This window comes from Tauraco erythrolophus, chromosome 8 (assembly GCF_009769465.1).
Source record: "Tauraco erythrolophus isolate bTauEry1 chromosome 8, bTauEry1.pri, whole genome shotgun sequence".
Lineage (NCBI taxonomy): Eukaryota > Metazoa > Chordata > Aves > Musophagiformes > Musophagidae > Tauraco > Tauraco erythrolophus.
This window is the reverse complement of record NC_141472.1, coordinates 25,746,711-25,890,889: the sequence shown is the minus strand read 5'-3', so window position 1 is coordinate 25,890,889 and position 144,179 is coordinate 25,746,711. Positions and strand designations below refer to the sequence as shown.

Sequence of the window (144,179 nt, the reverse complement as noted above, 5' to 3'; positions counted from 1 at the left end):
CAGCAAATTAAGATTCATGGAAGCAGTATAACTTCAAATAAGAAAGGGGATATTCAGTCTCTGAAATACTGATACATATCAGAATTCGCTGAGTCAGAACACATAAATGTAGTTGTAAACCATCTTTTGTGACTATTCTAATACAGAGGGCCCTAAAAATCTCTAGTTCACTGAAGACGAAGGCAAACTGGTACATAAAGTTTTAATGTTACAAGCACAATCTAGTGAATGCCAGATGAGGAAGAAATACCATATGTTTTGTGATCCATGTGTTTTTCTCTTTTAAAAGAAATATGCATGTGTGTATTGTTCACAGCTTTGTAAACGTAGTATCCTTTCTTTACATTTAGTTTAATCATATGAATAAGAATGACTCACCTGGGAAAGATCACAGGATCAAGCACTTTGATAGAACTAGACTGTTTAATATTCTAATTAATGTCACAATCCCCGTGGCTTCTAAATAACTGATTTCGCTTCAAGAGTAGGTAGCGGAAATAACAGCAATATCCAAGGATATGTCATGAATGATCAGTAAGAGCCTGTATTATAATGTGCATAGAAAGGTATTTCCAAATAACAAAAAAGTTCTCTAAATGTCAAAATATAAAATTATATGATAAATTGCTGTATTGAGGAGAAATTATAAATTGACATGTAGAATCCTCTCTACAGTACAATTCCTATTTAACAGATGAACCTGAGGCTTGATGAGTGTAAAGGAAACGTTTTCAAAAGCACCTTAATTAGTCGGCAAGAGATTGCACATAGCAGGCAAACTTACCATAAAATAGATTTGTAACACCATTATCACCTGTCTTGTGAAGTCTATCATTCTAGCTCGGACACTTATTTACAGCACTATTTTGATGAGAAGTCTTTTGAGTAGGCTTCACTGGTGTAGAGGAAAAAGACCTGGGCAAATCAGAAAGCCATCTGCCCGAAGGCTTCCCTGCTAGCATACCAAAGGAGCAGGTCAGATGATAGTGATGATGAAGGAACTTCATAAAAACTATGTATTTTTGAGAAGACCAAAAAGTTGATGACAAATAGTGAACAGAATGTTCAGAATGTTTTGATTCCCTTGTGAATAAACCCCAGACCTTTCTTTCACAGTGTGCCCTAGAGAAGAAGCTATCATCATCAATATTGCTACACTGAGCATAGGCAATGAAAGAAGAGAATGTAGCAAGCATAGAAACAGAGTATGGTACAAAGCAGGGACTATACCCATCTACTGTTGCATATGAAGTTACAAGAGTAGAAAAAAAAAAAGAGAAAGAAAAAAAAAACAGAAAACGCAAAGAGGAATAGAGAACTTCCGTGTTAGTTGTGGAGAAGTGGAATCTATATACATTTCTGTGTGCTAGAAATGTTTAGGATATATTTATACTGGAAATCACAAAGCCATCAAGATTGTGTTTGATTTGCAAGCAAAGAGAAACCTAATTAGAGTCAGGTAATTCTTGGTTATCCTAACTGGAAGAAGCATTTTAATGAGACAGCTAGAAACTATCATAGGAACAAATGGCACTAGATCGTACACATATGTGGTGAACAGCAATACTATAAGCCAAGGTTCATCTTTGGAGTGGCTGCAGATTTTAAAAAGAGAAAAAAAAACAGCCATCAAAGCACAGGACAGTCATGTACTAGACCTTAGAAGAGAGTAAAGTTGCTCTGGGATGCAGGAGTAACTGAGAAGTCAGACGCAGAAATTGTTAGCAAAGAACTGTCTGTTTATTCACAAAATATTCACTGGGAAAAAAAAAAAAAAAAAAAAGACTTTGCATTACCTGACCAGAAAACAAAACAAAGAACCCCAAAACATTTTCAACCATTAATTAAATCATTCATATAACAACAATCTCACAAGTTCTCAAATGCTGGCTCACTGGTTGGGCCAAGGAGAAATAGTGAAGACTTTTAGTAAGAACTACCTAATTTTGAGATGTCTAGAATGCCAGTTCAAGGAATTTAAAAGAAAACATTAATTTAAGATGTCATCAAGCTCAATAATAAGAAGCTCACCATAAAGCATCTTAGCAAGCCCAAAGCTGTCTTAGCTCTGAAGAAAAACCACACAGACTGTTACCAAAAGAAAGAGAAACTAAACAGGTTGCAGATGCTGCTCTACCCATCCATGGTTGGTGAAAAAGAGGAATGCAGAAAAGGAGACAAAGTAAACCAGGGTCTATAACCTCTTAAGTAGAAGGAAAAATATGACTCTCTTTAAACCAAAATAGGACCTGCTCTCTCTCCTTGCTAGCTCTGCTTTGTAAATATTAAGCCAAATTCCAAAATTAAATTGTAAATTCCTCGAGACAGGGCAAATGAGCAATGCCAGGAGTTGAATCCATAGTTCCAAGGGCAAGCTGTATCCAAGTTGATTCCCACCTAATAGTCCTCAGTTCATAGTCCCTGGCCATCAATATTCTGCAGAAAAGACTTAGTGTGAAAGTCAGCTGTTGTGTGGAGACATTTTCAAAGGAATTTTTGCAGGAAGAAGTATGATAGAAAGAAAATCAAGAGCCCAAACCTATTTACTCAAATGCAGTAATAAAGACTTAAGAAAATCTATGGTTTAGGAAAAATCATCCTATCTCTTTAGAAATGACATGTTTATAAATACTCTGTTCCTATACTTTGAGTAGAAATAGTAGTCTGTAGTTTACTAGATTCTCCTTCTTGCCTTTTAGAAGATCATAGAATCATAGAATCATAGAATGGTTTGGGTTGGAAGGGACCTCAAAGATCATCTAGTTCCAACCCCCCTGCCATGGGCAGGGAAATCCTCCACTACACCAGGTTGCCCAAAGCCTCATCCAGCCTGGCCTTGAACACTTCCAGGGATGCGGCAATCAAAACTTCTCTGAGAAACCTGTGCCAGTGTTTCATCAGCCTCACTGTAAAAAATTTCTTCCTTATATCCAATCTAAATCTCCCCTCTTTCAATTTAAAGCCATTGCCCCTTGTCCTATCACTACATGCCCTTGTAAAAAGTCCCTCTCCAGCTTTCCTGTAGGCCCCCTTTAAGTACTGGAAGGCTGCAATACGATCACCCCGGAGCCTTCTCTTCTCCAGGCTGAACAGTCCCAACTCTCTCAGCCTCTCTTCATAGCAGAGGTGCTCCAGCCCTCGGATCATCTTCGTGGCCCTCCTCTGGACCCGCTCCAGGAGCTCCATGTCCTTCTTATGTCAGGGGCTCCAGAGCTGAACGCAGTATTCCAGGTGGGGTCTCACAAGAGCAGAGTAGAAGGGCAGAATCACCTCCCTCAACCTGCTGGCCACGCTTCTTTTGATGCAGCCCAGGATACGGTTGGCTTTCTGGGCTGCCAGCGCACATTGCCGGCTCATGTTGAGCTTCTCATCGACCAGCACTCCCAAGTCCTTTTCCTCAGGGCTGCTCTCAATCCATTCTCTGCCCAGCCTGTACTTGTGCTTGGGATTGCCCCGACCCACGTGCAGGACCTTGTACTTGGCCTTGTTGAACTTCATGACAGGCCCACCTCTCAAGTCTATCAAAGTCCCTCTGGATGGCATCCCTTCCCTCCAGCGTGTCCACAACACCACACAACTTGGTGTCATCTGCAAACTTGCTGAGGGTGCACTCGATCCCACTGTCCATGTCACCAACAAAGATGTTAAATAGCACTGGCCCCAGTACTACCCCTGAGGAACACCACTTGTCACTGCCCTCCACTTGAACATTGAACCGTTGACCTCAACGGTCAATTCATTATCCACCGAGTGGTCCATCCATCAAAACCATGTCTTTTCAGTTTAGAGACAAGGATGTCGTGTGGGACAGTATCAAATGCTTAGGATAAGTCCAGGTAGATGATGTCAGTTGCTCTTCCCCTATCCATCAATGCTGTAACCTCATCATAGAAGGCCACCAAATTAGTCAGGCAGGATTTGCCCTTAGTGAAGCCATGTTGGCTGTCACCAATCACCTCCTTATTTTCTATGTGCCTTAGCATAGTCACCAGGAGGATCTGCTCCATGATCTTGCCAGACACAGAGGTGAGACTGACTGGCCTGTAGTTCCCTGGGTCTTCTTGTTTTCCCTTTTTAAAGATGGGGGCTATGTTTCCCCTTTTCCAGTCATTAGGAACTTCACCAGATTGCCACGACTTCTGAAATATGATGGATAGTGGCTTAGCAACTTCATCCGCCAGTTCGCTCAGGATCTGCGGATGCACCTCATCAGGTCCCACGGACTTGTCCACCTTCAGGTTCTTAAGATGGTCTCGAACCTGATCTTCTCCTAAAGTGGGTGGTTCTTCATTCTCCCAGTCCCTGCCTTTGCCTTCTGTGACTTGGGCTGTGCTCTTGACAGTGAAGACTGAGGCAAAGAAATCATTGAGAACCTCAGCCTTCTCCACATCCCGGGTAGCCAGGTCCTCCGTTTCCTTCCGGAGAGGGCCTACATTTTCCCTAGATCCCTTTTTATCACTGACATATGTATAGAAGTTTTTCTTGTTGCCCTTGATGTCCCTGGCCAGATTTAACTCTATCAGGGCTTTAGCTTTCCTAACCTGATCTCTGGTTGCTCGGACAATCGCTCTATATTCTTCCCAGGCTACCTGTCCTTGTTTCCACCCTCTGTAGGCCTTCTTTTTGTGTCTGAGTTGGTCCAGGAGCTCCTTGTTCATCCATGCAGGCCTCCTGGTGTTCCTACCTGACTTTCTCTTTGTTGGGATGCACCGCTCCTAAGCTTGGAGGAGGTGATCCTTGAATATTAACCAGCTTTCTTGGGCCCCTCTTCCCTCCAGGGCTTCATCCCATTGTACTCTAGCGAGGAGATCCTTGAAGAGGCCAAAGTCTGCTTTCCTGAAATCCAGAGTAGTGAGCTTGCTTCCCTAAGAATCTTGAATTCCACCATTTCATGGTCACTGCAGCCAAGGCTGTCCTTGAGCATCACGTTCTCCACCAGCCCTTCTTTGTTGGTGAGAACAAGGTCCAGCAAAGCACCTCTCCTTGTTGGTTCCTCTACCACTTGGAGAAGGAAGTTATCCATGCATTCCAGGAACCTCCTGGACTGCCTATGCCCTGCTGCGTTGTCCTTCCAACAGATATCGGGATGGTTGAAGTCCCCCATGAGGACCAGGGCTCGTGAAAGTGAGGCAGCTCCTATCTGTCTGAGAGGGCCTCACCCACCTGGTCCTCCTGGTCAGGTGATCTGTAGCAGACCTCCACTACTATGTCCCCTGTCCCTGCTCTCCCTTTAATCCTAACCCATAAACTCTCAGCTGGGACCTCATCCATCCCCAGGTGCAGCTGCATGCACTCCAGCTGGTCTTTGACATAGAGGGCAACACCTCCTCCTCTTCTCCCCTGCCTGTCCTTCCTAAAGAGCCTGTACCCTTCTATTCTGACACTCCAGTCATAGGATTCATCCCACCACGTCTCCATGATGCCAATAAGATCATATTCCAACAGGCATGCACACGCTTCTAACTCCTCTTGCTTATTCCCCATGCTGCGCTCATTGGCATAAAGACATTTAAGTTGGGCCCCAGATGAATCTGACTTCCTGGCTGGAGCGGCTGGAATTCCTTTCTCTGTTCTTCAGGTACTTCCAGCATACCTTTATCATTCTTGATATTCCCCCTCTCCCCCTTCAAATCTAGTTTAAAGCCCTGTCAATGAGCCCTGCTAGCTGTTGTGCTAAGACCCTTGTTCCCCTCTGAGAAAGACAAGTCCTATCTGGTGCCAGTAGGCCTGGTGCCATGTGGCCCATCCCATTATCAAAAAAGCCAAAATTGTGGCAATGACACCAGCCACGGAGCCACATATTAATGGACTGAATGCACTTGCTTCTTCCAGTGTCACTGCTTGCAACTGGAAGGATGGAAGAAAAGATTACCTGTGCCCCAGATAAGATGGGTGTAATATTTGTCTTTTTGCTAGTCATCAGGAACTTATCATCACAACTAATCGTCACAACTTTCCAAAAGATTTTGAGAGAGCCTTGCACTGACAACAACCAACTCCTTTAGCATGACCAGATAAATCCTATCTGTCCCGTGGACTCATATAGGCCCAATTTACTCAAGCTAATTCTGATTCAATTGTCTATTGTGGACAGAAACTTTCTGCCCCAAACTTTGCTCCTAGGCGAGGACTGAGAGCAGACCTTGCCAATAAAGACAGAAACAAAGACAGCATTGGTGTCAGCCTGCATCCTCGCTATTTGATTACTTGCCCTGTTCATCAAGGGGCAACATTTTCCCAGGTCTGCCTTCTGCTACTAGTGTACTCACACAAGTTTGTTTGACATTTTTTTTGCTGTTTCCATCCCTTTCTGTTTCATCTCTAGCTCAGCTCTGGTCTTCCTAATTCTGTGCTTGCATGTCCAAGCAATGTTTCAATATTCCTCCTCGATAGCCGATAGCCTGTCCATGCTCACATCTCCTATACACTTTCTTTTTGTCCTTGAGTTGCCAAAAGGAAGTTATGAGATTGTGAATGTGTAGGCATGATCTGTGAAATCATGAATGGCTAAGAGACAATCCAAGTTGCAAGACCATATTGATGCAAAATCTGATTAATCTGAGAATACCTTCTGCAGGTGAAACTTACAGGGCTCTATGTTATTCCTTACCATTAAATAATTCTGTGTTTCATCTAGAAGTTCACTATTGCCTCAATGACCTGACATAAACTCTTGAAATCCATTAGATAACTTAAGACAATTATTTGGAAAACTACAAAACTGAAATTTTGTGAGCAATCAAGGAGCACCATCTGTAATGTTCTGTTCAAAGTATGTTATAGGAAAAAAACTGTTGAGGTGGAATCTCAATCATTTTGATATTCAAAAACATACGGTGAACCCAAATGCCAAAATAAGTATTTAATGAATCACAGGCTGGTTTACTACACACGTTAAAAAAAAAAGAAAATTAAGGTCATAAGAGGACAACATTTTTAATAATTTCCCAAAACACCTTTTGTATTTGACAGCATTTCAAATCTTTTAGTGCTTTTGTATTTCCAGTAACTTATTTTTATTCTTTGTATTATTTATGTAGCTGCTAGCTGAGACATGCTTACTAGCAATGTATGCATGCTCATGTTCTAGCAATAGCAAGAGAAAAGTTAAAAATAATAGGAAATTGGTACCTGCAGCACAGATGGGAATAATCCCAAAAGAGCTGGATAAGCTTCAGGTAAACGCCGTATTTTTAAATTAAAAAAAAAAAAAAAAAGAAGTTCAAGTCAATTCTTGTTTTCTCAGCAGCAGTTCAATCAATCTTAGCCAAGCTGTTTGTTGGGGGTTTTAACATTACCCTAATGCCAAACACATTCAGATGTCAAAATGAAATCGGGGTGGAGATAAGGAAGATAAATAAATCTGATAAAATAAATAAATCTGGTAATACAATCATTGTATATTCATTATCCTTGCTGCCAGGCTGACATTTGTAGGGCCTTCAGACATCCCAAGAATGTAGGTAGATATTTGCTTTGAAGTCAATATGTTTTGAAAACTTACAGGTTTAAACAACAAGAACAACAATTTGGTTAAAAACTCAATCTAATATACTGTGAATGCTGAGTGGATTTGAAGATTCAGTCTGAACATTACCCTGAATGTTGTGGAGGGGGTGAGATCAGACAGTGAAAAATTTGCATGACAGAGAGCAGATAAGGATGGCTGGAGAGGTAATCAGCACTATGCAGGCTAGAAACCAAGTAGTCCTCTCTTTTACCTTCTATCACTGCTAGAGTTTGCTTCAAGACTCTTCTCTTTTAATTTTCCATAATCCAGTGTCCTTTGTTATTCTTACAGTCATGAGCTGGCCTGCATCTTGGCAAATAGGATTTGTCTTTTTACAACTGCAGCTACTCTTCAGAAATAACTCAAAGCTGACAACAGCCATGGCTCCTTCCAGGTTGCTAGTTGAAAAATCAGATGTATCATCTAGGTACACATGATCTTGCCACATATATCTCAATCTGTACCTATGAATCCCTTGTTACAGCAATATTTTCTACATCTCATCATTTTTCTTCCTCTTTATTCATCTCTTTAAAGGCAGGTGAATTCCTGCTTTCCATACTACTTTTTCCACCACTTTTCCACTTCATGAATTTTTCTACTGCAGTATTACAGCAGCAAAAGAAGAAAATCATGTTTCCTTATCTCAAGCACCGAGGGAGCTTCTTTATGCTACCAGTCTATGGGGCTGGTGGTTGTCATGCCAGAATACATATGCTAGAAACATATGCAAGCCATTGTGAAGAAGTATCTAACTGGGAAAAGTCATGGCGGCCATGGAATTCAAAGGCTAGGAGATTTCTGAGGTAAAAGAAGCAGAATAGGAAGGAGTAGCTGAGTTAGTGAGAGTTGGTGGAGCCTGGGCAAAGGCAGAGCAAAAACTGAGAAACTCTTACAAGCCATGCAGAAGGAGCAGAGGATAAAGACAGGAGGATCTAGGAGGAATGGAAATTATTCTGGGGGAGAAAGAACAAACAGAAAGATCAATGCATGTTGAAAGATAGACAATGTCTGGCTGAAAGAAGGAAAGCTCTACCTAGCATTCCTCAGCTTTGTTGGCAAAAAATTCCCAATCTACAGGACCATTCCTAAGATGCTTTGCATATTATTTGGCTGCCAAAGGTAGGAATAGGAATGAAAGCTGAATTTATAATGTAACAGAACACTACTATTGTAAATGAAATAATTGGTGTCTGACATCTCTCTGTAATTAACCTTTCTCATTATACTGTATACCCATCTTAACCTCTTGTCAACTACTGTTTTTTTCCTGTAGTGTGAGACATTACGCTCTCATTTCTTCTAATATAAAGGAGGCCAAGAGATTCATTATTGCTGTTTATTATTATTATTCCTAATGATATAATGAGGTATTACCCATGGCGTTTTACTGTATGTCTGCTCGAGTAGATTGGGATTTGCAGCAAGGTCCTGTTTAGACACTGAATGAACCCAACAGTCGTGTTTAATAAGTCTTCTGTTCTGTCAGAAAAAGCAGCTTATTACTAATGAGATGTATCATGTTATTCAATACCCAAATAAAACTGTATTTCTCAAGTATGCATGCCTGGGGCACAAATCTGACAAACACTTAGGGAAGCAAAATGCTGTCCAAAGAGACAGTGATTAATAAAGACCAGTTGGGGGGAGGTTGTTTCCATGTTCTAAAATACTGGCTTTGCTATACTTGTTTCTTGGAGTGAATCCAGTTTGAGAGAACAGTGTAAGTATGCTAGGGAGAGCTTCAGGGAACCGAGGAATATTCACAGGGTCTCTGCCTACTGGCTGAAATGCTGACACCTTATCTGGCTATGTTGCTGGAAACAAGAAAGATTTTCTCAGTTACTGAAGTGATGCCCAGGCATCTTCAGTTTCTTTAGCTGGGGTTGAAGCATAAGCAAGAATTACAGTGAACTAGCATTACATTTTGCATGACATTTGCATAACATTTTTCCCTACTGCACACTATGGACATGGACTCTACTCAAAGAGAATTCCTATTGTTCAATTAGCACTAAACACTTTCACAAGCTACACTATGGACGAAAAACCGTAATTGCTTTCATCCTCTGCTGGGCTGCTGGTGGTAAAACCTCAACCCTGGTATGTCTATACAATGAGCTTATCCAGCTTTCTCACATCTTGGAACAGTCCCATCTACAGAACTGACGGTACCCAGTGCTAAGCCACAATCGTCCAGTGTTTCCTTGCTCACTTCCACATAAGAAGAAGTTCCTGCATAAGTATGCCCTTATTGACTCAGAGACTCCAACAGCAATGAGAAGTGGATGCCTAGGGAAGTGAGTTCTAGGCACAGAAGATGTTCTGAGTAGTTTACTTCACCATTCCTGCTTCTGCTCCATTTTATTTAAAGCTCACCTCAACATACCTGCCAGGTGGCCAGAAAATATGGAAAAGCCCACACCACAGAGGAGTCAGAATACAGCAGAAATATTTTGGGAGAAATACTCAGTTGATGTAATTATAGGTAAGACTTATTTCCAAATTACTTCCACGCAAAAGCAAAAATTCCCACAGAAGACAAGGAAATTTTTGTTATAGAAAAATTATCAAAGGTAGAAAAATGTTATCATCTCTATTAAACGATACGAATATACAGAATTCTCACCTGTTGAATTCCTCTTTGCAAATTCTACAAAACTTGTCCATGAATGATTGTAACTTCATAGTTTTCTCCTGTTTCCTAATTGCTTACAAACTATTCAAATATGTTTATATATTCCAAATACAGATGTAGTTTAGGTTTCTCCTTGAGACTGTCCTTTTTTTTTTTTTGAAAGAACACTTAATTTTAGCATTTATTAACCCTGTTATTTACAATCAGTGTGATAGTATTAATTGATTTAAATATTCGTATCGATATGACAAGAATTTTAAAAATAAATTAATTAAATTACACAGTAATCTTAAAATGGCTAGCATTCTATTTGGCACAATGGAAAAGAAACAGTAATTACATTTTTGCAACACAAGATGTATTCGAATATAAGGCTTATGATTTAATAGACAATACATTGTCTTTAAGTGGCTTTATAACGGAAAAAGAGATTTAAGTCTCAGGAAAGGGAATATAGTGATACTTGATCCAGTCTGATATTGCCCAGATATAAGAAGGAGCTGGCCTTTGGAATAATGAGAAGTGAAGGCAGTCTGGGCAGAGCATAAACTACTGGGGAAAGAGAAGGGAACAAGTTGTGCCAATTTGTGCTGGTTTTTATTGTTCCCAAATAAATGCACGTTAATTGAGAAGAATTGCTGTTACATATTTTATGACACTCTGGGTACATGCTCTGAAATCCCATGAGGCCTGGTTTAAATTCAAATTAATCCTAAACTACACTTAATTAGCATTGCTGTAGTTGATTTTGCTTTTTCTGTTGTGAGGAAGAATATGATATCTTACAGTTTTGCTATTTTCAAATGTTAAAATATATGATGGAGGTGAAGAAGTGATTTGGTAGCTGAATGACTTCCTGGCAGGAGAGAATCTGACAGGATGGCATTTTACTAATTAAGAAGAGTGCTGGACTAACCAGATGGGAAAAATACATACTGAAACTTTTTTTCTTTCTTTCATTCTTTTTTTTTTTTTTCCCCAAGACAATGTAGAAATAAACAAGGACAATGAAGGGCACGCAAAGAAGGACTGGTAAGTAAGGCAATTTGCTAGCATAAAATAAACCTGCACAAATCAGATAGTAATCAAATAACCCTGCTTTAATCAGATCAAAAATAAGGCAGGAATCAGAAGCCACTGATGTGAGCAAGACATATCTGCACTTCAGACGCATCTCTAAAATATATGCACAATGTGACTTCTGACAAATCGGTCAGGACTAGATCTATACAGACATTTTAAGTGCCTGAATCCAGTATGCAGACTTGAAAAAAAAATAAATCAAGGAGTTTAAGAAATTTTCCATCTCCTTTAGAAAACAAGGAGGTAGCACAAACCACCCCAATGCTAGGGACAAAATAAGAAAAGTTCTTTGAAAAATCCCAACATGCTATGTAACAGTGAAATTTTTTTAAACTACCTTAAGGTCAATGTACTTTATATGCTCTAAGTTAAATTACTGAGGAGTGTAAGAGAATAATGCAACAATGTAAAAAAGATGGCAAAACCAGAAAAGTCAAGGTATAAAATGGGATAAAGAGCAAGGTAGAAAAAAGATGTATTCTGGTAATACATCTGTAGCAAGACTAAGACAAAAGAGAGATCTGCTACTCAGTGGCAAGAAAGCAGAATTAGCGAGAGCATTGAAAAAGTTGATACCTTTTTTACTTTTCTTCACTAGAAGGGTCAACCTCAAACAGCTGGCTAAAATAATTAGTATCAGTGACAAGGGGAGAGAGTACAGGCTAGAACGATAACTCAGATAAAATCTTTTCAAACCAGCTGGGCTTGAAGTTCCTCTCAGAATACTTAGAGAACAGAATAAAGACATTTTTGATCCATTAGCAATTATCTCTGAGAACTTGTGGAGAACAGATGAGCTTCTAAAAGAATGAAAAAGGACAGACGTCATGTTTATCTTTAAGAGGAGAGAACAGAAGAAACTAGGAAATTACATACTGTTCTGCTTTACTTTCATTCTGAGAAAAATACTGAAGCAAATAATTGAACAAGTTGGTATAAAAGCTTAAGGTTTTGTCCTGTTTGAAGGATGTAATCCTGTTTGAAGGATGTAAAACAGTCAGCATGTATTTGTTGAAAACTGTGGTGGAAAGTCTCAGCTGGAGCATATTGTCCAGTTTGTTCACTGTACCTTGTGGAAAGTGTGGTTCAACTGAAGAATAATTAGAGATTTAGAAAAAAAATCTGTAAGAAAGAACAGAAGGTCCCTTGGGAGGCTGTGAAATCTTTATCACCAATATAGAACTTCAAAACAGGCAAACATATGTTAGAAATGGTTTAGGTAAAGCTGATGCTGCCTTTGGCAAGGATGGTATCTTCAGAGGGCTGGTTGTAGGAACCAATAAAATAGAAAATCAGTCAGTAAAGCCGATTGTCAAAAGCAGCGAAGTGAGAGTGACCTACTGCCTACTGTGCCATAAAACATGCAAACATTGTTAAGAAGGGAGGCTGGAACCTGAAGATCATTGTAGTCAGGAGACTGGAGAATTATCATCTCTGTGATATGCCCTAATTAGTCCACACAAAATCAAATTTTCATCTCCAAGAGATGTGACTAGAAAGGATTCAGGACTGCAGAGTACTACCCAGAGAGAGTAGCTTCACTTAAAGCATTGCTTTTCGGCAAGCCCCATACTCTGTGTAGGAAAGACATTATGTCCCGGAGGCTATAGCAGCCTCCATGAAGCCGTTGGTACCATAGCCCTAAATTCCTTTTGTGATTCTTGTCTTTAGCTTCTCTACTATCTGCCAACAAAGCAGGAGTAGATAGGTTGGAAGATACAAACGTATCAGGGGTTGGACTGATAGAATATCAGTCTATTGCCTCTGAAGAGTTTGGAGAAGGAATTTAAGATCACTTCTGCAAGGTCCAGGCCATAGGATATATCATATCTTCTAAAAGAGGGCTTTAGAGACAGCTATCAGTTTTGTCTGTACTTCGGAGTCCGGATGGAAAGGTAAAGCCGAGCACCAGGCAAGGAGGGCCTCTGGTACTTTATTTCCTTATTCCCAACTAACCCAACCTCTATCACTTTTATCTTTTTTGATTTTATTTCCCATATTAAGAGTTGCCTTTTGTTAATGTTCTTTTTGCCTGATCTCCCTTTTGCAATGGAAAATGCAGTTGTTAATCACTGTTGCAGGGAATGATTTTCCAGTTCAGTGTAGAATTCTCCCATTTGATTTAATATACAATAAACTGATGGCAGTACAATTTAAGAGGGCTGGCAGGTATGTGGTAACACTATAGCAATGGTCAAAACCTAGTCAAATAAGCGTCCTTCCAAATGGTACAGACAGAAAATAACGTGAGCAAAATGCCACTTCGAACATTTAATTCTAAGTCCTTGATGCATATCTACTGAAGGGAATAGGTAATTAATACAGACAAATTAACATACAATTGCTTTATAAAAGCATGGCAGTTTTGAGTTATCCCATGCTTATTCAGATCTCTGATACAAGCCAAAATTCTCTTACATCTTTTGCTTCCAGGAAGCCAACAATAAATGGATACAATGCTAGAAGAGCAGGTGTGTTTTCACTCAGAGGAAGCAGCTACGGATATGAAAATGACTTAGCAGCTGGTGAATAAGAAGACTGAAGCTGTGCCAGACGAAGTAAGGGAGCGTGTGTGTGTGTGTGCGTGCGTTTTGCCACTAATTATGCAAAAAGGCCCAAACCCATTGATCATGTGTTTCTCTCCCTACTTCACCAGGAATAAATCTAAAGTGTGACAACTCTTTCACAAAGTCAGAGTTATTACCAGTGATGTATTTTCTGTATTAGAACTGAGAACACGCAATGAATTATCCATTTTCTTTCCTTTATCTTTTTGTACACATATTCCTGTTTACAGCATAGTAAGAACAAATATTATTTGCAAGAAGCTGGTCTTCATTTTTGTTTATCATTTAGTCTTCTTAGCTTCACAGACAATGAGGCTATATTCAGCCAAGCACAGTGTCAATGTCCTGTAAGCCACTACACAGCACATAGCTTTAAGCTTTCTTTGCTTAAAATTGGAAAAGATTAACCACAAAATTCAGCAGGCACAGCTGCTGATTTATCTTTGGTGCATGTAGATATCAAGAAATTTTAGTTAAAATTTGAGCAGCCTGACTGCTCAATGACTGCTCAAACCTTTTTGGTTTACTTGATTATAGAAATTCACTGCAATGGTACATTGTAAGATTTACAGAAACACTCATCTGAGCATCTTATTTTGTCTTACACACTCTAATTAGTCAAGCTTAGACCCACTAAACTCTCATAGGATGACTATGAGTAAGAATCAAGAAAAGCGCTCTGTTGAAGTCATAAAGCCATCTTTTCATTTATAAAACAATTTAAAAATTAACATGAGGAGCTGGAACAACTATATCAACAAGAAAAAGACTGCAGAGATGAATCATTCCAAAATATTTTTTCACCGTGCAGAGAAACAGAACTATTTACTTTCAAATTCCACTATAACATACAATCAAATAACGTTGAAAGGAAGTATACCAACTCCATGTGTCAGGGAAGTTACAGATATATTTTCAGTTTCTCTATTGTCTTGTAAAAATAATTAAAGGGGATTTGTGTTTTTCTTAAAAAATTAAACAGAATCAAAGCATTTTACTAGCCTTCCCTATACATTTTTCTTCAGGAGGAAGCCTGGGAAGTTTATTCCATTGTACAGTTTTTAACTAGGACGATATTAACTGTTGTATATGGAGACCCAGTTCAAAACTCCTGCACTAAATAAACCGCATTAAACGGTTAGTTGCTGCCACCCCCTAAAGAATGGGAAAAATCTCTAACCACTACTCTTGGTGAGGCCTTTTTCTCAAGATCTGTTTACAATACACCAATCAAGAAGGTTGCCTTGCTGTGTATGTACATAGACATACCTTCTGTTAAGCTTCGTGTGCAGTTAGAATGATTACTAACAATGGAAGCCATGATATTATGCAGCTGATCTGTTGGTCATCACAATTTAACTGTAAACATAGTCAAACTATACACAGTGTCTTTTCAGAAACCAGATAAAATCCACCATCTTTAATGAACCTGCTCAAAGGTTTTATCTTTCAAATAGATATTCTGAAATAATAAGAAATAATTCTGAATGGACACTCCAAAATCTTTTGAAGCTTCTGCAATAGCAATGTTCCCTATCCTTCTTTCTACAGTACCCTGTCTTTTACAGGAGATCATTTAATGTAGGGAAATTCCTACACATTTGTATCAGCATGAAGTCATTAACATAAGAACATATGCCACATTGGTTCAGACCCATCTTCTCTTCAGCAGTGGCTAGAAATCAATGCCCTGGGAAGAATAAGAACAGGGCAAGCATATGTAATACTTCCTCAGAGTCTTCTCCCAGCTGCCAGCTATTTTCAGGTCAGAGAACTTCTTGAGATTGATGCTGCCTGTCTCTCTAGTTTCCCTCAGTGAATCTCTCAAGTATTTACTTGTCCAATCTCCCCTTGAACACATCCAAAATTTTCACATCCTGAACAGTTTTGACAAGTTCCATAGGTATACCAACACAGGTCCATTAACTTAATGACTTTGCATCAAGACCTGTCCCTTCCTTTTCCCCAAACTTTGGGATTTTACGAGACTACAGAAACAAAAATAATACCATAGAATTTGTGAACTTGCTGCACTACATAGCTCTCCTTCTTGCAGAAGAGGAAAAGAGGTTGTAAGATCCCAGAAATGAAATGTGCTATTTCAAATACATCTCTTCTTTGACTTCTTCCGCTCTTACTCCACACTGACAGCCTGAATAAAGGCTTGGGATCAAACAACATTCAACACATAGTGCAAAGGCTCCTTATAACAATCATGTTTTCTTAAATTAGATAGTGAATATAATGCAGCTCTATCTAAATCAGCTACCAAGATATACTGAATTTTAACAAGGAATAGAGGGAGAAGGCCGATGTAACGCAGTTGATATCAAAATATCGCACTTCTTCACATGGACAGGTCTAAGGAATTAATGCTTATGTGTAAAATCTTCCAAATACTTGTGTCTGTGGCAAAAAGGCACTGATGCTAGAGAAAATGAATTTTCCAAGGTAATCGTTTTCACTGTGCTGTTCTACAAAAACTCAGTTTCACTATACAGTGGTTTGAGGGGGAAGAGGGGAAGACACGAGAAGGATAAAACTTAAACAGCGCTCAAGGGTCTGCATAATTCAGTTCCTTTGCAGCTTAACTAGGAATCAGTGGATTGGCTATTCTCTAAGAAGTATTTCACCCTCCATCTTCTTGCACTCTCTCTAAATGTAACACAGGTGACATTCTATATAGATGAATAGCATTAGTCTTACAAAACTGCTGCTACTTTCTATTGATGTCATTATCATCTCTGGCTTTTACTTCACAACATGTTAAAAAGTATGTATTATATTCGGTATGATAGCTGCTATGTATGTTAACTGCTTCCAAGCATGCAGGGTTGCCTGCTCATGTGCTGCTCCCTTTTCATGCAGGGTAGCCTTTTCCCAGGGTATTCACTCCCCAGAAATCATTGACATCACTTACAGAAATCAGGAATGTTGCACAGGGTCCAAAGCCAGTTTGCAGGCTGCTTCTGCTAAGGTATCTGCTTGTAATAACTGCTTGCAGTTGCATTTAAGGAAGTTCTTCAGTTGGGTATTTCTCAGTGGAAGTTCCCAGCTAATATTAGTCAGAAGCAGTACTGAAGTACAGAACCGCATTTCATAATCCTGTTGACACTCCTCCCAGGCAACACAAAAATCGCCTATACTGTTACTAAAGAGATGAGAAAAAAAAATCCAAACCTTTGGTTTCTACACTTTGTAAAGACAATGAGTAAATTATACTTATCAACTTCAGCTTTCAGATATATAGAAGAAGGACAAGATGAGCTACAAACTTTATAATTGTACTAATACTACTTTTATGTTGCTGATAATGCATCAAGTCTGTACGTCTGTACTTTGATTAAATATTCTTTAGCTAGCTTCAGGAACCCAGGTTTTGTCTGTTACAACCTATATGCAAAATACATACCTTATTGGCATTGCATATACTAAAGTTTCCACATGCTCATCAACTAACTACTCTTGCTGTTGGGGTTAAAAAAAAAAAAAAAAAAAAAACCCCACATTTAGCCTCACCTTCCTTCTTACTATGGAATGACAACATTCGGTCTAAATTAATCCACAATTCTCTTTTTCTGACCAGGAAAGGCATTTCAAGAGCAAAATACGCTTTTTATTTCCTTACAACAACAAGAAGCTATTGAAAGAACGGAGAAGCACCGTTGAGCAGCACAGCCGCACTCAGCCCCAGCAGCGCACCACGCGTTCCCGCGGGACCACGGCTCCCAAGTTCTGGGAAAGGTTTGCGCATCTGCCGTGAGCCATCTAGTGCCGGAACGCGCGGCTGCATCCAGGAGTGGCAAGAAACTTGTAACCTCTTTGTGACAGCTGGCAGGAGACAATTCGTGTTTGTAAGCTTAAAATTGCCTAAAGGAATCGGATTTACCCTTTACTGAAATACAGCCTTTTGGCAACTGCGGCACCACAGGCCCCCCTGAGAGCGATGGGCTCCGCTCGGGTCTTGGGCGCAGTTTAACGGATGCGCACGCCGTTGACCTATCAGTAAAGCCTGATTCCAAAGTCAAATTCCTGTTAAAATACCATTTCTGAGGTAGTGTCAAATAGTATACAGACGACGTGAGGTATTTAAAGAGACTTCTAGAGCCACTCAGCAAATTTCCAAATTTTCCCTCTGAAACAGTATCAACTTGCTAATTCCTTCCTCAAAAAAAAATGTTTCTAAGAATAATTAGTCAAAATAAGACTTCTCCTTGAGGCTGAAGGCAAAGTGAAATAAAATAATACAGACATTAACCTCTTCACCACCACTCCCAAACTCTAGGTAAGTGGTGTGCAACTGTTTTTAAGACTAGTAGATTCCTAAAATCTTAAATAATTTTTAACTATACTGATATACACTTGTTCTTCCCAGTTATGTTGTGAAGACTACATATAGGAAAGCAATTCTGCCTTAACAATGACATTAAAATGTGAAATATTGATGTGGGATGGAAATACAGAAAGTCGTTACTGGAATAGTCATAGGGAAGGAAATACAGAGACCGAAGAGGAGGAAGCAGGAAAAAAAAAGGAGAAAAAGGAAGAAAAGGACGAAAAATAACTGACTGCAAAGCAGAAATCAGTTTAAAAGAACAAAGTCAGAGATCAAGCTAGCTACGCAATACAGGTTTTATATTATTTTCCTATATATTTTTCTTTTCTTCTACTTAACAATTTATTCAAAGGGTTGGAAGTCTCTAAGAATGTCAAGATGGGTTACTGTAAAACTTGTCACATAGATCTTACTGTATGTGGGGAGGAAATGTAGTAAAGAAAAAATACTAAATAACAAAGATAGAGGAAAGTTAGCTCCTGTTGCACTTTATTGTAAAAGATTACTGATAAAATACCAAGAGAATAATGCATGTGATTTGAAAAGTCATGATTGTAGATGGCTGTCAGCTATGCTTTATCAGGTTTGAGACACTCAGAGCAAATTTACATAGAATTTAATAAACAAACTTTTAAGTTTCCCATAACTAATGTGCAATGAAAATGTTTCAGAGATGGTATACATGTTATGGCTCTATTCAAATTCAGGTGGCCATAATCTCAGTTCATACATATTTATCATCAGATAACACCTACTCGTACTTTTCTGCATATTATCCCTTTTTAAAAATAGCATCAGTCAAATCATATTTACATATATTGATCTGAATTTAAGTGCCAAACTACTTGTCAAGACTGAATTAAACAAAAATATAGAAATTAAAAAAAAAGAAACAATAGCTTCTTTTTGCCCCCCCCCCCCTTTTTTTTTTTTTAAGACCTGGTTGAATGAAACCTTAACTTGGATGTCTCAAACACTCTGTCTCTGAAAGAGGAAACTGAATCCCCCTTTCTTAGAAACATGCTAACAGAGCGAACCCTCTTTGAACCTTAATAGTCCAGTAGAACCTCACCTGAAGTTCTCAATTGCAGCTAACCAGGAAGTATATTTATTGGCTCATTAAACTATCTGCCTGTAAGTCTCTTTAGTCTTAGTACAGGCCAAAACAGACCAAAATAGTTGTTAAAGACTTAGCAAGAAAGGTAAATTGTAATAGAAATAACCTTCAAAAGAGTACAGAGAGCAACACCCGGCTGCTCTTCTCATGGCTGTGTTTGAGCTCAGTCTTCGGGCTGCCAAGTGCACACACCCAGGGTAGGTGAGGTTGCCGTAGCTGGAATGCAGGTTCTGATCAGTGAGCGGGCAAAGGGAAAAGTTCTGCTCTAGCAGAAGACACCACACCACAGCCTGGCTGTGTGAATACGTTCACTGGGGTTCAGAGATGGTTCTAAAGCTAATTCAAAACTTGTAATGCATCTCTGCTGCTCACTCTGTGACTGTACCCTGTGCATGTCTGTAAGAAACACCTCATTTTCTCCCATCAACTCCCACCCTCCCACACACCTTCAGGAAAAAAGTTGTACTCATGCACGTGCACTAAAGAGAGACGGGCTTGCAGCAGTAGCAAAACTAAAACTGTGTATTTCCATTATATGGTTATCTGTAAAATTCATTACCTGCAGGAAATAAATGCAAGGGAAAAAACGCCACCATTACACCAAACGCCGCTTTTACAAAAGTTGAAGACCCTTTAGACAGGAAGCACTCTGGGCATGAAAAGTATAATTACGTTGCAAATACAAGCACTGCCATTTAAAAATCACGCAGAATCATGGAAAGACTGACATGGGCAGGGACCTGTGGAACTCAGGAGCAGCACAGACCCTGCTCGACGCGGGTGCCTGGCTGCAGGCAGCAAAGGCACGGCAAGACGGATGGAGGAGAGCCGGCAGCCGCTCACCCTCGCCCGGTGCCGCAGAGGCCGGCTTTGTGCCGCTCTGCGCCGGGGAAGGCTCGCTGCCTGGCGGCCGCTGCCCCGACACGACCCGACCCGACCGTCGGCCCGTCACGGGGCGGGGAGAGGCACGACAGGAAGTCAGTTCTGGTTCCTGGGTTACGGCGCTCGGGCAGCGGCGAGCGGCCGCGGGTTCCGTGAGGCGCTCGTAAGTCTGAGTCGCTTTTCCAAGCGCTCCGCTCCCTTCCGCGGGGAGCGGCGGCCGCTCGGCCCGCGGGGGCTGCGGTGCGGGCCGTGGCGCCGGCGGCGGGCCCCGCGCCCGCCCCTGCCCGGCCCCTCCGCACTTCCGCCGTCCGCTCCCGGGGACGCCGGTTCTCCGCCCGGCGCCGCTCTGCCGGGCTGCGGGAGCGGGGCGGGGGGCGCGCGGAAGGGCCGCGGCGGGTGTCGCCGTCACCGCCGCCGCGGGGTTCGCGGGCGCTCTCGGGGCGGCGATCGCCCACGGCGGCGAGCGGAGCAGCAGCAGGAGGTGAACTGTCTCCGGGGGCGGCCGCAGCGCGGGGGGCGGGTGCAAACCCCCGGCTCTCCGGTGATCCTCGTCTCTTTTCGCGGAGCGCTCCGAGCTGGAACGCCGGTGGGGCGTTAGGGGCTGCTGCTGTCTTTACTGCTCTTCCCGCACTCGGGCAAAGCAGGAATTTTGCCCATTAGGAAAAAAACAACCACCAAAAAAAAACCAACCCAAACCAACCAACCCAAAAACGAAAACCGAAAGTGCAGGGAGCTGTCAGTCTCTCACCAATTATTACCTCAACAGGTTTCCAGTTCCCAAGATGATGGCAGTGTAACTTACAAAATATTTCCATTGAAGAAGCTGTTTTGAAAGCAGAAACATGTAGAGAAGCACTTGCTTCTGGATGGCATCTATGTTCTCATATGAAGCTATGAGAGGTAGGCATGTGTATTATGAATGAATGTGTATATACACATGATTAGCTAAAACCTTTTTTTCAGAATTTACGGTGTTTTCTGAGGCACTATGAAAATTCAAAATGTGCTTCTGTAGCAATTGGTGGAGCTGGGATTTCAGGACATATGCAGTAGTATGTTGGCTAATCTTTGTGTTGGGGCTTTTTTGGCTTTTGACTCATAGGCAATTCATATTACTGAGCTTTTTTTCCCCACCTATATCAGCAAAATGCTTCTCATTTGAAGCAAGTATTTTAAGAGTGCCTGCAGGTTTCCGTGGGTTTGTTAACTTAAAAGCTCACCTTGCAACATTTGCTACACCCAGTTGTTTTCCAGGGTTCAAGTCTTTACTCAAAGATGAAATTCTCGTTCTCATTGCCATAGCTCTGGCACCACAGCACTCGGAGGTACTCACATTTACAGGATCCCTCATCAGACAAACTGGAGTTAATCTCTTTCTCTAATCCTGTCCCTGTTAGAGTAAATGCAGCATGTCTGACCACATATTGCTGTTAGTAACTGTGAAAGTCTTCAGGATCTAATGAATATCTAGAATGTCAGTTGCTAAAGATCAGGGTTGTCAACTTGATCAGGCTGAATGTGTTCCAGTTGCTCTATGGATACAGCATAATTAAACCTGATTAAAATAGTGGGGATATTTGTTTTAGGGCTTGGTGGGCTTTGTTTTGTTTTGGTTTTTTATTTTAGGGTTGTTGTTTCTGGGTTTTTTTCCTTCTAACTGGATGTAGGAAGAAGAGTAAATGACAAGGAACAGTTGGCAAATTCCCTGATAAATATTGATGCCTATGGAGGAGACGCAGGAAAAGGAGCCAGTTTTTCTAACTGCAAGGAGTTCTGGATATGAGATAGATAACATAAGCAGCAGTTATTTATTCCAGCAGCAGGCAACTTGGGGTGTGACTACAGAGTAGTTTAATCCAATCTAAATCTAGACTGCGGCAGTCCTGCCCACGGCTAGTCTCATGTTCCCACTGCCTCCTTGCGTTGGTAGTAGTGCTCCAGCAGCCTCGCAGTGAGCAAGCTCCAGTTTTAATTTTGGGGTTGTTTTTTTAGGGGGTTTGTTGTTGCTTTTTTGGGGGAAGTAGGGAGCTACTTTGGCATACTCAGCTGTGTAGCACAGAAATGCTAATACTGGTACAAGTAAGTGGCAAAAATACATGGCCAGAAATGGGGGAAGGCAGGAGTATCCTTTCTGTGGCAGTACAGACTTACGTCACTGTTACATAACCATGACTCCATGTTACAATTTCAAAGCCAATGCTGCCATTGAATACAGGAGTTCTCTCTGCCTTTCGCTGGTGTTTTCTGCTCCTGTGCTGGCGCTTCCTTGTGTTGTCATGCCATTTGAAGTGGTCTGTGGAGCTGATCTGCATTAAAACTAACACAGCAAAAACACCTTTAGCATTTAGTTTTAAGCTGCATCAGTTTGCTGATACAGTTTACAGTAAGGCTGCTTGTGTTGGCAGAAAGGGAAGGGTGAGATGGAAGCAGAAATGAGCATCTAGGGTATGGGGGAGTAGAGGACAAATTCCTCTAGTTATAGTTTCATTTTAAAGTGTCACTAGTAATGACTTTTATTGCCCCTTTCTTACTGCATGGAGTCTGGATTTTAGTGAGCTACTAGTAAATTAGCTACCATTCTCCTTATTTTTCCCCACCAATTATAAAATCAGGTGCAGTCCTACAATTCTGCCTGTTGGATCAATTACTTTTGATACCAGCAATCCAAATAAGAGCAGAACTCTTTGTTAATACTCACAGTCTCAATCAATCAGTAAGTAAAAAACTGGAAGCTAGGTATAAATTTTAAATACTGTTTTTCAAACCGAGATTCGAATTTGCATGAGTGAAATTAATGCCTTCATTTTCTGTGAACTGTGAGTTATATGGAGCTGGACCCCATTCCTTCTATTAGCAGCTGAACATACTCTTTTAAATCCCATTGCGCTCATTTTTTTGAAGTTACCTTTTGTATATACAGGACATTGCCATTTACTAGGTAATTTGTTACAAGTGTCTCTGGAGAATTCCAGAAAAGTACAAAATCAACATCAGTGCATACTCTGCAAGTTTTAAAAGAATGTGAGAGCACACTTTCAATCACTTTCAGCCATAACAATACCTGCCCCTGCAGCAGCTCTAATATCGGATTTTATTCATTGAACTACATAAAACAGTCCTTCATTTGAAACTGAAAAAATGCCTACCCATTTGTTAAAGATAAGCCCCAGGTATTTGAATACTCCAGTTGGTGGATGGATACTCTTCGGGGAAGGAAGGGGGTGGATGAAGTAGCCTGTGTTACTAACAGTGCTTTGAGATGGCATGCATGGACCTGAGATTGTAAACTACGGAATGGATGTTTAGGAAATCAAAACAAAAAGCAACTTTCATATGAAACAATGCAGATGTTTTACACAAAACGTAGAAACTTGCGTATCAGTAATACTTCTTACGTTAAAGGATCCCTAAATGATTCCAAGCTGTTCAAGAATTCACTTTGTCACTACTAAAGTACAGCCATGCTGGAGTTGAGATACAATTGCTTTTGCAATATGCAGACATCATTAAAATAAAGTTTGCAGGACGAAAAGGTGCGACATCCATACAGTAGTCTGTTGCACTTTCTAGGAGAGTGAAACCACATTTCTGTATTCAGGCTTAATGATATGGAAGATAATCAAGTGCAAGAAAACACAAACAAAAGCTTCAAGCTGCAATCCTTAGAATTTTGACCAGAGTCCAAGACAAGTTATCCTCGTGCCCTTCTTGCTTGGCTTATCCTCTTCTGACTGCACCACTTTCCTTGAGAGTATCTGTGATTTATGCATAATTGCAGAAGACAGTGAGAGCTGATAGTGGCTGTCCATACTGTGTGCTGTGAGGTAACCACGCTTTAAATATAAGGAGAGGAGATTTACTGATGTTTTGTTCCTTAATGCTGGTACTTTGGGGTTGGGTTTTTTTGAGACTTCACTAACCTGTTCTCTACTGTACTTACGTTGTGATAAATTTTGATCTTAAAATTCATGTCATATATTACTATAGAAGCAAAGGATCTGTGTTTGCAAAGTTCACTGTCTTGAAATTGAAGTCTGTGACGTTCAATAGTGTTGTAGTCTTATGTGTCAAAGTTCATGAGCTGTAGTTTCAGGAATTGTTATTGAAATTGTTCAGAAAGTGTAAAAAGCTGGTAGTATTGTGTGAAAACGTCTCAGTCTTGCTAATTCTTACTGGTTGGTATTGCTGATTTTTAGATGAAAGATGTTTTAATTCACTTTGTAGTGTTGCTTGCATTGCCATTTTCAAATGGCATAGAATAGGATAGGTCCATGTGACCTGACGTCACTGAGCTTTTATCTTTTTATTACTTAATGCCAAAAGCTGAGTCTTGTTTTGGTTTGTTTTCTTTTTAATGCTATCTGTTATTTCACAATTTAGTCAACATTAAACTATAGGAAATGTTGTAAAATCAGGTAACTGGTGATCTGCACCAATTTTAAGTCTCAGTCCTCAAGCTCTGTAACTACACATACATTTACACATTGTGTACATCCAGAATTTGATTCAGAGTTAACCTGCTTTTATTCGTTTTTTTTTTTTTAAACCTATCCTTGGACGTAAAATTAGATATTGAGGTGAGCAGAGCTATAGTTCAAACTATTACATGAGTTAATGCTCAAACGTACTGCACATATTACTTGAATTTGATATTAATACAAGTCATGTTATATGTGATTTTAGTTACCTGCTTCTGTTTCTTAGCATTCTCTCTTTTTCCTTGTGATTACTTTTCAGGTCTGTTAACTTGACCATCTTTTCAGTGATGAAACAACATTGGGAATTATGGACAAAAACATTGGAGAGCAGCTTAACAAAGCTTATGAAGCCTATCGGCAAGCATGCATGGATAGGGACCATGCTGTGAAAGAACTACAGCAAAAAGTATGTGTTGGGTTCTGAACCGTATCTTTAAAGCCCTCCTTCCCGTGGGGAATGTGGTACATGCAGATTTCAGTTTCACTTTAGCTATGCGCGCTTTAGTGCACGCGTTAAAGTTGGAAATTGCCATTAGGAAACCAGGCCAGTACACTGCAGAGTAACTCATGAGGCTGTGAATGTAGTAGGTGGGTTTCAGGTTTTTGACCTTTAATTTTTTTTTTTTTTTTTTAGTTTTAAAGGCGAGAGAACTGTTGTCTGTTTTGGAAGATTAATGAAGTCTTTTAATGTAAACAGCAAAGATGTATATAAAATTTACCTAGCTTTAATGAAGAACTTTTTGAAATTTAATTTGCTTTATTAAAAAATTACTTATTTTTTGTGTTAATAGGAAGATATGCCATATGAATTACTAGTTTACTTGATGCAAATGTCAAAGACTAGTATGTTAGGCACTGTGCAAGCTATTAGGACAACAGAGTATGTGTGTTGAAACATATACAGCAAACTTAATTAAAATTATTAGAATGAGTATTGATTTTTTGAAAATAATCATTGGTACAATTATTCTGTAATTATGAAGTAACAGAAAGATTCTCTAGAGACATTCTGACCAGTAAGGAGCACCCTTGAATTTTTACTTAGTCTTGTAGAATACAGTACTTCAGCCAAAATCCTTCTAGGACTTCTTGGTATGTATGCCAGCATATTGCAAAGCTATCAGTTTTGGGCTTTGTCATACTTATTTTATCATGCATATTCTGCCCCGCAGTGGAACCTCTGTTACAGGAAGGTTTGAATGTTTTTGATGCTACAGGACTTTCTGATACCAGAACTGGTAGGCTGGGACTTTGTTCAGGGACAGATGAACCACACTCAATGTCAAGTTATGGAAGCAATAGTAGAATTGGGAGGAAGGAAAGGTCTACTAGAGAATATTCTGATAGCTGGGCACAATCTTGCCATCTCCTTGCATGGCAAAATAAACTAGCCAAGGCAGTGCAGGACAGGTATCAAGTCAGTCATGTGTGCAGTCATCCACTGTGCGATCTGTCTCCGTTCATAGTCTGCTGCAGCAGTGCTGGTGCAAATCTGTAGCGTTTTCTGTACTTAACAAGCACCAGCAGCGTGTCAATACGTTTGTGCTGAAATTGCAACTCACTTAACAAAAGGCAACATGTTTTAGAATGTTTGGGAATCTTTTAAATTCTGTCTCTTACCATGAACAATTAATTATTTGAAGGAAAACCAGTCACGTTAGTACTCCTGGGTCATCTGACAGTACAGGAAAAAAACTTCTGCCCAAGAAACAAGACATCAAGGTCAGATAGCCCTTCTAAAGTCTATGGAAGAAAACCAGAGAAGTGTGTGAGATTGTCAGTGTTACGTGAACTAAATGCTTCCAGGGTTTCTCTCTTGATTTTCTCTGGTTCAGAAATTAAAAATGAAAGCCTTTCATAAAGGACTGCTACGTGTTCAAATCTTTGTCCTAATCAAACTTTCAGTAGTTGGATTTCATGACCTAGAAGAGAACAAAATATTTTTCCAAGAAGAGTTGATACTATATTGAGTTGGGGGGTTTTAATTTGTGTTGTGTTTCAGGTTTTTTAACCAAACTCCTGGTTTTTGAATGACCTTTGTACAGTGCTTTACTCTCTTAACTTCCTCTGTTCGTTGTGTGGCCTTCACACATTGTTGGATTGTCCACCATTCTGTTGTTAACAGTTTACTACTTAAGTTACCGATAGGCCACTTGTTTTGCCAGTCTCTAGAGCTGGGAGCCATGTCAAGCACACAGAAGCCAGAGTCATCTCGGCCAGATGGTGTTTGATACAGATGGATGGTTGGTTGTCATGCAGATCTTCTAGTTGGTAACTTGTTGCTGCCATCTGACTCAAGGAATAATTTGTGCACACTGGCTGTCAAAAGCATCTTCTCTTCTGTCTGTTTTAGCTGTCATGTCTGTGCTCTGTACAGAAGTGTTGACAAGACATTGCTGTTGTACATTTTCAATTTGGTTCTCAGTGATTTTTCTGCTTCATGAGGTCTCTTATAGCTGCTGGAGTGTACTGCTCTTTGATCACTTTTTTTTTTTTTAAATAAGCTCTTATAGTACAACTACTACCTGGCCTTTTAAAATAAATTTTGCATGTAGATTTTTTCCCGCCTGCTTTACAGATAAACACATTGGGCAGTAGAGGGGTGTGGAATTTAAATGTGACTGAGATTTGAGAATTAAATAGCAGTACGGATAAACTATGAATAGATGTGAAAACAATGCCTAGTCTTGTTCCAGGTCGTGACCTGTTCAGTAATAGACATATTCTTAATTTCAGAAAAATTCAGAGCGTTCCTGTAAGTTTCCTTGCTGGGAATTCACAAGTTTTCTTGCTTGCTTTTAGCACTACCACAACTGCAACATTAGGGATGTGCTAATGAAATTTTAGTTTTTGAATATTAGCATCTTCCTGCCACCTGACCATTTGTTCAATCAGCTGGCTGTCTCACAGTATTTACACGCTTCGGTCAAAAGTCAGCCGTCTTGTTAGAGTCTGTATGGCCTGTTTGTAGCATGAAATGGAGTATGGCTAGATGAAGGGCTGCCTCCTCGCTCGCCTCCCCCCCCACACACACACCATTTTCTAGGCTAGGAAAACAAGTCTACTACATTCAATGGAACCAGCAAAACTCTGTTCATAGGCTATTAAAGTTATTTACAAAATATCTGTTGCATGGAATAAGCAATGTTGTTGTTTTCCATTTAAAATCTATTTTTTTGAAAGCCTATGTTTGTATCATTTATTTTTTAGAAAATATGAGGGAAGAAGAAATTACGTCTTTTTTATAGATAAACTAATTGACCAGCACTCTGAGGAATTCTAAAATTCTAATTTTAAACCTGATATGTTCCATGGCTATGAATGAAGCATCCTATACTTAAAAGTTATCCTGTCCTTTACAACTGCCACAGTTGAAACAGCTACTGAAAATCAGTATTTATTTCCTATAATATCTTTTCTAATCAGGGCAGTCTCAAAAATATGGTTTTGCTAAAGGTGACTGTAGTTAGGTTTTCACTCAGAAGTCCACAACTACAATTATCTTTAAATATCAGAGCGGCTTTTTATGTGCCAGATAGGAGACCCTCAGTCAAAACAGAGTAAGATTAATGCTAATTAAATTATATTTGCAGACGGAAAGCTACATGCAGCAAATACATGAACAGCAGGAAAAGATAGAGCTTCAAAACAGCATTATTGCAAAACTGAAATCACAGTTAGCTGCTCTGAATGCTAATAGAGGTATGTACTCCAGTTTGCATGTTATTTTTTTTATGCTGTGTTGCATTGATGAATAGTTCTGACTTTGTTGCTTCAGTTTTTACAATATACATCTCTCAAAGCAGTATCATACTTTCCTGTGAACGTGAAAGTTAACACAAATGGCAGTTTCAAAATCTATTTATAAAATGCAACACTTCTGAGGTCTCTCTTTATCCTTTTCAAGAAATTGTGAGATTTTCTTGAGAAGTAGAACCTGCTTACACTGAAGCAAATAAAAGTTATGAAAATATGGGTTCAAATAATTCACTAGAATTAAAAAAAAAGTTACATATTAATTTTACAATTATCTGTTAATAAGTTTAGCTCAGGTTGTTCCGGATGCGAGTGCTACGGTTATATGTCTTTTGTGTTAGATGGTCTTGTCACGCTAATCTTATTGGATAACCAAAGCTTTATAAGCAGGTAATTCTCCTTCAAATCAAATAGTCATGGATGGATAATTTTCCACTGTTTGACTGTATTACACAAATAAGAGAAAAGAGTCAAAGTAACCATGTGTTAATCTGCCATGCTCATTAAATATTTATTCACACTAGCCTAACACTCCTGGTTTTCATAAATACTAGCAAAGTGGTTGGCTTTTATTTTTAAGAATATATGTGCATTCTTTATTGCTGGTTTATTCTTGCATTGTCTCTAAGCACAGAATTGGGCTTCTCTTGCTTGTTTAATATGAAGGCTTGCTCAAACAAAATAAAGTTGATATAAGCCTAGCTTCTTTTAATTTTGCTTGTAATTAGAAGCTGGCTGGAGAAGAATGCAATGACAATCAGCTGTTGTTTTTTTTTTAAGGTAATGTGCATCCCTACATTCTGATGCATGAAGACATTGAAACCTCCAATTTATCTTTCAGCCAGCTCTCTGAAAAACTGAACGTAGCAAAACAAAGAGAAAAACTCTTAAAGGTATGATTGCCTGAAGTATGTTTAACACAAGATCACGTTTTTGCTATGATTACACTATAAGAACCTGAAGAGATAAGTAAGATTTTTACTGATGCCTTTGAACTGCACTTTGTCTAATACAAGATCCTCACCTGAAGTGGATGAGTGTTGTGGTGTTGTGCCGCTGCGGTCTACTTACATGAACTAAGCATCTTTCTACGTGATCCTTTCCAGTGCAATCACTGTTTGGCCATCGAGCTGCCTAGAATAGTTTTGACCATAAAGTAGGAACTTTCTTGCTTATTTATTTCTTAACCTGCCAAAACAGTGGTCAAGAAGGGGCTTTATCTTTCTTTCACAAGACCTTTTCACATTGCAACCAGTCTGTGTATTTTTGCAAGAAATGGAGAATCTGTACTCAACAAAAGTGTGATGGAGTGGAAAGTGAACTATCCATTGCTCTGGAGATGCTGATGATTTGTTTGGGTTTTTTTAAATAGCCAGTTTGAATATGATGTCTCTTCTGCACTTCTTCACTGAACTAACACTGGGATTTTCACTGCAGCCTGTTGAGAGTAACAGGAATAAGAGTAAAGCAATAGTGCAGAATAGATAGGAAAGACCTTGAATGAATTTTGTATATTGAGCAAAGACAGTGACGGAGATGCAGAAAGTCGCATTGTTCTTATCATGTCATCCTATTGTGTTTTTTGAGAACTGTCTTGTAACATAAAATCTCTTATTTTTGAATATGAATCTCCATAGCAGGGACCCTGTAAGGGTTGTAAAAAGGCACTTAGCAAAATAAGGCATTGGGTTTAAAAAGAATTAATTTCAGGATTTTTCTCCTAAACCTAAGCTCTAAACAAATTAGTTGTGCTAAATTCACAGAAATGCATTTTTTTAATCAGAAATGTTACTTTAAAAATAATTTTATTGGATTACTGATAGTTGCTTAATTATCTTGAAAGAATCTCATTTGAGACTAAGCCTTTGCCAACGTTTTAAACGTACTGTTACCAAACATTTATATACACTTTTTTTTAATTCAAAATAGTCTTTATATCATTTTTCTACACTAGAATCTGTAATCGTAAGATGTCATTTCTCTCCTAGTCTTTGTGTTTATTTGAAGTAAAACTCAGCTGAAGGGTTAATTCTTTGATGGAACATCTTTGCATATTTTTGCATTTCTCTGTCTTGAGTTGGATAAAAATTATATCTTATGGTTGCACATGGAGACCTGATCAAGTCTAACATTTTCGTACTTTTGTTTCTCAATGCTTGCTCGAGGACAATAATTTTAAGTAACGTAGTCATATAATGAGTAGAAGAAAGGAAGTTGTGTTATCTGCTCTTCTCATGGGGAAACACTGAGAAATTGTATGATCTATACAGAAGATTACAGGCAATGCATGAGAAGCTGGAATCATTATTTCAGGGGCTGTTTTCTTAACGGAATATAAGTTATTTGTCTTTATCCGAGTTTTTTTGTGTAGTCAGTTATTGCAGTTACCTCTCAGCAATAGGTAGTTCATCTGGATTTTGCTTCATCCGTGCCATGAACAGAAATATTTCTGATATAAGTCCATGCAGAATCAACTCTCGACTATACAGTCTGTCTGCACTAAAACCCAGGCACAGTGCTGTACAAATAAGGTCTTTTCAGAGGGGATCAGTAGAGATCTAAACCCATGCAAAGTCAGGTTGACCCAGCCTACTCTATACTCCCGTTATTGGGAATGTCGTTGCTCTCTTACTCTAAGCATTGAGAGCATGGAGCTTGAGGAAAACGTTTGACTGGACAAAGGCTGGCTTATATAGAGGCACTTGGATATCATTGCACCATCCCTCCAATATAAGGAGGACCCTAATGTCTGGTGTTGTGCATAGCAAGCTTCCACTAATTTGGCAAGAGTGATACAAAGGTGTCCAGACAGCACAGCACAGGTACACACAGCTCTGTGGGCTCTGGCTGCGTCTTGGCCACGCCATTCGTGGGCTGGCTGTGAGTGGAGATGCACAACAGTCTCTGTACACAAGTCCTCATTTATTGAATAGACTCGAGAGGAGAACCATATAACCCAAACTTCCTGTTGAAGACAGAAAATTAATTCTATTGTGATAAATGCTTTATATGCTTTTATGGCAGCTGCCAGTTTTTGCATTTTTTTAATGTAGTACTTTTGGTGTATGGTAGATAAAAAGATAAACTGCATGGAATGAATGTATGGAACAAGTTCGGGAAAATTAACAGTAACAAATCACCAGGACCACATCAAGTTAACCTAAGAGTTCTTACTTCTCTGTCTTTCTGAATAAATGAAGTAAAAGTGAAAAAAAAAAAAAAAATTGATGTGCCATGTTCCAAAAAAAAAAACCAAAACAAAAGCAGCTGATTCTTCACAGAATAGGTAGTCAACCAGTGGAACTTCCTGCTTCCAGGGAAAACTGGACAACTTCATGGAAGATAAATTTGTTAAGAGTTAATAAATACACAGAAACTATTACTAAGAAGGTCTGGGAATTCATTAAAGGATGTATCTTGAATGCCTCCTGTTTTCATGTACGCCTCCCTAGACATCATATTTTGACATCTGTTAGACCAAAAATCCATCATCCTGTCACTGACCCAGTGTAGTTGTCTTGTATCTAATTCAGTAAAGTATTGGCTTTTTCAGCTATTGAAGTTTGGAAGCTCAAATATTCTATTCGAGCCTGTATTTTTCTAATCATATTCAATCCACATTCTACTGTAAACCAAATCAATTATGTCTACAGCCATTGTCTTCTACTGCATTAACTGCTTTATTCTACTTCTCCACCAAAAATTGCAGGCTTGCAAAATACACAGTTCCAGATAATAAATTATGATTATGATCTTTAAGTTAAAATGTGGCTGTTTCTTCCTGTCCCTCCTTGAAACTCAGAGTCTCTCCTGTGGCTGAAGGTGCCTGGGTTTATCAATAGCCATTGAAACTGTCTTTTGCTAAGTCCAATGGGATTTCTTAGTGGACTATATTCCATCCTCCAGTAAAGTTAATAGAAATCCTGGATTGATTGTGATAGTTGCATGGTTAGAGCTTAAATTTCAGAGGTTTAAAATGAGGGAGGGGTTAGCTTTTCTGTGTTTTCTAGTAGGTGGTCATGCTTGTGTATTTTCCCAGCTGTTGTCAAATTCTGTTGCCAGTGTGTCATAGGATGTTTTTTGTTGTTGTTGTTCACATTCATCTTCACTGAAAAAGGTGAGTGGACCAGATTGGTTGGCTTGGTGGTCAGTACCAAACTATATACAAGATTATGAGATTTTTTCAGTCCCCCGCTCAAGGAGACCAAAGAGACCTAAATTGCTGCCTATTTTTGAGTACAGCCTGGCTAAACTTATATTAAGTAGGAAGAATGTGGATCCAGTTACCGTTTCAGAGCCAAAGCCGCCCAGCAAACAGAAAATTTTAGTAAGCAAGATTAGACAATGTCAAGTAAAGTTTCTTCTACATGCTGTTTTTAGTGCAGAGTCAGACATCAGAGTCCTTGTAAACTCCGTAAAACATGAAGCTAAAGTAAATACTGGTGACAAGAAAGCATGTTCATATTTTCCTGGGTCAAGAACCTCAGTGTGGAGTTTGTTGATCAGAATTTCTTGTGCCATGGAAAAAGGGGAGGAAACTGTGTGTCAGGAGCAAATGACGCATATGGTATAGAAAACTGTTCATCCTGCAATAAATGTTTAGGTTTTTTTTGTGCAGGACATAAGCAGAGGACTGGCAGGTGGATGGTAGTCATCTTTGTGCTCAAAATTACGGTGCTAAAATGACTTAAGTAACTAAGAGCAGCTACTGCAGCAGTCTTGTAAAGTTGCACGCTCCAGTCAATACCAGCTTCTCAAGTGTCACTTTGTTTCCTATCTTTGATGCAAAGAAAGCTGTACTTCCTGGTTTTGTGCTAGCTGACAATTTTATGCATTTAGCTTTTCTTTGCTGCTGGTGTGATGTATGCAGTAGGATTAGTTAGGCCCTGCTACCTGATACAGGAAATTCTGGTATCGATAGCCTTTTTTTCTTACTGCGTCATCTGCTTAAGCTATCTCTACCCAATAATAAAGAAGAGTTTGTGGTTAAATTGTTAAAAGTTGCAGTTAATATTCCCTGAGACCACTTAAGAGGAGTTCATCAGCTGAACAGTATTTTTCCTTGAAACCATCTGACTGTTAATTCTAGGAAGCCACTGAAACAGGTCATTATAGCACACTACAGGGAAAAATAAAAGGATCTGCCTTTGCAACAGTGCAGTCTGGGGACCAACTGGCTGTAGAGCAGCTCTGCTGGAAAGGAGCTGGGGTCTTGTTAGACAGCAAGCTGAACATGAGCCAGCAGTGTGTCCTGGCAGAAAAGAAGGGCAACAGCCTCCTGGCCTGTTTTAACAGGAGCACAGCTAGCACACCCAGGGAAGCGAGTATCTCCCTCTATTTAGCATTCATTGGACTGTATCTAGACTACTACATCGGTTTGGGGATCACCAGCACAGGAAAGACATTGATAAACCAGAGTAAGTTCAGCAAAGGCCCCACTGAGATAGTTGTGGGCTTGAGTACACACCCCATGAGAAGTAGCTGCAGAAACTGGACCTGTCCAGCCTGGAGAAGAGATGGCTTCAGGGGCAGCTAATAGCTTTCTAATACCTACGTTGAGGTTATTGGGCAGATGGAGCCAGACTCTTAACGATGGTGCATGGCAAGAAGATGAAACACAATGGGCAGTTAAAACATGAAAGGTGCAGCCTGGATATAAGGCAAAACTTTTCACCATGAGGACAGCCAGGCATTGGAAAAGGTTACTTGGAGAGGTTATGCAGTCTCCATCCTTGGAGAACTGAAGACCAAACTGAGTAACCTGATCTGACATCATAACTGATCATGGTTTGATTAGGAGCTAGAGAACCCTTGAGGTCACTTCCAACTTGAATTATCCTCTGATCCTATAAAGCCCTCTCCAAAAGAAAAAACATTGACCTGTTCATAACACAGGTGTAACCTCTTTGCTGGCTGCTAATACCAGCATGCTTAAAAGATCCATTGTGTGTCCAAGTACTCAACTGAGCAGGTATGACCTCTGTGACATACTTATTTGTCATGGCATTAGCTTTACAAACTTCAGCCAGTTTATAAATGCTACCACATTGTTGCAAGCCCCCAAACTCAGTCAGTCTTAGAAACTGTAAGATCATCAAGCTATGACAGTCTGTGTTATTGAAAGATCCCAAAAGGTGTAATCATTTCTCCAGTGTTTTTCCTGGTGTGATATCCTGCTGGTGCACAAGAATGATCATTTTCATCAGTATGTATTGATATATCTTCATCGCAACGTGTTACATTGCTCTTCTCACATGGCTTTTCTCACTCCTTGCTTAAATCTTGTCCCCTCTTCCTGCAGGAGAATGTAAGAGAAATGGAAGAGAACCACTGGCCAGTACTGCAGTGCTCCAGTTATCTGAAAGCTTTGAAAGCCCACATGTTATTTGGAGCTGTAATAGTCCCAAACAGATAAATTATGTGTGTGCAGATCCATGCCATCTCATAGGCTCAGTGAAAGAGTTGTTTTACTGTCCTTAAGATGGAGTTGTTCTTCAGGGCAAGTGTTGTGTTTGATAGAAGCTTTTTCCTAGGTTTTGGCATTTCCAGCAAATCATTTTTAAAGGAAAACACAGGAGAAATTGCATCCTACTGGCTTTTTAAATGGGAAAGGGAATTTGACCATGGAATGTTTGGGAACCCTGTGACCCATAATGACTCTGTGGTAACTTTGGGTCTGTGAACTCACGCCATAGAATATCAGTGTCGTCCCATTCCTGGAAAGGCAAAAAGCAGTTCCCCATACTATAGCTACTGTGACTTTGTAGTCATTAAACATAGAAAGGTATATAATTATAAAATTATGTCCAGCATCTGGCCCTGCTATAACTTTCTTCAAAGTATTTTCAGATCTGTTAAGAATACTTCTATGCACATCTCCATCTCCTCTTAACATAATTTGTTATTTTTTTCCCTCATCACTAGATATGATTGTCTCTTCTCATTCATCAGATACTTCCTTAACTTGCTTTGAACTTTCTGTGCCTCATAGTACTGCAGTTCTTCCTGGTGTTCTTCTTGTGCCGTTTGAGAAAATGAAATCTAGCTGCTGTAGCATCCATTACAGAAGATGATGTATGAGTTCTTTAGCCTAAAATCTTCAGTCGTCTTCTTTGTTTGTTTGTTTCCAGGACTTTATTAAAAAAAAAAAATTTCCTTTTTTTTCCTTTTTTGCTGTTTGTGTTTTTTTTTTCTCATCTGCTTCCCTGGATTCTTATCTAGTATGTTGTATACAGATTCCACAGTAGAAGAATATAGAAAGTGTTTCATGATCTGTCCTAGGACTGTATGTATATTCTCCACGCCACTTGCCAGAAGTGCAAGGCATGAAAGACGGGTTAGGATTAAGGAGTTAGCAACACCTGAAGCAGAAATACCTTGTCAACTCAAAGGTTGAAAGAATGGGATATGTAAGATCTGCAGATGATGGTGAGAGAGGAGTCCCATTTTTAGACAATGAAAAATCTCATTTTTAGACAATGTTTTGAACCCACTGAAAAGAAGAGGCTTCATCAGGATCCCTAAGATACCACCACAGTTCAGAGTTGCGTTGAAACTCTTACCACAGGATTACTATTCAAAGTCATGACTGAAACTAAAAAAAAAAAAAAAAAGTCTTCAAAGCCATTTTTCTGTGTTTTTTTTTAATCCAGGTAGTGTAACTTTTTGAGGCTAAACTGTTGTGTCAGCTGCATATACACACATCCATTCTTAACCTCCCAGTGTCTCTGTAGACCAGCTCTGGACTCATCCCTACATGGCTGTCATTGTCTAGTAGAGTAGCCCTTACCTACCTAATCTCCAAATCCACAACCTCACCCTATTTAGGTCTCATTTGTCAATAAAACAAATGTTCTTGAAAAAGCACTTACTTCATTCTTTCCTTTTCACCTTGCCCTACCTGTCTACAGACTATCTCACTGCATTTTATTTCACTTACTTCTTGCAGCGTTAACCCTTTGGCCTTACTTCTCTTGCAGAGACAGACATGGAGCATCAGGCTACTTTTTGTGACACTTCATACAGTTCAAGATCAATGTTTCTATAGATTTCATAAACTGACAACTATAAGGTTTTCATAGCCACAGTTTTTAACCATTTTCTTGAAAATTAGCCAAGGACTATCTTTGTGCATATTAAAAAAAATGGTCATTATATGCTTCTTCATTCCACCAAAAAGTCCACATATGTAAAAATTCCATGAATTACCAGATGGGGCCAGCCGTTGCTTTTTATTTCACAAATCTTTATAGTATTGAAATATTTGCAATGTAATCCTGGTTTTACATACAAATTGGGGAATGAGAGGCTGGAGAGCAGCCCCACAGAAAGAGATCTGGGGGTTTGGGTTGATGGCAAGTTGAATATGAGTCAGCGGTGTGCCCTGGCAGCCAAAAGGGCCAACCATGTCTTGGGGAGCATCAAGCACAGCATAGCTGGCTGATCAAAGTTGGTGGTTGTCCCACTCTACACTGCACTGATGCAGCCCCACCTCGAGTACCGTGTGCAGTTTGAGGCACCTCAATATAAGAAGGACATCAAACTGTTAAGAGCATGTCCAGAGAAGGGCAACCAATATGGTGAAAGTCCTCCAGGGCAAGACTTATGAGGAGCAGCTGAGATCACTTGGTTTGTTCAGCTTGAAGAAGAGAAGGCTGAGGGGTGACCTCATTGCAGTCTACAACTTCCTCGAGAGGAGCAGTGGAGGGCAAGGTGCTGATCTCTCTGTGATGACCAGCAATAGGATGTGAGGAAATGGAATGAAGGTGCGTCAAGGAAAGTTCAGATTGGACATTAGGAAAAGATTCTTCACGGAGAGAGTGGTCGATTATTGGAACAGGCTCCCCAGGGAAGTGGTCATGGCACCAAGCCTGTCAGAGTTAAGGAGTGTCTGGATGACGCTCTTAGTCATATGGTTTAGTTTCAGGTAGTCCTGCAGGGAGCAAGGAGTTAGACTTGATGATCTTTATGGGTCCCTTCTAACTTTAGAGATTTTATGATTATATTTTGGGGTCTGCTGGAAAATTAAAGTAGCTGGAGAATATCACCTTCTTCAAAATTGTTTGAGATTGAAATTAATGAAATGTTATTTTATATATTGAACATAAAATATGTTGTACATAAAATGTTAATGTAAATTATATAGTAAGTGAACGAAGAGAGTGTCTTTATTTTTTGTGAACACTAATGTGACTTTCAGAAATACCAAACATACAGTTGTTTTGAGTAATCATCTGTGATGAGTTACATCTATGTGTAGTGGTAGAAGGTCGTTACAACTGGTTTAAAATTAATAACGTAATAAATAAGACTGACCCTTACTTATGTTGCAAAAGCTTAATTTAGCTTATTCCAGACTGCTGAATAGTGAAGCCTCGATTCTATTAATTGTATTGATGTTTCTAAAATTGTTTTTTAGGAACAGTTAGAAAGTGAGAGCATGAAGTTGAAGCAACTTGAGGACAAAAACAATCAAAAGGAAAGGAAGCTTATATCTATTATATCCAACCAAGAAGATAAAATAAGAACCCTGAAAAGCAAATTAAAAGAATTAAATGAAGCACAAAAGGGTATACAGATGCCAACATATAAAAGGGAGGTAAGATAAGCAACCAAGTAGAGATAAAATGAAAAAAAACAAACATTTGTAAATTACTACTTCTTTCAAATGTGTTTATACTAATTATTCTGAGAATTTTTTTTTAATTTCAGCATTATATAATTGCTAGGAAATTGTTCAAGTATATAAAGCGCATAGGGAACACTGAACTACTAAATATATATTGAATGGTTTGTGTGTTAATTATTTTATTTTATGTCCTTAAAATTTTAGTATTTGTGAAAACTCCAGATTAGCATTTCTGTTTTATAATTTTCAGTTGGAAGTTTTCATCAAGGTTGAGTTGTTTTTTTTCAATTCTATGCCACCCTATTTTTGCTATAGAATAGCATCCAGAGTGCTAGTCTGTCCTTGCAAGATAGCTAGAGTGCAGTCAGGGATGCGAACCTAACCATGTAAACATATTTTAGCTAGCTAATTTAAAGTGAACCTAGGTACAGGTAGGAGCGCAGCAACCCATAACTTGTTGGTATTAGACTTCCCAAGTATTGCTTAACTTACAGCGGCACGCATTTGTAACCCATGTTGCTAGGAATAAGGCAGCTCAAACGTTCTACAGGAGCTGCAGTCGCACTTTAGTGCAAGGTAGGACAAACCTGTAGGCTGTGGGTCTGTGATTATAAACAATCTATCATTGAAATCAGCTGACTTGGCAGAGGTATGATCAAGTTCTGTGTTTGATTTGAAGCACATGTGAACTACCCAGGCCATCTGGTAACATAGATCTAGTGGAACTGCAGCTTAACGACTGGTTATTATAAAAACGATTAATGCCTGGCAGATTTAAAACTGTGTAATACTAGAGTGAACCACAAGGTGGTAGTCGAAGTTAATAACTTATTTAAAAACCTGCTAGAACTCTTGACATACTAGCTTGTGATGTTTCATTGAAAATTTCAGTGAATAAATTGATTTTTAAGCGCTAAAATAGCTGGATACTTCACTAACAAGCTTATACACAATACATAATCTTACCTTATACATGACTGAAACAGAAATACAGTCAAGCAATATTCTTAGAACTAGTGTTCTTTCAAGGGAGTATGAGCAGAGGAATGCCACAATTGAGTTGCCAAGTTAAACTAAAAATAGGAATTCACAAACATTAAAAAACTGCTTTTGTCATTTCATGAATGATTTGAGAGCTTCCAGAAGGACTAGGTGAAGGATCCCATTACATTTTTGTTCATATCAGGGTGAAAAGCAAAATTAATATGCTAATCTGTGATCAATATTTTCGTATTTTACTTCAAGGTGAAAAGTAAGAAAGTTGTTCCAGATAATCCTGAATTATCTCTAGGGATCTCTGGTATTCCTCCTATGCCTGAAAGGTAAGTACATTTGCCGCATTATTAAAATTGCATTTCTGCTATTAAATAAGACCAACTATTTCCCTCTTTTCTACGCAGTACCTTAAAAAATGGATGGGAGGGGGGAAAAGCAAAGGCCAAAGAGCTGGTGTGGGCAGGTAATAAAGCCAGCAACTATGTGGAATCATAGCTGAGGCTTTGCAAGCGTGTAGGGGTCAGTTGGGAGGAAGAAAAATAGCCACTTGGGTCAGCAAGAGCTTGAACTCTGTGCGAAACTGCAGTGGATGTTAATGCTGGGTTTTAGGTAAGCATTAACTCCCTTGCATTGACTCTCTTCAGAACAAGAATGTACAACCATAATGGATTATCTGATGGCAGCACAGCAGAGGAGCCTGCTGCACTGCCAGGAGGAGGTCTCATAGTCAGCATGAAGAAATAATTCTTGGCCTGATCCATCCTAAATTAGAGGGTTTGAAACCAGGTTTATCTGTAAGCTGAAGCCAGCCAGCCCTTGCTATGACTAAAAGCAGTGTATTTCCTAAGCAAGTATTCCCTCTTCTGCCAGTGTTTTGGGAAAAATATTGACCAAAGCCTTAGGTTTGCATTTTTCCCAGGATAGGCAGTAATTCTACTTTTAAGAATTTTTCTGAGGTCAAGTAGAAGATTCTCTAAGGAATCTATTAGGGAAGTATTAGGAAAAGTATCATAAATTCTTGCTGTCTTACACTCTTGCCTGGGCATCTGCTTTTGGCCCCTCTCAGACATAAGCTAGGTGAACTACATGGATCTTTAGTCTGACTCACTACTGCTTTATGACAAAAAGAGAGGAAATAAGACTGTGATGTGATAAAGACTTTTTTGTCTTTTCTGATTTGTATCTAAAAAGTGAAAAAACCTTTACCTGTCTTCTGTCTCCCTCCTCTCAAATAGCTCCCTTACTTTACTGTTTTCTTGGAAAGAGGTATGTGACTGGTAAGATTGCTGGTAATCTTACACTAGTAAGATTATAGTATCACAAATGTCTGGCAAATTAAGATTGCTTCATCAAATCATGCCTATATTTTAAAGCTCTGATTAGAAATTTGTGTTGAGTCTTTTTTAATTTCTCCTTTATCAAACACCTGAAAAATGGTCAGAGTGTGTTAACTTTAATTCCTTCTGTAGATTTTTTTTTTCCAAATGAGATACAAATAGACATTCGTGTCTTCAAAAAGAAGCAGAGCAGAAGTGGGAACACAGCTCGTGACACTCCTGATGCTATATGAATAAGCAATAAAAAGGAAAACAAATCACTGGATTAAAGAAACATGCTTTTTGAGCTCTTTTGATACAAAGATGCAAAAGAGAACACAAACCCAGTTTGTCACAAACTTCACTTTTTCATCCTTGAAGTTCATTTTATAAAATCCATGATACTGTGCTTGGAAATATAAATTACTCAGCAAGTTCATCAGAATTTCACAATCGTATTTTATGGATGCTTCAATAACTGAATAACGTAGTGCCTTTGGGCACATAAAACTCACACCAGCATGAAGAACTATTTTTACCATTCTCAGTGTAAATAACTAAATATCGTATGTCCATATGATACTTTATTAAAGATATAATTTAAAAAAAAAATCAAAATACAAGGAAAAGTCATGTGATATTGTATAAAACAGAGAGGAAATGAGTTCATGAGCCCCTCTCTAAAATGTCAGGTAGGCAGAGGAGGAAGGAGCAGTAATGAATGCTTATGTGTTTCTTCTCCTGCAAAGTCTGAAGCACACAGAAAACAATGGAAAACAATTAATGTTCACAGCAGCAGCATCTTCTTTTCCCTAGAATGAGACGGAAACAGTACCCTTGTGAAAGGTAAACTGTTCCACAAAATACCTGAAGTAACTGAAAGAAATGTAAAGGCTGGATTTTTATTGAGAGATCCTTGCAATGTCAGGCCCTAAGCTCAAATGTGTGTGTGCATGATAGGACTAAACAGCTCTTTGACAACATTTTCTTTTCCCTTTCTGCTTGCTTTTACTGAGGAGAACAAAAATATGTATACATATGTTGAGGAACAAGGTATCCAAGAAAAGTAGCTTACACTATTGTTCTTCTCTAGTTTGTGGGTGTGACTAGATTAAAGGTCACAACAAGCTGAACTGGTTGATTCTGTAATTTACATTTTTGATCTTCCAGGGAGAATCTGGAGACTATTTTCCAGGACATGAAAGAAGAGTGTCATCGAATATGTGTGCTAGCCAGAGAACAAACAGACCAACTGAGTAAATTTAAGATAAAGCCAGAACCTGAAACTGGTAATATCATACTTAAGCTCTTATTGTGATTCAACTGTTTGAAAGCTTTGCTTATATTTGAAAATACTGTAAATTACACATACAGCGAAGTACTTCCACTGTTTACCATCTGCCTTTTTCAAGTCTGTTCACATGGTGCTCAGTATTTCACCAAGAAAAGGCACCGCCAGTTTTGGCATTCTATGACGAACGCTCCAAATCACATGCTATAAAAGACAGTCATCACATCAATGGCTCTTGTAATTGTTTTGTCCCTTGGAGTGAGAGGCAGGCACTTACTACATGTGATATCCCATCACGCTGTGTGAATGACAGCACTTGCTTGCTTTTAATTTAGCTGTCAGTTCAAAAGATGTCTGTTATGAATGTCTCTAGCCCCATATCCGTTAGAGGAATACTGCCGGACTGAGGAGAGTCAGAGGACTTATTTTCTAGACTTCCTTGTGCAGACTTTTGGATCCTGTTTTGTTGTATGGGACAGGAGCTTAATCTGATGCTTCCTGAAAACCAAGGAAAGGCTTAATTTGTGTTGCAACTGGAAGAGATCCTGAATGTCCAGTTCTGCTAATGCTTACATTTGATATAATGTAAGCTGCTATAGGTATTCCCTACTAGCTTTTCTGAATAGCAGGAGCAGACTCTTCCATGATTTCAAAAAACACCTGCCAAACTCACACGGTGGAAGCAAAAGACTCTGATTAGAGCACTTGCATCTCATTTAGGTTATATCATTACTGAAGTTTTGTTACGCGAAGTGCTAACGCGTAGCTCTTGGCTTCAAGTTACTATGTTTGAACTGTATTGTTGTATTCTGATTGTTCGCTACTAAACTTTATTATTTGAGGGATGAGTGCTTGGCAATTTGTTTCAGAATGGATTTGTTTTCCTTAAATAAGTGCCTAACGCAACTGTGTGAAAAACTGTACATGATACAGATTTAATCTGCTTGACTTCTGTTACTTCTGTGGCCCACGTTGCTACAATATCTGAGTGGTGTCAGAATATTGTGCACAATACAATATTGTACACGTAAATCGTACACGTAATGGCACAATACAATACACAATACAATATTGTACACGTAAATTGCACAATACAATATTGTACACGTACACAATATTGTACAGTACATAAACACGTACTGAAGTTATTCTCTCACTTGGTTAAGAGTAGCCATGTATACTATTACCATTTTTGTTAATAAAGTGCTGAAAATGAAGGGGGAATTCTCAAAACAAAGCAAAAAAATAGTCCCACTTCTAAATAGTTATTCAGTTTAAATATTTACCTAATTTGAGAACCAATGGGAGTTTGGTACCTGAATACCTTCTCTAATTGTGCTCATGGCGCCTAGCATGTTCTTGGCACTGTGTGAAATGGGTTTGGTTCCAGCTTCTGTTTCTGCCAGAACACTTCAGTAAACATATGCAAGTATGTGTTAAGAGTATGGGACAACATAATTTTCAATAAAATGAAAATGTTTATGGCCATAAATCAAAGAGAAATTGCATTATTAGAACAGAATTATTTCCTTTTATTTCTGTTCCGATAGTTTTTATGTCAGAGCTAATGTTTATGAAAAAGAACTGCACCTCAAACTGATTTCAAAGAGAAAAAATAAAGGTTAAAAAGCCGAGATGGAAGATTAAAAACCTCTCAGGAAAAATACCCCAACACCACACCTTTTTAATAACTATACTTCAGTGGACTATTTAATGTTTTCTTCATTTTTTCTTCACAGAAATACAGTTTTCCATGCCGATACAGTGTACCGATAAAACTGATGAACAAGCAGAAGAGCTTTTTAAGCCTCGGGTTATAAAGGATATAAATAGAGGTGCATCATGCATCACATCTATCACACCAAGAGGAGTGGGCCAAGATGAGGACAACAACTCTGTAGAATCACTTTCTAAATTTAATGTCAAGTTTCCACCTACAGACAATGACTCTGCTTTCTTGCAGAGCACTCGGGAAAAACCAACAGTTCCTTGTGCTGGTATAGCTGAAAACATGCTTCAAGATCATCGTTTTAACCTGGAGCACAGAGACCGTGCTGTTAACCTCAGTCAATTGGAACCTAACTCATTTGAAGCTCATGGAGTTGATCTCATGACCTCAGCTTTACAAAGCTTAACTACTGTTGACAAAACAAACCCCCCAAATCATGCAAACATGCCCATAGAAAATACGCGTGACAAAACATGTTTAAAAACAACAGACACTGGTTTCATATTTGTACCTAAGCACACAAACCAGGGTGCACCTGAAGTAATTTTTTCTTCTTTAGAAGCTGCTGGGACAACCATCAGAGGTCCTCATCAGGTACCTTTCTATAAATATTTTACATTTCAGAAAACGGTAGTGATTCAGACAACCACTTTGCAATGATCTTTAAGACGGGATTAATATATTCTATGAGGTATCTCATCAGTGGTTTTTTAAGACACTATCTCTTGTCAGTTCTTCTTCCTGATACTGAAGTATGCATACAAAGCACTTTTCCAGTGAAAGGGCAGGGATTTAAGCAGATGTAAACACTGGATATGCTTGCACAAATTTCAGTTCATTTAGATATTAATTGCTTCTATATCTATTTCAAAGCTGTCATTAATCGTAAGTTGCCCCCTAGATTACTTTCTTTCTACCTTTGATCTCAGTTGAATAGGGCACATAATTGTTTTAATTGTTTGTAATGTACAGCAGAGAATATGACAAATTGACTAATTAAAAAGTTGAACAGACAAATACTTCACTGTGGAAAAATGATCTACTTTTTATCTCGATGTGAGGTATAAACAGCACCCTATTCCTCCCCTCTAGAAAACTTACTTTTTTTTCTTCATTGTTTAAGCAGTCAGGGAGGAAAGCATATTTATTTTTTCAAATGAAGGGAAGTTCACTGAAATACTTTTCATTTAGGATTGTGTAGGTACTTTTGAGTTTGAATTTCAGTTACAGCTACTTGAAATCCGTGGGAGCTTCTCAAGCAAGGCCCGGTTGCTGTAATGCAGAAAAACATTTCCGCAGGTTCTGACAATCACATCTCTCAATGCTTCGCTGCTTTCGTGTAACATCCTGTCTCAACTGAATTGCTGGCAAAATTACTATGGACCTTTATAGACCGATTTTTTTTAGGTTTCTGTGGCTTTTCTCACACCTTGTGCGAGGATAGCTTTTCAAGAATAAGCTAATAGTGATATTAAGGAATTCTGTGAGGGTGGATTTGGTGTATTTTTACTATTTACATTGATGTGGGTTTGCATTCTTTGCTGATGACAAGGTACATGCAGCAGAAGAGCTTTACTTCTCAATTTGGCCACTGCATAACATGCAAAACTAGCGTTTGGAAAGTGTTGGTAGGACATGATAGCTTTGATGTTTTCTTCTCCTAAAGCGTACCCAGTCTAATCTAATTTTCAATTGCAAACCAGTTTGGGATGAAAAATTTAAAGCATGGAAAAGCATGGAAAGTTTGCTGTTCTTCATCATTATATTTTAAACTGTAACTGATTTTTGAAATCATATTTTAAATGTCTATTGGTAGTGTAGGAGATCTCAATTCTATGCCAGCTTACTAATCACGGGTTTTATTGTGCTTTATTTTTCATTGGATCCTCAGTTAAAGTTGTGACTGAGTTAAACAAATTAAACCATTTATTTTATCACTGGTAGAATTCCTGCGGAGCTGTGAAGCATTCACTTCATTTCTTGTTACTATCCTCTTTTTCTGTATTCCTTCTCCAGCTTGTTCTTTTCCTAGTTAGTCTGTGTATTCATTTTTCAATAGATGGCACCCTGCATTGTCTATTACAGCAAGTGAAACAGCTGGTATGTGATTATAGATTGATAGGGGAGTGTGCAGCTTTAAAAGTAGAGCGGAATTGCGGTTGAATAGCAATAAGCCTTTGGTTTGATCATTGGTATTTCTGTAAAATAAGGAAATTCATTTGGAGACATCATTTAAAATGTAAATTATCTACTTTGTGGAGAAAATGCAATAATGCTAACACTTGGAGAAAAGAAAGGCAATGGGGAACTGTTCAGGCGTTTGTAAGTCACATCTGCAATACCACTGTAGGACATACGGGACATTGATTAAAATGTTATATCTTATCCAGAAACTTGTTTGAAACAAGCCAATATTACTTTAGAATCCATTAAATATACATCTGTGTATATCAATATATTTAAACATCCATCACCTTTATTCAGCTGCCTTCAAAAGAGGTTTTCCAGTATTTCTCCCAGTGAATTGGACTCACCTTTAGAGTTTTTTCTGTTAATTGTGCTGGAGATTTGATTCATAGATAATATATATGTAGATTAAAATACTAACGTTTTTTAAAAGTTACTTGCAAATATGCCCTTTTGACTGTATGAACCTTAGCAAAAATTATGCATAAACTTGTTCTTAGTATTTTTACCACCTTTCTAAGGCATAATTACACTGCTGACGGCTTCCGTCATCCCTGCCACTGGTGAAGCTCCAATAGGGAGAAATTATATACCTGATTTTTTTTTCCTAGCGTAGATAAAACTTTCAAGTATTTACTACATATGTTAACTTATAAAATGGAAAACCCCATAAATGCAGTAGATTTGGCAACAGTAAGTTCTTGGAACTGCTCTCAGTTGCTGTAATAAATTTAGCTCTTTCGTTCTCTGTGGATACTAAATGTGATAACTCAGTACTGTTTTCTTAGGATGTAACTTTTTAAAAAAACATGTGACTGAAAAGAGCAACAGATTAAAATAAGCGGGGGTATTAGTGGACCTAGGATTTTACAGGCTACATTTAACTGAGACTTGCATATAGTTGCATGTGTTTGTCGGTATTCATAGATTGAGGGGGTTGTTTCTACCAAAAATATTTCTAAGAATGTTCATTATTTTAAAAAGCAAAGTGATAGTGTATTGATCTTAATCTGAATATTAACGTTTTTTAAGTGGAACATCTGCTTAAATATATCTCTATTCTGAAAAGCATATTAAGCACGTGCTTAACACTCAAAGAAAGAACTGGAAGTTAAGTGCCTGCCTCAGTGGGTTGCTGGATGAGTACCTCCCTTTGCCGTGCTTCCATGATTAGAAATCTTACTATGTCCTTTGTGGGGTTTTTACAATACTATTTTATCTTTTTTTTAAATGGTGCTTTACATCATAAGAGATTAGAAACAAGTAATTCTAAACACATTTCTGTAAGGATGTTTAAGTGTGTCAGTGTCTAGATAGATTTAATATGCAATTTACACCAGCAACATACAATAAGTAGACTCTTTGAGCTGAAAAAAGTGGTGTGATTGCACTTAATTACTAATTAGTCAATTTAATTATATGAATTGCTGACCATAATGAAAGACAGTAAATCTGCTATTGCTACCTGATAAGCTAAACACTGTTTAAATAGGGAATGGATATGAAATTGACTCCAAGAAGTTTAGCTGGTTTAAAAACAAGGTTTAACCACTATGAAAGCCAGGTTAATTGTACAGGGAGTTACCATGGGAGGAATAAACAATAGATCCTAACAACTTAGCATGATGAAATCTGAATAAGAGCTGAAAATTAAAATTCTTGGGTAAGTATCGATAGCAATACATTTAAAACTTCTGAAGAAACTGCTTTCTAAAGTAGTCTTGCTTGCCTTTCCATGTGTGAGCAAGAGAGAAGAAAACTGAGCCAAAAAACCTATAGGGCGCTCTCCTCTTCTAGGTTCCATCCCCACATAGAGCTCATACCAGTTTGCTGCCATTCTGTCTACTTTGCAGTCACAGCAATATGCATTTAGTTTTCAATTTATTCAAAACCTAATCGTCCTGGCCATATAACATAACTATGTGTTTTATCTTGTATTGCTAATACTGAAGTAATGAAACTTAATTTTCAACTTTACTTTGAAAACTGATAGAAGACTTTTTGATTCCTAGTTGGTAAGACACTAAATAGTTAGTGTACAGTCTGACTTAAAGTATGTATCAGGCTGAAGTCCCTTGAACTCCAGTGTCAGGTAAACAGACTTGCTGGCTTTAAACTAGCTCAGGGACCAAGAGTAGTACTGCTGCTGAGCCAAATTTAGCATAGTTTACAGAATTACCTGAATATATGGGTAGATATTCAGATGGTCCCATTGAGTTTGATGCTGTCATGGCAGAAGGAATCCCAAAACAGATTATTTGAAACACTAAAAGGCAGTCAGAGCAAATAAGTAACTTAAGCCATATGACATTGCTCCAGTCATTTTGTAAGTAAACAGAAAACTAGTTGTGTGTCAATAACAATAGAAATAAAATATTTCTCATATTAACTCTTTACGAAAAACATTTAATTCTAAGGTAAAAATGTGTTTGTGTTTGTTTTCTCATTTCTGTTAAATGGCTATTGTGTACTCTGGCTTCTACAGTAAAATACTGAAATGCAAAGTTACATGCATTATGTACAATGCAATATTTATCTGACTGATATTACAGACTTCTGTTCATAGCAGTATTTATCATTAATAGACACCAAGGCATTCTAAGTGTTTGCAAGTATAGTATGTTTATAGAACTTTAAAAAATCAAAGTCCTATCATTTTCTTAAATGAGAACTCTATAGTTAATGTCTCTGGCCAGGCAGGTGTAAAGGACACTTAGTTTAAAGAGGCAGGTATTTTTTTATATATAAATATAAACTACAGCATAATGTAAACCACGTTGTAAACCACAGCAATAATAATTTTGTGTTTCTTTTAGCTTATTTGGCAGCCTCGAGACAATGATTTGCTGGCACAAGCTTATACAGACTCTGAACTGAATCAGTGTGGAGTATGTGAATTCTGTCGAGAAGTTTTCCCACCATCTATAACATCTAAGGAAGATTTTCTTCGGCATCTATATTCCCACTTCAAAGCACAGTCTTAATGTATGAGAATTCATTGGATTACTGGTTTTGCATACATTTGATTTTTTTATTCAATAGATATGCTAAGAATTTAAGAATTAAGACTCCTTGTAACAAGAACTTGTGACTGAAATTGTTTGTCAGATAAGCACATTTTTAATTGTCCTTTGACAAGGTAAAATGAAACTAAGTCACTTAGTACTGTAATTCACATTATTGCTTGTTATGCTTCAATATTACTTTTGAGAGTAATTTTAAACATGTTTGGGGTTTTTTTTTTTGGGGGGTTGCAATTAATCATTGCCTGAATAGGCCCAAAGTCATGATTATATTTTTGAGTGTAGACTGGCAGGATTAATGCCTTAATCTGGCTAGGGAAAGTGGTGTAATGCTAGGATTTTTTTTCTCAATATCCAGTGATGTGATTATGTTCTATTGGAAGTAAACAGGAAGAGAAGTAGGCTCTCATTTTTCATTTCTATTATAAAATTTCCAAATTTAATTTACAATAGTGAACCTCTTAGTTCAGATTCTTGTAAAATCATCACCGCCAGGTTTGCCAAATTAGGATAGGCTTATTCACTAGTAACATAAATGAATGGCTGACTTTCCCAGATGAATTGTTTACTAAAGAGAGTAATCAAACATAGCACATAACAACCCTTTTGCCAAAGTGTAATGGTAGCAATTTTATAAATATCTGTTACATATTATAAAAAAAAAAAAAAAATATTATGTTCGTGTAGCTTTTTAGCATTAATAGTAAAAATACTTTCATGGAAAAAATTTATATTAGTATGAAGGATAGAATAAGAAAAGGTTAAACTTTCCCTAAAACTAAGGATACCGAAGATTATTTACCCTTCCTTCTGGTCCGCTATGAAGGATTGCTCAAGTCTGTCACAGCTTAGAAAGGAAAGGGGAAAACCCTAATCACCCAAATCTCAGTGACTTCATTTCTAACTTGAATATGCTTAGTGGCTTTCTCAATGCAATTTAAATTTATGTTTAGTTCAAATATTGCATTCTGACGAAGTTTGCACATTTTCTGGATTTATTTGGATCAAATTAGAAAGTGGAGTTTTACTAAGTAATTTAAATTAAATAAAGGACTTGGGGCTTTATGCATTTGAACTGAATATAGGTTTTAGTCCTGATATTTGATAATTAGCATTAATATTTTCATAGCAGCAAAGCACGACGGTTTCTCTTTTTAAAGCTTTGTTCGCAGGTGACCAATTTCTGGAAGAATTAACAGCTGCGCGATTTTTAGAAATTTGTTTTTCTGCATTTTCCCTATTTTTAACATCCCGTGTTTGTGACTGGATGTCAGCAGAGTGCACTGTAGTGAACAGCAGCGCACAGTGCATGTCTGCTACGTGACCTGGGGAAAGGGTTTGTTCCTGTGAACAGCCCTAAGCCCCGCCGGTGCCCGGCGCGGAGGAGGACGCGTTTGTGCCCGGCCTCGCCGTGCGACGTGCGAAGTATCTTCCCAAAGAGCACGGCTGGGGGTGGTTCTCGGGAGAGGCAGAAGTTCCAGGATTGGGAGGAGAGAAGGGGATTCGCACATCTCCAGCCAGCCCGACACAAAACCGACTTGTCCTCTCAGCCGTGAAATTCGAGCTCAGGAGCTCACGTTATTGAGACCTGAACAAACTGCGGATCACCTTTAAAGAAAATAAAGTCATCTCTTCTCCCTGCCGCGCCTCGCCACCGTGCATGGCCGCCTTTCCCCGTGAGCTCGTCTGCTGGCAGGGCAGGAGCCCTGCGCCGAGCCCGTCCCCGCGCTGGGCCCCGGCTCTTTGTTGCCGGAGGCGGCCCTGCAGCCGCGCTCCGCCGGGAGCTGCCGCCTCCTCCGCAGCCAGGGCCGAGCGGGGAAGGCGGGGAGAGAACGAGGGCGGAACGCGGCTGTCCGAAGCCTCCTTGACCCGCAGAACCCACCCAGCTCCCGCTGTGAGAGCTCCTGCCGTGAGAGCTCCTGCCTAGCGTGGCGTCTTAGGAGGCTGTTTAGTTTTGTGTGCTTAAAACCGTGGCTTGCCCGAGGGCGTCCGGGTAGGCTCAGTGATCAGACCCCTCGCTGCCAGGGGCACCGGTCTGGTTGATAGATAGATAGATAGATAGATAGATAGATAGATAGATAGATAGATAGATAGATAGATAGATAGATAGATAGATAGATAGATAGATAGATGGATAGATGGATAGATTAGATAAAATAGATTATATATATAGATTGGATGGATGGATGGATGGATGGATGGATGGATGGATAACTAAGTCTCACTCTAAGCAGTTGTGAGCGACTGGAAGTGGGAGGTGAGCGCGGTCCCTGAGTGGGCCCCGCTCCCGCAGCTGTCCCGGATCCCGGAGGAGGCTGCTGCTGCCAGCAGGGACATCTGCTTTATTACACTCCCCAGAGGAGGCTCCGTGGTCCTCCCCTCCGCTCCCCTACAAGCTCAGCTCAGCAAAGGAATCCAAATGGGAGATGGGTTTTCATTAAAAACAATCATTATAGATCTGGCGGAAGGAAGTGGAACTTGAGAGGAAGGAAAGAGCAGGAGGCTTGTGCCAAAGATGTACTACGGAAGCCCTCCTCTGCCAGGGCCAGCCGGGTCGCTCCCGGGGCTGAAGCTGCTTTCAGGGCTACCGTACTGGTTCACTCGTCCCGCCGCCCGGCGCTGACGGTACGCCACGCCTGAATCCCCCTGCTTACTAGCTCTGACTTGAAAGCGAGGAAGGAAACCTTCCTCCTTTCTATTCGGGAGGTTTCAGCCCGGTTCTACCCGGCGGCGAGGTAGAACACATGGAGCTCCTCTGCCTCTCCGGCTAACTCGACAGCTGCCCGTAGCTCCAGTAATTAGACTGTCAGTGCTTGTTAGAGGAGAGGAAAACGCTCCTATGACAGATTCCACGAGTCCTCTGTTTTTTAAGATCTCACAGAAATCACCAGAGCGTTAACCGAGATCTCTTACTTCTCTGGAATCAGAAGTTCCCTCTGCCATCTCGCACGCCAATCAGAGCTCTCTTCTGACTCCTATGAACACAGTGAATTCTCTCTAAGAGGCTCAGGAGAAGTTACCTTCATCCCCTGCCTACGCGGGAGAAAGAGAGAGCTTCCTGACCATGTTAACTTACTTTTAAAATCCCCTCCTCATATGGCTGAATTTAACTAAACAGGTAACTCAACAGAAATGCAATCTTTTCTCCAATAACTGAGTGGAAGAGTCGCTCCCAACATGATCCTTCCCCATCCGAGATAATGTTAATTCAGTGGATGCTCAGGAGAGGCTGTTCCCCCTTACGAACAAAAGCACTGGAGGATCAAGCCGAGCTGCTCCTACCCCCACCCGTGGTTCGCTCAGCAGATGAGACTCAGAGGAGGCGATTTCTTTTCCTCCCTACCATACATTCCCCTTTCCCCCGCAATCATACAAGGTTAACTCAACAGAGGAGTCTCAATCCAAATGGCAACTGGGATTGCATTTAAAAAAAATAAAAAAATAAATGAAAGAAGGGGGAGAAAAAAATCAGAAATAGGGAAAGAAAAGAGAAAAAGCAGCAGGCTGATTACGAGGTGTCAAAACTGCCAGGAGCAAGAAGGTGATAGCAATCAGGGGTGAGAAGAGTGCGCCATTCGTGCGGGGCAGCTAATTATCCGTCTCATTTGAGAAGAGCAGCATTCGAGGCAGCAGCGTTCGCCTGCTGAACGGTGACAGATTGGCGCGGAGGAGAGGGGAGGTGTTAAAACAATGGAGCCGGGCTTGCGAGCGCTGCTGCATGCTAATCAGCCCGGCCTCCTTCCTTCCTTCCTCCCTTCCTCCCTTCCTTCCTTCCTTCTTTCCTTCCTCCCTTCCTCCCTTCCTCCCTTCCCTCCCTCCCTCCCTCCCTCCCTCCCTCCCTCCCTCCCTCCCTCCCTCCCTCCGCCTGCCTGCCGCGATCCCTCCCTCTGGCTGGCCGCATGGCAAGCCCAGCACAGTCAGGCCCCTCCGCAGCAGGCGGCACCGCACCCGGTACGGGTTGTGACCCAGAGAGAGTCCCGGTGGGACTGCGCGGCGGGGCAGGCAGCACCCGGGGCGACCTGGCAGGCTGGTGGGTATCACTGGTAGATTTCAGACCTCGCCCTTGGTGCCCAGGCTTCCAGGAGCCCGTCAGTACGCGTCGCCGCAAGGGACAGGGGCGAAGCGCTCTTCGTACGCGTCCTGCGGGTTCCTTATGGCGGCGCCCTGGCTCCCTCTTCCCCGCAAGAGGACAGACGACAGCCGGCAGCGCAGCAGCGCTGCCCGGCAAGAGACAACCCACTGCCGAAGCCCCAGGCCAGGCCCCCAGAGGCGAGGGAAATGCAGAGCTGCGCCAAGGGCTGCTGGACTCCAGGGGCTCCGTTGCCCTCTTAGCTTTGCAGCGACCGCAGCCCGGGACGCTGGACACATTGTAAGCAAACTGTGCGGTCTCTCTCCCGCCGCTGCCTTCTGCCTCTCAGGTTGCTTGGCCTGGCGAGCCTGAATGACCGCACGTGTCCAGTTTGCACCCCGTGAGGAGGCACAGAAGGGGCTGCCCTTCCCTCGGCCCAGGAAGAAGGGTTCCCATTTCCAAACAGCGCGACAGGGTCTGCGGAGAGAGGAAAAATGCTTTGCGCGGGATCGCTTTGGCCCTGGCCTTCCCGGAAAGCCCACGCTCTGCGGGACTCACGGGGCGAACCCTCCTGCTGGATGCAGCACCAGCAGCCCAGCTACAGCGAGTGCTCTGCTCCGCCAGGGAGAAGCAGAGGAATGAGCGTTGGAATGTTTACTCTCCAATATTTCTCAGTTTCCATTCCATCCTGCCCTGAAAGATTTCTGATTACTATACACTTCAAAATAGTATTTATTACAGATTTACATAATCTGTATGTTTTATGTTAAGGGAATAACACATTGATGCTGTACTACTGAAAGGAGTTAATCTAAACTATGTAGTGTCTGCTATAACAGAATTCCAACTAAAACATATCCTTGTTTCCTGGCACTGACAAGTAACGCTTATCCAGAAGGACACTGCCCGGCGCATTAGGTAAACTGCCAGGTGAAGCCGTTGCTCGACTCCCGAACCTTCACTGGGTTATGGATCAGCACTTGGCAAAATTGAATCATGCGCGTCTCTGTGTAACCTCCCATTTAATTTAACAAGTGTTACTTCAAATAGCACGTGCCTGTTTTACGACAGGATTCATGCTGGTAAGCAAACACTGAAAGGGATTAAACTGGTTTAGGCCTGAGGTAAGCAGCATGATAGCTCAGGTTGAATGCGATTTAAAATAGATTTGAGAGCATGTATGGCTAGGCGGTTGTAATAACATTTAAATTTTGTTATTCTAAGTCTGTCGTTGATGAGATTGTCCATGAGCATACAGATGGTGAGATTTTCATGCTTCTGTGGCATACTGACATCTCAGGCTGTAAAAATAAATATCCAGATCGCTGCAATACCTAAGAAGTAGAAAAATGCAGTCCACCTTAACGCCCAACACGCAAGTGCTTTGCGTTTAAGAGATTTTATAACACTAGATAACACAAGTTGGTGCCAATCGGGAGCACTGATTTAATGGATTTACAATACTAAGCAAAATCGAAGATAACCTCTGTGCCCTTTTTGAAGGAGGTTATTTTTTCTGTGCTTCTGAATTTAGAGATACGGGGGATGGAGATAAAAATTTGCCTTTGTTATTATCTGTAATATTTTTTTAAAACTGTACATAGGATTAAAGAAGGAACTGACTTTTCATTAGGTCAAGTTTACTTTTCATTAAAAGATTGTTTGATTGTTTCTTGATTTCAAGTAATTTTCCAAACTGGTAACAAATTGTTGTATCTATTTTGATGATTTACGCTGCACTGAAAAGGTATCTGCGTGAAAGACGAAGGTGGAGATATCTTCTCGACTACAGTAATGACTTTTTCCTGCCTAAGAAGCCATAGTGTGGACTGATCCGTACATTAGCCTGCTCAGCCTGGAAACCAACACTGATATTGCTCATAAATAGCTGGGGTAGGTTAAATTCTGGCCGCAGACAGGGTGCTGTGCTTATCAAGGTCTCTGAGCTGACCGAATTAAAAATTTTAAATAGATATATATAGCAGGGTGATATGGTGAAAATGAGCTAAAAGAAAAACATTTTGCAGAGACAAGTACATACTTTTAAAAGGTATAAAATATTCAATTGGTGAAAAAATAACTACTTGTAAAAACGTGTGTATTTTCATTATGCTTAATTTGCCATTCAAAACAAGTTTTTCTTAATAAGCTCTATTGTTTCTATCTGTTTTGTGAAATGTAATACGTGTGAGACAGAAAGCAGACTCGGAATGTGAATGAGTCTTGTTTTCTCTTTCTCTTTTTTCTCTATCGTTTTTTAAATACAACTTTATTCTTATTCACAAGCATCTTTAAGTCGAGAAAAGAATTAATGGAATTGGCAGGGCATTTCTGAGGTCATGATCTGAAAAGATGAAACGTGAGGTCTTATCTGCTAGTCTTTTCCTATATCTTACTTCTGTGCAATATAAAAGTCTCCATAAGGAAAACACTCTATGGTTAATAGTTATGTTTTCGCTCTCAGCAGTGACACAAGCTTTGTCAGATTTTCGCTGTTTGCATAGTCCACTAAAATACTTTAATAAATGACTCGTTGTTTCAAAAAATCACCACACTATCACCCGAGTAAAAACATCTACATCCTCCCTATCCTGTAGTGTCAAAAAGTATAGTCTTTGGGCAAAAGGTTACGGAGCCTTCATAAAGATTTCCCATCTGTCATCAAGCGCGACATCAAGCTCTCTAGGTGCTGTGAAAATTATTTTCTCCGGAATCCTCCTGCCCAAAGATGCCATCCTCTTAATTACAAGCATTCGAGATCAGGAACGCCACTGAATTCCCTGGAGATTCGCAGCAGATATGCAAAAATAATCTCTTCTCTTGCTCGCCTGCCAGGGCTCCTGTACCTGCCCACCAGCTCGCCGGCTCGTTCGCTGGGTGGTGACGGATGAGCCGCGGCAGCCCGACAGCTGCGCCGCCACCCCCCGACATCACTGACACGCTGCCACTGAAGGTTCCTTCTTCATAACTGACCGCCAGCAAAGGAGTGACAAATAATGTTCTGTTTATTTTTGTTATTGATTACGTGCCCTTCTCGCCATCACAAGGCTCCTGCACGCGGGTTACTCGTGTACGTGGGATAACGGAATGAAACGAGACGTCGAGATCGCGGACTGCGAGGCCGTCAGAACATCTGCTTACAACAGGCGCCCTGAAAAACCACAGAAACTATTGCCGGGGTCAGTGTGCGTGCAAAGGAGCACGCGTACAGACGGGCTGTGGAGGCGAGCCTTTGTGTGACAAGACCGTGCCTGCTCCGCACAAACTGAGCCTCCGGTCGGGCGAGAATCCATCTACAAATGTCCATTAGCACTTTTTCCCGCGGTGACAAGCAGGTGAAAGGCCATCCGACCCATCAATTTATCAACAGCCGAGCGTTGGAGGCTTCTCCTGGGTTAAAGGGATTACAGTAGTTGTAGGAGGAGGTACAGAAAGTGAAGTGAGCAGGAGAAAAACATCACTGTAGTCTTTCGCGAGTTCTCCTCCAGTACGGAACCAGACCATGGGCACTGGCTGGCTTGAGTGGTACCGTTCAAAGCGCACATAGACCTGGTGATGGATACGTCTGGAGAAGCTCTGATAGCGTTGTCAATCCGAGCAGTGTAGACTGCGGTTTAATGTGTGGAAACATGTACATAACTCCGGACAGAAGGGTGGGGGCGTAAAAAAGCCACGTCCAAGCTCCATGGGAGCACGGGAGAGAAACCTCGGGCTCCATGCCATCCGAGATGTGAAAGCCCACGGAGACTCAGCAGCCAAAATCGCATACACTGATTTTTTAATAGAGTTCTCATCCGTGTGTCCATTTAACTGCAGTTGATACAGATCAAATAAGCTTGTTACTTATAGATTCCCAGTTGCCTCAAGTGGTACAAGACACTAGCAACAGGAATATCCCTAATTAGAACGGATTCATCTGATTGCTTTATTCAGGGAGTTTAGTGTCCCTGAGTATTGAAAGAATGATAAAAGTCCTCCGGCATAAAGCCACCAGGTTTAGCCCTCCTTCTGCTCAAGGAACAGGAACAGCAGTTTTCCTTCTACCATTAAAACTTCCTTTCATTCTTTTGTATCATTTTTGGAGTCTCCTTCAGCATACTACTTCTTGCATTTCTCCAGCGTTTTTATTTCACGTAATTTCGTGTATGTACACACACGCACGCATTTCAGGCAAGATAAATCTGAAAAGAATACGCAGCTGGAAAGTAATAGGAAATATTGTATCAGTTGGTCACGAAATAGCTTCCTACACCTTAGCAAAGGTTTAAGAGTCGTCATTTTAAAACTTACGTTGTGTAATGATAACTTGGCATTGTATGCCATGATTGCAATTGCCAGTATTTGAAGACACGTGTAGCAATTTGCGATAGCCTCCTCTAAGAGGACGAAATGCTGTACGCTTTACAAATTCTTTTAAAGCTAGTTTAGTTTTACACGGGTGTTTTATTATTTAAACGCGTGCGTGCTGCCCCTTCAGGTACGTCTTACCGACCTACTCACGACAGAGGCAGCGTAGGCGGTACTGGCACAGGGGACCCGATGCTGCGCACCTCGTGCGCCCCACGTTTTACGCAAAGCTCCGTCGTGGCGGGCGTGTACGGGGACCGACGGTCAAATGGGAAAAAAGACCAATATAGAAGTTATTAGCAGAGAACCGGTACTCATGCCTTCAACCTCACAAGCCCATTCAAACCTAATGGGCGTAACTGCAGTAAGCATTCAGAAGAGAGCCTTAATTTTTATTTCATGTAGAGTAACAGGAATGACAGGAAATGCCCGCCCGGCCCGAAGACGCTACAAACATAGAAAGAAAAGGCAGATCCTTCAGCCTTTCCGACCCCTCCGTCCGGTGGAAAATGGGTGGAAGACCCGGAACGTGACGTGATTCGCAGAACTGTCAAAACTCTTATGGGCTGCAAGGGAATGTCATGGCCGATAAACCCAGCTTCGCTTTGCTTTTAGTCAGTCAATCAAAGAGAAGAGATTACTTAGAATGGCGGAACAGCAATTACTCAGCCCTTGCGTGAGGGTAACAAGACGATATGGATGATGAGACTCCCACAGCATTTCAGAAGGTCCATATTTCCCACTGGGCCTCAGTGACTTTTCCATTAAATGGTGAAGAAAATGGCTATTATAAGAAAATGCCGGTGAAGAAAACGTTACTATGTAACAGGCTGGTTGCATCTTTTGATGAAGAGTTTGTAGGAAGTTAACACCGAGAGTGGACTTGCTGGCTTGCTGACCTCAGAAATAGTCGCTTTCTTTTTGTGATGTTTCCGAGACGAAGCTAAGAGGGTATTAGCTTTCTTTTAAACCAAAAGTTCGTGGCGTGTGTGGGTGTATTTGTGTTGGGAGGAGAAGTTTCTGTCTTTAAAAAAAAACAAAACAAAAAAAAACCAAAAAAACCCCACACAACAAACACAAACCAAACAGCTGTTCCTTGGACTTTTTTTTTTTTTTTTTTTTTTTTTTTTACCAAGGCTAAAAGGACACGTCCCCTTCTTTATCTTCAGAGGAAATGGCAGAAAGTTCGAATCTTTTCGCTTTCTCTTCCCAAGATAAACGCCTTGTTACGAGTAGATGTGTGGTGCCCCAAAAAAATGAGCAACACCTTCCAGGTCCAAGCATTCACACACACAAAAAAAACCAAAAAATAAAAAACAAACAACCTTTATATTTAGAGTAGCAAAGCCGGAGTTAAACACTGTTAAACTGGGTTCTGAAAGTTTTGTTTGGCGGCGTTTTCTTAGGTTAACGATGATGAGACGCTGCGAGCGGCAACGCAGCTCCCACCGGGACCCGTGCCTGAGAGCCTGGTGGTTAGTGGGGCCGCCATGCCGAGTGTCTCAGGCTGGGCTGTACACTGGACTAACTTCACCGTCTTATTTAAATGTGGTGATTTTCTCATTTGTTGCATTGTTTGTATTAATACGAATATCTTGTTATGTTTGTTTTGTCTCCTGGGAGCCAATAAAGCTGTGAAGTTTTTCTTTACACCAAATGCAGCTCTACGGGCGATCAATCAATGGGTAGTTTTTGGATAATCTGCGAAAGTGAGAAATCTAATAAAGCAAGCAACTAAAAAAGGAAAACAAAGTCTATTTTCTGTTAGGTTAGCTACGTCAGGACTCAGGCTTTCCACCATGCCTTTATAAGATACTTAAACAGCTACATTTAACTATCAGGGCAGCACCTCGCTAAATTAACTTGCTGGCATATAAAAGAAAAAGTTTAGACATCGTGACCTCGGCAGCAATGTGGGTGACTTACTCTTACAATTAAATTTACTTTGACACCTCCTCCTCCTCCGCAGTGGTATATGAAAACACACCAAGAGGAAATAGGGACCAATCATGAAGTGAGAGAACAAATACGTGAAATTTTAAAATTGCTATTGCTTTGCTATACCGGGTATAATGTTAAGAAATAGGTAGACAAAGACGATATAGTTAGCTTCTAGGTCGCAACAAGGTCCATAGGAAATCGTGCCATTTAATTTCAAGGCAGCAGTTCTCTTATCACAACAAAATGAGTTATAAACAGATCAAAATAACAATCTGAATTATCTAGCATTAGTGGCTGAACTGAACAGCCCCACATTACGTGATGAATTGTTAAATTGCAGTAGCATTGTTTTGGAATTGCTAATTAAAAAATAAGTAAACCCCCATGACTCTGGATATGACAACTGAAAATACCCACAAATTATTTAATAAATGAAGCGTCTAACAACTCTAACACTTCCTGCTCGCCTTGTTAATAAATGTAATTTGAGGTAGATTTTAAAAATCTCCCATCTAAACAGTGAATTCATTACGCGACGTTCAGATCTCCAGATGCCTATGGACTCCTCGGAATTAGGTGTTAAATAGACAAAAGTGAACCAAACTGCCTTTAAAAGCACAGCATGACCATGTAATTCTTTTTCCAGTTTGTGGTAAAAAATGATGAAACTTCTTTCCAAGTAGCTATCACCCAGATTTAGTGTGAAAAGTAGTGTAATTGTAATTCACGCCATCAGGGTCTATCACTGATAGACTATCAGCTGTTCTGTAGTTAGGAAGGCTTTCTTTTCAAATAGGAAAGCTGCCAAGTGCTCTGTGATACCTCCAGCAAGCTTATCGGATGGAAGATCGGAGCCAAAACAGCAGCTGCACACATATGCAAATTGGCAATTAATAGTATAACATTCTGGGGAGGATTTTTTTTTTTTTTTTAATATGGGAAAGTATAGCGAAGCTACCTTAATATTAACCTTAACAGTGACAGGGAACTTCTTGCTTGAGCGGCCAAAGAATAATTACCCTCTGGAGAGACTTTCACTCTATTACTTTCTTCCTTCACACAAAGATCAAAGCTTTGTTGTCCTGCCGAGTTTGTCTCTATCTTGAAAGTTAACTTCAGGCGAGGAAAAAAAAAAAAAAAAAAGGGAATACCTTGTAGCTTCAGCTCTCGAAAGCAGGGAATCGTGGCAATTCGCGCTTCCCTCCGCCTCCGCCCCCAAAATTGACCAAAAAAAAAAAAAAAAAGTTCTGTCGTTTTGTTTTAGTTTCGGACGCTTATCCTGTTCCCTGAAAGGATCTTCGGTGCTACATGGAACTCTTTGACTGTGCGTTTGCTATGAATACTCTAATCAATGACAAAGTAATTGAAAGGATTAGTTTTATATATTTTCCCCAGCCTGCTGCAGCAAACCAGCTTGCTTTATTTAGCCCAGCGTGTATGAATACAAGACTCCCAATTAATGCAGTTGCTTGCTTTAGTCAGAACGTTGCCTTTCAAAGGATCCTCACATGATCCTTTTCTTGTAATAGCAGGCTGGAGCTGGAAAGGCTTTGCAAGGCTGCTGCAATTCACACCAGCCCATCCCCAGCGTTTTCCCCCAATGTCTATCTGTCTCTTCTAGGACAGGCGTGGGGTGATTAGCTAATGTTTTCTATAATCTGTGAATTCTTAATAGTCTTATTTTCACGAATAAAGATCTTAGGGTGTTTAGGACTAGGAAGAAAAAGCGGATGTCCCACGAAGGCAGGCCAAGAAGCTTGCTCCCGTCCGGGGGCAGGTGCCTCGGGAACGGACCGGCGCTGCGCCTGCCGTACGGCAGGGGCTGCCTCCGGCCACCGCCGCTTCTGCCGCCTCTCTCCGCTGTCCCTTTCACTCCCGTACTAATCCTTCTCCATTTTATCACTCAGTAATTACGTTTTGAGCTGAAACACCTGTGTGTTGCCTTTGGATGACGGAGAGGCTGCCGCGGAGAGCGGTGCAGACGCGCGGCGCGGTGCCGGTGCCGCTCCCGCCGCAGCGGCGGGCGGGCGCGGCGGCGGGCGCGGCGGCGGGCAGCATCTGCCGCCGCACAGGCCAAGGGTTTTCCGCGTTATTCCTTCCTCACTCACGCAACAGCCTCACGTCTTACTGCCCCCTCCCCTCCGCCTTCAAAACAGGCTTTCCCTGCCCGCGTCCAACGGCGGCTGTCGCGACGGCCCCCGGTAACTCAGCCAGACAAAGGAAACGTCCTTGGATTTAGAATAATTCTCTACCATTCTGCTCCATCTCGAATCAACAGCGCACAGGCGTTTGAGAACAGTGGGGACACAAACAGACCCACACGTTCTGGTTTTCAGCTGGAACCGGAATACATACACATTTATCTTCGCAGATGCTTGGAAAGTCAGGTCTTTGAGAGGGACATTTTTTCAGGAAATACCAGAGTCCCAAAGGCAGAGTGACACAAGCCCTCACCCAAAGTCGACTGCAGCCAAAGGAAGACGAGCTTGACTAAAACGTTAATTCGATCGGACATTGCAAACATTTCTTCAACACTTTTGTTGACCAACTTTTATTTTTCCGAGCGTCTCATAAACACACAGAACACAGCCGTTCTTTAAAAGTGCTGTAGTTTCAGCAGGTTTTAAAGTTTCAAATTATTTACCCACATCAGTATCCCAATGTTTATATAAAATATCACAGGATCTGATAGTTTGTCCCATTAAGGAATTTGCTTTTCAGGTTTTAATGTGGACAAAGAATAGCTTTCAAGCCTTCTCGTGAATATATATATGTATGTGTATATAAATAAAATATTTTGCATTCACACAACTCCTTTGCTTCTTCTGTTCTAATGATGACACAAATCTCCTTAATCAGCCAAGTTTAAAGAACAGGCTTAGATAATATAGAGCATATAATCTTAAACAATGTGAGGCACAACCTAATAAAAATAATTCTGTAAGTTTCATGTAAATCAACTGAATCCCGGAAATTCAGAATAAAAAGAATGGGATTATTTTCATGATTAAGGAGAAGAGAGTTTGAGCCTTCATCCTCAGCACACTTAATCAAGACTGAGTACTGGAAAACATGTGGTGCTATATAACTGCATGCGCTGCTTGGAGAGTTCTGTGACATCTGGAGTTGCAGAACATAATCTCTCTCTCTCAACTTTGGGTATGGTTTCCATATAATTGTTATCTAGGAACCTTTGCATCAAATATAGGTATACATAAAATTGTGCAAACAGTATAAATATTATCTTTTTTTGTTTGTTTTTCTCTGAGTACTATGCTACTCAGACATTTTTATGTGTTAATTTATCCCGCTTTGGGAGATAATGTGGCAGTGGATTTTTTTAAATTCTGGTCTTCAGATAAAATAAGGAAAAAGAGGGGGGGGGGTTAGGGGTTTATGGCCTATCTCCTAATACTTTTAAAATCTCTTGGCAAAGTTCAACCAAGTTTGACTAAGAAATATACTAAGATACTGATTCTTAAAAAAGTTGTTATGAACAAGAAGCAGCCTGTTAATACTAGGGAAAAGGCACAAAGAAGCCAACCATTATTTTCTCTATTTTCCAGCAGCTGGTTGGTCTAAAAACCTACACGAGCTTCTTGACTAGCCTCACCATGTGATGCCTCTTAGCTAGCTAGCAGGCCAGAACTCAAAACTAGAGGTCACGGAGAAAGCCAGAAATATACTGGGGATCCCCCATTAAAGGGACAGAGGATGTCTTGGAGGTTTTAAGATACAGAGGTAATCAAAGGATTACTTGAGATACCAAGGGGATGGGAGTAGAGACAAGTAAAGGATATAGGAGGGTATAGGAAACAGAACTATAATAAATCAATTGTAATGGTAATTGAACAGCTTTACACATTGAGTACTGTAATGCTTCATTATTGGAATGACAAATCACTCACAGTGAATTTCAGAACTTTGTCCATCAATCCAGTACCAATTTTTGTGCTGTAGAAAGCAATCCTGCAACTTCTACAGCAGAAGATAATTTGATGTACTTTTACAAGTACATTCTCCCAACATTACTAAAGAGAAGCTGTGAACAGCAAAGGTTGAAGAAAACAGGTCAGTTAAATAGGATGGTAATAGAAGAGTCACAGTGCCAGTAGGATACCTACGTTGGTTATTTCCATTTGATTCATGAGAGCAATGCAAAAGGCTTTGTTTTCTTCCTTTTGTTTTCCTTACAGCACTTAAGCATTTTAGTGATATAGAGTCTTCCAACGTTAAAAGGTGATGCTATATTGTTGCATTGAAAGATGTGATTTGAACTTTGTAGACCAAATTGTTTATGAAAGCTGAAAATATAAACGAGGGAGAATTCTGGAAAAGAAAAGCCACAAGAAGATTCTCTACAATATTGCCTTCTTGGAAGACAGAGTTGCTGAGACAGAATCAATTTCAGAATTGAATTTTTCTTGAAAAAGAAAGGAATAACTATACAGGAAAGTAGCGTAAGCTGGGACTGAATCAACATTTCTAGATAATGTTTGCAAAACTTTAATAACCCTGGCTAATCCATGGCTATTCCAGCAACTGTAGCCATTCCATTGGAGACGTTTCTGCAGAAAGTGATCATAGTGGAGATCGATAACTTCCATGTTTGAGGGCTGGAGAAAGCAATGTGTCTGTGGATACAAACCACTACGAGAAAAAAAAAAGTCTTGTTCTGAATAGTATACCATTAGAATAATATTAAAACATATTAAAATTGATTCACTTGGTTTTTATAGGCAATCCAAAGTATTATTCACTTACATAGAACATTTTTAAGCAATAATTCTAAGAAAATTTTGAATGTATAATTCAATATTTATACCCATATGATCCATACTTCACTGACAATGAATCAGCTCTTGAAGAGTAAGAAATGGAAAACTAGGTAAAGGCATAATACAGCACACAACATTCAGTAACTGAAGGGCAGAGACAATATTGTGTTAGTTTTAGGACTGCTACCCTATGTCTCTGTCAGATTTAAAGAGACAGTTCCCTAAAAGGTATGAGAAAAAAAGTCTTATAGACATTTCATCTCAGGGAAACGTGAACTGATCGGGAAAGGTTACAACAGGAAAAAACCCCACTTTTGTATGATCTACAATACTGAAACTGGTCAGATGTTCACAATATATTGCTCACCAAGAAACTGAGCCCAAGAATTATTAAGTTTTTTGGTGAATAACTTTGAATAATTAATCCTTCCGAGAAAATCACAATCTGTTCACCAAGAGTTCATGAAAAAAACAAGGTGAATAATTCATTATGAATTATTTGACCAGTTTTCGCAATGAGATTCTAAATCTGTCTTCTTATGGATATTAACCTCATTAATACTATTTAGATGCAATGCTTCAAGATAATTAAAATGATGCAATAATGCACTTCTAATATGACACAATTTAAGGCTCCGTGTATCACTTTAGAAGTACTGGTAGTCTTGGAACAGTTAATGCAATAACAGGACATTCTTACATAAGAAGAAAGCTTTGACAATGGATGGCTCTAAATGTTTAAACTTTGCTGGGGTCTACTGCTGTAACACACAGCTGAGTGACCAATTTTGTAGCAAGATGCTGTCACTTGTGAGTTTTAGGGAATCTGAGAGTATGTCTAACCCTGCACTGAGAAATAGAACTTCCAGAGATGTGAAAGAAAACAGCTTCAGATTCCCATTCTTAAATATTTACAAAACTAATTATAATAATAATACCACGATTATTGTACAATAATCTAGTAGTGGAATAATGTTGCAAGGCTAATTTCAAACTGTTCCGATGTGCCATCCTAAACCAACACATTTAACCCACCACTACACTATTTCTGTTTAAACACAAACATGACATTGTTCTCATGACATGGTTCTAAATTAAAATCTAACATATTCTGACAATTCCTAAGCAACACACAGCCAACTATCCCGTTTCATTAGTTAAAGCTGCAGTTTCATGACACTTTGAACTGTTCTATATCAGAGCTGCCAGTGTGTTATCTGCCAAGCGTTTCTGCCTACTCTCTTACATCAGCAGCAGTGTTTGGATGACGCTGTCCCCCCACCGCCTTCCCACAGCGGTGAGTAGTTTCATGGCAGAACACTATTCAGAGCGTAGCCTTACAATACAACTAAACTGGTCCAAAAACAAGCCTCTATCAAAAGAGATTATCTTGCTGCTTTTTTTGTTCTCAAACCTGGTTGCATGCTTTCCTGGCGTAAGTATTGATCTGACCCCACAGGGACGCCAAAAAGACAGGAAACCAATCTTATAAAATACACTTCTCTGAGTTAGTAGTGGGCCAATAGCTACAAGAGATTCAGTTTAAAGTCAGATGAATGAAGGTGCCAGTGAAAATGCTGGAGAAGAGCACAGCAAAGAGAGCTCAAGGGAAAGCGGTGGTAACATATGGCCAAAAGTAGGGTTTGTAGCAATCAACATTTAGATTGGCTTCAGCTTCAGTGGAACCACAGCCTTGGATTTACTGTAAATAAGATCTAATTCTGAAGGAACTTCCTCAAAACAAACATAAGGCAAGTCATTCCATACTCCTCCCCCAAGAAAAAAAAACACCAAGCACATCAATTACAGTGATAGTAGTAGTAGCAGTAACTTACTCCATCTAATGTATTTTCGACCACTTGGCATACCACGTGAGTCCACCAATTGATTATACTTGATGCTGAACTGAGTTTTACCTACGTAAGATTTAATCTGACCCTTCACAGAATATTATAAAAAACATGTAATTGCAAATGTAATGCAATGCAATGCATTTTTAGAAGTGTTTTATAGTTTATTATATGCAAATATATATCACATTACTCTGAAGTGTCAGTAAAAGCCTTTTAAAAGAATAGCTCTAGTGGAAGAAATTTTCCAGTTAAATAATTCTCAAAGTAATCCTCTACCAGGTACTATGCTGATAAAATCAGTTTATACCTTATTAAACTATTTACTATATACTATTTATATACTTTGTGAATATTTTCAGTACTGCTTCTAAATTGGAACATAAAATCTGAAATTATGTAAAGAGATATAACTTCAAAACAGTTTTCTTTTATGCACTTATCCAATATGTACATAGTAAATATGAAAGACTATCCACAGTGTGACAGTTAAAAATTATGCTAATAATTATTTCTATTATGAAATGAAGTGAAATTGTTATAGCAGAGTGTTGGCAGAAGGCAAAAGTGTGTACAGGTGGGATTTGGCTACACAGTTCCTGTTCACACCGGTCATTCAATTGCATACCTGCTCTAGGAATTTTCTTCTTATTAGTCTAGTATTAGGTTTCTGATCTTTGGTGCATTTTGAACTGGAATCAAAGAGTGTCTGATCTCTGCCAATTCCCTCAGCTGTGGCATTCAGAAATACAATCTTCACAATTTTAGTTTTTTTCTGCTTTCTACTAAAGAAGGAATTGATATTAAAAAACAGGGTCGTAGTTTTATATTACTAATAGCTACACAGCTATAGTTACTACTGCAGCTATACTACTTTTACCGGTTAGTCTAATGTTTATTCATATGACACCATAATAATTATGTAAGAATTCTGTAAGAAAAATTTATGAAGCCATAAATCAGAAGATTATGGATTAGATAGACAAGATTTCATGGAAACACAACATTTTAGAGTAAAATGTAGTAAAAAAGCTACTAGTAGAAAACATGCATATGGGAGAAACATTAGCAAGATTCTCATTCGTCACTTCTTGCTAACTAGTTTTCTCTTAAGGTCTGGGAAAAACGCTGAGCAGATCTCTTATAACTACATTTCTTTGCAGTACTGATGGATTGCCTGGTGCATCTCTATTACTCTGCCCTACCAAAGAAGAAATTTTTATCTTAAGGCTAGATATGTCTTTGAAAGGTTAGTTCTATCCTGCTGTTAGATGGGTTCCTTGGTCATGAATAGAGAGATCAGAATGAGATGAAGGGTCTGCAGAAATAAGTAGCAAGTCTAGATGGATGGAAGTCACCCCTAAAATGGGGCACGTCTTGTTGCCTATCAGTGTGAAAAAAAGGGGATATAAATTTCAAAAAATGACAGAGAAGAAACTTGCTAAAACAAAAAACTACCAACCACTTATTTAGGTGAGATGGGCTCTCCCACTGACTACCAACTCATTCTATAACTGCTTTAGTTCACTAAGTTTTCAGTAGTTTGCTAACTCGCATGATTTTACTGAAAATTTCCCAGTATTGTGTGATGGATTATATTGAGAATCTCAGCTTTCATTAAATCAAATCAAAACATGATTTTTCACACAAATAACTTGTGGAAAAATGGAAAAAATATCAGTGATTTAATAGCACAAATATGACTGCAGTAAGAAGGAAAATGTATCCCTTTTGGCACTTTCTCTAATCTCTCTCTGATATTCTATGAATTATCTAAACTTGTAGATGAAAGTATCTTCGTTTCAGGCTTACTTAATTACATTAAGCAGCCTCATCTTGATTTTTTGTAAAGCTTTGTGGTACTTTTCATATCTTGTGGCTGAACTACAGTCTTCTGAATAACATTGTTCCAAAAGGATCACAATAATTATAAGGATAAGCAATTACTATAGTCTCTTTCAGTTATTAATTCCAAATCCTCAGAAAATATATGTATCCAGTTTCACAGGTCCTTTAAGTGCAGGTAAACAGCCACCTTCACTGTGTTTAACCAGACAAGTACTAAGAACTAAGATGTTACGTAATTTCCACAAAGTGTAGACAGTTCACAACAAAGCCTATATGGGTTTTTTTTTGGACTCCTGTGCTCCCTGTAACATATAAGAATTTTTTAAAAAGGATCAGACAAATATGGGCATTGTGTGCTAAGTAGTCAAACTTGCAACTAATAAAATGCATTTACAGGTTTTGAGAAAAAAGATTATGTCTGCATTTTATTATTTTTAAGGTTATTTATTTTTTAATTAATTTATAAAGCAGCTATTTTAGTACCTATAATCTGATTTATTTCACAGTACTTAAAAATGTCTACTATGGAACTAAGAACTACATACAGCGTTTAAAGGAGCGAGCTCAGAAATGCTGCTGTTAACACAACACGCTAACATGACAGCAGGACTGAAAATTAGGGCATGCTCCTCTCACCCTAGGAGAAGCTATCAGAATTATTAGATTTTAGAGGGAGACTATTTTCCTTCCGAAGACATCAGCCAGCCTCCCTTTTGTTCATGCCTCTGTTCTGTTCCTTAAAGCCATGGCTCGATCATGCATTCCAGCATTCTCTTCTCTCAGAATAGCAATACCTCTTCTTTCAGCAATACTCCTTTCTCTTCTCCTTGGAGAAGGCAGGATAAAACAGCTACAAATGGCTAGTAAGGAAGGCTTATCAACCTCAGATAGCCATAAATACGAGATTTCCATCAATATTAATGGCAATAGCTGATCTGTAAGCAGGAAAATCAAGTCTTCTCCAGATAAAAGCTTTGTTCAGGCACTCTAGCTTTAGTTAAATAATACTATTTTGTTGATTAAAGACTTCCAGGCATATTTAAATTAAGCAATAGATAACATAAGGAAGTTCTTAGAGATATCTAATTAAATATATTTCATCTTTTCTGTCTACCCATCAAGTGCTCTATACCTTAAGAGTTCATATGCTTATATTCTTTATATTATTACGTTCTCCAAATTTAAAGATAGCCATTTTTCTCTCACCATATTATTTTTGACAATTTCTTTAGTGTTTAGTTTAATATTAAACAAGGTTTGGTAGATAGTTCAGCAAAGAATTCCATAAAAGTTAAAAACTATGAGACCATTCTTTTGCACCCTCCACTCATGCAAGCAGAACTCCCTGTAACACAGTTTATAATTCATTGTCTAGTTTAAGTCCCAAGTCTGAAAACATAGTTTAACGAAACTAGGCCCTACTCTTTTAAAACAACTAAACATTTCCGTTTGAAAAGCAGCTACTGCGCAAGCAGCCTGGCTTAAAGAGAAAAATACAAGGAAATTCTGGATCCATAATTCACCCTCCACCTTCCGACCCCACCAACCGCCATATTAGTGTGCCCCCACCAAAATACCAGCTTGTGTTTACAGTTTCGTGTCTCCTGATGGTGGATGGGCGCGTGTACACGCACTCGCTCTATGTGCACTCAATAGGATCGTGATCTGGAGAGCTGAAAATGTAAACACAAGCTGGTATTGTGGTGTGACTAGCGGTTTGTGGTTTCTTTGTTTGAATATTTCAGAAATGGCACACTGGCCAGAACTAAAGAGGAGAAAAGCAGAGCTGCTATTTATACGAAAATTTGATGGTTCCAATATCCACGTTTCAGGTAGATAAAAAGGGCTACACAATTGGAAACTATTTTTCAGTACTTTATTTTTTACATAGTTGACTAGACTTCAGTGCAGGAATTTTGTTTTCAGGGATAGATAAAATATACTTTGCTCTTAATTTCACATGGAGGAAATTAATGAGGAGCACTGTGGGAAAACAACTGAAATCTGGGAAATGGAGAAACACTGCTTCACAAAGTTCAGCTCAAGAGCTGTAATATTAAAGCAGCTTTGAGGCAAGACACAGTTGCTGCTCCCAGGAACACAATGTGGTTGGCACGGCCAACGCCTGCCCTAGCCGAATAGAATGTACAATGTCCTTGAAATGGGGAGCAGAGTGGTAGGAAGGTACCTACCTTGGAACCATACAACTGTCAAGGAAGACGGATCGCGACGCTGGCCTCAACAATGGTGATGGATAGAGTCAAGATGTCAAGAATCTAGCGAAGCATTCACCTAGGCCATTTGGGCATGTCGATATTTAACAAGTTGCCAAGTGGCTGGCCTTTTGGGTGAACTTTGCCCATTACAATACCAAAACACCTCCATCCCAAAAGCTGCCTGCCTCCAGGTAGCAACCACCCCGCACTGAGCATGCATCCTGAATTTCTTCTTGTCTCTACCTTTAAATCGAAGTGAGGAAAATTTGCACCAATCCTGACAAAGATATGCTTGACTAGAGTCACTCAAGCCTCATGTGAAAGTACAAAGGCAGCTTAAGAGAAGGTGGTGCTGGGGGAAGACCTCCAGCGGAACGTCTGGGATCAGTTGACGGGCTGGACTTCTCTTCTCCCCTCCCCCCTCAGGGATGCCTATTGGATAAGAGCTCTGTGTTGCCTGCACTTAGTTAGTAACAACTTGCGAGCTATTCAGAATTATTATTGATAAATTGTGTTTTCGCAGACAGCACCTATCACTGTCTATCTTCGAATCTGTATCCTGCCATGAGCACATGTAATAAAATTTGTCATATATATACAAATATAAGTTTCCAGAAACCTCAAAATTGATACAGAGGACATAAGGAATTTGGCCCGGCGCGCTGCCCGTGGGGTCCCTGAACAGGTTAGACGAATACCCTCTGACTCAGCGGGCTGCCCAGGGGGGCAGGTGGGTCGGGTACAAGGGTCTTGTCTTTCTTGGGAAACTGGTAGATTGGTCAAACTGAAAAGGGCCTGAGGTAGTCCCCCGCTCCGCCCTCTACCGACCTGACATTGCGTTGTAACGTGACAAACACCCTGCTTGTTTAGGTGCCCACTGAGCAATTTTTTACAGATTAGGAATGCTCTATTAATCCAAAGGTGTCTGTAACCATGTGACTAAAGTAGGGAATATGATTAATCATTCTCAGGATTAGCTCAGTTTAGGCTCCTTCTCTTTTCGTAAAGATTTTACTGGATCATGGAGCTGGTCGTGTTCCTTATTCAAGCTCAAACATGGATTCATATGTGGACCAAACATCCCAAGCAGAGCTCCAAAATGGCATATCCATACAGTTACAAGTGTGCAAGCTTAAATCAGTGTCATTTCAGAAGTTTTTTTTTTCTTTTTCCTTCAGTGGAAGTAAATGAAGCAGAACAACTCTATGAAAAGACCATGAGTCAAACATCTTATCTATTTTTTTCTAAGTATTTTAGCCAGTCTTAATAAAACCTCTTAATATAAGCATCATTTCACTGCTGTTCTGAACATGGTGGGGAGGAGGGAGAAGACTGCAATTCAGTTTATAAAGTACTGGATTATATCCAGTTATATTATCATATTATACTCAAAACCTTTTTTTTTTTTTAATAAGCTTATCCAAAGTAGATATTTGAAGTAAGGTAATTTATTTTTTTCAATCATTTATTTTAATAAGAGTTGACGACTGGTTCTAACACCTCTTACACACACTATACATGCTCATCACTGCAAATTTGAACAACAGCTGAAAGTATAATTTAAGAAAAGATTGAAAAAAGCAGAGTGGTCTTCTCCAAACCGTGAAAAAAGTCCAGAAATTCTACTGGTATTAATGCAACAACTCTTTACTCAAGAAAGGGGGGCAATTCTGCAACTATTACCAGTGTTCCATATAAGAACAGCAGTGTTATTCTTATAGTAACTCACAGCTCATGAAAAGAGCATCTGGTTTATAAACACTTATCAGTTTTCCATTTGATTGAAATGTATCTGCCACATAAACCCAGGAAATTCTTGAATGTAATATTACCTTAAAGACAAAATCATACAATAATAATGCTCAATTTTCCTCTTCAAATCTTTTCATGCGTATTTTAGAAACATTTGATCACTTTACACGAACCGCACAACTGCAATACCATCATAAGGTGGAACATCTTGCTTCTTTTTAATACATTACTCTATATAAGCACCCTCACAAAGACAGCTTGTGAGCATTTCACAAATTATAATAATGGAACCACCTACATGTATATCAGTGCTGACAGATCTGGATCATCTTATTTTCACCTGCAGTAAGTTCAGACTCAGCTGAAAACTAAATTATACAATGAACAGCTTTGTTGTAGGAATATGCATGGCCTTATTTTCCACCAACATTCACAGAACAAATGCATGCAGCTAGCATAGATATTTATTATCAATGGTAATAAATACTAATGAACTTGTAATCTAAATGTTTTTTCATCCAAATGGAAGATAAAGTTCATCACATCATTTTTTTTACATACTGCACCATAGAGGAGTGGTTTTGTCTATACTGAGGCACACCTGTGCAATAGCCATTTGCAAAAGCCATGCAATAGCCATACTAGTAATAGCATTTCCCTTGACTGCAATATCAGGAATTAAACGAAGAATTAACAAAAGGAGAATTTAGCATTCAGCTATTACACAAAATATCATAGAATTCTGATGACCACATGTAGTCAGGACCTTTACTATATGCTGTTCTTAAAGGTAGTGGCAGTTCTGGTCTAAAATTGGAGGACTGCCGGCTAAGCCAATAATGCCACTCTGGAATTTCTGAGCTTTAAAGACCAAAATTGACCAAATATAGACCAATAAGACCAAACACTGGTCTTATTCCTTGGGCACTGTAGAATAGTTTATGCGAGGATGGCTTGAGTCATATAGAACGTGTTTGTAGCTCTTAAAAAGGAAAGATCTATCTTAATCACTTTTTCCAAAGAAATACATATATATACTCCATGCAAACATGAAATAAATTTGTGTGCAATACTACATAATAATACATGCCTTCCCCTCCTACTGGCATCAGTCAATGTAACGTAAAATAAAATCATCATTCTTTAGAAAGCTTTATGAAACAGCATATTTAGCACTTTTAGCTGCTTCCACAAAAAAAAAAGCATCCTTCTTATTCAACTGCCAAAATGACAAAGACCTCAAGAGGCAACAGATCTGTATGCCCAAATTTAGGTGGAGTGGATTCTTCCTCCTTAAAAATACCACTTGGTTCAAAATACTTAAGGGATAGCTGCTTTCTCCGTCATAAGTAAGGCTTGACATTATTTAAGGGTTTTTTCTATTGGTGCAATAAAACATAATGCTAGAAGCAACAAGGAACAAAACTCACCTGCATTATAACAGCCCATAATTATAACGGCACACAAGCAGAGTAAGAAAAACCTTACTGTGCTTCATTCATGACACGCACACAATCTACATCAATCAAGCATATCTGAAGCCAATTTTAAATGACAAGGGAAGTATTGAAACTAGCTAGAATTTTACTGGTAAGCAGTGAAGAAAATTTAGCCAATGTTCAGGAAATTGAGAAAAGCTGAAAGAAGTGCCATTAAATTAAATGGCCTACACCATGTTAACACTGTAAACAGATCACTAACTTTAAGTCTAACAGTTGTTGAAAAATAACTACAATATCAAAGGTATTTTCAAATGATTAGAAGCATGATTGCTCTTCACACAGCAGGCAGTTATTCTTATGCTTCATGACAGTAAGGGTGGTTCGCATTTACAAAACTTTGTTACTTAAGTATTGTGTGTATAAAAATATCAGTCACAAAAAAGTACACATAGATCGGACAACATCCGTACTATCAGCGAGATAAAAAGTGCCAGTAGCTTCAAATGGTTTTCTCACAAATTAAAGCTAGAAAACGTTTCTTTACAAATTGTATCCTGTGGAAAGGGTCAGCAGACATGGTTTAAAAGACCTGGGCTCTATATCCAATTTTGACAATTATTTGAACAGATTATTTGGTGGTCTACATGTGATGATCGCTACCGGGGATTGATTTTCTCTTACTTTCTTGAGAAACAAAAACATAAAAGATTGTATGGAGAAAATCTGTATTAAGTGGTTTAGGAAGTTTTTCAGTGGGATGGAGATCCTTAAGGTTACTGCTTATCTATATCATTAAGAATGCATTTTGCTGTCTTCTATTACAAAAGAACAGAGCTGGTTTACCTACCACTCATTTAAAGAGTATTAACTATTTGTGTGTTACTACCACTACAAAATCCTAGATCTATTACCAAGAAGAAAGTCAATGCATAAAGCAGAGCACAAAATTTGACCTTTAAAAATATTTGTGAAGTTTTCCTGTTTTTCAGAGAGAGAGATGTATTTTGCTGAGTGGTTAATGAATTCAGATAGTGACCATTTGACCCGGGTTTTTGAAAGTAATTAGCAGCTCCCGTTACCTGAAAGATTGAGCTAAGATGAGCAGGCAGTTCTAAATCAGCGCATTTCTAATTAAAAATGATGTTATTTACAGTCACTCAATAGAAGTTGTGAGCATCTGTGCTCATAAAGAAATACGCAACAAAGGACTGATGATTTTTTAGAGGCTATCCACAGTTGCTGAAAACAGCAGGTGAAAGATGTTGAATGCTTGTTGGCTAGATGAGATTATCGCTCTTGCTTAAACTTATTTTTCACATAATTCGGAACTATGTCATTTAATTAATTTCTATATCCAAGTTTTGTGGAGAAGGGAAACTTCCTCCCGATACTGAGCATAAAACCAAGCTGAAAGGAGCAAATAATTATATTAGCTTGTTGGACAAATGCTGAGGCTACTGCAAAAAGGCCAACGCAGTGGGAGTTTTAAGTATACAAACACTAGTCAAAACCCCTAAGCTCCTAAAATACACAAAAATACTAGTATAAAGTTCTGATGCCATGTGGTAATTTCTAGGGAGTATAATTACTGTAAGAAAAAGACTCTTGAGACTAACAATTGCATTTATCCACCCAAAATTCCCATTGCACATACGTGATACGAATCATCATACCACATTTCAGATATTGTAAACATTGTAATTTCATGATCTATATATGAAAAGTACTCAAAGATTCCAAAGCACTTTTAAAGCACTGATGTTAACTGTGATTTGCAGAGCATGGAATAAAAGTGTCTGCGGACTAATTCTTAGTCCTCAAACTCTGCTTCTGAAGCAAGACAAGTTTATGTCAGCATAACATATCTAAAGAAGTCCATCAACATTTTTTATGACTTCACGAGTCAAAAGAGATTGAAAACTACTGCCATATAATGACATAAATAGTTTGTTGAAATAAAACACAAGACAAAGCAAAATTTAAGGTTTGGGCCAGTATGAACAAAGTTTGAATATTAACAAAACTAGGTAGCAGATACTGAAGTCTTCTCTTGGACTTCAATAACTGGCCATTTACATCTGTGCATGAAGTTCTCTGGACTAATAACCCAGTTACATTGGTTTAATGGAGTAGATAGAAAAACAGACCGTCTGTGATCTCAACACAACTTAAGACGTTTCGCTACTGTATTATGGCTTCACTAAGGGCAAATCGTGCCTGACAAATTTGGTGGCCTTCTGCAATGGGGTTACAGTGTTGGTGGATACGGGAAGAAAAACTGACATCATCTACCCGGACCAGTCCAAAGTATTTGACACCGTCCTGCATGACATCCTTGTCTCTAAATTGGAAAGACATGGATTTGATGGATGGACCACTCGGTGGATAAGGAATCGGCTGGACGGTGACATGCAAAGAGTTGTGGTTAATGACGCAATGTCCATGTGGAGACCAGTGACAAACGGCATTCCTCAGGGGTCAGTATCAGGACCAGCACTGTTTAACATCTTTGTCGGTGACATGGACAGAGGGATCAAGTGCACCCTCAGCAAGTTTGCTGATGACAGCAAGTTGTGTGGTGTGGTCAACACACTGGAGGGAGGGGATGCCATCCAGAGGGACCTTGATAGGCTTGAGAGGTGGGCCTTTGAGAACCTCATGAAGTTCAACAAGGCCAAGTGCAAGGTCCTGCACATGGGTCAGGGCAATCCCAAGCACAAGTACAGGATGGGCAGAGAATGGATTGAGAGCAGCCCTGAGGAAAAGGACTCCAAGGTGTTGGTTGATGAGAAGCTCAGCGTGAGTCAGCAATGTGTGCTTGCAGCCCAAAAAGCCAACCGTATCCTGGGCTGCTTCAGAAGTGTGGCCAGCAGGTCGAGGGAGGTGATTCTGCCCCTCTACTCTGCTCTCGTGAGACCCCACCTGGAATACTGTGTTCTGCTCTGGAGTCCCCAACATAAGAAGGACATGAAGCTGTTGGAGCAGGTCCAGAGGAGGGCCATGAAGATGAACCAAGGACTGGAGCACCTCTCCTATGAAGACAGGCTGAGAGAGTTGGGGTTGTTCAGCCTGGAGAAGACAAAGCTCCAGGGAGACCTTCCAGCAGCCTTCCAGTACCTAAAGGGGGCCTACAGGAAAGCTGGAGAGGGACTTTTTACAAGGGTGTGTAGTGATAGGACAAGGGGCAATGGCTTTAAACTGAAAGAGGGGAGATTTTGATTAGAGATAAGGAAGAAATTCTTCCCTCAGAGAGTGGTGAGGAACCGGAACAGGTTGCCTGGACAAGTTGTGGATGCCCCATCCCTGGAAGTGTTCAAGGCCAGGTTGGCAACCTGGTGTAGTGGAGGATTTCCCTGCCCATGGCAGGGGGGTTGGAACTAGATGATCTTTAAGGTCCCTGCCAACACAAACCATTCTATGATTCTATGATTAATTCAAATCCATTATCTTCAAAAGGCTCCAAACCACAATTATAGATTGTGTATTGTATCACACATTAACAACTCAGCAATTTAGATATCAGCAATACAATAGTTTTAAAAACTTAATGAATATCCATTTTTCATTATCTAGTTTCAGTATTTTTATTTGATTACAACAAGCTTTTGTATTTACTTTTGCCTTAAACCTTCTGCTTATCTGTGTGAAATTCTGCTTATCTGGATTTAGGCAAATTTTTATTAGTGAAACAAAATATAATCATTTAGACAGTGCTGTGACACAACAGCAAGAATAAACAAGGGAGTCCTATTTACTCTTTTTAGCAGAGTAACTAAATCTGAAATAAAATGATAAAGTTTAAATTAAATTAAATTAAATTTAACTTAATTTAATTTAAAATTAAGATAAGCTCTTCACAGAACAGATCAATGATGCCTTAAGTACTTGATACTGAGAGCTGCCTCATCAGTTCTCAGGAAGTCAAAAGACAAACGTGCAAAGCTTTTAATTAAAAATAGTATGTGCAAATATAATCTTTGCATCTATCTTCTCTGCAAGGGATAACAATGTCTTACTGTTTGATTATCTTAGCAAAAAATATCGGAAATGGATCACATTTTCCACATCCTACCTTTGCAGAGAAAAGGCTTAGGTTCAATTGGTGCTTGGACTGAACTCTGGACCTGAATAAGACTGGAGAAAAAAAAAAAGTATTTAGTAGTTCAAGCTAAAAGAAGCAGGACACTCTAAATGAAGGAAAAAATCCGGAGGCATACGAATTAGAAAAAAAACGGCTGAAATTAGAAATCTGGGCACTATTAAGAGTTTCTTCGGATCATTTCTACAATGGAGATTCAAACTGCCACCACATGGTCCTAAATATTTAGGTCTCCAAATACCAACTGTTACAACATATAATTAAAGTCAGTTTGTAGCCTTTAATCAACTGAATCAAGATAGCTAGTGAGATGAGATAAATTGCTACTGCGTTTATTTGTGGCACATAGCCAACTTAACTAAAATAAGGATCTTGCACTTACCTCAATAGTTTACTGCCAATTGCAAGTACTCTGCCTATCCAAATTACATTTCTATCAATGTTTGTAAGGAGCCTGCCTATTCAGTAGAATAAAATCCTGAAAAATCATATTTCTGACAATTCAGGTACTACAAGAATGAAACAAACCTTTTCTACCTACTTCTAGTATTTTTATTGTATATATATATTTTATTAATACATTTATTATTATTCTCAAGTTGGAGAACAAGACATGATCACAACTGTACAAACGGTGCATAGTCAAGAAACAATTATGCTGCATCATATTTTCCTTTTCCTTCTACCAGTGCCTCCTATTACAAAAAGCTGAACTGACTGAAGTATGATCTACATGTTTAATCAATAAAACAGCTATTTTCTAAACCAGCCGAGAAGAAGAAATATCTACATTTATCCAGCTAGCTGCTCATGATTTGTACTGTCTCAGAAAATTTCCAAATACAATAAAGATCCATCATGCTTTAATGTTTACAAGCAGAGCAGAGAATGCTACTACGGAGGACACAGAAGAAAGATTCAGGGCAATGACGGGGAAAAATGCCACAGCGTGTATCTCAGTGGACTGCAAGAACTGAAACCATCCTAAAGAGAAGAGTTAACACGATCTGATCAACAGCTTGCGTAACTCTGAAGAGGAAGACTACGTGCAATTCACAAATTTCATGTGGAAGTTAGATACATTATTTCGTATTTAGCTCCAGTTTCTACTTAAATAGCAAGTCCAGGTTCTTTCACTTCCTCAGTAACAGTGTAAATCACAAATGATGAACTGAACTTTGGTTTGTAGAGGCACCAAGACTGCAAAAACTTTATTCTCTGCAGTATCGCTGTGATTATCAGAGTAATGTAATCTCTATGGATTTAATTCACTTACGAAGAGCGCTGTAGAACGACGCTATGTAGCAATTCTTCGTTACTTTCGTGTCATCAGAGAATTTCCAAAATCTAAAAATGGCACCCTGTTTGTGAGGCAATTTTAAAGGAAAAAGTTGTCGTTGAGCAGAAAATCTGTTTTTAGAGAATACTATCATCCCTAGCATCCCTTTACTAAGTCATTATAATTACTTTCACTGCTGTCCCCATCATTATGTCCTCCAGCAGTACAGCCGTGGATAGCCTTTCTTTAGCAGATCTTTACAAGCTGAGTTGAAAGCAATCTATTTTCTGCAAAATGGCTGCTTTCATTGTATACAGGACACTGAACCTCTTGTGCGGGACCTTTTCACCATGTTGTGATTGATTCTACATCTATTGAAAACAAGTCTGGTCTCTGCCATTTGTTTACCCTCGTATTCTCTCTCTATGCTTTGGTATGCATTTTTAATTAGATACACTCCAGTTCTTTCACCACTAGCTAACACTTTTATTTGGGAAGCAGTCTTTACTAGCCCTGCAAATATCCGCTCTGCTTTGCAATGTCAAGTCCTTTTCTCACCTTGCTTTGACTTGGTTATCACTTATATCACAAGTAATTCATCCATCTGTTAACTGCTCCAATTCACATTACTTGGCTTTATTTTAAAGATCTTAACAATGGTCAATGGTCTCATCTGGCAGCTGGTTTGTTGTAAAAAATGTGCCTTTCCCAAGTGACATTCTTGTGAGGATCAAAATATTCACTGAATGGGTTTTATCTAGCAGTTTACAGGTCCCTCAGGCTCTCCATAGAACATATTGTATATACCCAGTGCTTTGGGCATGCCATGTGTAGCAATGTGGAGGACTTCACCTTCTTCAATTTTAGTCACTCTTCTCCAGCTTTCTGCCATATCTTCTTTCCATACTGTGGGTTAATTCTTGCCACAAAAAAAAAAAAAAAAAAAAAAGATGACACATATCATGCATCTACATGAATGTTTAAATCTGGATCCAGAGTGTGCCTTTAAAGCAAAACTCTCTGTCCTGGTGCACTTTGGTGCTTTGGTTTGCCCCATAAAGATGTCTGGGACTGCTGGAAGTGGATTCTTTCACATGAAAAACTGCAGACCAAGAACAGGCTTAATACACTTTGATTGCAAACGGGCCTTCACTCTATGGGACTCAATTAGAACTGTCCAAAGTAAAAAATGCTGAAAGAAATACAGCGTGGTTGCCCGTTTAGCCCTACAGATTTGTTTCCACCAGGCTGTGCTACTTCCTAACACAGATTTAGCCACGGAAGTGGCTGAAATTGTCTTTATTTCACGGCTCTCACTACCTGACATTGGTGAAAATCATTACGCCAGTTACACAGCACTTTTGTAAAGGAATGTTTTAGTTCAACAACAGGAATATCTTAAGTACTAAAGGAAGTGTAAAATTTATTTTTATTGTGTCACAAATAAGGGGAAAAACTCCTACTGAATAAAGAAAAAAAAAAGAATTAGGTGGAACACCGTTCCTTCCCACAGTAATTCAGAAAAAAACCCCACAGCATGTCCACTTTATATACCACCTTTCTCTTAATTTACAGTCTTCAATTTACAGTCTTCTACACAGCTATTTCAATAATCTGTCTCTCACGGAGTAGCACCTTTGCAATTGCCAGGGACACAAACCCACTTCTCTGTTTCCTCATAAAAACTTTCTATAGACACCCCCAACACAAGCATTTCCAGCAAGACTGATTTTTTCTTGGCCTTATCTTCTCCAGATGGTTTGTAGATAGTTCTCGCAACTCAGCCATCACTTTAAATAGACATAGAAAGACAAAGTCCAGTTTCCTTTAGAACTGTATATTAAATTTGGATTGGCTAGTGAATTCTGAAACTTCCAATATAAACAAGATCTTTTGGTTCCAATTGGGTGGGGGGGGGGGACACATTACTATGGCTCACTGTAGGGAATTTTTGCTTTCTTAATATCCTCTCCCTTCTAAACTGGGATGGATTATATCCAAACACGTTGTTACCATTCTTCTAACCCAAATTAATCTGAGTCTATATTTGTCATACTTTAATGGGCAGGTCTATGTTCTGGAAGAGATGAAAATAGTTTTGTTTGCAGGTTTTCAATAATCATATGTTTCATGATTAATGAAGCCTCTTTCAAAACTCAGCCTTCTGCAGCTGATTGTAGAACCGTTGAGAAGACTAAAAAAAGTAATCTCACTCCTATATATTATCTTTAACTAATCATGTAAAATTTTATTCATTGTTTTTGACAAGACCTGTTATTAGTCTGTGTGCAGCAAAGAGCTGATCAGGCATTTTACAAGCTGTTGGGGATGTCACGGAGGTCATCGCAAGCACTTCTAACTGTTTTGAGTGCTTGCCAAGTACGACAGAAGAAACCATTTTCCATATACAGGTTTGCCAAGACAGCTCCAGTCCATTTCCAGGGTAAAAGGCTGCAGTTTAAGAAACTACTGTTCCTCTATTTTTTTTTTCAGTGTTTGACTACCAGATATAGTTCTAAGCAAAAAAGAAACAACAAAAACCAAACTAAAACCAATAGCTGCTGCTTCTGACTCTATTAACCCCTCACAAAGATGACTTTGGCTCTTGTACTCCCCAATGAATATGCATTCTCTATGCTCTGTTGTTCTTCATGCTTAAACATAGAAAATACAACTGTCCACGACTCCAATGTTTTGTCCAATTCACAGTGCATCATGTATTCTAATCCTAGGCTTTCTAAAATTGTATCTTCTTTTGGATTCTTGGGGTTTTTTAAATATTATAACAAAGTCCTGGAGACTTCCTCCTGTCCTAGCACAAACAGCATTCTGTTTGTCTATATATATGATTTGCAAGAAAATTGTGGTCGATGTCTCAGTGTATTCCTCGTGTTCTATGTACAATTCTTCAATTTCGTCACTCAGCTCTGTCATATTAAACCCATTAATGACAGAGATGCAGGAACAGTGCTGCTTTAACCCAATCACAGACAGAAAATCATACACCAGACAAGCCAGGAGCTTGGAAAAAAACAGTGCCATCTCTTAGCAAGTCTGATCCCTGTTGATCGCTTTCCTACAAGCAAGGATAAATTAGTATGTGGAAAACTGGAAGAATGTAGAGGTCCAACGAAGAGAAGTTTTTATCACTTATGACAGCTACCCAAGTAATAAAAACGGGAACAAATCTTGAACATTTTCATTCAGCAGTGCATTACAGCAAAACAATAAATAAAAACCTTCTATGGGTTAGTGCTGGTTAGACCAAAACAATGAGGGATTCGGCAGCATGCAAGAGAGTGCCCTTCAGATTAAATGACAATTTGGAAGTGTTTAACAACATATGGTCCCTTTTCTTTGACATATACGATTAAGAATATATCTTTTTTATATCAAAATATAAAATACCATCTGTCATAAGTACCAACTATGATACTGCCTCTATATATCCAATTAATTCACTATACTTTCTAATGTAAATATTTCTCCTATTTTCTCCTTTTTTCTTCTTCTGTAACTATATTTATTTATAAAATTTCAATAAATGTATATATTAAAAAAGTCAATACTATGACTTGAAATGTAATTAGGAATAACAATGAAAGTCTGCTTCACTTTCTATTTCAAAGGAGAAGGGCCAAATCTTCACATGGTTTGAAATGACATAGCTCATTTAAGTCGGTGGGTATAAGTAAACTACAAAGTCCTAACTATGTTGCTGTTCCTTATTACACAGATTAACCCAGAGGAATGCTCACTTTTCACAAATATTTTTCTTTCTTTTTTCAGAAATGCAGAGGTCCTTAAAGACACACGGCTGCAGAGTGAGAATCAAAATACAATGAGTATTTCTCATTAAGGTGTCAGAATTCCAGTGAACGTGGAGGCGTAAAAGGATTGCTCTTGAAAACACAGAACAAATCAGGAAAACACATAATTGTGCATTTTGGTTCACTGAATTAATACTTTACCCCACTAATGTAATCTCAAAAAAAAAAAAAGGAAGGACCTTTGACTACATAATTATTTGAATTACTTTTGAGAACATTAAAATATGCAAAAGACTCAAAATAGTCTCAAGACTGCAGGAAATAAATGTTGCCAGGTTAAAACAGGAACGGAACAGCCTGTTTGAAGCAGGGTGCAAGTTTTCTTTTGTATGAGACAAACAGACATAGATAATTGTACACACACAGGCAGTCAAACATACATCTTCACTCTTTTTTCTGAATAATTTGGCTGTGGGTACAGCAATAAACTGCACCAATAGGTTTTGCATTAGTAACATGAAAACCAAATGACTGATCCACAACATTAACCAGATTTTAAGTCTTTAGCTTTTTAAGAAGCTTTTGAAAATTTTAACTCTTGTGATTTCCTCAGCCGAGAAAAGATCTGAAAAGGGATGGAAGAAGCAATTATAGGAATATTGTTTTTCAAAAAGATTGACCTTTTTAAAAAGCAGAATAGCAGGTATCATGGTAATTCACTTTTCCTTTTGATTCATTTTACACATCACAGTATAAATACCTAAGACTTCTGAGCCTGCTAAAGTGTCATGGAAGGGGTGACTATATCTGTCTGAGGTTATTTTGGTATAATTTATAACATAGTACCTTTTCACCTGCTTCCACGTAGCTGTCTGTGAGCAGAACATGCTGACCATCTTCTAATATTACATTCTCAATCCCTATATGAGCTTTCAAAACCAAACCATAATGGCCTTCTTGATCGTTCATGGCAGAAACTCTGTACAGTCCTAAAGAATTGCTTTTGTAAGTTCTTCAGTTTTCCAATGCTTCCTAAAATATTGGTAGTATTTCAGTAACCAGACATAAGTGAAATTCTAAAAAAGTTGTATTGTTTTAACCGTAATAAGATCCCGAGGCACTGAGCTCCACATCATATTCACATTTTGTCTAAAAAAGTATTTCCTCGGCCTTGTATTTTCCTCTGTTAATTTACAAGAATTTTTGCTCCTGAGCTAACATAAGGACGACAGAAACTCCAGTTTGCTTCTCTGCATCGTTCATCAGCATGCGTGCTTTTACATGATTATCTCCTATTTGTCTTTCTCGGATTTTCCATTTCTGCTTATTCTGTTTTTATACGTATTACCATTCTTACTACTCTTCTCTAAGTCCTCGTATCTTCCGTGATACTGTTTTTGAGGGGAGCACGTGTGGTACCGTTCCTGTCACAGTCATCACTCTTTCACTGGTTTGGTGACACATTCATTGGTTCTTCTGCCACCCTACTGCCCAGTTGTATGAGAACAGGCGCCGTTCAGCTGCGATCTGACTCGGAGCTATGGGCCCAGTTAACCCACAGCACCGTACAGCGCCGCAGCTTAGGCGCCTCAGTTCGGCCCGAGTCACCTTCCACTCGGCGGGACCCAGAGACCGCGTCCCTCTGAGGGCCTCGGCTCCCAAGAGCTCCATGTAAGGGTGACACCCGTGGGTTCCTTAGGGCGCAATCCAGCGAGCACGATGGACAACGCGGGTGCGACCGCAGCACCCCGCTACCTCGGAGCTACCTCGGAGCCTCCTCAGGCCCCGCCAGCGGCCTCAGGCCCGGGCCGGCCGCAGCGCGCCCTCCGCTCGAGCCGGCCCCGGGCTGGCCCGCGCGGCACCGACACGGACCGCAGCTGCGGCCTGCGCGCCCCGTGACCCCGGGGCGGGGCTCCCGCCCTGCTCGGGCTCCCGCCCTGCTCCGCCTCCCTGAGGAAGGCCGGCGGCCACGGCGGGCAGTTTAACGGCCGCACCGCTGCCCGGCTCGAGCGCGTTGCCATGGCCCCGGCCCCGCCTTCCAGGGCCGCGGGGCCGGAAGTCCGCGCCGCGTGCCCCTTGAACCGGGAAGTCCTCGCGCGGGCCTGGGCGGACGGGGTTTGAATGAAATCCGGCTGATTCACGGCGGCCCGGGCCGAGGCGGCGCGGCCGGAGCGGGCTCCGCGCGGAGGTGAGGGCCCGGCGGGACGGGCGCCCTCGTCACGGGGACCCCCGGGGGCCCGGCGCGGCCCGCGGGGGCCTCGCTGCGGCGCGGGGCGGCCTCTGCGTGTGGCGGCGGCGGGAGTGGGGCCCGCGGGGAGTGAGTGGGCCCGAGCGATGGGCGGGGAGGCGGGTGGTGGGGACGGGAGCAGCTCCCCGGGAGCGCCGCAGGTCAGTTAGCCATGGCGGGTGGTTTTCCCTCCGTGGGGCATCGGCGCGGGTGGCGAGCACGCCGGGCCCCGTGGGGCCGGCGGTGCCTGCCCGCGGTTGTGCTGGTGGTGTCCAAGTGAAGTTCGGGCCCTTTCGGGCAGCGGCGGGGCGGCGAACCAGCGAGGGCGGCAGGAGGCGGCCGGGCTCTGGGGAGCGGCGCAGGGCAGGCTCCGCCGCCGGAGCGGGCCGCACGGGCCCGGGGCGGCCCTGCCTCCTGCCCGGCGGGAGCAGCCCTCGCGTTCCGCTTGGGCAGCGCCCGGGCTGCAGCCGCTGGCGGCCGTCCCGGGACGCCGAGTGTCGCAGGCGGTGCCTCCGAGCGCGAGTTTGTTCCGCGGGCAGCGGCAGTCTGTGTCCCGTGAGAGGGACTTCACGGACTGAAACGCTGCTGCTTTGGGAGGGAAGCATCGCAGCGATCTCCAGCAGCGTGTGCTTGGAGTTCCAGAGGGATGGGGAAGCGAGGACGAAGCACCGGCTGGGATATGTGAAGGAGAAGAAATCTTTAATCTGTGTCAGGACAGGTGAAGCAGGATTAAGTAGAAAAGGAGCTATAACCAAAATTAACAGTGCTGTTTCTAGTATGTGGCATTCTATGATTGGCTTGAGAACAAAGTTATGGGATCTAGTTGGATACTTGTAAACAGTCGACAAATCTCAGTGTGTGCTGATGTCGTCTCTTAAAGTTGCACGTGTTTGTGGTACACTGTAGGAACCCAGAAAAAAAACAAGGATTGAGGTTGACTTTTTTTAAAAAGTTTTATGCAGATGTGTTAGAAAACTATGTATAGCTGCAAAGGTACTAACCAGGCGAGCTGAAAGTCTGACAGGCTTGTATTAATTAACATTAAAGCTTTCACCTTGTGAGTCTAGGGTGTACCGCATGCCCTGGATATAGAGAGTACACTTGGAAAAAGATTCTGCTGAGGAGAGCACTGTTTATGAGCTTGTTCTGTGGAAACAAGGAAAAGATCTGTGTTTGTGAAGAAATCCAGAAGTGGGCTTGCAAATGAATTGCTTCTGAATCATTTAGTGTGACTTTGACCGACTAAGTTTTGCCCATAGCTTTATGGGAAACTCGTGTTCTGTCAGCTGTTATAACATGCTGTATCAGGGATATTCATCTGAAGAAAATGAGAAGTTGGAGCATACATCAAAATTAACATTAAATACTACCAAAATATAAATTAGTATGTAAATTTTCTTGGAAGGGATTCAATCTTGACAGGTGTTACGGAGTGTGTACGCTAATAGATACAATAATACAACTGTATGCAATAATACAATTGTATTATTAGATACTAATAATACAGTTACCTCCTAATGTCTAGGATTATGGGAAAGGACAGGTAGTTAGGATACCTCGAATAACAGAAAGCCTGTGTGATGAGTACTTGCTGGAGTTGGTGGTGGGGGACTGTTCCACAGCAGTCGTGTGTCTACCCCCTCTTCTGCAGATTTCAGAGGAGCTCATTACTTTATATCTAGCATAAAATTAATTTTGTGGGTTTCTGTGGTGGTGTGATTTATTAATTGAATCTTCCCTTCCCTTTAATTTGGTGTGGATGTACTTAAATAGCTTTAGAGCAGTCTGCTTGGGTCTGGGCTACTTTAGTAACTCCAGCTCAGCAATGAATGTAGTAGAATTAGGTTTGCTGTGCTTCTGGAGATCAAAAAGCAGAGTTTGAGAAGTTAACCTGCCTGCCTTCTAGTCCAGCTCAGGTCTACTGAGATTCAGGTCTGTACGGTCCAGAAACAACAGGTTTACAGAGCTGAGCACATTCTGGAAGCAAAATAGTCATGTAGCTCTGGACTTGCACTACTGAGACTGCGTTTGTTCATGGCATGGTTAATCTAAGTTTAATGAACAGATAACTGGGAATTGATGGTAATTTTTTTTTTCCTCATTTCATACAAAATATATAGGAAGATAGACTTCCTTGCCCTTTCTGCTGACTCCCCCCCACTTTACCTGCAGTGGGTTTTTGTTCTTTTTCTCGGTGAAATGATGTTTCTCTGCAAGATGCAATTCCTCAACTAGTTGACCTTCATAGCTGTTTATCATCGCTAGTGAAGTTGAAATTGTTATAGTTGCAGCAAAAACCTTAAACCACTGTTTTTAGTTGTTTTTAATATAATTGTTAATCCATCTGCTATGTGAAACTCCTCAACTGGAGATCTGGAAGTGCTTATAGATTAGCATATAGTCTCAGGTGGAGAAACTGAGTTACCAGAGGTGAAATGATTTGCATAAAGTCACACAGTGTACAAATTGCAAAGTGTGGAGTAAATTGTTGTCACTGAGTCTAGCCTCATATTCTGTCCGCTAATAGGGCAGTTTAGTAGCCAGTGTTTTCTCTTCTGTGTATTTTGAAGCCAATTTTGATATTTTTTAGTTTTTATTTTTTACTAACTCACAAGCTGTCAACCCAGGAGAACCCTCTTTCGTTGAGGGTTTGCTTCATGGAGTGTTAATGCTAGATAAAAATAGTGCACTGCAGCGTGAAACTCGTGTCTCTCTCATGCAAAGAGATAGTGTAATTTAAGACCGTGTTTCAAATTGATTTCGAAATATGTGCTGAAACATGCCAAGTGTAAGCACAGTAACTATTGGTTTATACCTGTATGTATATTTACATTTGTGCATAATGCATTTATGTAATTTCATCCTTATGTTACCTAAGGTAAAACGTTTTCATTATTAAAATTCAGGATTTAAGTCAGCGTTTAAGTGTCTTGAATGTTGTAACCAACAACTGAGTGATGAACTAGAGCTCTTCAAATGGACAACTTTTGCCAGTTATTAGTTATTTAACAGTAGTATTATGAACAAATATTAGACATGGGATTTTAAAAAATTCTGTTTTCCAATTGGTTTTGAGATGTTCTGTGTATACTTCCAGTACATTATTAGTAACCACAGGACCTTTCCCTTTTGAGGCCAGGGCAGTTAAAAGAAAATCGCAATAATGGAGGTTTGGCGTTTTTAAATACCATCCTATGACCAAGATCTTTTAGCTGAGGTGTTTCAGTCATGGGCATACACAAACAGAGAAGCTACTTAACATTTTTTTTATTGTTTGTTTTTTTTTAAGCCATTAGTGACCACATTGATCTCAATGATGAGTGCATGCCATCCAAATCCTGCAGTGAACTGAAATGCAGGTTGATTATGATTATAAGTGGCCTTCAGCAATTTTCTGATATGGGACTATTTGATACGTGCACTCACTTCCTTAAAGCTTCCCTTTAAACAGAGGCTGTTAACTCTTCCTTGCAGATGGAAGAAAATGCTATCGAAAAACCTTTTGCTGACTTTGGAAGGAAAGAAGGCGAGATTTACTGTGAACTGTTTGTTTACTTTTCTGTGGTTTTATATATATCTGTAAATATGTGTGTGTGTGTATATATATATACGCATAGGGAAAAAAACCACAGGTAAGTGTGTATGTGAAACTAGCCTTGTGCATTTCACAGCAGAGAGGGGGAAACACCCTCAACCGTAGGCTACCACATTATGGGCCTCCTCCAGGGACCAGACCAAGCTTAAGGAGATCAGTTTCTTTAATATTCTTGTAGGAAGTGGGGAAAGGAATGTGAGACCCCTGAGTGGCCAGCTGGCTAAAAGTGAACCAGAATTGGCTTGTAACTCTGAAGCCTGCTTGTGAACTGGTTGCAGTGCTGTTGCAGCCTGTGCTAATACAACTGCTGGCTGTAGTGGTCCTGGATCATTTCCTTGTGCAAAGCTGGCAGAAATGTAGCAACTTTTCTTTTGACTTGTTAGTGGAATTCCACCTCAGCCTGTCAGCACTGAGAAACTGTGACTTACTCTTTCTCCTCTTAACTTTTCAGGGAGATTAATGCGTCTTACTTTGCTTTTGTACTTTGAGATGAGGTTCACAATGGTCTCTGTTAAGTGACCTCAGTTACTCAAAAAACCAACACCCAAAGACATTCTTTGGGCAGCTTTAGCTTAAAAGAATGATTTGACATGAATTTCTTCTGGAGTCTGGATTAGCTTTAGAAACAATCCAGTCTTCCAAGACCTCTTCTCTTATGCCAAAACAACTGTTTCTGGGATGCAGTGTGAATCCTCTCAGAGAAGTGAACAGGGTTGAACCCCACGTTTTTGTTAGCCTATCAGTTTACTGCAAGGCTGCACAAATGGCTGTCCTGGCAGTACTGAGAAAGCAGCATCAAGTTGGTAAGCAGCAGCAGCAGCTTCCCCACTGCTCCTTATGTTAACGTTGACATTGAAAAAATGTCTATCAAATCATGGCCACAGATCTGTTTTAAAACACTGCATTACACAGGATTGAGTAGATGCATTTAGTGGGCAGTGTTCTCTGGGAGGAGGAGAACGTGATTTTTAGCTCCTAAACTGAATGTGAAACAGCCTTTCCCAACCTGAGTTCAGGCAAACCTGAAAGCCTCCGACTTTCCCAATCACACCAACTGCTCTTACAGAAGTGAACAAGAAAACTCTCCGTACCTGCAGACTGCTCTTTACCTTTGTGCTTAAGTCACCTTAGCTATGGCAAAATTCTTCCAAAAGAGTAATCAAGGAATCTTTCAGTTTCTAACAGCATTTAAAAATATTGTTTAGCTTTTAATTGCTTAATGAGTTATTAAAATACTCTTCCTTGTGATTTTGAGAAACTTAGGAACTTGTTTCAGTGTTGCGGATACTTGGGCAAGATGTGGCATGTACTGTCGGGGACTACATGGTGCAAGCAGGGGGGGGGAAAAGCATTCCTTGGGTTATTCTTCAGTGATGCTTTATCCTTTTGTAGGGCATCAGTGTAACACTTCTTTTTACATGTGTTACTGTTTCTAATTTTTTTTTCTCCTTTACTGCCCTTCCCCTCCTTTCTATTTCCTTCTATAGGAAAGAGACCTACTGGCATCGTCTTTATAGTCAAAAAGTGGGAGCTGCTGCTGAGTTTGTTCTGGGATCACCACTTGCTGAGCACCAGGTTAGAAATGTGTATTTACTTTATTTGTAAATGCTAAAGTTGGGTTAATTAAGGTCTAAAAATTGTTCTTAAGCTGTTTTAAGGATTACAAAAGCATTATTTCATAAATGGAATTTGTGTTTGAAATAATATTTCGGCACAGTGGATTAAAATTGGTTTTAATTCGGATCTCTAACCTAAATTCTTGAGATGTTTTTACAGGTTTAGGTCTAAATATACTATAACCTACTAAAACAACTTCAGTTAAAAATAAGAAAGTAAAGTATTAGTTGCCAAAACTCTAACCGGAATCAGGCCACGGAGCTAGTGAACTAATTTGCAGTGCATCTAGAACTTGTTTGTGGAGACTTTCTCTCTGTGTTACTGTCTGGAGAATCTGAACATCGTCAGTTCAATGGCTACTTTGTGATAGGTGTGAAGTGTTACATCCCTCCTGTTCTGTAAAACAATGAGATTTTCTTGTTCCAAAATCTGGAAGATTAATGCTGATAAATAATCAGCTTGTGTAACTAATTAGTCTAAATCAACTTTAATACGGCAAAATATGCTTCTATAAGTTATGTATTGCTCTGTTGGGTTAGAAACTGGAATAAATTATGTAAGAAAAATACTGCTTTTCACTTGCTAAAGTGAAATGTAAATAGGTTTATAAGATTTGTTATTGAATATTATTTCTTAAGTGTACATAGGTAATACACCTCATCAGCTTACAGAAGTTCCTGTAGTTGTAAGAAGGACCAGCTTTATGGTTACCCATTGTAGAGACTAAGAGTTTCTTAAAATAAGTGTACAATCGTGATTGATGAAAATAATAATTTTAGGAGCTTAAATCTACTTCTCAGCTACTCTTCAGCCCTCGTTAGTGTCATGAAAGGTGAATCATTGTATGTTTCAATGGAGGAGTATCTACCACAGAGGGGTAAAATGAAATGTAGTTGGTGTTGATTTGTACTCGTGACTGTTTTATTGAAGCCACTTACCATGTGCTTACTTAATAGCTTTAAACAGCAACTTACCCTTTCCATGGAAATCCTGCAACTTGGTTTGGAATCTATTGCAGTTCAGGATAGAAAAGTATATTATACTTTGTGTGCAGCTTTTGCCTGTAGTAAAGCAGCCTGGTTTCAATGACTGTCTGAAAAGAAAAGCACAGCCATTGACCCTTTAATGAACTCCTTTTTGATTTGTATAGTGCTAAGGTAGCTTTAAGAAAGTATTTATTGTTAGCTGAGGTTGCAGTTGTTGGGTTTGCGTGTTCTACAAAATAAAGGGAGTGAATCAAATAAAGCTAATAGCTTGCTAGTGCATTAAACTAGGAAAGTTAAATTAGCAAATAGAGCAAGTGTTTATTGATCCATGTGTCGCGGATATTGTTGTTTGAAGTGGGTGAAATTCCATACATAATTAAAGTAGGAGTTAGATAAACTTATCTAGTGGTAGGTTCAAATGTTGCTTCTTTGCGTGTTAACAAGAAGCTTAAAATATTTGTTTTAAACTTGATCTGAAATAAAGCCTGTTAGTATCTAGCCAGTAAAAATATTAGCAATTTTCAGAAGGAATACTAAGATGACATACACCTTCAACATAAAGACTCTTATTTTAATATACAAAGCCAATTTATTTTTCATTATAAGTTATTTGCGTAATTAATTTTAAAAGAAGGTTCTTGCATTAGTATTGTTAATGCAGTATGTTGAGATTATGTATATAATTCTCTTATGTGTAATGTAACATGCATTTGGAGGATGAATGTATTTTGGAAATATCATTGCTTGCTGTTCTCAATTGCACTTATATCACCTGAACAGGCTTTGTTGTGTTGTATTAAAACTTGTGCAATTAAGATTATAATTTCTGATGCTTTGTGTTGTATTTTCTATTTCACAAATAAAATAAGCCAGTAAAATTTGCTAATTTCTGTAAGCCTTGGGAACAGCTGATTTGCTGAAAGCAGCTGTTTAAAAAGTAATATTCAGTAGTTCTTGTTTGCAACAAAACTCAGTGATAAAATATAAGGCTAAGAAGGCTAAGAAGTCTAATAAGCCAAGTAAGCAAGATAAAGGTCTGTTACAGCTAGAACAGAGCCCTTACTTAGATATCCACAATTAAATAGTAGACTGCTTTTCAACAAGAGAAAGTGAATAAACTGCAGAGAAATAAACATCAGTTTAATTCTTTTAGTTGGACACATTAATAATTCTTATTACTAGAGATCACTCCTTTGAAAGCTGCAAGATAGAAGAAGAGCTTTTTTTTTTTTAAAGTAACGAGTTAGGAGCTAGTTGCATTGATTGGAATAACCTTGCACTAAAGCAATGCCACATGCAACACTGGAAATGCATTAAATGACTATGCTGTCACTAGTGTTCTAACTATATACACATTAAATGTTTACTTTACAGTATTTCTTTTAGTATAATGAGTTCATTAAAAAAAAGCTTTTGATGCTAATTCAGAGATCCATAATCTGCTCGGTGTCTTTCACGTGTAGTTTTGATGATAACTGACAAGCTGAAAGTTAATTAGCGCAGAACTTACTAATGAGGATGCTAAAATCCTTACTTTCACATTTTTATTGATGCTTTCTGAACGAATTGGAGTAAACTGATTGTATATCTAATAAGTTTTAGGCACTTCCTGGATGTAAGTGCTGTTCTCGAGCAACAAAAATCCCCCAATTAATTGAATGATAAGAAAGTTTTGAGAAGTTTGACAAAAGTGCTTGTCTTCAGAAATGGGGATAACCCAAAACCAAAGCAATAAAACAAGGTCTGTTAATTAGTATGGAAGACAGCTTCTTGAATTAATATGTGGTGTTAATTAACAAGAAGTCTGATGTTGTGTTGTAATTACCACCAATATTTTTGACATACTGAGTGACTGAAGGTGAATTATATAGATAGCAATTTAGTAAACACTTCAGAGCTTGGGAACATTTTTCCTTTGTTTCTGTTTTTCTAGAAATATGGATAGACTTCTGCGACTTGGAGGAGGTATGCCTGGGCTGGGACAGGTTAGTATATAGCTTGTCAATATCTTTTTAATATTAATCAAATCTAGAATATTCCTTTTATATTTAAAAAAAAAAACCATTAAAAAAACCAGAGTTTATAGTAATAATCTCTGACTCTAGGGATGCTATGTAAGTGTATGCAAATCATTGTTACAGCCTGACTGTTTTTTTGTCAGTATGAACACTTATGTTGGCACCGAGTTTACAGAATGTTTATAAACCTTTCATTTGGTATCTGAACATTTTAAAGTTTGTATTGAAAAGCATTGGAAACAGAATGAAGTTAAAAAATAAATTTCCAGTAATACAGATTTTTCAGAACATGAAGATTGTTTTAAGGGACTGAGCATACCCACCTGCTCCTTCATACATGATACATTCAGTCCTTGGATCACATTGTGATTGACATTACAAGATACTGAAGTATATGTAAATTTCAGGAGGTTGAGTTGAATTTATCACTTGCAGGTAGTTGTAGCCACCTATATGTGTGTTCTATTGTGTCTTCTCTTGTTTGCTGTTCTCACTTCTGTAACTACTCACAGCAAAAAGGCCTCCTTGGCAGCTGCGCTGTTCCAGTGGGATGCCTACACACTTCTCATACCACTAGAGCAAGTCCTAGTGCTTTTTTCCTTGGCCAACTGGTGTGACCAGCAGTCTTCAATAATAAAACCAAGCTGATCTTATTACATTGTGCTGACTACCATGAATACAGGGGGGGAAAAAAAAAAAGTTAGGAACTTCTTTGTCTGAAGCTTGTGGGAGGAATTTTTTCCTTAAGGAAAGGGCTCCAGTGTGATTTCCTTCATAGTCTTGGCTGGCCACAGCAGCTGGCCTTTCTCCACTTTCCTCATCTGCCTCTGGGGCTCTGTTCTAAATCAGGAATCCAGACTCTTGTGTTGGAGGAATCAGTTCTGTTCATCGTAGGCTTCATGATGCGTGTGTTAGCTTGCTTGTGGAATGATTGAAATTGCTAACCCACGGCTTCTTTTGGTTGTGTGTAGTGTGATTGTGTCCAGTATAGCTAGGAAAGGAGTGGTTTAGTACTGAAGCATTTGGTGAAACATTCTAAGCTGTTTTACAGCCTCTAGGTGTTTTGCCAAATAAGCTGTAACTTTTGGTGCATAATTTTTTTCCTTTTTATAGCTAAAATTCTATTCACGCTCTTAGTGAATCTTCAAGCAGCCCTCAGTTATTTTTAGTTTCACTTTCTTAAACAGTTATTTCTCTTGTTCCTCTGAGCTGCCAGCCTGCTTCATGACTCTTCATTTTTTAACATCTGCGCAGTCTAATCACTCAAGCTTTCACTTCTTAATCCTCTCTGAACTTGACGCATATCAAAGCTGTTTTTCAAATTTACAGTTAACTCTCTGCTGCTTTCTGAATTTCTCAGCTTTAAGTTAAAGCTCACTAGAAAATTGTGGCAAACAATAGAACATAACATTCAGAAGAAGCTTGCTGAACCCCTCTGGCAGCTTTGGCCTGCAAAGCTGCTCTGTGTTTGTTTAAATATGGAATAGTCTCTTAAATTAATTGATGAGTATGTGTTGGATTAAAAAAAAAGCCAGAAACAGAATTGCTCTTTATGCAAGTTGCTGCTTGCACTGAATATCTTGACTACTTTTGTAATCTTTTGGTTTATTGAATCAGCAGGAAGGCTTCTCAAAAAGAGTGACTTTGTCTGTTAAATACGCTTTTTCAATAGACCTTCAAAAATCACTTCTGTTCTGAAGATTGATTGATTGATAGATAATCGAGATTGAGAGATAATCCAGAGTGAATCAGATGTCTGAGGTGAAAGAGAGAAGTCAGGTATTTCTTTTAAGGTTGAACATAGTAACAGCATCTGTTGAGTGAGTCATTCTTGCTCACACAAGAATCATCTGTGTTCATAGTCTCGTAGAAAGAGAAGCATTTTCAAAGTAGTTTTGTAACACAGTTTGGGGACTTTTTTTTCTTTAGCTAGGGCTTTGCTTAGCAAGAGGACTGCATCACATAAGGTCTGCTAACAGTCCATTTCGTTTGCTTCGTAACTAATGTTCAAGTAACAGCAAATGCTGACTCAGCACAGTTCCTATTTGATCTCTGCCAAGAGACTCTTTCTCATGGACTTGCCTTAGTGTCTTCGCTGCGTAGTTGGCAGCTCTTTCCCCTTGGTAAAACCACCTCTTCTGATTATTATCTTGTTTGAGTTTTTTTATTTGTTTGTTTTTCTTCATTTCCAAACTCAGATATGTTGTACCAAGTGCTCTTTGGGTTAATGTTTTTACAACTTTCTTTTCAAGTCTTTTGGTGTCTCGTGTTCCACTTTAAAACTGCTTTTAGTGAATTCATGGTTCGCTCACTACTGGTTCCTTCAGCATGCTATTGAGTGGCTGATTGGCCTTCAATGTTGAATTGTTCAGGGGTGTTCAGTGCTAAGTTCCATCGGCCTTAAGCCTGTTTTCATATGGCTAATAAACAAATCTTTAAGGAATTGATCTTAAAGCGATATTTCAACAATAAACTTTCCCTCTAGTGACTCGAGGCTTAGAAATTTTGAGCCGTTTACTCTCTTTTAGTCTTAGATGGACAAAGGACTATGTTCATAGGGCAGCAGATGGACAAGAGAGGAAGGAAGAAAATCTGATAGGTTTTGGCATCACATAAATCATCCACAGCATTTTCTGGGAGTGAATTTGGTCATTAACTGTGTGTTCTTTGTATGGGAAGGTACCTGTGTTTAGTTTTGAACTTGATACCGTAAATAAGACCTTCTTTACAACACTGCTTCATGCAGAAATTGTCTTACATACCTAGTATTGTAGACATTTGAATTTCTGCTATCGTGATATTTGCATAAGAAGAATGAGTGGTTGAAGCTTTTTAAAAAAGATGTGGGGGAACGGTTAAAGTTCAGAAGTGTTGTGATGTCCCAAACAAAATGCTTATTACAATAACTTCCCTTCTGAGGTTCATGTGAGTTCAGATTTTGGCAATGCCTTTGTTTTCCTTCTCTTATATGGTCTCCTCTCTTCCTCCTGCCCCATGTCATGTTGGAGTTCCTTAGTTATCTTCCCTTTCCTGGTTCATTCTTTTCTGTCTCTCCCTGTTCTCCCCCCTGGAATACTGTCTCCCACAGAATTTTGCTAGTGATTTAATACTTCACTTTGCATTGTCCATTTGCTGCAGACAAATTAACAGGCTTTGTGGGGTACATAAAAGCATTCTACTTATGTAGCAGGCAGGAATTTGGAGCAACACTCCTCTTCATTTTGTGTGCTGAGCTATTGTTTGCTAGAGAAATCAGTTCCACATATGCCTCTATTAGGCAATCCTACTGGATACCGTTGAAGTATGTGAGCAAGTTAAGTGCATTTTTAGCAGAGCTCCCTCTCCCTAACGCTTTCAGAACAATAATCCAGGCTATGCAAGTTCTTGTCCATGCTAACACATCCTGTCTATTTTTCTGAATCCAGATGTGATAACAGTGAAATAATTAATGACACTTTTTAAAAATGCGGTTGAAATCATTTTTCATTGCTTGATGGATTTTTGAATATGCTCATTTACATTGCTCCATTGGTGCAGACAACTGTTCTAGTGCAATAAACAGAGAAAATAAAAGTGATTCTGTATTTGTGAATTAACATATTTGATGGCAGAGAGGAAGGGGAAAAAATCCAAATGGGAAGGGAGGGATAGACAGAGAAGTGACCTGTGTCTTATAAAGAGTGTTTACACCTTGACTTGGAATATAGAAAATAGAAGTGCAGATAGCTATTTTACTTGAATAATGGACTTGCCAATTAGCCATCAAGTGCTTCCATCTGTGAAATAGTTGATCAGATGGGTTAGCTGGGATGTTTCCAGATTAGGGCATTGTAAATGGCACTTGAAAACTGTCACTTTGATTATGAGGTTTCAAGCATTGCACTGCTTGATGCTGTGGAACCTTTTTCCCTCATATTATCATGGTTTTTTAGAACATGCTGATCCCAGTTAGTAAATCTATGGCACCATGGGAACTTGGGAGACCTGCCACTAATCTAAAGTTCTGTTTCATCTGCTGATCTAGCCAGGATAGTTATTAGAAAAGGGTACTATGAGCTCAGTATTCTGTGGGGCTTCAGAATAAGAGTTGGTGATCTGGCAGGCAAGGGAGGGTCAGGCTCGGTGTAGATCATTCCCAATTAACAATTAAATGCAAATTTCCTTGAGTTATTTCATTGAGCTGATGTGTTTCTTGAAGTAAATGACATGTTTAAGCTGGCTTAATCTGCATGCTAAGATTCCCTATGTAAAAAAAAAAAAAAAAAAAAAATCAAAACAAATTAAAAAAAAAAAAACACCAAAAAACTTCAGACCCAAAACAAACCTAACCAAACACCCCATCCTTCCACCCAAAAAGCCCAAACCCAGACCCCAAAAACCCAACTGGAAAAAAACCCAACACTTCAGCATCTTATTGAAAATTGTTTTGGTTAATTAATTCTTGAAACAGGTTGGTTTTCTAGTTGAAGGGTGCAAATATGTTGTCTTTAATGTAGTGAAATCCTTCTTCCTTTGGAAAGCTGTAGAGTGTTTTGGTATCTCAGTATCTGTTGTACCTGCATGACTTTTTCCCTCCTGTGTCTCCGGGGTGTATATACTTCATATGGTTTCAATTGTGGTGATACACTATTGTCTGCTTCTCACATGTACTTGAAGCTTCAGATACTCCTTTTGAGAACACTGCCAGGGGAATAAATCTGAATTATAACTCCTGAAATTGTGCATTGTTTCTGTGCCATAGGTTCTAAAACACTTTCCAGCAAAGCTCTCAAGTACTAAGAATGTTAGTATTTCTAGAATTGGAGTATACCTCCCAGTAGATGAGATGCTGTACAGTTTGAGTGTGTTATTCCAGTTTTACTTTTTCCTCAGAAACTATAAACCTATTTAAAGAGTGGAAAATTGTCAGTGACAAACATTTTTCATCCATTAAAAACATCCAACATCCACTCCCATAAAAAGTTCAAAAGACTTAATTGATTGCTTATGTTATTACCTCGAGAAAGGCCCAGTGTCAATTTATATATCCAAAATATAATTTTACTTTAAGGAGAAAAAACTTCCTTAGATATAGTAAACTGTGCTGGTTTACCTTCATTGACTGGGATTAGCATTTTACTGTACTGGTTAGTGTTTTTATACAGGGCTGTTCAACCAGAAGCTTTATATCAAATTTAGGGTACTGATGTGGCCTAGATCTGCTCACACTGGAGAAGGTGAAAGCTCCATGGGTAGTGTAGGTTAATTTGAAAGTTGTTGGGGATTGCTAAAGGTTGGATGTAGTTTTCCTACATTTGAAACATGGTTGAGTGATTGTAATGTGATTTATATCCAAAAGTGCTCATGGGAGAGGGAGGGAGAAACATGCTAGAATTGGTTTAGGAACAGTCACATGATTGTACTTACAACACAGTGCATGCTTTGTGGAATTAAAGTTGCCTTAAAGTGTGATGGGCTGCGCTAGAGTCATACTTTACATATTAATCATAAACAAACATAAAACTAAAAATAACAAAGCTAGTAGGTTGTGCCTAAGCATCATCAGTTTCTTCTGATCTACTATTTTCCTGTAAACTCTGGAGACCATTTTTAGCTCCCTCCTCTTGGCCTCAGATCTTAACTTGCTTATTTTTAATAATTATGCAATTAGCTTCTCTCTCCTCACCTTAATTGCCAGTGTAGTCCAGCCGACTTTCCCCAGGAGAGACAAAGGAGCTTGAACAAGGAACGAGTGTAGCCATAATGAGAAAGAATAGGAAAAAAAGACTAAACAAGAGCAGACGTCTTTTCCTTTTGCATTACACCTGTTCGCTTGTAACGTTCCTTTTGGTAAGCAGGAAACAAACCCTTTACAATAATTGATTTAATTGATCTTACAAATTGTTTCTTCTTTCTGAAATCTCATGCTACTGAATATTAAGTTGCAATGCTACTATGCAGCACCTCTGAACAAGGGCTTCTGTTTTCTTCCTGCAGTGTAGCAGTTGTCTTTGGTTTTTCCTGAAAGTTTGAAGTGGTGTTCTTGCATGAATAATGGTGTGAGTTTTTTGATGTGGTTTTGTTTGTTTGGTTTAAGTGTTACAAACAACTAACCTTCCTACATATTGCCACTGAGTCTCCTAGTTCACCTGCTTGTGTCCAGAGGACCAGCTCTTCACAACAGAGAGCCTGTAGGTGTATAGAACCCAGTGCATTCTTTTACATATTGAGTAACTCTCTTTTAACTGCTCTGCTGCACAAAGTGTACTTTAGGGGGACCTCAGCACCCGCTGAGGGCTACCTCGCCTTCTTGGCAAAACTGTGTATAGAATAAGGTAATTAAAAATCTGCATTAGAGCAAGAATTCTGGAGGCAGACAAAATCCACAAATGCTGACTTGTTATTTGCCTTAAGGATCTCATTTCTAAATTCCAATACCTTCTGTAACGGTGACAGGAATAGATAACAGGTCAGTCCTGGTTTTGTTCTGAAGTGAAACTGACCTTTGTATTTTCTGGATTTTCTTTTTTTCCCGGTAGCTTGAGGTTGTGAAAGATAGTAGTTATTTTCAAAAACACGTATGATGTTACTAAGGATTTGGTTTGTGTCCCTGATCTTATGGCTTTTTGCTAACCATAATTTTGTCACAGAATCATAAAATAATTCGAGTTGGAATGGACCGTTAAAGATCATCTAGTCCAAATTGTCCTTATGCTTGATAATGAGCGATATTAACGGCAGTGATGCAGCATACCTTCCCTTGCCTTTTTGCATGTCTCAATGAATTTGTGTAAGGGCTAAAGGGAGAGGAAACACTAGAACCAGGAAAGGCTATCCTTAAGCTTTCATACAACAGTTGTTGGGAACATTGCAGAAAGTCTGACTATTGCAAATTGCATGAAGGTGATATATGTAAAAACTTTATATCATGAACGCATGTTAATATTGCAGAATAAATACCTATTTCTAATAAAAATTAGACTAGCTAGAATGACTTTCTGTAAAGTACATTGTAGTAAAATTAAGCTTATCTGACCTCAAAATAAATTCAGCTAGCATCGTTTTATGCCATATCGTGTTAAATTCTTTTTCTTAGTAAGCTTTAAGCCTAAGTCTTCATATTTTCAATGGTAGTATTGGAAAATAGGAGTGCTGTTTTTTTGTAAAAGACCTTTTAAAATTTTGACAATTTGGTGCAATTAGATGACCAAAACACATTACATTCTACAGGTATATGGGAAATCCTGCATATGCCGATGTTGGTGGGTTACTGTCCCTCTTCTATGAAGCTGTTAGTAGTGTAAGAGAGACTGATAGATGAACAGGATAGAAACATAAGCTAAACTTTGGTGGCTTCCTTCTTTCTTTTTTTTTTTTTTTCTTTCTTTAACTAAAATTCTGGCCAGGTTCTTTGTGGAGTGTCCCAGTTAACTAGAGATTGTTTTTGTTTGAAGTTCTGCTTAATTTAAAAAACACAGAAACAAAAAACTCAAACAGAAAAGGTAAGTAGCAAAGTTTTGGCCCTGCACTGAAGAGGTGTTTGCAAACTGGTGATCCCAACCCATTTAACCGACTGCTCAAAGCTATACAAAGTTCTGTGTTCTGTAACTTTGGTTTTTGAAGAGGAGGAGAGATGGGAAACATATATTTCAAGTCCATCTATGTTGCTGTTTATGGATCTGTTGTAAATGAGTAATGTAAGTTTTGTTGTAAATGTGAACCTGAATAAGCTTTTTTTTTTTTAGGAGACAGGATTTTGTAAAACATACTGAGGCAGTTTATCTAGCCTGTTAAGCTTTTTTTCCGATACTTTTAATTTAAAGTAGCAATTGATGCCATAATATTTCCCTAGTATCCCTACTCCATTTTGGAGTTTGAGACTAAACATGTTACTACAATTTTTATTTCATCTGACATATGGTGTAACAAGACAATGTGATCCTTTCAGAAATCTAGACTGTTTGTTGAGACTTATGGTATTTTGTGGTCTGTTATGTATGCTTGATTATAATTGGTATAAAAATGGGCCTAAACATACAAATTGTTTAGACATAATGCTAGCTTCAAAATATAATCCTGTTGATGTGGAAATAACGGTAAAGTTGTGTGTGTACTAGCTTGAAAATGGCAATAAAATTTCAAATTGCTACTAATTAGTGTGTGATTCACAGTGCAAAGTAATACATTTTTTCCTTTTTATGAACTCTATGATTTTTTCAATTTTCTTATGAACTAAACATTTTCTGTCATGACTGATCATGTTAACTTCTTGTACTGTGGAAAATGCAGTGCGTGGCTTCTGGTGCTTGTCATGGCAATGTTGCTGGAACCATTGAGATCCAGGAATATGGCTTTACTCCCTTCGACACTTCCACTGATGAAATATGAGTTGGTATTTTCTGTAAGTGTGTTGTCTTAGTACAGGAAAAATTGCTCTGCATTCACAATTTTTAGGATTTTAAGCTTAGCAGTGCATGAAAAGGACTATGCTGATTTAAGAAGTCTTATGTTCTTTGTCAATATATCATCAGGTTATACCACTTACTGACAAAGGATAAGTAGAGAAGAGCAGCAGTGTTCTGGTGAACTTTTAAGGTCATTTTATTATCACTAATACCTCTGCACTCTTACTCGAGTTTGTGTCCTCTCTGCAGGTAGTACTCTGTAATGTTGGTTTTTTCCTTGTACTAAGCTGTATGCCCACCATTGGATTCACCTCCACAAAACAGTAGTTTTAAGCTCACTTCAAGTGCCTTATGTTTCCACGCATCCTTTAATATGATAAATTATTATTTTGCAATGGTTATCACTGCATTTATACCCCAGTTGCCCTTCTCCCCCTGTACTTACATAATAAATGTCACAATTATTTGAAACACTTTCTTTGAAAGATGTAGAGAAGGGTCGTGAGGAAAAAGTGGGGGTGTGAATACTTCTTAAATTCAAAAGTAATGCAAGTTTTTTGTCTTTTTTAGTTAATCTTTCTCAATTGTCTTTAGATATAACAGCTGAAAATATGTACTGAAAGGGTTAAGTCGGCATGAAAGAATTCATTTCCACTTTAATGACCTAGCCTTGCTGGGTTAGGACGATAGGGAACATGCTTCTGACTTGTACTCCTATTGCCAATTAACACCTCCTATAACAGGTTGCCTCAGCTAGTCATTGAAGCAGAGGCAGTAGAAATAGTTTACATGCAGCTTGTTTTTCACACTAGTTGTTTAATACTCACTAAATTAAACTATTAAAAGGTTCTTTCTTACCTTCCTGGGAAAGAAATAAATGCTATAGCAGTCAGTGTTCGCTTGTGTGTCCTATGTTCACGTTTAAATTGTTCCAATTACAAAAATAAAGTAGTAATGATTGTACCAGTTCTTGTATTTTACACAGAAATACATTGTTTGGTGCAATAAGAGCCAAGATTTGCTCTACAGCACTTTAGTTCACTGCCTTTTTTATTACAGTTGCCCCTGCAAAACTCAGTTTCTTTGAAACAGCTATGCTGTATGTCAGAATCATCTTTTGTGCTATTAGTGTGACACCAGAGCAGTATTTAAGATCCATTTAAACAATAGAAAATGTCTCCATTTGTGAAATATTTCTCAGTTGCTTGTGTAATTAATTGAGTCCACTTTCTATACCTTTTTGAATAAATGTAAAATAGTACAAATAAAGAGCAATGCTCTAAAATGACACTTTAGTTCACGTTTAATCAGCAGGTATTTTAATAACATAATAAAATTGGCTAAATAATTGATACCAGTTCACACGAGGAGAAAGGTGGAGTAATATACCTAAAAGTGTTAACAAATTTGCTAAAAGGCCTGAGTAGATAACACTTCAAGGCGTTAGTTTTTATCCTGTTAGAATGGCAAATGCCTTTAACACTTCGTCAACAAGGACTGCCCAAGTAAAGGGCTGCTTTTTATATTGGATCATCTCTTTAACTGTTTGAAACAAAAATAGTATGCATATTTAATATTACAGTGTAATCTTATGTTCATAACTTGAATGTGATTATTTTTCCATTAAAAGTCTTATTGAAAAAATAAACAAAACCTAGAATTAATTTTAATAGTGGTAACTTTATTTTATCAGCTATTATTGAAATTTGGATTCAGCTGTGCTAAACAAAAACAAAACCAGAGTTTGATTGGGTTTTAAGAGATGGCTGGCCATCAGGCAGCTCATTTCACTGACTGGCAGCCACTAGTTGACTCAGAAGAAGCATCCATTTTCAGTAAGTAGCACAATAACAGTATTTTTAGAACAGTTTTTGGAATTTAATAATTACGGTATGCAGCTTATAGAGGAATGCTTGGGAAAAAGAATGTTCAATATTCCTTGCAGTTTCCAGATCTTATACACAATAAAGCCACAGGCAGGCAGAATGAAGGCAATATTTGCTGTTTTACAGTGAGATGGACAGTCTCACAAAACCCTATGCAGTGGGAGAACTGTCTGACCTTCTTTAGATACCATAATATAGCCGAAAATGCCTGCAGATCTTTTTGCATTGCAGATACTAGCGTGTTCTTATTTGGGTTTCTGACACTAGTTAATTTAATTTGGTCCTCTGCTTCATAAGGATGGTGCTCCTTTGTTAAAGTTGGCAGGCAGTGAAGTTTATGAACAGTGATAACAGCACATGCTGAGGAGGGTCAGCGCAAAATACTTTGCCTCCATGTAGAGATTAGCTAATAAAGTCTTTCTTCCTCTTTGCTTAATGAAAGAAATGCTTACATTTCTGTGGAAGACTAGCAGAAACATGCCAAAGAAATCTCAAAACATGTAACTTGTAACGGTTTCCCACATACTGTGCAACTAGCACGCGGAAGCTGTGACCGTCACACCAAGGCTATGTTAGATTATCAGCCATTTATGGAAAAGGAAGTGGTCAGAGATGGAAGTAAATTGGTTCCAGTTTCCAAATGTCTGTTTTGTTGGTTTTTTTTTTTCAAATGGCATCATCTGAAACCATGAACTTTGTGAAAGACCCAAGATCTGTTCTGTTGGTTTTCTCTGTTAAAACTTTGAAAATTTCATGTTAAAAATTTTATCAACTTTGGATTTATAATTTTCTGTAGAAAGACAAGTGTGTGCCTGTAATATTTGATGTGCCAATTTCTCTTTGGTAGAAAGGCAATGTAAAACTAAGTCAGTTGTGAAGGTGGATTCTGGACAGGTTTTGACCTATGGATCCTTTCCTCCTCAGAATTCCTGAATTGGTGCATCAGAATCATTTCAGAACCCCTTCGAGCAGTTAATTCTAATATATATTTGAAACAAAGGAAGGAATATTAACCTGAAAATTAACACACATAACTGGCTCAGTGCGATGAGTTGTTTCCTTTTCTCATAGTTTAGCTAGTAATTGTAATCTATAAAGAGAACAGAGCAGAATGAAAGGGAATAGTGAGGTCTTTGCAAAAGAAGCATCTGTGACCAAGGAAATACTTGATATGTGCTGTATTTTATAAGACGACTGAGAATTAATAAACCTACATTATATTTACATTATATACTACCATTAGCTAATTTTGAAGAGTTCAAGTAAATTAGCTGAACTGTGTGATAAGAGTGGAAGCGAATCTTTAGTATCTTTGCTATCTCAGACATATTCTTAAAATGAAACAGTGAAGTTTTGCAATTAATATCTCCTAATGCTCAGTGTAGTCACTTTTATATATATATTTAAAAATAATACATATAAAAATATACAAAAAGAAAAAGGATGCTAAGGAAGGTGATTTACACCAATGGAGCATTTATTTATGAGTTAGCTAAGTTTCCTCTGCTGAAAATGAATTGTTGGCTATGGATGCTGGCAGCTGGCAGAAGTGAAAACATAAGTTTTTTGAAAAGAGAAACTACTTTGTCTTATAAAACACCTAAAGGGTTGATAAAGTATAATCCCTCTTCTGGGCCATCAGCAAGGTAAACAAGTGTTTGAAAGCTCCAAGGAATATAGAAATAATAAAAGAAGAAAGGAGTAGGAATTAGTACAGTAGGATAACACCCTGCTTTAGTTCCTACCTTTGCTTGAACTAAAGGTAATTTAGTTGCCCTGTTACAGAAACAAAATATAATCATGGTTGTCTCCTCCCTATAAGTGTTGAATCTCCTGACTGATTTTAAATAGATTTTAAAATGGGAAAAATTATGAAGAATAATTAAACTCTTATGAGTTGTGAACACAGGTGTCTACACAGGGGACAGAGACATGATTAATGCCTCGGCTGCAGGAAGGGTGTCAGTGTGACCTGCCATCTTAACAGGCATTCGGGATTCCATATAGGAGAGCATATTTAAGAGCCATAGTCTGTAGAATAAACTTCATTTCAAGCTCCTGATTTTTGAGAAGCTAGTCTCAAACACACACCACCATTAGTCTTCCAGAAATCACAGAACTGCTTACACCAGTTTGGGGGAGATTTTTTTTATGCTAGTCTTTATTAAAAATAAAATTCATGCTATTCTTTATTTAAAAAAATACTGAATGGTGTAATGGGATGCTTGCTCATAGTGAAGTGTTAAACAAAATCTGGGACAAATGTGGAATATGTGTGGTAATCACAGTATGGATGTTATAGTTCTTCCAAAAGCAGAAGGTTATCGTATTTGTACTTTTGCCCTCACTTCAGACCCTCCCTGGTCTAGGACTGGTAGAAAATTGGAAGAGATTTATATGCATGGAGAAAGGGGTTGTTATCAAGCTTGTAAGTGCTTTTTTTTTTTTTTCTTATTAAAACCCAACTCATCTGTGCTTTATTCTTACTGATGATTTAAGTGGAAATATTAGTCTTTCTGCTTTCCAAAGTGTTAAGACTTCTAAGTGAAAAGAAGATCATTTACAATAGACTTAAAGTAGGAGAGATACGTTTAAGAAAGCAAGCTTACATGTTTATGGGGAAAAACAACTAGTAACAGTATCAGAAAATTATTGGGCGTTTGTAGCTTTGTCAGTCAAACAATTTAATTGCAGTATTTTTGGAATAAGGGATTTAGGTGCCCTGTGCATCTGGTTCTGTAAAATAATCTATAGAACTGCTCGTAGAGTTTTTAGTCTCTGATAGAGGAATGTTTCTCCACTGGAGTGTCTCACTGTTGGGCTAGGGGTAGTCAGGGATATACTTGGTGCAGAGGTGGAATTGATTAAAAACGGACCTTTGGCAAGAATATTGTAGAATGTGAAAAGTTAAACCTGCTGGAAGATTGTTCGTGCAAAGGCCAAAGTGACAGAAGAATTAGCAGTGAGTAGTAAGAAGTGATTGAGAGTAAATATCAAGATGTGATTGTCAGCACTTTCAAAGTTAGAAGTAAAGGTTGAAGGTGTTGGGAAACAGTTGTGGTTGATACAGATCTATGCATGTATGTGAGTTTCAAAACGCAAAGGTTGGACTCAAAATATTTGGATCTGGAGCTAATAGAGAAGGAATTCATTGACATTGAATGAACTGAACTTAAGTGAACTTTTTTACTGTCGTTCAAAGTTTTCTGAAGACTAGATGATGTTTTTCTGTGTATGTGAAAGTGTGCAGAAAGGACAATTACTGTACAAATTTAATATGCTGATTACTTAAGTTCCTGTTTTTATCTTCAAGAGATGATGACGTGTTGATCGCTATGTCTTCTGTTTGAAGTCATGTGGAGGCATTTTGTACTGAATTTTCTCACTTTGAGGGAAAAATCAAGAATTTACTCAAAATTTTTCTTTTTTTGTCCTATTTTCCTTATAACTGTGGAATCAAATTTCTAATCTACAAAATGCTAGTTTAAAGGCACTGTTTTTTCCCTCCTTTAACTTAATGTGGAGTATCTTTTTTTACTGTACTCCATAGTTGCTTTGTTGCCCTTCTAAGTTTACATCACTTAGCGCAGAAGTAACATATTGTCTTTTCACTGAAAATTTGCTGTACGCGATTTGGTAATAAAGTAATGAACGTGCTGTTAATTGGCTGCAATGAGGTATGCTGCTAACAGAATTCTGTATATGAGAGCAATATGTCTCTTGCTCCTCGAGAAAGGGACATTTAAACTGCTGCCTCCTGTGTTTTTCATTTTCAACAGTACACAGAACCTGTTTCAACCAATCATTCACACCTGGGACAGTTGTGCTAATTTTTGAATAACTACTCATAAGGCAAAGAGCAAAGTATTTTGTTCACAGCTTTTCCACCTAGGGATCGGAGGTCCGTTTTTTCTCTCACTGTACCAGTGTATCTGCAAAGTAGTCCCATAGCCTTTATCTGCAAGTCCTCTTTAGCTGAAAGCTGATGAAGCAAAGGGAAATTGCTGTTTGTGTTGGTGCCAGTTAATCATGCTAGCCCAGCAGCATTTACATTCACACCACTGTAAGAAACACATAGTTAATTGGAGAACTGGCCGTATTTTGCAGCTGACGAAGGTTAGCATTGCGGCAAGGCTGGCTAATGGAAACTTATCTGACTCTTAGCCTCTATGTCTTGTAACAGGTTTGTACCCAGTGCAATACGTGCCAGTTTCTTGTTTGACTGATTCCGAAAAGGTTGCTCTTTAGTTTGGTATTGTTTTGTGGTGGGGGGAGGCAGGGGATGGTGGCTTGGTGACTTGTATTACAATATAGGTTGGACTTGATGATCTCTAAGGTCTTTTCCAACCTAGAAATCTATGAAATAGGTTATTGAAGGAAGGTGCTGTAAAGAAGTGTTTGGGGTTTGGGTGTGCTTTTTTTGTTTTGTTTGTAGGAACTGCATCTAACACACAAATTCACAATTATAAAAGTGTTTTTCTGTAAGGTTTGTAATACGGAAAACAAAATAAAATGTTTAGAAACTGCAGAATAACAATGGTGGAGAATAATTATTTATTCTTTTCATAGGGGCCACCAACAGATGCTCCTGCAGTCGATACAGCGGAACAGGTTTATATCTCTTCCCTTGCACTGCTGAAAGTAAGTGTTCTGTGTGTACTGCATCTATGTATAGTGCTGGAGGTAGAGCACCTGACGCTTGCCCAAAGTTTATGGACTTGTGCTCCTTAGGTGCTGATCAGACTAATTTTAAAAATTAATTAATGCTGTTCGGAGCACCCAGAATAAGAAACTTATTTTAATTACTTCTCTTTTGTTGGCTTCGTTTTTACTATTCTGTAGTTCCTTACAGTTTCCAAAAGTTGCAAATCATCTATATATCAACAAAGGCTGAAAGAACTATCCCAAGTCAAACTTGAACCTGCTGTTAAACATACAGTATCATTTGGTCTTAATTCCAGATGTTGAAGCATGGTCGTGCTGGTGTCCCTATGGAAGTTATGGGTCTGATGCTTGGGGAATTTGTTGATGATTACACTGTGAGAGTGATTGATGTTTTTGCAATGCCACAGTCCGGAACGGTGAGTTCATTGTAGCTAGACCTTGATAATTTTGTTTTCTTGTTTGTTTTTTCCTTATGGTAAATATTTTTTTAAAGCTTTCCCTGCTTTACCTCATCTATGCAATCTTAAGGTATAACCTACTTGGTATAATTCAAACATGTCTAATGGATTTAACGGTTCAGTAAAAAAAAAATAAAATAGGTAAAACAGATTTTTTTTTTTTTTTTTTTAGCAAAGACTAGTACCTTACTCTGTATATCAATATATGGAGATGTTATGTCTTTATGTATATATAAATATATAGATATAATATCACTTAAGATTTATAAATCGGTAACTTTTAAGAACTCATATTCTATGAGCCAGGGGAAGGATTCAAAATGTAAAAGGTTTGATTAGAAGTGCCCTTAACTGTGGTGGTGCTATAGGTATACTTCAAACTTGCTCTCTTTGACAAACCTTACAATGGTGTGTCTCTTAAGTGATATTTTTATGATGGGAAAAAATGATGTATTTTAATTTTGAGTAAGAATATTGATGTTATGAAGAGATATTTTAGAGTTGATGAGCCAATATAATTGGAATTTATTACACTTTTTTTGTGTAATTTGAGTGAAATATCGTTCTTAAAAGAAGCACGAATTCCTTTGTAACTCAGAGCTGCACATCAATGAAGTTTTTTAATTCTTTTGCCTTGAGTTTATTCTGTGCATGTGCATAACATAAGTAGAATCTACAAAAACCCGGTATGTGATATTTATCTTGAATAAAACCTGTAGAGCTGAACTTGTGAGGAACAACAGGCCGGAATTTGCAGAACAAAAAGAGGAGGAAAAGATTAATTCCTATACCTATTTAATCACGTTTACTCATAGCAGAGATTATTTGAATAGCAATTAAAAATCTTCTTTCCACATTTTAAAAATCACATTGAAATACATTTATAAAATTGTATTTTACATTTAAGGGCATTCTGTCAGGCAGTTCTAAAGTAGTCGGATTGCCCTTTTAAACAGATGCTTATGAATGGTGTTTAAATTTTTGTTTGTGGAAATTAACAGGTTAAAAGATAATATTGCTTTATGTGCAACTTCTATGATTTTTGTCTGTCTTTTACATCAGGGCGTCAGTGTGGAGGCAGTTGATCCTGTATTTCAAGCAAAAATGTTGGATATGCTGAAACAGACGGGAAGGTAAGTCACCCTAAAAAGGACTGACAGTAACAAGTACTCCCTGCATGTTGTTTGGAAGAAACAGCTGGCTTTCCACAAAATTAGTGAGCTGGGGGCTCTTAATAATGTTCAAAAATAAATAATTGCCCCAGAAATCAGGTGAGTAGCATTGCATGTAATTCAGTCCACCTCGTGTGTTTCAGTTGTCAGGAGATTGTCACTTATCTTAAACCTGCAGCTTTGATTATTGCACAGAAATATTAGAATGCTGCTCAGTTTAGTATAGGCAGTTACTAGACAGTACCTGCTTAAAAGATTGATTTTTTCATTTCTTTTAATTAAGATTAAAAAACTTCAATGTTGTAGCTTATTTATGAGCCGTTTTAATGAAAAGAAAGGGAAAAATAATTTTATAAAAGATCTTAGTATTTAAACAAATTTTTATTTCGCTCCTACCTCTCAACAGTTGTCGTCTGCTTGCTCAAATTCTTTTACTGTGGGAAAAACTTCAAAATTAATGTTAGCAAAAGGCTCAGCAGCTGAACAGAACAGTGCAAATTGCTTTTTGACTGAGTTCCTAGTTCTACTGCTGGTTTAATTGATATTTAATCCTTTCCCACCGTTGATTCCCGTTGTCCATGTCTGAAATGGACTTTCTGCCGTGAAAATTCAACCCTCGATGCCAAGGAGTTAAAGAGTAGATATTTACTCAAGTGCTGAAAGGGTAAAAACTGGTTCAGGGAAGGTGTGGTAACAAGATGAAAAACTGAAAGCATGATCTACCACTGCTAATGTGCATCCCTTAATGATAGCCCTCTTTTGTCACATTTATTCATGTCCATGTTTTCACCATACTATGGTGAGTAATTTAAATATTTCTAATGGTGTTTTTTTCACAGCTCATCGTAATTTATGCCCTGATACATTACTATTTCTTCTTGTGTTACGTGTTTCTATTTTTAAGAATCTCGATGTCCTCTTTGTTTCAGACCTGAAATGGTAGTTGGTTGGTATCATAGTCACCCTGGCTTTGGCTGTTGGTTGTCTGGTGTAGATATCAATACTCAGCAGAGCTTTGAAGCCTTGTCAGAAAGAGCTGTTGCTGTGGTGGTGGATCCCATTCAGAGTGTAAAAGGAAAGGTATTGTAGGCTTGCTTTTTTTTTTTTTAAGGTACTTTGGTAAGATTTAATATAGGAGCACTGTAAATATATGTGTAAGTTCTGGAGTTTTTGGAGGCACATTCTGCATTAAAAAAATAAAAACTGAAAGAAAATTCTCATTGTAAATTAAAAGATCATTTTTAGTTTATTCTTACATCTTACATCAATAATCCTTACACAGGCTGGAATTTTTCATAGTGTCAGTACATATATCCAATCATAATTCTCTCTTAATATTTTGCTATTCAGGTGTCGCTCAACATGTTTGCAACTAATAATCTAGGTATATGTTGTTTCAGATATTATATTTTAGCCACAAAATCTACGATCAATTACTAACAGGTTGGAATAGGTTCAACCCCTTAACATGGGTACTAACTAAGGCATTGATTTTTATGGGCATTGCGTATGATGACTTTTAGTATCGTTTCTATTCCAAATGTTTTGGGCAATAAAACATTACAGAAGTCTTGATATCAAGCATTTGAGTTTTTGAGAAGTGTGCAGATAAATGATTAAGTATGTTAAATGATTATGAAAAGAGATTAACTTGCAAAGCATATTGGGTTATAGTTGTCCTTTGTTGAAATCTCTTTTGTTCTTGTTTAGTTCTCTTTTTATTTCTTTCTAGCCCCATATGCCATTTTCCTATTTCCTGCCTCATGACAGCAGGGAGCAGCTCTATTATCACCTTCACAGAGCTGTCTGCAAATGTGAGAGGCAATTCGATTTTGCTCAACCACAGGGAGAGTGGATTAGAAAAACTACAGAACGTACAGAAATTGGCTAGGTGGTTTACTGCTTTAAAATACTGCTGAGGTGTTTTGTTTGAGCATGCACTCCCATTGTATCGTAGAATAATTATTGAAATATGTCGTGGTATATATGGATGATATTAATGTAAGTTTATAAATATTTAAAAAGTAAGTGTTCATCTTCTGTAAAGCTGTAGTATCATATTTCCGGTGAGGCAGATCATATTAAAGCTACCAAACAATTCCACTAAGGGTTCCCTTAATTTCATAATAGAATATCTTGAAGCTACAGTTGCATTTTCAGTGGGGTTTTTTAAATTCAGATTTTTATAGCAAATTTGTTTATGTAACAGGCAATTGAAAAATTCTTCTGGTTGTTTAGAAGCTATTAAACATCTGAATCAATTTTGCTCCCTTTTAAATTGCATAAAGTATAGAAGAAAATTTAGGTAATTTTTGTAGGGGAAAAAATAATACAGTAGAATATTTAATTACTCCTGACTTATTTTTTCTAGAACTTTTTCCTTTTGCGTTTTCTTGTTTTCCCACTCCAATAGAAATGTTGAAATAGGATTCTTTTTATTTTGTCAAAACATAATTTCCAAGACTATACTAGTAATTAATTTAGACCTCACTAGGCATAAATCCATTAAGGAGAGAAGCCTCCCAGTAAGTCACACTGCTGTTACACCACACTTGCTCATTAAGTGCTTTTTTTTTTTAAATAATTTTTTGCCACTGGTATTTGACACAGATGTCATCTTTGAGGGTCTTTATTCTCTTCAAGAAAACAATCTTTGGCATATTTATTTAGAACGTGATTAAATTTTTGTCCATCTAAACATTTCTCGATTACAGCTCTTAAGGCGTTGCTGCCAGTGCTTGAGATCACTGGAAGTCTTGTAATGTTTGTTTTTCATACATGTCTAGCTGCTACAGTCAGATAAAATTACATTCTCAGGTTTCACATAAAAAAAAGTTTACATCTGTCGTGTTTCTGGCAAGTGAATCCTTAAAACCTTAGAAATAGAAAGAATCTCCCAAATTATGAATACTACTTCTAATTAATTTCTCGATTTTAGAGGTGAGATTGAGCTATAGAATGTGCACGACTTTTATGATCCTGGTTGGCAAGATCATTTATCTTAAAATGTATTTCGATTTTAGATGAACTGAAAGAACTACTGATATATTAGAGCTCAAGGGACTTTTTTAGGTCGGGTTGGACTGCTTTATGTGTGTGGCTGCCTTAGTATGGCGTCCAGCGCCTCTTCGTACGTTAGACAAGTCAATCTAAGCCTATTTCAGGGAAATACCTGCTTTTTCTCAGCGCCAGCAAAAGACCTGCTTGCAGACGGAATTCTGCTGGTGTAGCAACCATTATACTGGTGGGATTTTCCTCCTCTGTGTAGCTATGTGAGTCCAAGATCATGACTTGTTACACCTTTTACTAGCATAACTGTCTGACAAAAAATAATAGTGAACATGGGTATAGAAGATTTTAATATGGTGTATATTGACTGAGATTAAATGTATTTAAAAACAAAGTCCAAAATTACACATAAGCTAATTTTAAACCTGCTTCAGGGCAGGTCCATGCCCGTATAAATTGCATGGCTTGTAGTCAGTGAAGCAGTCATGCTTGTGCTAGTGAAGAATAACCAGGGCAGAGGTTGTTTTCATGTGTCAGGAAGTTGAAATGAATTCTGATGAGGAGCCTCAGGTTCGCCTTGACTAGCTAAAGCATTAAAAAGCAGTTTGCCCTGTCACTGGTAGAAAGCAAAAACTTGTTAACTTCTTTTTTTTTAGCTGTTCTTGTCTGGATACATATGTTCCAAACACCTAGTAGGACAAGGATGTATGATTGCAATTTAAAGATAAGAAGAATACATATAATTCTCCTCATTTTTTTTTAAAAAGACATTTTATGTCTTCTTAAAGCCAATAAGCAAAGTAAAGTCATATAAAATCCTTATATGAAAGTAAAACCCTCATATAGATCTGTGGATTGAATGCCAGCTGCCTTAGTGACCATTTTAGGACTAGGATATTATAACATAAATATAGTAGTCCTACATGAAGGACAAGTAATTCTAAATACTGGTCTTATTACTCCACATACATATTTTTGCACATGCAGTATGCTTCATGACTGTGTACCTTATATTGCAGTTTTTAGTCTAATAATGTTGTAGCTGTCTGTAAAAGAAACCCACAGCAGAGCAGTAAATTTTAAGTGAAGGTTAATGTTATCGGAATGCAGAGAGAAAAAGCTTTATGTTTTGGCACTTTTTTAAAATTGATTTCTATGAATGAAGTCAAAATAAACATGCTGAAATATGACCAATGGGGCAACCTGGCTAGCTGTTGCTTCATCTTGTACTTATTAATAAACCTTTCTTTTACCCCCTCCAGTTTTCCAGTCTGTGCAATGGAAGTTTTAATACATATTTAGAATATTCCACAGAAGCAGTAATTTCATTAAGATCTGCAATAAAGCTAAATATTGACATTTCATATTTATTTCCAACATACATTTTGAAATGAAATGTCTGTACAGAGAGCTATATACCTTTGCCAAATGTTAAAAATAAGAGGGTTTTTTGGACCTGAATTTAGCAGCTGTTCCTCACCTCTTAAGGAAAACATAACTACTCTAAAACCCCTGTAACATAGGATCTTTAACTCCACAAGCATTAACTTACTGTGTTGTACTCATATATGTTAAATTAAGGAAAAAGTGATGTTTTCTTTTTTAAACTGTTTTAAAATTTATATCTTTATTATTATAAAGGTACCATTTAAAATGGTTTGTTTTTCTGAGGCAGTTAATTGGTTTCCCTTGATTAATAATTGCTGGCGTAAGGACTGGTAAAATGTCCAAAATTGTCGGAAGTCCATTTTATACATCTGAGAAGTTTGTTGGCACTTGTGGTGTTCAGAGGGATACGTGGCAAAATCTCTTATTCATACAGCAATATTTCATGTGCGTTATACCATAATTTTTCCTAGGAAGGCACTGTCAGAAGTATTTGTGGGAGGATCTGTTGGTTTATGGCAAAAATATTTTTTTAATTGTTTATTGAGGAAAAGACTTGTCTTTGCAATAACTTTTTCTAAATTCTACTTTGCATGTTAATCACCTCCTGACAGACAAAACCAAATGTGCTATGCATCTTAATCTTCTGCTTAAACCATATCCTGCCACTTTCATAAAAGAGATTTTTGCTACAGTATTTTATCCTTATCTCAATCTCATTCAGAGGGTACAGGAGAAAAAGACATGTACGTTTGGATAGCCAGGTAAATAATTCCAGTTGTAAATGATCTCAGGAGAGCATCTGGTCCAACTTTGTGCAGAGCACAGTGTGAACATTGAGTTCACACCAGCTCGCTTAGGATTTTGTCCACTTGAATCTTGGCGTGCAACAACCTCATAGGAATACCTGTTCCAATACTTTGTTATCCTTGAAGTTGGTGGGTTTTTTTTCCCTTGTGTACAGTCATCAGCTCCCCATTTCAGTTTATTACTACTGTCTCCTGCCACCATTGAAGAACCTTGTTCTGTGGTCTGAGTAACCTCTTCTGGAATTGGAAGTTTAATACTTCAAAGAGCATCCAGAATGTGGGCTGTAGTCTAAAACCATTTTGTTCAAGCAGTTTCTTTTCAGTGGAAGTGGCAAATTGCTTTAATTTGTTCAGTTTATGAGATCTTTAGAATTTTATTCTAAAAGGAGTAACAAATGGGATGAACTTTATAATTTGTTCTTTTACTCATTTTTGAAGTGTGAAAAAAAAATTATTCTTATCATGCTTCTAGAAGTCCCAAAGAAGGACAGTTCTACTGTATGGGTTTTTCCTTTAAAAAAATTATTTGTCCTAAAATAGCTATTATCTGGAGAGAAAGATGCTGATTTTATCCTCCTTGTACAAATGAAGAGCTGAGGAGACGAGAGCTTAGCTGACTTGCTGCTGGAAGTCTGTAACAAAGTTGTGTCTGTCCAAAGCAAAGGTCATCTTGATCAAGGTGAAGGTTTCAAAGTCCTTTTGAGCTGTTAACAAAGAATAATCATGTCTTTAAATATTCAAATTTTTATTTAGAATGATAAAGCATTCTACACGTGTTGTAAAGTGTGGTGGCTCACATACTGTACTTGTAGTATTCCAGTGTGTTTTTAATTCTTACTGCGCTAATGAGATTTTGTCCATTTTTCAAAATAGACAAAATTTATGTAGGCATAGGATAAAATGCCACCGCAAAACCAATAGATCATATGAGTGAACAGAGCTTTGTTTTTCATTTTCTGGATGACCTGTTCTGGCAACCTTTTCCATAAAACACCAATCTTCGTCTTTTTTTGCCTGTTGGTACTTCTAAATCTAGGTGACAACCTGTGTATAATTAGTTATGTATATGAGCAGTATGGTTTTAATACCTGATTACAGTTTTTAACTCTTCAGAGTCATAGATGGTAATTTTTTTGAGTGCTGACCGTAAGAATGGCGATTTATAAATAGTTTTGATCTCTTCTGCTACATTTACTTCCTCGTTAAGATTAAATTTTCTGTACAATACAGTATCTCATCTTGGTGACATATGTGGGGAAAGGCAGCTGAACTCCTTTTCTGAGACAGTTTTTGTGTTGCAAATCCTCCCAACTTAGCAAGACAAATATGTATGTGAATGGTTTTATAACTTGGCAATTATTTGACAGTCTAAAAGAGTGAAACCAAAAGAAGATAGAAATTTAACAATTACTCTTCTGAACGTTGGAGTTACCATCTAACCTCAAGAATTTTCTTCAACTGAACATAAGTCTTACACTAGTTTTCTGAAAGATTGCATGTTTTCAAACCTCCACTCTTTTATCAGAGTGCTATTATTTTTCCTTTGAACCTGTCCTTTTCCCTTGTTTGTTTGAATTAACCACACAATTGGAGGAGATGGGTGACTGTTTTTTAAGAAGGCAGGAAAAAAAGCAATCCTTAAAATGAGATGTATGGAGAGACTAGTGTAATGCCTGAAAGTTGACATTTAAAATAGCCCATTAAGAAATAAGTTTGTGAGAACTTTTAAGTAGATTTGAGCCACCTAACAAGATTTTCTTTATATACTCAACTCCCCCTCCCCACTTCATGCATTTGTTTTAACCTTTACCATAATAAGTCTTCCCTAGACGCAAATGAATTCAACAGTCATTAGGGTAGAGCTTAAAATTATTTAATTAAAACCAACTAAACTAAGTGGTAAATTTTATTGTCACTACTGCTTTGGAGAAGTGTCTATTTATTGTGAATTATTATGCAGATAATATTTTACAAGAAAATATATTTTAAAACATGTTATACCTACAAGTTTGTGTCAGAATCTTTTGTACCTGTAACAACTTTCATTATTAGTACTAGACTTGCTGACACTTTCCTATGGTAAAGGGAAAATTTCTAAACTAGAGAAAATAACTTTGCAACATGTAATTTTGGTTGAAATTTCTATATGTTTTGTACAATGTCAAGTACATTTAGATACTCTTACAATACTGTGGTATTTCTTAACATTGACTGAACAGAAGAGCACTTGGTGCAGTAACCTGCATATCAGAGACAGAAACATTGTAATTTGATTTAGGCTGAATCAAGAACTGAATTTCAATAGGAGCCAGATTTGGGGAATAAGAAAGTAGATATGTTGGTGCTGGGTTTGATGGCTGTTGATTGTTCAATAAAGATTGATGCTCTTTTTCCTGAAGAATCACATTTGTAAGAGATTAATTGCATCTGCATTACAGTGTAGGCCAATTGGTGTTTTCAGTTTAGGATGTGTTCTTCTAAACCTTGGTATAAACTAAAAAGTATTGAACTGTTTTATTACTGCCAGGATATCACTGTTTTGTTGCTGTTTTGCTTGAAAAACAGCATTTTTAATAGTAGTTGCTCGTATTCAGAATAACATATTTTGCTTCCTAATTTTTTTAACAGGAAGCCAAAACTTTTCATATCAATGCTGGTGTTCTAAATTTTTTTTTGCAATGTCCTTTGGACTTGCTTTGATTTAGTTAAGTGATGTATGTTTACCTACTAAACCACTTATATAGGTTACTTCAGTTCATGCCCTTCCTTAAACCAAAAAAAGTTCCAAGAAGACTTTTTGTTGAAAAGTATTAAATGTTTAATTTCCTTTTGCTGTTGTGGATGTAGAATAGTCCATTTATCTTCATTAAGGCATATAGCTTTGAAACTTGTGGCTTTGCTACTTTGGAGTTATGGATGCATGCCCTCGCTTGTCAAGATAAATGTATTATGCTGTAGTTCTCTCCCCTCCCGGTATGGATATTCAAGTTGTACTGCGGATTTGACCACAAGTAAGCAATTCTCTAAGGATAGAGAAGGAAAATGCACATACTCCTAGGAATATATTTTCCAGAGCTAAAATTGACATTTTATAAATAATTTCCATGTTGCAAACTTCAAACTCACAATCACAGCAATTCAGTGATATGCATTTGGCATGAGTCAGTTTCGGTTCTTAGTGCTTTTCATTGGAAATGGCATAAAAAGTAAGATTTCTCTGAATTTTTTATGTTGTGGGCTTACAGGGGACAGAAGATGTTCTTCACTTGTAGTTGTCTAACAGTGCATGGCAGCATAAATAACGAAATGGTCATAAACCCGAGCTGCACTTCTCAGGTCACATGTTCCATTTCATTTTTAAAGAATCTAGAAACAAACTAAGCAGTTGATAACAGGTCAGTTGCAGGTGATAAAAGAGGTTTTAGATGGGACATTAGTTCTTTTTCCACACCTGGCGTAACCACATTATATCCTTCGCAGAGTTGTCTTTAGGCATGGGTATGTTTGTTCATAAACATAGGGCATGAACAATACATCACTGTTTGAATTCCAGGACACAATACATTTTTAAAGATAGTCACCATATGTCGTAGATTCTTCACTGGAAAATATATTGATAAAAAAGGCTGACTTATTTCTAACTGAAGCTTGCCATTAAAATATAGTGGGTCTTGCAAAACAGGACTGTTTTTTTCAATATTGTTTGTAGATTTTAAATTGGAGGAATTTAATAGAATCAGCTGTGTAAAGTACTTCTGAAATTTTATTTTTTTCCACAAAGTTATGAAGACTGTTTCAGAAAAAGTGGTGATCACTCTCATAAGAAGCTAAGATAAGTCTGGCTATTAAGCAGCCTAAAGTTTAATCAAGCCATTATTTTTAATAAGTATGTGCAGACTATAAAAGGCCAAATTTTTATCTGGTCAGCAATTGAGGAGTCCAATGCTTCTCTTAGGTTGGGGATAACTGTGAATCATATTAGTTATAGCTATTCTCAAATTTAAGTACATTGAAGATAATTATAAATTTTGTTTCCAAAAATACATTGTGCGGGTTCTACTGTGCATTGTTGACCTTGGGGAAATGCTTAGAAAAATGCCATATAGTCATTGTTTTTCTAGATTATTATGCTTTTTGAAGCTAAGACAGATGTACAAAAAGATGCAGTTTTTATTTTGTATTGGCAGCTTCCAAATATTTAGTATCTATTTCCAAGAGCTGCAATTAGTAAAGCATCCATGGTACTGAAATCCACACATCCCACAAGCTAATTATATTTGCAAGGTCAGATTGAATACATATTTTCAGAAAAATAAAGGGTTATATAAATGTGTCTTCTACTTGGCTGTTATATCACAGTTTGTTGATCTGGAGTATAATGTGTACAATTCACAAATTTGTCTGATAACAGAAAGTGGTGTGTGATTGTGTTTATTTTACTAACCAGTATATTCACAGCAATCACTTCCAAATATCTCTCCAGTAAAGATGTGTTAATTACAAAACAGACAAGGTCTTCTATTATATTAAAGCTACTAACAAGAAGACAGCAGGAATCACACATGTAAATAGCATCATCAACCCCTATTTTAGTCCTCTGTTTTGATCTGTGAGTTGCGCATAGACCAAAGGTGCTATTAAAGACTCAGTATATGAAATAGGCAGCATTATATGAACAAAATTTATTCAACAAGAAAACAGACCTTTAACATGAATTTAACAAGCCCGAGAAATTATAAACTCTCATATGCTGCAGATTCATGCAGTGATAATAAACAAAAAAGGAAAGTAAGAGGTTTCCTTAAGCTAGCCAAACTGCTAATGGTTTTGTTATAAGCTGTCTGCTGTTGAAATGACCTCTGAAAAGTCTGAAGACACTTCTACTAGGAAAAATTAAATGGTCAGAGAGGTGAAAGAGGTGCACTATGGAAGCGCATTTAAAAAAAAAAATCTACCTAACTTCATGTTTCTGGAAAATATCCCAATGGCATAGACTTCTGTTTAACTTTGTGTCTTTATAGCAAGACAATTTAACATGAAGCTTGAAAACTGTAGTTTTTACTAAAAGTGCACGCTGCATTAGGTAATTTAAGTACAATGAAAGTTTAAAATTTTTGGATGAGAAATACTGCCTTCTTAAAACAAAAATCTGAGTAACTGAGTGGGTTTCTATGCTGCTTTTAATTAATCCTTAGAGGTTCTTTGTTCAAAATACTGTGTCTAAAGTTTCCATCATAGAACACGGGGTGACCGTGTTACTGTCATGTGATTGCATCATGCTGTACTTCAAAATACACAGACGTAGAGAGGGGACTTCAGCTTGTACACATCTCCAAGGGCTCACCGGGGCTTTTTTCTTGAATCTTACTGTGGCATAATTAACACCTACTTCACCCATTGCTCATTAGTACACTGGACATTAATGAGTCTATTTATTTTGATATAATCCTCTAAAGGAGGAACTGATTTGTGCTCACTGAAAAAAAGCAATTATATTTCATAGAAATGAATATGTAGGATTTATTGTTGTGTTTATGTTTTTATTACGTATTAGGTCTAAATTTAGCCTCCAGGTTGTTGAGCATGTTAGTTTCTTTAAGATGGTTGCTATAGTGATAGCAGCAAATTCCTTTAATCTTAGTGTAGTTAAAGTATGTAGTTACCATTGGTCGTCACAGTGCAACTGAGACGAGAAATATCATTCGCACGTGTACTTTTTGTACCCCTCTGATATTGTAGAAATTGCAGTTTAATCCCTTTTTAAAGGTTAATATTTGTTATGTTAATATTTCATACCACTTTCTGTTAGATTGGTATTTGTTCCACTTAGGACATACTTGCCTTTCAATCCTTCAGGAGGACAGATGTAGCAGACAGTCCTTTCCCACGCAGGTAGTACCTGAAACATAGAGTCATAGAATGGTTTGGGTTGGAAGGGACCTCAAAGATCATAACATAATGAAAACTACTTCTGGACATAATTAAAAATGCTCACTCAAATATTTCAGCAGCTAGTTCTCATATTGTGAAATATATCGAAACGTAACCTTGAGAACACCAAATGAAATGTTTTATTATCAAAACCAAGTTTAATTAGTTTTCTTGTTTTGAGTTTTCTGATTTTACATGACTCAAGTCCCATAACAAATCCATGCTGACAGTGCCATTCGTTCTTGGATAAGCTCACCATCGTCTAGCGAAGTCCTCAGTTAAACTCAAATCTAGAAGCATGGCTGTTAGTAAGTTATAAAGCAGCTCCTTGTGATTATAGTGTACTGCTAAGTTCATGTTTCTTGCTCCTCAAGGTAAATTTTTACTTGCTTGGTCTTTTTTTCTCCTTATCTAGCTAGTCTCTGGAGAACCTGTGGTGTGGAATTTTTTTGCTTTGCTTGACTTTTTAATTTATACTGCTTGTTTGTTATGGCTGGGCATTTCCAGGTGTTCATAAACTAGAGCATCTGGTTAAAATGGAACACCAAGAGGTATATACAAAAGCTTGTCACAAGTGTTTTGAGATAGAGAAAAATGTGATAGTGATAAAAAAGGAGAAATACGATTATTTTGTACATTACCGCAATGAATGTATAGATGTACGGAAACGGTTTCAGATCTTTTTTTGAGAATTAAATTTTCTTCAAATGTAATTCCTTTTTCGTAGCATTAGTATTAAGTTGCATACTTCTGCTGCATATTAAATCTGAATTGTGTTTTAGTTTTATTATTTTTCAGAAAAAAAAGTCATTGTTAATTCAATTTAATTGGGCCCCAACCTAACATTTTTAATAAAGAAGATTTTGTATGTTTTCTGCATGCAGTTTTAAGACATAACCTGTGCAGATGGATCTGGCCAGTCAGCTGAGAGTCCAGACCATAGCCCTTAGTGGCACAGAGTCACTCAGCACAACTGAAATAGTTGGGTTTCAAAAGTAAATACAACAGGTGATACGTTATTAGGCTTTTTCACTTTACACTTTGATATTTTTTTTTGTTATAAATACTTGCCTGTTAAATTTATTTCCATATGAACAACTTCAGTATTTATATTATACTAATAAATACTGTATGTATTTAGTTATTAATATTTCAGTAAACAGGGAGGAAAATGCTAGAACAAGGTGGGAGACTCAGAGATACTTTCCCTGCAGACTTCAGTGACAGTGGTCGATTTCTCGTTTGTTCAACACAAAAGATTTGATTCAAGTCTAATTCCACAAAATAGCAAACCAGCCATATGAAAGCATCTGTTGTTGTCCAACCCATAGTATGGAGAGGAAGAGAATGAAAAGGATTATATTAAAAACCGTTAAAAGGAGATTTAAACTATTTAGTTCAATGAACTGGAATAACTCTTCAAACATATGTGACAAGATTCCTGCAAAGTATGCCTGGTACCATTTCTCTGCATGTCCAAGGATGTACGTGCACTGGTCCAGCTAAAAGGCTGAGGCCCAAATAAGAAATTTTACCTTGCGGTTATGAGTCTGTAATGGCGAGTACCTAGTAAGAGCAGGTTTGAGTGTATTGTCAGCATGTTCTCAGTTCTCTTCCACCTCACATAGGTGTTGGATAGAAGTTTGGGTTTTATTGTATGGGGCCATGAAATTCTATTTCCTAAGATTTTCGTAGACAAATTCAGCACAGGACAGAACAAAAATCAGCAATGGTTTTACTTTATTTGCAATGAAATAGCACTGAATACTACCTACGGTGTACCTTTAAATCATAAATGACCTTGGTTTTCCTTTACTCTATTTTTTACTCCTGAGCATGACACTGACAAGGACTTTTTAATCCATCAGACAGTTTATAGACCCTTTCATAGTCACAAGAAGCAAAAAGCATCTGACTAGAAGGGAATACATGGGGCAAGTTCCTTGCTGGCTATAATTTTGTTGTCATTTCAAGTATTGTGGTAGTATAATTGATGTGACAGGACTGGGCTTTAGCCTTGGTCCCTTAGCTTGTGCTCACTTTCAGTTTTAGTCTCTCTCTGTCATTCATTTTGATTGGATAAGATTTAGGTGACAAACATATGCATACCTTTGAAGCTTAGAGTAAGTGTACATAAAAATTCAATGTTATATGATGATATCATGTATATAAAACTTACAGCTTCATGGAAAAGGTAATAATTGGTGTCACCTTACAATACAAGGTAGTGTAGTGTGCTGATAGCATAACCAGCAGGAGGCCCTTTTTTATTAATATTATAATTAAATGATTTTCTGGATAAAGGCCAAAACCAGATGAGAGTTGATTGTGCCTTGTCCACTGTTGCTTGGCACCATTAGTTGCATTTTCTAAAAAGAATTGACTTGACATCTTGTTTTTACAGGTTGTTATTGATGCCTTCAGATTGATCAATGCTAATATGATGGTCTTGGGACATGAACCAAGACAAACAACTTCAAATCTGGGTCACTTAAACAAGCCATCTATCCAGGTAAACCCAGTGTTGATAGTCTGTAAATTGCAAGATTTATTCAGCAGTTTTGGGGAAAGGTACCTAAAACCAGTAAGCTACAAATTGTTTATTGTTCTCTCTATAGGATTTTTCTGCATGCATTTGTAATTTATGTGATCCATCAATGGAGTTATGTATGTGAAGGGTTTAAAATTGAGCCCTAAATTAGCTACCTAAGTGTGAATGCAGGTATAAGTATATACTGCAAAGGTTCAAGTACAGATTTATGGAAATAAAAACTTTTGACAGTGATAATTGATATCGCACCATGTGATGCAAGGTAGATACTGTTTTCAGTACTGCAATTTAAAAAACTGCTGCTTATTAATATCTCCATTTTCCTAAATATAAATTGTTCTGAAGCAAATTATGGCAAAAGTTCCCTCTTCATTAATAATCTTGTCTTTCTACTGTATGCTTATATAGATTCTTGCTTAATATGTGATCTAGATTTAACCTTGTATTGTGTCTTAAATAATTAATCTCTGATTTTTATATAATGCAGTAATTTGCTGAAAAACTGGTGGAGTAGGAGATTCCATGGATAAATAGGATGTTTGATTGACTTCAACTGTAATGTTTCTCTTAAGTATGTTGTCATATCTTTTTGCAAGCACTTGTGAAACTTGAATATTCAAAGTTTGATTTCTGAAATTGACTTTCCCAAGTAAGGCAAAAATGTTGGTCTTCAATGAAGCAAACCTCTATTTTGAGAAACAGCTTCTGTCCTGAAACAAGTGTCCTCTGGAGTGATTAATGCTTTTATCTCTGTCATTCTTCTGCCTCAATGTTTCTTTTTTTCTTTCCAGAAAACTTTTTTCCCATACTATGCATTCTAAAAGGCATGTGTACTTGCAACAATGAAGCCAAAATCCTGCTCTTTTGATCCATTACTTGAACAATAGAAGTAATATTTACTAGATAAACATCCTAGAAAAAGATCATACACTAGTCATAGTAGAACTAAGGGCTAAACTTCTGCTCTGAGAGCACAGTCCTGTGGGAGTTACTAGGTCACCATCTCCTATCGTTCAACAGATCCGTTGGTTTTTATTACTAATGCATTGGAACCCTTTACTACTTACGAAAATGCTAGCCAAAAAAATCAGACAGTTAAAGAGTGTCTGCTTCAGGAGGTTATATTTTACTTTTGATTTTTGAATTGGTAAAAACTGCAAACTATAATGAGTACAAATAAGCTGCTAATGCTCTTGATTGGATATAGGCAAGCCCATGCTTGCATGTTTCAGGGCTTTTCTAACCAGGCTTTTCTGGACCATGTGTAACGACCTCCCTTGTAAACCCCTGTAGTATTGTTCAACTTCATTATTTTAAGATCACTGTCACTACAGCATGGCACGTTTTGGCCATGGGAGTTTTGAGTTTCTGTCATTAGAGTGGTTATTGTTTGTGTTGGTTTTTTTGCATGTTGGCAGTGAGCTGTTGCAAATGTCACCGTTAAGCTAAAAATCATAGCTCTGTTCTTAAAACTGCAAGGGCTCTTGCAGCGGTGTTTTGCTTTTATTCTGAGGTTGTGAACAAAATTCTGACTCTGTTGAGGTCAGCAGCAAACTTAATATTGATTTCAGCTGGGCTAGAATCAAGGATTTTAAGACATTCCCTAAAATCTCAGGAATAAGAATAGTATGTGGCTTTACTTCATTCCTTTTTTTGTGGTTTTCTTGTGTTCCTTTATCAACAGCTTTACTTGCTCTTTGTGCAAGTAAGTCTGATTTGTAAGGCTTGTTGGAACGATGGTTTCCGTTTGAAACAAAACACATGAAGAACAAGCTTTGCTTTCAAGTGTTTTATGGGTTTTAATTTAACCTGTTGCAGTGGCTAAGCTACAACTGCTATGCAGGTTTGATGTAGAACAGTTGTTTACCTTTTACATTTGTCCACCCTTTTAAAGAGTGATTTTGTAAGGGGAGAGGAAAGAGGGAGGATAGTGGAAGAAAGCAAAGATGTTTGTCATTTTTAGGAGCTTTAGAAAACGCCCTAAATATCTACAACTGAGTTTAAATACAAACCCCAAAAGCTCATATGCAATCATTTTGAGTGGGATAAGAAAACGGCAGTGGAGACTGTGTATTGCTAATAATTTCAACCATGTATTACTTTATTGATGATAAAACCTGTATTTTATAGCTAAAATCATAAGTGGTACAAGTAATGGTTATCTGTAACTGCTGGTTCTCGTAAATGTAACCATTCAAGTAGTTTTGTGTCTTTGTATATGTGTTTGCAAAAGAAATCTGTTTAAAATGTGTGTACGAGAACTTCTTCAGCTTTCATACAGATAATTTTGGAATGCTGAAATATGAAGTTGCATAAGATGCAAATACACATTCATTTTGTATAGCTCTAAAGAATATATTTAAACATAAATAGGTGGAATTATTGAAACATAAGAAATATTTACCACTAATCCTGCATATTTTATGTATAATTTTTTATATCACACTTCTAAATGTATATTTCATATGTAAAATTTTATTTCAAAAATAGACAATACTTGTGATGAGGATTTATCATAGAATTTTCTTAACCCCCTTTACCTCCTAAATATTAATCCAACTCACTTTTACATCATAAATGTAGAAAAAAAAATTGTAATGCACATGAGCAAAATAGAAGATACATACATATAGGTGTCACTTAACCTAATCTCAGTCAATCAGACTGTGACATGCAAGTTTAAGGACAAATTTGCAAAGGGCATGATTATAATGAGAAAGGCTTTTTTCATTTAAATTTAAAAAGAAAATTAGCTTTAATATCCAAGATAAATTTGATGCATATGATCTAATCAATACCCAATGTGTTTAATCACTGCTTCAGCTACTCTCTCTTTGTATTGTACCTTGGAGAATGGACGTGAGAACGTTGGCAGTGGTCGTAAGTGAACAGATAGCCAACATTCTTTTGTTTGTAACAGAAAGAGCCTTATATTTTAATAGAAGTGATAACCGACTTTATTGAGAGAGGAAGGATTTGAGGGAAGTATGTTTGTGCATATGTGTTGGTCAAATGTTTGCAGGCACTTACCACTTTTTCCTGTTATAGTTGTTACTATGTAAAAAAATCTGTGGTTTAAAAAAAGAAAGTTGGAAGAGGTATGTTTACTTGATGTCTAGTTAAAGTTTCTGTGTATTTGTTTCTTTGTAGTTTTTCTTTTATTTAAGTGAAGTTTGAAAGTGGCTGTATCCAAATGAACTCTTCCTTTCTAATATTTCTTTATTTCAGTAGTGGGTGATTTTTATGCAAACTTTTCCCTGAATTTTACAGGCACTAATTCATGGACTAAACAGACATTACTATTCCATCACCATCAACTACAGGAAGAATGAACTAGAACAGAAGGTAATTGGTTTAGGTTTTATTCAGACGACAAAGAACACTATACAAACTATTTAAGATTCGCGGCAATATTCTGATTTCAACTGCTGATGCTTTCAGTAGTTGTTTTAACTCTTCTGGAGTAGATGGCTTCTCTTCCAGAAAGCACTTAGATGTGTAGTCGTGATGATGAAACCTTCTCAAATCGCATTCTAATATTCACATAAATAGTTTGACGACACTTTTGTCCACATGTTTTATGGAAAGTCCTTGTGCTGTTCCCTGCACTTAACAGGTTTGTGCAAAGTTTAAAGTTTTCAGTGATGAAGCTGAAAGACGTACTATCTACCTTAGGTTTATACAGGCTGGAATTCCTGAATCTAGAAGACCATCTTTTCCAAAATTGAATTGTAAAACCAAGGAATTTCAGGGTTTTATTGGCTATAATCACTTTGACAGAAGGTCAAACTTCCAGTTGGTATGAATGGAGGTCCCCAAGACTTCACTAAATATCAGGAGGTAGTGATGACCAGCTTAACTTCACGTATTTACAGAAAAAATATTGTTCAGTTACTGACAACAAATATTGTCAGTTACTTTTGTATCAAACTTCCTCGTTTACAAGTAAAATCTAGATTGACAGTCTCAACTAGGAAAACAAACAAAAAAAAGCAAAAAGCTTATTTTATTTATCATCTACAGAAGTTAATTCTTGAAAGGCCAGATTCTGTCCTCAGTTATGCTTGTGTGTGTTCATGGCCTTGTTAGAGTTATAAATTGATCTCGGAGTTGGAGTTTATGATGCAAAAGTCAGGATGTTTTTCTCAATTTTTACTTTTAGAGGGCTAGAAGGAATAAAAAAAAAAACAATGTTGAATAGTGGAATAATATACATGCAGATCAGGGATTTGAAAAGAATTTGTGAAATGTGTAACCCTTTTTAGGACAGTATCAGACTTTCAAGACCTCACTGTTACTGAGAAGAGTAACTGATTCAACAAAACCACCTCTCAAAAAAATGCCTGTGAAGCTTCTACAGGTTATTGTTTCTGTTCAAATACAACAGTATGGCCAATCTAGTCTTTTCTGAAGTTCCAAGTGTGTATTTTCTTTAATGGCTTTACATACGAAAATTACTATCTTTGCAAGGAGGAGAATAATCTTGATCGAGTTAGGGAAATTTTGTGAGGCAGCAACTATTTCCACACGTTTTTGGTAAGGTACGTTCATACATATCTCAAACCCCCCTCATGTGGTGGAGGTGATCTGGTATCTCCTTCGTGTATTAGATGAGGAGCCTGTCACACCAAACCATAATTTTAAAATCCAAATACCTTAGATAAACTGTCCATATACAGTTTGCCTACAACTCCTTCCATCAATAACTAAGATCTTGCTAATAAGAATTAAGACACAAACTCTGTCCATATGTTCCAAAGCCAGGTTTCTTTGGAAGCTGTACATAGAATGAAACAGGTGCTTTTATTCAGGAGATAGCAGCTACAGGGCTTACGGGTTCTCAAAGGTGTCAGTAGTAAATGTTTGCAAATTGAAGTAAAGCTGACACTGTTTACTGAAAGGATCCTCCCTGCAGTCCTCAAGTGTACAGAAGATCCATGAAATACGCGCTTCTTTTTATTCATGAAAATCCAGAAATTGCCTTTGTAGCTATTCCTTCACTTTTTCAAGAATGACATCAGAGCATGAAGTAAAACACTTCAGATATTTCTAATAGTCCCTGTGTTTATCACCATCAAAACTCTGCATCACTTTATCATGCTGGTTTTGGGGCTGTTTACTTTGTAGGACAAACACACACAAGTCATGCTTTGGTTGCATGAAGTTCACTTTGTCACAACTGTGGCAGCTGCTCTTGCACAGTTCAGGATAATCTGTGAAGCCTGAATAACTACTTCATACATTTAATCCAACCATTAAAATATTTTTCAAGTTCGTCAGAGGCCAGAAGCTTCAACCATTCCTTATTTGGAAGCTAAAATACTCACTTTTCTGTTAGCTCTCCTACAAAACAATTGTGCATTCTCAACCTACAGCAAAAATAAAAAATTATAAAATAAAAACGCAAGTATTCCTGTCAAAGTAAAGGTGACCCTGGTTTCCATGCCTCATTTTCATATTTAGAGTTCAAGAAGTTTGCTCTTTAAAAGCTTATGCAAAATCTATCATCTGTTTTAGCAGAATACTTGATTATTGTATTTCCTGTATTTAAACATTGTAAGATAAATAATTTTTATTACATTCTCACTATTATAAATTGTTTTTCTCTCAGAGATCTTGCTAGTATTATGAATGTATTTTACCATGAGTGCTCTAAAGAGCTTTTGTTTTGCAGATGTTGCTAAATTTGCATAAGAAGAGTTGGATGGAAGGTTTGACACTTCAGGACTACAGCGAACATTGCAAACTCAATGAAACAGTAGTGAAGGAGATGTTAGAATTAGCTAAGAATTACAACAAGGTATTAATATCCCTTAATGATTGTACAACTGTAGCTGTGTTTGTGAAGTGAAGAAACTTATTACTTGGTTTCAGAAGTGAGAATTTGGTTACCACAAGCTTTTTTTGGACTGGCTTGTAAAGGACTAGACGATAAGAACAAAACAGTTGTTGCAGGAACTCTTTTGGACTTGGTCCTTACTGGATGTATATAATCTGTTTTCAGCAGAGTTGCTCGGAATTTGGTTAAATTAGGCACAAGTGTGGTGTTAATGGCCTTGTGGAGACTGTTTCTTATTAATCAACCATGTATCATTTCCATGTGAAGTTGCCTATTAACTCTTCAGGCTTTGCCACCCGACTTTTTGCCCTAAACAAGCAAAGCGTTTAATTACGTGTTTTGCTTTGAAATCTAAGTCACACTTGATCACATCAATTTTTGTATTTTTACGCAGTGAAGAGAATGTAAGATTCCTGTAGATCAAAATAAGCAGTTGATTGTATTCTTCATTCCTTCAGTCACGGACTACTTCACCAGTATAGCAGAATAAAGGTTATTTATCTGTATCATTGCGATAGGTAAGATAGTAAGTATTTAGAACACATTCTAGAGCCCAATTCAATGTTCTTTTTAGATAAAGAAATTATTATTGGTGATGTTAGAAAGAGTAGTCACAGTTATTTGTACTGTTTTAATACTGACACTTAGAAATATTTTTTATAAATACTAGATCTCAACAAGCGGTCTATGTCAGTGGTTCTTGACGAGCACTATTTTTTAATTTCTTAGAAGTTTTAAAAAAAATTCAATATTACATTCACTAGGTAAGTTAGTGGATGTACTTTATAAAGATACTGTGTTTAAAGACACAGAACATTATAAAAATGTATTAAAATAAGTGACTTTAAACAGTATAAAAAATTACTGACGTCAACCCTCCAGTAGTTGAAACAATATAAGTACGTTATTTTTGCTTCTGCTTTACTAGTTTAACTATCTTCAACTATCGATACCGCTCATTTAAGATTTTTGCTTAAAAAGAGTTTTGTGAATATCTGACAATAAAACCATTCATAAGTGTTTGCCTTGATCTTTTCACCAACACTTAGTAATTAAAACCACGTCTGCTGAAAAGCTGAAGTACCTTTCCTTTTGACTTTCCGAAATGTGTTGCTGTTTGATTTTTTTTTTTTTTTTTTGAGAAAGAGAATTATATTTTGAGAATCTTGTGTCTTGGGGAAAAGTAAATGAAATCTGAAACACTGACCTTTTCTGTGTTTCTTTCACAGGCTGTTGAAGAAGAAGATAAGATGACACCTGAACAGCTGGCAATAAAAAATGTTGGCAAGCAGGTGAGGTGTGATGAATTAGAGAGAGGTGGAATGATATGCTTCGTTCATTCTAAATATTAAGTTTTTTAAAATGTCCATAGGTGATTGTAGTTCTACGTGCAAGATATTCTTAACGCTCTAAATAATTAATTTTTTTTTTTTAAGATTGTTATGTAAGGAACAAGGCTTTTGACTTTAGGTAATTGGCAGAATATCTGCAAGTCATGTTCTACGTGCGTTTGTATTCCATGCTGACAAGCAGTGTTGTAATTTAGTAGTTTTTCTTTTTTTTTCTTTTTTTTTTTTTTAATTCCAAAAAGAGACAAAGATATCCAGGTCTGTGTCAGAGGCCAAAACTGTGGAGACTTTTGAAAAATAGTAATAATTAAAAAAAAAAGGTGAGAGTGTTGTTTATGCATTGTCATGGCTAAAGAGCCAGCTCCCCTCTGTCAGTGCTTAGCTCCAATACACACCTATGCAAGTGAGCTCTGCTGCTTCGTATTTCTGTTGAAAGAGGACAGTTTAGGACCCTAGCTGAAACTGGGAACACCCACTCAATTCATTCTGTCCCTTTGCAATGTCAAGATATAATGTCTTTATAGAAGACTCAACAAAAACCTATTTCTACATTTGATTTCAATGTAAAGGCTTAGGAAATGCACTTTGGTGAGGAAGAGGAGAGCAAAACAAGTTTGTAAGAGTTGCGTCCAAATCCAAGGAGGGCAATGCAAACAAGAAATAGCTTTAAAAATATCCAGCGTGTCCTTAAAGAACCAGTATTTATTGTATTGCTAGTAGCAGTAGAAGAATTTAAAGGATTCTGGATTGCTCTTAATGTGTCAGCTTCTAGCAGCTATGTCATAACACATCTGCACTATTGTTCAGTCACTCGTGTATTTCTGTAGCATTCAGAACAATGGAGTTTATGCACACCTACACATACATAAATGCATATATAAAATAAAACTTCACTAGTTGTTTAAATCATTATGCATATGTGAAAAAAGAATCTATTTTGACAGCTCTTCAAAAAGAAAATATTTTTTTCCTGATAAAATTACTAAGATTTCTTTAAATTAAAAAATGGTTCAGTAAAATAATTTCTGTGTGATCTTTTTATGCAACTTATATAAAAAGCTTTGTAAACAAACAGCTGCTCACAATAGGTATATTATGTTATTCGGTTGCATAATTTGCCAGAACAGAGAGAATGTTGGAGAAATATATGATCTTTGAAAGCGAGTTATTTAAGAAGGACGGCTTACATAGATTTTCTAGTACACTTTTATGTAAACTTAGATGGGTTCATTAGATTTTGACAATAGTTCTTTTTAAAAAAAGTTGAAATCCCACACATTATTGTCTTGCATATTTTAATTTCTTTACACACAAGAATGCTACAATAATACTACAGTAAAGTTTAGGGATGTTTTTTAAATGTGCCTGATAATTTTGCAGTATTTGGAGATTAATTACTTAATCTCAATTCTGAAACTGAAGAAATGCATGAGTATGGTTTTCAGCTAGAAATAATCTCATTGTTCTATGCAGATGCCCACAAATGCCCACATCAATTGAGTAATAGTGTGTGGGGACTGTGTATTTTCAGAACACTGCTCAAGCTTAACATTCACTTTTACCGAACATCTGAACATATAATTGTGCATTTTTTCCATTTTTTATGGGTATAAATATACTAATTTTCTTGCAGTCAGCACAACTATTCAAAGACTGTGTTAGATCATGCTTGAGTCTTTACAGGATTAGAACACATATTTGCAAAAAGATCCGAAAACAAATTGCAATGTACCAGAACTAAGATTAAAATATTGGCCTTAGTGAGATGCATAGTAAATACCACATATTGTATGCTGTCCTTAAAACTCAACAGCTGTCATGGTTACTCTTCAGATGCTGGATAGAAATTTACTGCCTAAATCTATCCTCCACATATCTCAGTGATAGTATGGACTAATAAAGTCTTATTCATGGAAATTCAGTCATTTACTAGGTCTTGTTAGAAGGGAAGATTTAGGAGCGTTGCTGACCTGTGTTCTTTGACTCACAATTGTCTTAAATAGTCCTGAAGTAAATGAAATCTTTCAGAGATGGTTTCAGTCATTTCTCTCATGGCATCCTTTGTATTTCAGGACCCTAAACGTCATTTAGAAGAGCATGTGGATGTGCTGATGACCTCAAACATTGTCCAGTGTTTAGCGGCTATGTTGGATACAGTTGTATTTAAATAACCAGTTTACTGTTTGTGATGCTTTCTGTGTATATTTGTTTACTGTTTCTAATACTCACAAAACGGAGACTGTTGAGGCTATATTTGATTAAACAGAGACATCTGACTTCATTTGCAACGTAAGTGCAGCACTATAACACCTTTCAGTCTCTAATTGTGCAGTTGCTTCAGTTTCTTTATGTCAGGGTCTTTACGGATTCCAAAGCATTCAAGAACACAATGTGGGCAAAAATGTATTACATTTTCATTTACTATGTGGGGGGAAAATCAGTAGTACATATATATTTTGATCCTTGCAACATAATAAAAATGCATTTACAAACCCGTCTTAAGTTCTGGAAGGCCTTTTTTGAGAAAGGATGGTGGGAATTAACAGCATAGGAAAAATGTTGGTAAAGGTTTATTTCTACTCACTGTTAAACTACTGAGATATTCCTTGCTAGGACAGCAAAAATTACCTAATGAAATTTGGCTCCCATTGATTACCAGATAGTCTCGTTGAGATTTAAAAAAAAAAAAAGTAAAAAAAAATAAAAAATGTAGTAGCACTGAATTCTGAATATGTACAAAACCCAAAATGCTGAAAATTCCCCTGCCAGCTCCCTTTCAATGTTAGTCAAACCCTAATATCCACAGAAGACAATTGACCTTAAGAAAATGAATTCAGTTATGCTGATAACTGAATCACGCAACTCTCACAAGCGGTGTCATAAATAGCAGTATTCTGAGAATAAACATTAAAGTGACAGAGGCTGTTCTAGGTTGTATGAACCCTTCCTCCCTCCTGCAAAAGAGAACGTACACGAGATGTCCATCTATATAAATATATGAAGAGAGTCCCAACTGGAATGTGACATTTAAAACTGTTTGCACTGGCTAGAGGAAGGCAGGTGGGTTGGCTCCTTGGTTTTAAGCAGGCAAAGCCAAATAACTGGGTTTGGGGAGTGACTTGAGGTTTTGGGCAGGGGCTGGTTAGGGTGTTTTGTTTGTTTTTGAAGTATATGATGGTACTTGGGCTGATTTGATTCTTTCCTCTGGGCAGAAGTGTTCTCTTTCTGTGCCACAATGTTTTGTTTACTGGGATTTAAAAAAAAATAAATGTCAGCGATTGTGGCAGGCAAATACTTTAAAACTAGATACATCTTTTTATGCTGAAGATGATGTTTTAAATCTATTTGACTTCTTACTTGCATAGTAAAGAAATAGCCCATAAAACTGTCTTATTTTTCCACTTTGTGCCCAGTAATTTTCTATTTACTTATTCATTACCATTAAAGGTTTTTCTTTTATTTGGAATTTCTTATTTAGGCCTTTTAATTTACTGTTTTAGAATAACTCTCTCTCAAAGTATATTTAGCATGCATTTACTTCAGAGGGAAACATGCAGATTTTTGCAGCTGCCCTCCTTATGGCCTTCCCTCTGCCCCCACAGTAGGCAGTAGAATATCAGACTGGGAAAATGGAGACATACCAAACCATGTTTGCCTGCGTATAGTTAAATGGAAGCGCTTTCTGGCGATTGGCACTGAAAACTGCATCTCATGGAGGCAGGCTGTGTCGGGGCCTTGCCGTTGCCCGGTGTGTGCGCGTATCGTTGCACCCCAGGGCGAGATGGGGCAGGAGCTGATCCGGGGACCTGCCCTGGGGCTCGCCTGCCGGCGGGGCTCTGCATCCCTGCCGCGATGTACTCCCACATGCGCGTGTGACACCACCAGGGAGACGTAGTTTGGCAGGTCGTGGGTAACATGGCACTGCAGAAGAGGAGAGGCGCTAGTGCAGTGCCGCAGCGTGTATGTGCGTGAAAGGCCGGTGTACGCAGGAAGATGAACCAGTGAGTCTTGCATATTCTAAATTAATTTTGACAAATGTACGTCTTGCAGAGGGTAGCTGAAGGGAGTCTGTTGGAGATGCAGATCTCCTGTAGTATGAGCTTGTGCTGTGGCACCCTGCTTTCTATCCGCTCCTCAGTTTGACTTGGAGGCATAATTTTCCATTTACTAAGATGTTTCATGAATAATCAAAAGGCTGCTTTTTGGGGCATCTTTCCTCATTTTTGTCCAGTGCTTTAGGAGCTACAGAGAGGATTTGGAAGAACGTGTGCATGCGGTAACCTGAAACGCAGCATCTTGGAGGAAGAAAGAGGTTTTCAAGCAGCCACCTTCTGAGCCTCCAGCCGCAACGGAGCAGACCTTCATTAGCAGCTTGACCCCTCGTCACCTGTCAGCACGAAGGACGGGCATATTGTATTAGCTAACCTCTCTCCTTCTTTCTGTGACGATTCTATAACACCACCTGCCATTGCATATTCCCCTATTATACCAGTTTAGGAGTTGTGCACTGAGGATTTTTGGCATATATTAGCACTTCCATGTGATTGGCAGTACACCACTGAATTCATTGCGGCTCCGCATCTACATGGGTGTAGCTCTGTAATTCAGGGCAGCGTTTCCCAGGGTTTATCTGCGTTTCGACCCATGTCCTGCCTATATAAGTCCATTACCTTTCTGTCAGGTTCAAGCAGGGAAAGGGAAGGGTGAGCACACTGGTGAAACAAGTGTCGGAAACATTAGTTAGAACTGATGCTAATAAAGCTATTTTCATAGCGCTGAAAGGAGCAGGTGTATGGAAAGTTGCGTGCGCTGTACCACCCAACGGCAAGTAAAACAGTGAGCTGCTTGCTTTTTGCTTCATAAATTATTTTATTAGGATAATTTCCTTGCAGAGAGAGCGTGTATGCCGGCTTCTGTGAAGCACCAAGTAACTGAACTAGCTCACGGTTAAAGCAACGGGAAAACTAAATGGCTGTGGGATCCGAGAGCGCTGAAATACGCATTCTGACAAGTCATCCTGGTTCTAGTCTTCTCTGGATTTGAGTTTGCAAAGTTTCAGCCTGGCTTCAGATGGTTACGTGCTAGTCTTGGGTTTATTATGCGATGGTCCGGGCTGTGTTAACTCTCAGTGGCACCTGAAGCCGGCCGCTGGCGTCACCTGGAAGGAGACCTGATCTGTAAAATACCTGAACTCCAAACCGCTAAGAGGAAGATACTAGGAAAAATGGAACAGGAGAGCTCCTCCCCGGGCGAAAAAACGGTGCTCTTAAAAACTCACAAGCTCGCCTAGAAAGTGAAATTGAGGTTGATGCTCGGCAGGGGCGAGGGTGGCGGCAAGCGAGTCCCCTGAACTCTTGAGGCGCATCTTCACGCCTTGGCGGGTCCCACTTCCAGTTAGCCCGAGGCTCACACGGACGCGCTGCGGGACCCGCCGGCCGGTCGCTCCCGTTAAGGGGGGTCCTGGGCGGGCGGGAGAGCGGCCGCAGCCCCCTCCCCGAAGGTGCGCGGGCCTCGCCCCCGCCTCGCCGCCCCGGCCGCCCGCGGGGCCGCCCGCAACCGCCGCGGGTGCGCAGCGCAGGGCCGCCGCTCCGCTCCGCGCCGGGGCTGGGGCCGGGGCTCGGTCGGGCCCGCGGCTCTTGCGGAGACGCCCTGGGCGGAGGGAGGGTGCCGGCAGCTCCTGCGGCACCACCGCCGCGCCTCGGGATTCTCCGCTGCCGCCCCGAGCCGGCCGCCCGAGCCGCGGGCCGCGACAGCGGCTCTTGGCAAACGTGTTCCAAAATATCTACCGCCCTCCCCTCCAAGCGCTGCCTGCGGGACTGAGTCACCGGGGGGAAACAGGCATCGAGTGGAAAGAAATGCGGAGCCGGGTGGGTAGATGGATGCCTTCCACGCTGTTTTGCTGATAATCTCCGGCATTACGGCTCCCAGATGAAATATTTATTTACTAAAGAACCCGTAAACATCGCGGCAAACGCATTAGGGCACTTCGGCTGCGGGGCTTATGATTATTTCAGAACTTAAAAGAGATAATACGCGGCCGCTTGTCAGCGGGGACGGAGGGGGTATTTTCCCCCGCGAAGCAGCACGGGTGGGAAGCGGGGAGGAGGGGTCGCCTAGGGGAGCTGGGGGAGAGGGTCTGCGCGCTCCGAACGGGCAGGCAAACTGCGGAGGTGAGCCGGGGGCACCGGCTGTCCAGCCCGGCGCTGCCCCTGGCAGCCGGTCCCCGAAGCCCCTGCAGCCGGTCTCCTCCCTGACACACAAAGGCAGGGGACACGAGCGCAATATTTGGGGAAACGCAGGGGTTTGATTTATTTTCCAGCCGTAGTCAAAAAAAAAAAAAAAAAAAAAAGCTGGAAAGGTCACATAATAATGAGCTCTTACAGCAAACACACTCTTCCCTTCCCCCTTCCCCTTCCTTCTATCTCACAATAAAATCATCTCCTTCAATTTGCCATGATCGTCGCGACCAGGAGCCAGGTGATTATCCTAATTAATGTCTATCTAATTAAATTACTGTCAGCGGTTAACCAATGGCAGAAGCCGTTTCATCCTCTCCACAAGCAGCAAGATCAAAAGTGAGTCTTTCCTGATTGCTGCATAGTGTCAATTGGCCAATCTCTTCTCCCAGGGACGGGAGGAAAAAAAAAAAAAAAAAAAAAAAAAAAGTAAATCAAACGTTTGGGAAGCATTTGGTGGATGAAGTGCTTTCTGTCTAGTGAGGGTCCCAGGATGTCTAGCTTCTGATGCTAAGGAGCCCTTTCAGATCCAGGGACTGAAGGGTTATTACTGTGGTGCTAGAGCTATGCAGCTGGAGCATTGTCTTTCTCCCTCTATCATGCTCTCCAAGAAATTTCTCAATGTGAGCAGCAGTTACCCACATGCAGGCGGATCTGAGCTTGCCTTGCATGATCATCCCATTATCTCGACCACTGACAACCTGGAGAGAAGTTCACCTTTGAAAAAAATTACCAGGGGGATGACGAATCAGTCAGATACAGACAATTTTCCTGACTCCAAGGACACACCAGGGGACGTCCAGAGAAATAAACTCTCTCCCGTCTTGGACGGGGTCTCTGAGCTTCGTCACAGTTTCGATGGATCTGCTGCAGATCGCTATCTGCTCTCTCAGTCCAGCCAGCCCCAGTCTGCTGCCTCTGCTCCTAGTACCATGTTCCCTTACCCCAGCCAGCATGGACCTGCTCACCCAGCCTTCTCCATCGCCAGCCCCAGCCGCTACATGGCTCACCATCCTGTGATCACCAACGGAGCTTATAACAGCCTCCTGTCCAACTCTTCGCCACAAGGCTACCCCACGGCGGGCTACCCTTACCCCCAGCAGTATGGCCATTCCTACCAAGGGGCACCTTTCTACCAGTTCTCCTCCACCCAGCCGGGGCTAGTTCCCGGTAAGGCTCAGGTCTACCTGTGCAACAGGCCACTCTGGCTCAAATTCCACCGGCACCAGACGGAGATGATCATCACGAAGCAGGGGAGGTAAGCCACCGCGCGGACCCTCGCCGGGTGTCGGGGCTGAGTCGTCGGGCTCCGCCGGGGGAGCCGCCCGGAGCCTCCGCCGCCCCGGAGGAGCCGCCCGCCCGCCGCCGGAGCCCCTGCGCCGGGCGCCGGTGCCTGCCTGCGCGGTGCCGGTGCCGGTCCCCGCCGGGGCAGCCCTCCCTGCCTCCCGCAGGTCCCCGCGCCCGCTGTCCTCATCCCTTCCCCGCGGAAAGCCCGACGTTTCGGGGAGGGAGTTTCTTTTGATTTTTATTTCCCGGTCGCTACCGGGAGCCGTGAGGATGATGCACAACGGGCTGGTTCTTCCGCGTGTGCCTGTCGCTGCCGGTGGCTTGCTTTCCTTCTTTCCTTTTTTTTTTTTTCCCTTTCCTTTTTTATAGGCGCATGTTCCCTTTCCTAAGTTTTAATATTTCTGGTCTCGACCCCACGGCTCACTACAATATTTTTGTGGATGTAATTTTGGCGGATCCCAACCACTGGAGATTTCAGGGAGGCAAATGGGTTCCTTGCGGCAAGGCGGACACGAATGTACAAGGCAAGTTCCTCCAATTAACACTTTTCCCGACACATATGTAGGTGAGAATGATTAATTAAAGCCTTTGTGGACTGGCTCTGTCGACTTCTTAAACGAGGATGAGCCAATGATGCTTTTTTTTAAAAAAAAAAAAAGAAGAAGGGTGGAGGAGAAAGTAAAAGGTGTTCGGAAAACACTGTTTTAATCCTTCTCGGTTAAAACGAAGAGAGTTTCGGCAGCAAAATACTGCTAAGTTTAACGGAGTCCTTCGACTTCGTGTGCTGCTGCAGTGGCAGAACCGGTGTACACGCGAGAGCCGTGATGTGGTTGTGTTTTTTTGTTGTTTTGCTTAGGAAACCGGGTGTACATGCACCCCGATTCCCCCAACACGGGAGCCCACTGGATGCGCCAGGAAATCTCCTTTGGGAAGCTAAAACTTACAAACAATAAAGGAGCATCAAACAACAACGGGCAGGTCAGTGGGGGCAGACGCTCTGCCAGAGTTATTTTTATGGCTTTAGGCAGAATCCTGCCGATACCGGTTTTTGGTTTTGTGGTTTTTTTTTCTTTTTTTTTTTTTTTTTTAAACCGTGTCGTTAGGTGAAAATAAAAGGGTGGGGGGGGGGGAAAAGCCCTCCCGTTTATTTTGCCAGGGGCCTCGTCGGCCCCGAGCGCGTTGCCCAGGCTGACACCGCTGCCCGGTGCGGCCGGGGAAGCCCACAGCCGTCCTGGGGAGGCGCACGGCGCCCCGCCGCCCGCGGGCATCGCTCTACCCGTCCTTCTGGCTCTAATTTTCATCCTCTTCCCGCGCCCCGTTCCCTTCTTTTCCTCTGCCTGACAGATGGTGGTTTTGCAGTCCCTCCACAAGTACCAGCCCCGCTTGCATGTGGTGGAGGTGAACGAAGACGGGACGGAGGACACCAACCAGCCGGGCAGAGTGCAGACCTTCACCTTCCCCGAGACCCAGTTCATAGCAGTCACCGCCTACCAAAACACCGATGTAAAGAGCTCCCTCGTTTATTCCGCTCGCGGTTGCCCGCGCTCCCTGCAGGGCCCGACCGCCGCGCTCCCTCCCCCGGGTCTCCGGCGCCGGGAGATGGGGCTCCCTATCTCCCCCCCTGGTGCCACCCTGCCCTGGCCGAAGCTGGCGAACCCCGAGCGCGGCCGCAGCCGCCCGTGCCCTCCGCCAGTGCCGCGGGAGCCCGCTGCCCTCCCCGCCAGGCCGGGCAGAAATCCTGCCGGCAGCGGTGCCGCTCCGCCTGGAGCTGGGCGTTTATCCTCTAGTCGGAAACGGCTCCGTTAGCTGTTAGCTTAAGCTCGTAAGTCTGCAAAGATCAATTAACAACCTCATTGATTGCGCCGGGGGGTGACGGAGCGACTTCCTCAAATTAAAAAGCTCGTTAATGCCTGGCTACGTTTCGGAGTGGTCAGGCTCTGCTGCAAACTGGTGCCCCCTTTTTCAAATGACATATGTTCAGTCCACATTCTTGCTTTAATTATTTTGCTCGATGCAAATGTAAACTCTTAGCTACCGTTCTACGGTACGTTTTGCCTATTTTCTGCATTTAAATATATTCACATCCATGCAGTAGGAATGCAGCACGTCTCAAAACAGGGGCTTAAATATTAAATTTTATCGTACTCTTTACGATAAAGTAAATCTTAAAATCAGACCGCGATATCTCTAACCGTGCCAAAGCTTTATTTTTCACGGTTTAAAGCCAATTTGATCGACTAGAGTAAAGCTTGATCCTTTTAAAAATGCGTTGGCTGCAGCAGGGTATATTTTTCAGGCTTTCACAATGTGCGCTCTGCTCCTCTCTTCCCCTAGATCACACAGCTGAAAATAGACCACAACCCTTTCGCAAAAGGCTTCCGAGACAATTACGACACGTAAGTAAACCAGATTTTTATTACCCTTCTGCCGGCTGCACACACATGTCAAAGGGAGAAGCTTTAGGACGCGGGCTGGCTTCGTTTCACACCGAAACGTGTAATGCAAGGCTTTTCCAGAGCCCCCCGCGGGGGAGGCACCCGCAACCTCCCCCGGCGGGGCCGCGGAGGGGCTGTCCCTGCGGCCGGCTCCGCGCAGCCTGCGCCGGGGGCCGCGCTGTGCCCACCTGAGCCCCCGTGTCGCTTTGGCACTTGCGGCGGGTTTGTTCTTGTTTTTTCCCCGGCACGTATCTTCGCGCCCTTTCCAAGTTCCCGTTTCACTTGCGCGCAAGGGCTCCGAAAGAAGCACCCGGGCAACCCGCCGGGTTTGAATAATCCCGGGCTCCGCAGGCCCGATGTCTGGCGGAAAATTTCTTCCTCTCGTTTTGTTCTTCTCTGGGCTTGGATTTTTTTTTTCCTTCTTCCTTCTGGGTGGAGCTAAAGCCTCCCAAGTTTTTAATCGCGGTTTGTCCCCGTGCTGCCCCTGCCCGTTCGCCTCGGGTCCGCCCGTTCCCAGGCACAGGGGTTTGAACCCCCAGCCGTGCCCCGCCGGGACCTGCGGCTGGTGCCGCCCCGAGTGCGGCTCCGGGGGTGCATCAGCCCCCGCCCCACCCCATCGCCTTCTCCGGCCCTCGGAAGCCGAACGGGATGCGCCGACCCGGCAGGCGCTGACGGCTGCGGCTTTCCCGGCCCGGGGCACGGCCCGCCCGGCATCCCCCTGCCCAGCCCGGGCCGGAGCAGAGGGAGGCGGCGGGCACAGGGCGGCCCGCACGCCCCGGGGGGACGGGCGGCCTTGGAGCTCACCTGCCCGGCTGCAAGCTCCCGGTCTGCGGGACGGGGCTCCGGCTCTGAGCGCGGAAACCTCCTTTTTCCTCTCCAAACTGCGGCGGCGAGCGGCCTCCCTTGGAGCGCCTGAGCCCGCGCGCATCTTCAGCGCCTGCTTAAGCCTCCCGTAGCTCTGGCAGCAGTTCGGCATCGCCAGCAGTGGGGTTTCGGTCCAAGGGTGGGAACGACGCCGAGGCCTGGACTAGTGCGAGAGACCCCCGGGGCCGAGCACCGGCTCCCCTCGGGGAGCGGCTTGCAGGGCGGCCGCTCCTCCCCACGGGCGGGGGTCGCGGCGGGGGAGCCGGGCCGCCGCCGGGAGGGGAACGGCGGTGCCTGGTGCCAGAGAGGGCGGCAGCCGTGCCCGCCCGCTCTTGTCGGAGCTCTGCGAGGACGATGCGCGGCCCTTAGAAAAAAGCTGCGTGGCCTTCGCCCCCAGCCACTACTGCTTTTCTCCTTTTAATAGGAAAAAAAAAACTTTATAGGGCGTCTCTTGAAAGGAGACGGGGGGGGGGGGGGGGGGAGGGGGAAGCTTCAATGTTGTCTAGCACGTTGGATTTGTTTAAGGGCCAAGTTTATTTTGGATAAGAAATTCCAGGAGGCGTGGAGGGTTAATTAAAGCACAGTTTTAGCCTGAATTAAATACAGATAGTAGTTATTCATCCATTAAAGTTTTTATAATCGCAAATTGCAGCCCAGCATGGGAGAATTATATATAGGCCACGCAGGGAACACTGGATGCGTCTGGTTTTACATTTCCTACAGTAGGTGTTTTAAGATTAGCTTAATTTAAACTCGGTACAATGTTGATGGTTCGTCTGTGACTCCCAATAATAAGTGTTAAACAGCCGATATAATGCCGTGGTCTGCCATTCATGCTGCTCGCGGCAAATGACCGGGTTGCCTGTTGCGCATATGGCGGGACGGGTCAATGCGTCACGGCGCGGGATTTCACACCGTTGGGATGTCGGGCTCGGACCGGAGCGAGAGACCACAGCCCTGTCAATGAACGGCCAACCCTTTCCGAAATATTTGCTCTCCGTGCCTCCCCCCATCCTCCCTCTCCCCCGTTAAGGCCCTCGGCGCTCCCGGCGCCGGAGGCCGAGCCCGGAGGGGGAGCGCAGGGCCCCGGGCAAAGCCACGAGCGCGCTGGGGCGGCCGCTGTCCCGTCCCGTCCCGTCCCGCCATTCCCCAGAGGCCGCGGCCGGCCGGTGCCGCGCCGAGGAGGGCGCGGGGCAGCGGCGGACACCCAGCTCTCTCCCCTTCTCTTGGGCAGGATCTACACGGGCTGCGACATGGACCGGCTGACGCCCTCCCCCAACGACTCGCCCCGCTCGCAGATCGTGCCCGGGGCCCGTTACGCCATGGCCGGCTCCTTCCTCCAGGACCAGTTCGTGAGTAACTACGCCAAGTCCCGCTTCCACCCCGGGGCAGGAGCCGGCCCGGGGCCCGGCGCCGACCGCAGCGTGCCCCACACCAACGGGCTGCTCTCCCCACAGCAAGCCGAGGACCCGGGGGCCCCCTCGCCGCAGCGCTGGTTCGTCGCCCCCGCCAACAACCGCCTCGACTTCGCCGCCTCCGCCTACGACACGGCCACCGACTTCGCCGGCAACGCGGCCACGCTGCTTTCCTACGCGGCCGCCGGCGTCAAGGCGCTGCCCCTGCAGGCGGCCGGCTGCGCCGGGCGGCCGCTGGGCTACTACGCCGACCCCTCGGGCTGGGGGGCCCGCAGCCCCCCGCAGTACTGCAGCAAGTCGGGCTCCGTGCTCTCCTGCTGGCCCAACAGCGCGGCGGCGGCGCGCATGGCCGCCGGCAACCCCTACCTGGGGGAGGAGGCGGAGAGCCTGGCCCCCGAGCGGTCCCCCTTGCCGGGCGCCGAGGACTCCAAGCCCAAAGATTTGTCCGACTCCAGCTGGATCGAGACGCCGTCGTCCATTAAGTCCATCGACTCCACCGATTCTGGGATTTACGAGCAGGCCAAAAGGAGGCGGATCTCCCCCTCGGACACCCCGGTGTCCGAGAGCTCCTCGCCCCTCAAGAGCGAGGTGCTGGCCCAGCGGGACTGCGAAAAGACCTGCGCCAAGGACATCGGCTACTACGGCTTCTACTCGCACAGCTAGGCGCGGCCCGCCCGGCCCCGCCGTCCTTTTGCACAATAACTCCTCCGCGTTGGCGCACTGACCCCCGCCCCTAGCTGCCCCATCCGTACCCCCGGCCCCGGCCCGGCCCGGCCCGGCAGGCAGAGAGAGAGAGAGGGAGGGAGGGAGGGAGGGAGGGAGGGAGGCAGAGCCGCGGCTGCCGCCGCCGCCCCCCCCCTGCCCCGCTCGGCCCGGCGGCGCCCCGGGGGCGCGGGGGGCACCGCCGCTCCGAAACCCACTGATAAGTAGGATGCTTAGACTCTCTCAAACCGTACAGCGCTTCCTTCCTTTTACCACGGATGGATACTAGGGGATAACAGTAACGGTGGGGAAAAAGAGCCTGTGAAATGCCTGTACATAGTATTTAATTTATTGTAACCGATTACTTTGGTTATGTTTCTTTCTTATTTGTTGGGATTTTTTTTTGTTTTCATTGTTAAGTCAGAAAACTTAGATCCTGTTTAAATTTCTTTACACCCTCCCCCTTTGCTTCCTCTTCCCCCTGCTCCCCCCCCCCCCGCCCCCCCAACAGGTAGACACTCTTTCTAAATGCCTCTGGAAATGTGGAGTGGTCCATAGCTGTAGCAGCGAGTAATGGGTTTCTCACTTTCTCTGCAACTCCTCGCATGAAATAATTACGCTGTGCCCTGGGCTAACACAGCTAAGGAATAGCTCAGCTCTCCCTTCGAAAGAACAGAAATACGTCTCGTAGGAAAGTCGATTAAAGTAGCATGACGCCTTCCCAAAGCAACATTAACTGCCTCTGTATTTTTCTTTAAAAGGAATATCTCGACATCAGCAATATTATTATTTTGGTGGTATTCCTTCCCCACCCTCCCCCCCCTCCGCCCCCAAGTGCCAAATCCATTACTGGTCCCTGCAGGTGCCAAATACGCTGACAAACTCTTCTCAAATTTCTTTGCAGTTTTCCCCTCTTTCTTTATATTGCTGTAAATCTTTGTAATGAATAATCTAAAAAAAAAAAAAAAAGATATAGACGACTGAATTGTTGGTAACCATAGTGTAGTCCAGTGAAGATGAATCGTGAGTTGTATATTTTACTGCATTTAGTTTTGAATTGACTTTTTCATAAAGTAGCTAACCGAGATCTGACTTCCTGGGGAATCAAATGCACATCGAAAGTAAGAGCGATCTTTCCTGTAAACTTCTTATTATATTAATGAAGGAGAACTAATATCCCTCCAGGTCTCCCCCCCCGGCGAAGCAGAATAGTAAGTCTTCGAATTTTGAGTAGCAAATCTATACAATTAACGCATTTTTATATGGAAAAAAAAAAAGATTACAAACTGAAATATGCATCAGGCTAAATATTCAGTCTAGATTACACTCGACGGAAAAATTTCCTAATAGAAATTCAGGGTCATAAACGTGTGTATATTTTTGACTCTTCTGTAAATCGAATGTTGTGATTTTTATATTTGTTCTGTTAC

General features: G+C 39.6%; 3 protein-coding genes across 8 annotated transcripts; all 3 read left to right on the top strand.

Moving 5' to 3' along the window:
* The first annotated feature begins 20,241 nt into the window (after positions 1-20,241).
* Positions 20,242-50,165, top strand: TANK (TRAF family member associated NFKB activator). 6 transcript variants are annotated; one of them, XM_086615524.1, is made up of 11 exons: positions 20,242-20,296; positions 20,900-21,033; positions 24,871-25,017; positions 28,205-28,313; positions 29,148-29,260; positions 37,786-37,965; positions 39,241-39,317; positions 41,478-41,596; positions 43,338-43,921; positions 48,331-48,499; positions 49,698-50,165. In XM_086615524.1, the coding sequence occupies exons 3-10, from the start codon at positions 24,919-24,921 to the stop codon at positions 48,496-48,498; spliced, it is 1,449 nt and encodes a 482-aa protein (XP_086471650.1). In that variant the 5' UTR covers positions 20,242-20,296; positions 20,900-21,033; positions 24,871-24,918; the 3' UTR covers position 48,499; positions 49,698-50,165. The 6 variants fall into 6 exon arrangements, with proteins under 6 accessions (XP_086471650.1, XP_086471651.1, XP_086471649.1 ...); XM_086615525.1 differs by lacking the exon at positions 20,242-20,296 and adding an exon at positions 20,578-20,614; XM_086615523.1 differs by lacking the exon at positions 20,242-20,296 and having other exon boundaries at positions 20,728-21,033.
* Positions 50,166-84,085: 33,920 nt separating this feature from the next.
* On the top strand, positions 84,086-132,293 carry PSMD14 (proteasome 26S subunit, non-ATPase 14). The gene is made up of 12 exons (XM_086615537.1): positions 84,086-84,116; positions 89,238-89,325; positions 92,287-92,338; positions 107,211-107,282; positions 107,603-107,722; positions 108,827-108,897; positions 109,866-110,016; positions 122,476-122,583; positions 125,893-125,967; positions 128,297-128,422; positions 129,691-129,753; positions 131,883-132,293. Exons 3-12 carry the CDS (start codon positions 92,291-92,293, stop codon positions 131,979-131,981), a joined length of 933 nt encoding a protein of 310 aa, XP_086471663.1. The 5' UTR covers positions 84,086-84,116; positions 89,238-89,325; positions 92,287-92,290; the 3' UTR covers positions 131,982-132,293.
* Positions 132,294-136,612: 4,319 nt separating this feature from the next.
* On the top strand, positions 136,613-142,710 carry TBR1 (T-box brain transcription factor 1). Its single transcript, XM_086615832.1, has 6 exons — positions 136,613-137,304; positions 137,703-137,857; positions 138,190-138,311; positions 138,678-138,836; positions 139,668-139,729; positions 141,867-142,710. Exons 1-6 carry the CDS (start codon positions 136,613-136,615, stop codon positions 142,708-142,710), a joined length of 2,034 nt encoding a protein of 677 aa, XP_086471958.1.
* The last annotated feature ends 1,469 nt before the right edge of the window (positions 142,711-144,179 follow it).

Bases quoted from the DNA above. Each gene is read 5' to 3' on its own strand.
- PSMD14 (XM_086615537.1), top strand. From the start codon at position 92,291: ATGGATAGACTTCTGCGACTTGGAGGAGGTATGCCTGGGCTGGGACAG. The intron at 107,723-108,826 runs GTGAGTTCATTG...CTTTTACATCAG, and splicing joins CAATGCCACAGTCCGGAACG to GGCGTCAGTGTGGAGGCAGT. The intron at 128,423-129,690 runs GTATTAATATCC...TTTCTTTCACAG, and splicing joins TAGCTAAGAATTACAACAAG to GCTGTTGAAGAAGAAGATAA.
- TANK (XM_086615524.1), top strand. From the start codon at position 24,919: ATGGACAAAAACATTGGAGAGCAGCTTAACAAAGCTTATGAAGCCTAT. The intron at 37,966-39,240 runs GTAAGATAAGCA...TTTTACTTCAAG, and splicing joins TGCCAACATATAAAAGGGAG to GTGAAAAGTAAGAAAGTTGT. The intron at 39,318-41,477 runs GTAAGTACATTT...TTGATCTTCCAG, and splicing joins ATTCCTCCTATGCCTGAAAG to GGAGAATCTGGAGACTATTT.
- TBR1 (XM_086615832.1), top strand. From the start codon at position 136,613: ATGCAGCTGGAGCATTGTCTTTCTCCCTCTATCATGCTCTCCAAGAAA. The intron at 137,858-138,189 runs GCAAGTTCCTCC...TGTTTTGCTTAG, and splicing joins GGCGGACACGAATGTACAAG to GAAACCGGGTGTACATGCAC. The intron at 139,730-141,866 runs GTAAGTAAACCA...TCTCTTGGGCAG, and splicing joins TTCCGAGACAATTACGACAC to GATCTACACGGGCTGCGACA.